This window comes from Caloenas nicobarica, chromosome 5, assembly GCF_036013445.1.
Source record: "Caloenas nicobarica isolate bCalNic1 chromosome 5, bCalNic1.hap1, whole genome shotgun sequence".
Classification (NCBI taxonomy): domain Eukaryota; kingdom Metazoa; phylum Chordata; class Aves; order Columbiformes; family Columbidae; genus Caloenas; species Caloenas nicobarica.
In genome coordinates this window covers 56,871,094-56,985,322 of record NC_088249.1, presented here as the reverse complement: position 1 = coordinate 56,985,322, position 114,229 = coordinate 56,871,094, and the positions used below count along the sequence as shown (strand labels likewise).

The window sequence follows — 114,229 nt, the reverse complement described above, 5'->3', positions numbered from 1 at the left end:
GGTGACCTGGGTGGCTGGTGGGGGCGGAGGGATGCGCGGAGCCACGGGTGTCCTTAGCGCACTTGCCTTATCATGGGCACAGGGTGCAAACAGTTCTTAAGCATCTGGTGAAATCCGGTGGTTTGTTCTGCTAGTTTTAGCAAAAAAAAAAAAAAAAAAAAGGCCCGAAGAGGTGTCAGAAATTTGTCAGAAAATCAATATGAACAGAGCTGTCATTTCCAGAGGGGTCGGCTCCATCACAAAATCACTTATATGAGTAGTCACAATAAAATAAGCAACACTATTTATAAGTTAGGTGCATAGTGATCTGTAAAATTTAATCTGTAGTATATAGAGTCATTCACCGTCATGTCTTAATTTGGGGGATGACATGCAGTGATATACTTGAAATTTTGAGAGTTATTTCTGTGAGAGCAGCTTATTGAACAGTCAGATAATACAATCAAGAAAAAAAAAGTCTCTCAAACAGCCCAGCCTGGAACAACTCTGAAATGAGCATTAACAGAAACTGCATATTAAATAGAAAAGCAGAAATGCAGATGCCTATAGAAAATAACACAAATTAGAAGTGATACATTTTAGGAAATTGATAAAGGACACTTTGTTTGTTTACTCAAACAGTTTCAGGAAAGGCCACATTAAAACTTGATTCCCTTTGCCACCCTGCTGCGCTAGTGGTCTTGCAAACGTTTCCCATGCGCAGAGTTAGCGTGGGCCACAGGCCATTCCTGGCACGTCGCCTGGATGGAGCCAGCTTGGCTTTGAAGGCCGTTCTCTCTCTGTTGGCCAGCGTCCCAGAGAATGGCCCAAGGCAGGCTAGCCAGTTCCGTCTCAGCTGGCAAAATCTGCACTGGTCAGGTTTATCTAGGCTGTCTTTTCACATATCAAACAGCTTAACAGACTTGCTTTTGTACAGAAATTTTCCAAATGAATAACTCTTCCATTATTGTTGCTGGACTGAAAACCGGATTTCTCAGTTTCTCTTACTACTGGTTTTTTGGTGTTTGGTGTTGGCTTTTTGTTTGTTTGTTTGTTTGTTGTATGTGTTTTTTTGGTTTTGTGTGTTTGTTTTGGTTTTTTTACATAATGCTAAAAACTGATTTACACTACATAGGTGTTGAGTTTTTTATTGCAAATATGAAAATGAGTGCCTTGTTTATGAAACTAAACAGTGAAGAAACTATGAATGCCCAGGTTTCTAAATAAGTCCAGGAGACATACAGACCCAGAAGATGCAAGTGGCAATGTAGCATAATTTCAGGGCATGATGTCAAGGGATGTTCTTCTATATATAAATTGCCCAGGTCTGCAGTCACGCTCCAATTCTAGATGTTGCCCACAATGTAGAAAAACAGTAAATACTGCAGGTTCAATACCATTAAAAAACACTACAACGAAGTATTTTCCATACTTTTGTGTCACAGCAGAGATAAGATCAAATCTCAATGCTCTTTGTACTGGAGGAGCAAAGCAGTAACGCCTCTAACCAGAGAGGATGTAGATGCTAAGCTGATCCAACAACTAATGAAACAGAATATATCTTCTCTAAAAAGAAAAAATAAGTACTTCAAAGACAAAGGGCTCATGATGTGCTGGTTGTACATAATACTCTTTGTCAGATATAAAAAGATATGCAAAGAAAAGCACAATGGCACACGAGCCATTGTCAGCAGAGGTGCTGTGGCTAGCGAAGCCTATTGCCAGATCTGTTACCGTTTGTATACAAAAGTGAGGAGGACAAAAAAAAAAGTCATACAGAAGAATGTGTAAGCAATTGTCCAGAGTCTTGAGTACTCTGAAAAAGAAAACATTGTATGTCAAGGAATGTTTGCGTTCTTAAGGATGTTTTGCATTCGAATCTTTGCTTGCCCAGTAATAATAACAACTAACCTCACAGCAGGATTAATTGCATAAATGATTCACATAAATTAATAAATGCAAGATTCAGTCAAGATGAACATTTCACACAGATGTGCCACCAGCTTTAAGAAGAAATATCCACAATGTTAAAAAAGGATTTTATTACAAACCTAAACAATTTGTTGATGGATTACATTTGCCACGGGTAGTTTCATGTTAAGGAGGAAGATGGAATAGGGAAGATCAAAGAAAACAGACATACTAGTAGTTTGAATGGAGCAATCGAACAGGTGACAACTGATAACAGTATAAGGGGATGGTGAGCTGTGGCATCCTGAACAATGAAATTTTATTTGTATTAAATAAATACACCCACTTCTGTCAGATACTTTCTTTGTATAGTATTAGCAGAACAAAAGAGACTTAAGCCTAGACATCACAGCACAGCAATTAGTGAGGACCTTGGCCAAAACTGTTTAGCAAATAAAGGAGGCAAAAAATATCCCACCAGAGCAAAAATAAATATCTTGCAAGATGCAACAGACGAGTTGATATAAGACTTAATTTTAAAATAGGATTTCGGTTCGCTAGAGTTAACGTTGGAGAGAAATGTGTCCCGTAGCCAGACAAGCCTTATCGAATTCTTGGTCTCAGAACAGCAAAAATTGTATCCATGCTGCAGAGATTAGCTCCCCGATAAACGTTCTCTGTTGTGTGTGAACACTTTTAGACAACCTCAGGCCACTGTGGGAGAACTGAGCTTCTCGAATTATCTCATAAAAGGCAGATGTGGTATTGCACAGGCCTCAAACATTGGATACAAATCAGTTGCAATTACTCCTGAAGATAAACTCTCAGAGACTGTCTTGTGTTTAGCAGTCATTCGTATTTTCCCTGGAAAGTTGGAACAATAACAAAGACAGTATTTGTCAGCTTTAATAAAGTGGTATATTCCTTTGGAGCTGACTGCAAAGCACTGCTTAGCACGTATGCCTTTCTGGGGTACCATTCTCTTTATGGTAAATGAAAAGCTAGAAGTCAAAAATTGTGTATAAAGGGAGTGCAGCTATCAAAGATCTTTCATGAGCGTTGTGAAGTTTGGGTGCTTTCGCTAGATCTTTCTAAAAATTTTGCACAAATTTTCATGCCATCTACATGTTCCAAAAAAGGCTGATAAATGCTGCTGTCAGCTGTTCTCTGCCGGAACAGATTTGACAGCAGCCAAATTGACTCCAGCTATGCAAAGACCGTGTTTTCCTGCATCAACAGCATTCAAAATATCAACCCAGAATTTGGAAAAAAATACTTGCATGTGAAAGTACCTACTAAGCCTATAAATTCAAGAGAGTTTGGACATGGATTGAGCAGATGAATTACCAACTCCCAAAGCTATCGCGGAGCCACTCCCGCTAAATCAAAGGTGGCAATAGGAAGGAAAAGGTATGCACAGAAATATTGTGCCAATATGCAAAGTTTGCAAATAACTATTTATAATAGTCTTAAAAGCTCAGGATACAGATATGAAGCTGTAAAACAAAACTGATGATACTCAGCATGATTTAGTGTAAAGTTGTCTAATAAAGGCAATTAATTGTTTGAGGGGTTCTCTAGTCTGGCTGGGAAAATGTTGCAGAATAAACAGACTTCTTTGCTTTAAAATATTGTAGTAGGCTGTAACACTGAGCATACATTGAAAGGATTGAGAACTGGCTGAATTACAGTTCTCAGTTAAAAGGTGATAAGACTGATTATTTAAGGGACCGGTTTCTGTTGGATTTCTACTGATACCACTGGCTGACTCTTTGCTATTTGGTAGTTAAAGCAGTTTTGAAATAAATATGAAGTCACTGCAGATCATTTGCGAGGATGATTTAAGATTAGCAAAACAACCCTATGTGGATGGGACAAGCTGGTAACCTGAAGAACAAACAGAAATGCACTTTAATGCAGCCAAATGTAAAGTTTTACATTTAAGAACAGAAAATGCAGGCAGGTTTCTGTAGGCTGAGAGGATTGTCAGGGACACTGTGGGCACACAGGCTGACATGAGCTCCCAGCAGGACATTGGGGCGAAAGACTTGGCACAATCTTCGAGCTGAAAGTGGGGATCTGAAAAGGGTGAGTGGGGAAGTGATTTGTCCCTTCCTCTGGTGCTGGAGAGACAGGTGCTGCATTGCCAGAGCACAGCTCTAGCATTTACGTTTTTTAAGTGTGTACAAACTGGCATGTATAAACTAGCCACAAAAATTATTTGAGCTGAAGAGATACATTTGTAATGTCCAAGTTAGGTTTAAGACAAAATTAGTGAGGAGTCTTGATTACTGTATGTCACTACTATGATGATGAGATAAAGCAGTGATGCAGTGGGCAGTGTAAGGGACGTTCCTTGCAGAGTCCGTGCTCGGAGGCTGCGCCGGCCAGGGGAGCAGATGCCATCGCCTGCCCATCCTGTGCTTGCACAGCTCCCTTGAATCCCCCCTAGTCAGCTGGGTCTTGGCTTCACCTCTGAGGTAAACTTTGCTGAAATTTTTTTGGGGATGGTTGTAAATAAGCCACTAAACTCCTTTCTGTAGCCATGAGCTTAATAGTTGCTCCATCCCACCAGAAAAACCTACAAGCTGCCCCCACCCCCTCCAGCCAGACAGCAAGGCTTGAGCAGATGCTAAACCCCGTATTGAAACAGCTTTCCCAGAGGACAGAGGCTGAAAACAAGATGCGGTCTTCAGCTGGTGGAAATGTATGCAAATGGGACAGCAAGAGTATAAATGCTGAGATGAAGCAGCAAAGAAACAGTCACTGTAGCAGAGCCAATGATATTAAGGTCCTGAGTAAGCGCCAAGGAGATAGAGCTTTTATAGAGCTTTTAGACCAATGGTGTATTAAAAAAAAAAAAAAAAGCAAAACAAAACAAACCAACCAACCAACCAAAAACAAAACGTAAAACTCTGATATATTATTCTTCTGAGTTCGGAAAAATGAGACTTCGAACTTTTTTTATAAACATCTCTTCAAAGGTGCAGGACTCCCCCATCAATTCTTACTTCTGACGGTTAACTCTGGGCAGCAAACTGGGAAAAAAGAATGACAGTATCTTGTCAAGAAGAAAATACTGGGAACTGAACAGCTCTTTGTGAAGAAAGATGTAACAGGATCAAATGTCTAACAGATGAAACTAGAGCATCACTGAAACAAATTCCCAGTGGAGTAATCAGTACTCTGTCCCTCAACATCATCTGACTGAGACTGGATGCTGTTCTGGAAGATATTTTAGTAAAAACACAAGCTGTGCTTCAGTCAAAACAGCAAGATTAGGGCTTTAATAACAAATACATGCATAAAAGTTGAATTACCAGTAATATACAGGATGTTGGACTAGATGTGATCATAAACTGCATGATGGTTTGATTTTTGCTGTTTTCTTTCAAGTTAGATGTATCTGCTCTGGAAGGCTCAGTTTCCACAATGTGGAAGTCCAGCTAACCCAGCTGCACAGTTTTCCAGCCTGTACATTTACATTTGTATAAGCATCTATGCTTTTAGCTTTCCCTGATCACAATTTGGAGTCCTCTCCAGCTCTGGAACTCTACTCCTTGCCAAACTGTGCAAAAAATGTACTTCCCTTCATGCAGGGAGAATGAAGCAGAAAGAGGCAGATTAAGATAAGCCACAGTGGCACATAGACACAGATAATGAATGTCGGATACTAGAAAATGGTGAATTCTGTGAACAAAAATGTTGAATTTCATGGCCCTTGGGGAAATTACTGAACTTACAAAGCTGCAGAATGGTGCATCTGTGACACTCTGGTGCGATAAGCAGGAGAGAGTAACTGGTACTTGTGGCGCTAAGATGGCACTAACAGTTTGTGCTGTTTTCGTGTTTTTAGTTCAGTTGCAGAAGCACAGAAGTTAACAAATGTATTGAATGGAATGTGTTGCATTACTGTGAAATGAAAATTCATGCTGAAGATCACAGAACTGCTGCGAGTACAACATGTCCTCAGAATAGTGACTCTGATCACTGTGTTCTCCAGGAATGCTCGCTCTTTATGTGCATTATGGGCACGGTTTTATATTTGCAAGAAAACATGTCCTTTCCTTACCTTTCCTTAAGTAGGACCCCAAGCTCATCTTATTTTTTATGATTGTTCCTAAAATGGACACTTATGGATCAAATGTAATGTAGACTTGAAATTTTGAGGAAGCAAATTACAGAAATCTAAGTACAAGGGATGTGAATCCATGATTTATTAGTGTTCAAGCGGATGCTGATTTTTAAAACACAAGCTTTCTAATGCAGTTTTTACAGCCAAGACACAGCAGTAAACTGAGATTGTTTAGAAATAGCTGTGAAAATGTTCAAGCTGGGGAACAGGCAAAAATTTCTGAAACTTCACAGAAGTACATTTTAGCTATAACTTCAGCTGTATTATTAAATATGTGTTCAAGTGAGGCTTATGCAAGCTATTTATCAAAGTATAATTTTTCTTTCTATTTAATAAGACAGAGAGTTCAGGTTAGTCCAGTTTAGAATAATTTTAGTCTTTATAATCATATCCTGTTTCCATTTAAATTGATTAAATAACGAGTACAGTAGAACAGGACTAGGATTTTATTATATTAAAAATTCACTCAGAATAAATTCTCAGCACTTGGAAAAGCTTTTCATTTGCAAGGAACTACATGCGCACATTAAGAATTTTAGTAATCTCATAACATAGCATCCAGTTTATTAACTCGTTGCAGTCTGTGCAGTTCTAGGCAATCCACTGGAGTCCTGGCAGCCCGGGAGGCCATGGGGCAGCCGCGGGTCAAGGCCGTGGTGAGAAGCCTCTGGTGTGCCCAGCGCTACCCACACCCTTGGCCATCAGTTCCCAATGCTGCTGTGAGGTGACACCACAAGCCAGTGTGTTGGGAAGCTCTGTTTCCTTCAAGCACCTTAACTGCCAGTAAGTATTTAGGGTGTGCAGTTTTCCACAGATGCTGAGCAGCGCAGATGTCATCAGTAGCAGTGAGGAAGTACATGAGAGAGGAGAGAAGAATGTGGAGGCAGCAAAGGAGAAAAGAGAGGAAAAGAAGGAGGTGATATAGGAAAAGAAGGTATAAGAAAAGCAGTAGAGGTGAAAGGGATGAAGTTGATCAAGAAGTCTGTTACGCAATATGAATGACATCAAATGGCTGTGGTAACATTCAACCAAGGGTAAGAAATCAGCAAATATGATTGACCTGTAGTGATGACCACAGACTTAATTGCACATTTGGGTTTTATTATATATTTATTATGGAAAAGAAGACATTTTATATTTGCTGGCATGGTACAATATTCCTTTTCCTACTTTTCAATCTTTTCAGATCTACCGTTCCCTCTGTCCTTTCTAAACTTGAGAAGACAGCTGTATATGTCAATATAATGAATAATTGCTTATCTTTAAATAAAAAGATTAAATTGAATGTTTTAAAACTTTCCTTTTTAATTTTCATAAATAGCAAGTTCAAGATGACAGTTGTCCAATGCCAAACAGATATCCTTAAAATCCATTCTATGCCAAAATTTTAAGATTTAGGCCAGGCAATTAGGTATATTCTCTACTCCCTTCGCCATTTAGTATGTAAACATTTTTTTCTTTTAGAAAAGTAATGTAAATGGAGAATACAGTTCCCAAGTTTCTGCATAATAGAGGAGAAGCAGGTAGATAGAAGCCTTTCATGCGCGAAAAATGTCAAACCAGTTCTGTTCTTTTATGGAATATATAGCTGAAATAATCAGAACTGTGTTAAAAGCACAGACCCCACACAGGGCTGGTGAAGAATCGGAGCTACATGGCCAAGTGCATTTCTTTGGGCCTGACTACAAATAAAGGAGACTGAGTGTTGCGTGGTGAATTCTCTGTCTGTTTGAGAGGAAGCATAATAAAGGCATCAAAGAAATACCCAGAGGCAGACAGGGAAGTGCTCACAGCTGACTGGGAAAAAAACTAAGATTAGATACAGAGTCCGTGAGCAGCAAATAATCTGGAAAGTTTACTTACAAGTACTAAAAGAAACGTATTACCCCTTTCTGTTTGATTCCTGCTACACTAAGCGAAGGACAACTTTTGATATGTATTTTTAAAATAAAGAGGATTTCATGAAAGTACCTTACTCCTTCACCAAATTACTTTTCTATTAGAAACAACTCTCTAGATCATAAGCCTTAGATAGCCGCTTGTAAGAGTCAAAAATAATAAAATTAGGGTTGAAAAGTGTGATATGTATTTCCTAGATAGAAGAAAGATAAATATCAGAATCTGAGTGTATTAAAAGTATATTTTTGTTATAAAACCAAATTCTTCTAATTTCCTTCATTTACTTGCATTTTAGATGTTATCTGATTAGTACTTTTATTAGGTGACTCATACTGCTTATTCTTTGCAAGTCTTTACAATTCACTATTTCTGTCCAAATAGGAAGAATATGTTTTCTATTGGGTTATATTGCTTTAAATATTAGCATTTTCTTATTTAACAAAGCAGTTATAATGCCCAGGAATTGTAAACATAGGACATCTTCCGACCTATATGTAAATTGCTAAAGAAATACGGATATTAAAACAAGCAATGAAATTGATATTATACAACTTCATACTGTACCTGTGGTCACAGGTATGTGTTTTTTGAGGGCTGCTGGTGCACCAGTAGCTGTTTATGTGGAATAATAGGTGGGTGAGATGCAGGGGGTGTGTGCTACTGCCGGATATCTGCCCCCATGTGACATACAAACATATAGGGGACACAGCTTTATCCTCGGTAGCTGCTGCACGAGCAGCAGCCCAAATGTATCAGCATTATCTTTGACTGAGGCTGAGTTAGTACAGAGCTGGCCCAGAAATTCACACTCCTGTGGCTTCCAGGCTCTAGGTAGCCAACAGCTAGATTAAAATTAGCTCAGTTAGGCTGGCCTGCAGGACGAGCGCACCTCATGACTGCTGCATGCCAACTCCCGTAGCTGCAACAGCAAGGCAGGGGCTGCGTGTGGAAACAGAAGAACTGTAGTGCCAGTGCCCATGTCTTTGGATGAACAAGACCCCGTGTCTTTTCCACATGTTTTGATGAAGTAATGAAGTGGAAAACACTTGCATCTCATTTCACCTTTGGAAGGCATGTGAATGATGCAGGCAGGGCAACACTGTGTTCTCAGGATAACAAAGAGCTGTGTCAGCTTCCTCCCTGGGCACTCCTCGTTTCTCCTTGGCTCCTGCTTGCCAGCATTCTGCTCTTCTACTCCTGGGCTTTCCTGAGCAGGGTTCGTCACTTCAGAATGTGAAATGAATTTTCATGCATGTTTTGCTGGGTTGGCAAGATAAAATAATGAAAGTACTTCCAGCTAAATCAAGCTGAAAGTTTATTAAAGTATTTGCATGAAATTGCATCACCAGTACAGCAAGTAATTCCACATAAAAAAGCAAATATGTTGCTTCAGCTACAACAAGGATTTCTGCAGAATAATGGCACAACAGCATTTTTAGTTCTCATAAAACCACTTATCAGCCTTCTTTTGCATTCTTTTTATTTTCTCTGTAGTAGCCTTGCTTATTCAGAAATTATTGCATCATATTAATTAATGTCTTACACAAGCACCTGACATTTCTTTCCTGCAGTCATTGGCTTTAACCTATTTTGTTGCAGAAAGTGGGCCAAAAATCTGATCCTGTAGTCTGTCCACACTCAAAAAAGTACTAGTATGGTGTGCAGTAGCAAAAGTGTGCAAATGTCCTTATCACAGATGTTTGTAGATCTTGATTTCTGCATTCAGCCAAGTTATTCAACAGGAAGCTTGTCTAGGACTGGGTGCATAATGTTCAAGATTGAATTGAAGGTTTCCTTCACAGAACTGCCATAAATGAAAACAGTCTATACTTATCAGACCGTCCCATTTAATCCCTAATCCTGATTAACAACTGACTCTGGGATGCTCATTTACTACAATAGTAAGTGCTATCAGTCATATTATAGCTTTTTCAATTAGTTGAATAATTTCCCATGGGAATACATGTACAGCAATTCATTTCTCAGAATATGGGCAGCTTTTCTAAAATGTTTCAATTAAACACATTCTGAACCCTTTCATGTTGCTCTGAATTTTAATTATTTTCCATTGCAGAATACTAGTTTAATGATGACCTGAATATATTTCTTAAAAACTGTGTAATTGCATGTAGCAAGGGTGAAAAGTTTGTTCCTTGTGGACTGGTTATCGGCCCACTCATTATGAACGGTTAGTTTCTGGAAGCACTTAGACCTTAGAGGCCTGATTAGGAGAAATTCTGGGCACTCTCGCTGCAGACAGTTCGAATCTCACAGAAGAAAGCAAACCAGAAGAAAATATGGCGTGACATTTGTACATATTCTGATTTGATGATTCATTCTTAAATTGTGAAACACATCGTAACAGCAAAAAAAGTCATCCTGTTAACTTTTCCTCCCCTAATCTCAAATGCAACTCATGCAATTTATCTGAAGGTTGCACGGAATCCTTACAATATAGGAAATATTTAGAAGTTCTAAACTTTTTCACCAAAGTTTTGCATTTTTTTTGGAAAAAGTAATACCAGGTTTTCCTACTTTTCCTTTTTCTTTTCTTATCCTTCTTTCTTCTACAATCTGTTTTACACTCTCACATTACCTAAACACACTTCTCCATCTTCCTTTCTCCATCGGAATTGTTGTTCCACATTTTCTTCCTGAATTATGTGTCTAACCATTATGTCATTTTTTTCAAATTTTTGTCTGTCTGGTCTCCACTTTCAAAGATCCCAGAATTTTCCTCTCTTCCTCCTCTAAAACAGAAGAGATTTTCAATCAAAGTAGAAACTCTGACCTCTCTCTTCGGGTATTGTGAGACCCTTGATCAACACCTGGAAATAAGGCAAAGGATCAACCAACCTGCATTCTTTTGCCTGCTGGCCACCAGCCAGCAGTTCATTGACAACTGGAAATAACTGCTGGTCAGGCTATTTAAATCTGAAAATTATTAATTCTGAAAAGTAAGGTGCATTTGATTTTGAAAATCTTCATTCAAGTTTCCAGTGCAAATTGGTAAAAACTGCAGAAATGAACCTTCAGCAATGTGACCATACCGTTCTCCTGCAGTATTTCCATACAGCAGGTGCTTTCTGACAGACTCTGAGGTCACCCGCTGTCTCTCCTGCCTCCAGTTTCAGCCAGTTTGATCACTCTGTATGTTGTTCATCAGTGCTGGGAGAAGTGGCCCATTGTGAGCAGGAGAAAGAGCTGCTGCATTGATATGACTGTGTAATGAACTACCTATTCTTCCCTTCTTATCGCACACATGTGCACACTTACTTTCCAAGTTAATGTCTCTGCAATGATCCTTTTCAGCAACGAAAACAACTTTTAGAGTATGAACAGTGAATGGCTTTGGTCGTCCAACCTGCTATGATTTGTAGGTACATTGGTGATGAGAATAGATTCAGAAGTAACACTAAAAGCAGCAGAACTTCAAGCTGATGATTTCATGAGGGTTGCAAGAAGGATGAGTAAACTAGTGCCCCTGTCACTTACAGCACCATGTCACTCATGACCCAGCATGGTGTGCAAGGCCTTGTGTCACGTAAAAGAGGCTGCTTCTGCCATTAGACCAGAACCGTGTTGCCTCTGTGTGATGTAACATTGTTTACCAAGTAAGAGAGAAACGTATTCCCAGAACATAAACCCCTAGGAACACAGTATCATATGACACAGTGCTACATTGAGACATTCTGAGCCTGAATTTCAGAGAAGCTGAGGTCAGAAGTCAGATACTCAGCATTTCTGAAAAGCTCTGTCTTTATAATTTCTCCTTTGCCAGGCATGCTTGCCATAATCTGGGTCACACTGCCTAAGGTCATTCTGTTATTTAGGTAATTAATGGGAAGACACGCAAATCCTTCCTAACACGGAAGCAAGTGTTAATTTTATGCTTTATTGGCCTATTTTTCAAAATCGTGTGCCAGTCCTGCTGATTTGCTCCTCCTTTTCCAAGCCAAGTGCATTTACCACTTAACATGAAAGGATGATTAAAACTGCACTCAGAGTGCGACATGGAAGGTGATCGCTGATAATTTAACCATTTGACGGTGCAATACCATGAGGCAATTGGCTGTTGACATACCCTTTCTGCTGGCAACCCAGCTCAGGTAGCCAAGTGGCATGTTGTGTAAAGACCACATTCCAAGAGAGCTGTAGAATAAATGAGGAAGCTGAACTGGTTTCTGTTCAGCTCTCAACAAGTTCACATTTTTTATCTTTCACAGTGTTTACTCTCTGTATCTTGTTAGTTTAAATTATTTTTTTAAAACACATTTTCTCCTCTAGCTTCTTTCTTAGCATTAGGGGACAGACCTAGGACCTCAATTAAGGGCAAATTTGAGTAAAAGGAAGCTTTCTTTATGACAGTATAACCTGTTTAGCCTACTTACCATGAGAAAGCAAAATGCAGAAAGGAAATGTCAATAGACAGTTAAAATGATCTGACCTCTTGTCAGATTTTTGAGAACCTGTCAGCAAATGGAGATCAGTCAGGTCTTGGTGAGCTCCAGTGGGTGGTTCCACTTGGGCATTTGTGAGCATAATGGGAAAAGCAGCTTAAAAACACCTGATTGCACTCTGCAGCATTAATTTCTGTCATTACTCCAGCAGATTATACACTGTCAAAGCTACATACCCCAGTATGTGTTCAATATTGGGAGGTGGCCTGAAGCAGGCCAACGATCTTTGCGATCTACTTTCACATGAAGCCCAGGCTTTCCAGGTAAGGCATGTTATGGGCCCATACGGCTGGACAGTAACACCGGTCTAATAGATAAGGTGCTGGGCTCTTAAAGCAGGTAATTGTGGGTTCTAGTCCCCGCTACGGTGATTCACCACCCTCCCTAGCAGGTCAGGAATGGAGTGACTTGAGGTAATAGGGGACAATGGCAGCATGTGCTGCCCCAGACTGTGCAACATTGAGGGAGGTGGTGACAGAGTCACCCCGAATTCTCAAAAACAAGTCCCGCAAAGCAAAAAAGGCAAGAAGTTCTCACAGAAAACTCTATCTAAAGGGAGCAAGAGTTTCAGTATGCAGGCCTGCAACTTCTGAGGGAAGGGTAAAAAAAACCAAAAAGGGTAAAACCTCAAAAAAAAAAAGTTTAAAACCTCAAACCATTTAGGAACCTTTGGAAAAAAAAGGTTAAAAAGGTTATGGTTGGACACAAGAATCAAAAGACAGAAGCTTCTGCTATCACCCCAATATATATCCTAAGCTCATTTTAACTGAGCTGAAACTCTAATTCCACATTTGTAGAGGCAGAATCTGTAAAATCGGTCTGAAAAATATGTAATGGCATCTACATAGAAATTAAAATGGGTCTTTAATCAGATTAAAGACAGTGTTTTTATCAGCATGGAATAACTTAGATTTTAGAACTTTTGCCATGCAGACAGGTATGTCCAGCTACTTTACTGCTACAAATTAGAAGGAATCCCTGAAGGAATGTATTCCTCCTTTGAAGGAATACTTGAATTTTCAGCTATGTTAGTATAAACTCAGCTGCAGACAAGGTCTAAATTTAATAGTTACATTTAATCCTAACCTAGTATTAAGTATGAATCATGACTACTGGCTGTATCCCAGAATAAGGACATACACATTCTCTACACAGAAATTTGCAACTGTGATAGTTATCACAAGTAATAAACGCCAGACTATAAATACCTCACCTGTGGACAAGCACTACATGGCTGAAATCTCATGCAGCTGTTTTTGAGCCAAGCAAGGCCCCCCTTGCAGCTCCATGTGCCTGCTCTCCTCTTGCGCTGCCTCCCTTTTATCTGTTGGCGATTTGGACAGCAGCTCGTGCGGCCTCCCCCTACAGCACTGAGCTCCGTAACGTGTGGGTTGTGCTGGTTGCAGGGTTGTGCAGGGTTGTGCCTGCAGAGAGCTTTGAAGGAGACACTGAGCAAGAATAAGGTGCCAGGAAGATTTTCTTGGTTTGGAAATATTTTTACTTCCCTCGCTACCTATCTTAAAGAGCTGACGTTGGCTGAACTCTGTAACGTATTTTCTGCCTGAGCCCATTGCCAGAACTCAGATGCTGTAGGCTAGACTAAGAGTTGGGATGAGGGAATTGACAGAGTGAGGTGGAGTCATTCACCCCTCTTCCTGGTACAAACAGTAACTTAGTTATTTCTGTCAGGAGGACACTTGAGATTCCATGTACTGTGATGAGAACTCCCTCTTTTCCTGGTATAATATTTTTAGTAAGAACGTTGACTTTTTAGAAAAAGTGCTTTCTGAGTCCGGGAGGGAAAAAAATAAAATCAAAAGTAAGGCCTCTGAAGGTTGGTACAACATTTAAGGAACCTGATGGAGTTTTCAGGGCCCTTAGTTGAGGATGGCATAAGCTTATTACAGAGTATGTTTCACTCTTAATTTGGTGCAAGACAAAATAACCTTTAATTCCCGTCTTCTTGCATTCAAATATAGGATATGAGCAGACTAACCAGAAAAGTTTCTTTCCCCATTTCATGCACACCATTGGACATGCAACATGTAGAATCATAGAATAAAATCATAGAATCCTTTTGGTTGGAAGACACCCTCAAGATCATCAAGTGCAGCCACTAACCTAACACTGGCATTAGCCCATGTCCCTAAGAACCTCATCTACGCATCTTTTAAACACCTCCAGGGATGGTGACTCAACCACTTCCCTGGGCAGCCTGTTCCAATGCCTGACAACCCTTTCCATGAAGAGATTTTTCCTAATGTCTAATCTAAACCTCCCCTGGCGCAACTTGAGGCCATTTCCTCTTGTTCTCTCACTTACTACTCGGGAGAAGAGACCAACACCCTCCATGCTACAACCTCCATTCAGGTAGTTGCAGACAGTGATAAGGTCTCCCCTCAGCCTCCTTTTCTCCAGGCTGAACAGGCCCAGTTCCCTCAGCTGCTCCTCATCACACTTGTGCTCCAGGCCCTTCATCAGCTTTGTTCCCTTCTCTGAACTCTCTCCAGCACCTCAAGGTCTTTCCTGTAGTGAGGGGCCCAAAACTGAACACAGGATTCACTGATGTGGCCTCACCAGTGCTGAGTACAGGGGGATGATCACTGCCCTGGACCTGCTAGCCATACTATTCTTGATACAAGCAATTTATATATATATATACACACACTGTATATGAATATATAAATATATATTTTAAAATGTGGCTGGCTATTTAAGGTGATCTATGAACTATTAATTAGGAACAAGAGCTGCATCAGAACTGAGAATCTGGCTTTTATTTTTACTTTTTGGGATAAAAACATCATAGCTATCTCTTTTACTATTTTTCTAATTAATTAAGCATTATGAGAGTATGTACACGCTATGAAAAACATGCATTTTGTACATTTGTACATAAATCTGGGTACAGTGTATTTTATGGACATACATACAGTATGGACATACAATGTACAATTGTAGATAAAATGAACAATAGGACATAAGAAACATACTTTCTGTAAAAAAAAAAAAAAACCACAAAAAACCCTAAACCCCCTCCCCACCCCTCCCCAAAAAAAGGAGAAAAATGAGTCTGAACATTTATGATTCCTGAGTTCAGATTAAACTCATTTTAATGCTTACAAGTTTCATTCCATTTTCAGCTTCTGTCCTTGAGCACTGACTACTATAAATAAAAGCTTTCCTTACCTCTCCTTCTGGCTTTGAGATATTTCTAATTCTTCATTCACACAAACACATCTATCCAGCTACAAGTATGTGCTTATTTCTATTTATCTCACTTGTTGGTGACATTTTTCTATTCATTTTAATCATCACATTCCATCCTAGCTTGACTTCTGTGCAGATGTTTATTCACCAGTTACATCCTCAAACTCTTTATCATAATGAAAGTATGAGCTCATCAAAACATACAAACTCAATTTCTTGCAAAGGGCATAGGTTTACTTGGTTTAAATTAGAATTTGGATAGAATGACAATAAAATAAATGTTAGAGGTTTAATTTCTGACAGATACAGTTTACACAGTACTCAAGCATTTTTAATTGTACTGTAGCAAAACCATAATAAGGAGAACTGAAGATAAGTAGACTCTCTCAAAAATCCCTAACTCAGTTAAAGCTAGTTTATATATGAACATTGCATCCATCTAGCTAAATGAATTTAGATGTGCTTTAATTACATTAACGCCAACTTCTTGGAACAATATCCATATACCATACTGATATATACCATATATACCATACCATCTTTAAACAAATTCGTTGAAGTTGGTAAAAAAAACCCCCAAAATAAAAAACCCACTAAGGCCATGTGTACGTTGGATTAGTTTACCAGTTACATCAGTGTAGTTGAATATTTGATTTTGTTGTCTTGATTATCTTCCCAAGTGATATAAATGAAGCTGGGGAAAATCTTTCTCCAATATAACAAGAGCATCTACATGACTTGGAGAATTACAATGGTGTGACTCCATTGGTTAACACCTACACCCCAGATACAGGTTTCATTGGACTGTAAATAATTCTTTAATGCAAAGTTGGAATAAAAAAATGCATCTGCCACAGAATACAAATTCCTTTGTTGATTAAAAATGGATCTGCTAGAATAATTTTGTTCAAAACTTTTGAAAACTCCATCAGACTCCTGGGTATTCCATCTATGTACTGCTATACTACAGACCTGTTGTAGTTACCTCAGAATGACTGGATTGGCCTCTTCTTCGCCACCTTCTTTCCACGTCTGTGCTCCAAGCGCAAGGCCTCTGGCTATCCTCCTTTCTGAACTGGTTCAGGCAATGTACTTCCTCTTTCCTTGGGATTACTGTTGTATTTGGGGAAGTCACAGTCACCTCCACATGCCACACCCAGCACCCATGCTGAGAGACAACTTGGCACCACCACTGAGCCGTGACAGCCTCAAAACCAACCAGAGACAATACGCTGAGTACTCATAGATTTCAGACATTGTCCATTCTGATCCTAACCAGGCCAGTGAAGAAGAATCAGGAAAAAAGCACCCACGCAAAGTCTTTTTCAAGACACGTAAGGAATGATGTGACCAATCATGCCATCTCTGCACACATTTCTGCTGGAACAGCGTTCAGCCTCTGCGAAGGCAACAGCAGGTGCTCTGAACATGGTAAGCTGTCCAGCTAAATGTTACAGCTGGGCTGCCCTCCCTCACTGTCCTGGGAATGGTCTCGGGCAGGGAGATGAGCTCTGGTGTAATCTGCCTTTGAGGTTGTTACAACTTCTTTTTGCAAGCTACTGCCTGAGATGCCAGCAAAGTAGCTCCCTGTTCTGTGTAAAGCAAAATCAACTGCTTTATTCTAAAGTTTAAACTCTTAGTTGAAGAGAGTAATTTCTTGCCATATTTATACATAACAAAAATGTTAAAACAACGCAGTTTTCTTTGTGGTGGTCAGAAAGACAACAATAATAGGGGAAAGCAGGAGAAAGGGGTTCTAAATCTGCACTTCTCAAATTATATATATGATTTACTTATTGAGTAATGCTCCCATTTTTGATAATTTTCAGTTGGAAGGATCACTCTCAGTTTCTCTTCCTCCTTCCTCTTGCTGACAATTAGCATGAGTCAGTCTACAAAACATCGGCAGTGTCAGTGACTCAGCCACGTGACATGTGACACATACTCCATCAGTCCATCTAGGCATGATTGTAAAAAAGAAGGAAACACAAGTTTTTGTGCTGTGGGAAGACAGCTCTTTCATTTTGATAAAAATAAAACATTCCATCCAACCACCCACAGAAGAAAGTTACTTCATAGAGCTGACCACTTAGTTGCCGCCCTAGTGATTGTCAATGTATTTTGTTTCTCTCCAGAAGGTCAAAAAAGCATTTTTCCGTTTGGTTTACGTACAATTCGAAATAAGTCATATTCTGAGTTCACGGTAAATTTTCCAAAACCTGGTTCATATAAAGCTTGTGGGTACTTGCCTCATTCAGTCTATAGCCTTCGAGTACAGAGTGCTGCTCCCACTGCTAAAGCCACTGAGCGAACCCCAACTGGAGACCAGAGCACTTCCATCATTCTTTCTCTGCTAAATAATTATCGTGCAGCATATGTTCTGTATCAGGAAGGGCTTAGAAAGAAGCTCCAAAGACAGAGGAGCTTTTATGTTGTTTATGAAGTTATACATTATGTATAGGGGATACTTTATACTTGAAGAGAGTAAATCTATTTTCAGTCCACAGCTATTGTTCTCAGTACGCTGTGAAATGAGTGTGTTTCTGGCAGTGTTGATCTCAACCACGTGTCAAAGTTTCCTTGATCGCTCACGGAGTTCCACTTGCCAAAATTCTTTCTCCTCTAAACGTATAAGGGATGTGGCTCATGGTGGTATTTTTCATTCTTTGCTTTCTTTCCAGTAAATGAACCTAATTCAATTCAACAGAGGTTCTGAGATATTTTATTTACAGAGTGAGTCCTAAGGAACGTTCCACAGACACAGCCCTCTTTTTTTCCCTGAGTGAACGCAGAGGTTCTGCTGATATTTGTTAGGTGTGGATGTCTTTGGAGAGGACTATTTAAATTGTCAGCAGATACTAAACACCACTGGCAGCTTCAAAGTTTAGTAAAATAGCCAACACATTCACAACAGCAGTATTCCCCCTAGGGGAACCAAGAACAGCATAAAACAGACAGTCTAAGAGTCTTCTGAAAATCTAGTCTAACAAATATCACTTATGCGGTATATTTCAACTTCAAAGTGATCTAGTTAATGAATCCTTAAATTTCACCCTGGCAGCAATTCAGAAAGCTGGAGCTCCATAACACTGAGTTGATTAGAGTTATCTTCTCTATTTTTAATGAGACACATACTAACACAGGGAGCTTACTGCACAGTCAGCATCCTGAGAACCATCTGCAGGCCATGTGCTTGTACTAAATAGAAGTGGAAACATGGAGAAAATTTCTATTTCTGTAACTGTTTGTTGTATGTCTTACAGTGATGTCTTGGACAATGGGAACCACATAAAATTCAGCAAGACTCAGATGTTAGCTTAACCTGTGTCAGGTTACCTGCAATTTTACTTCCAACATTCTTCAGTTTAGTAGCTATTTGATATTTGTCAGAAGTTATCCAGACAAGAAAGAAGTCCCAGTGTTTGAATCATTTTACCTGGAGTACCAGAAGCAATGGGGTAATCAAAGAGAGATGACAAACATAACGTGCATTTACAAGAGGGAAAAAATGCAATCTGCTCTGGTGTCAGCAATTCTTATCTTGCTAGTAAAGGCTTGAAAAGGGTTTGAATAAACAAAGGAATCTGTCATCTGGCACCGATGCCCAGAGCAACAAGTTCATAGACCTGACTGGCTCCTCAGGGCACTAGCATTTTTGAAATATCAATTAAAAATATTAAAAGAGTGAACTACATGATTTAATGAAATAATTTTAAATAATTTGATTCTAAATGTAAGAAACCGAGTAAATTAAAGCTTTATGTGAAATCTACTAATGAGTGGAAGCTTTATTTGGAGTCTGATCACAATTTATAGATTGGATTATTTCCTCCCACTGGATTTGGCAGGGGCTGTACTTGGTAATAGCATATTAGACTATTTAAATCTTAAATGAATCATCAACTTCCTGTATACACTTACACTGTAACACAAGTGGGTTTTGTACAGTGTAGCAATAAAGCAATGCTTTTAAGAGGTCTGCTGTGTGCTGAACTGCATTTTCCTCACTGCTTTACAAAAAAATCTATGATCTCAGGAAATACAATCTGTGAAATTCTACTGCTTAGTTGTTGTACCCTGTAAAAGCAATTTTTAAATATATGTTTAGTCATGGTATAAAGTTAGCAGCAGCCAGAGTAATCAGATAAATGAGGCTGAAGTTAATCTCAGAACCATGTCCAGCTCTCTCAGAGTCTCCTTTCTAGAAAAAGACCCTGAAGAAGGGCCAGGGATTTATAAGTAGATACAACTGGAAAAGGAGAGAGGGAGTGACACACTATCTCCCTCAGCCAACAATCTGCCCAGAAGCTTATGCAATGGGTGTTGGCTGCACAGTTTCAGAGTGTTCTCTCTGGAGAACATTCACTGTAATGCTTCTCGCTGGTGGGGAGAGTTGAAAGGTTAAGAGATGTCCTGTTGCCAAAAGACTGCATGAGGAAATAGGTGCTTCGAGGTGAGACACGGCTCAAATGCCAAGGAATCTGTGAACACTGGGAAACGATGCTCTGGCTTTTCCGGGGGATTTCAAACCTTCTGACTGACAGGAAGAGACATCAAGAAAATCCCGAGACAGCTTGAGTTGTTTTCTTTCTTCGCGGGAAAGAGCAATCCGGCTCATCCAAAACAGAGCACTGAAGCTTTCTTCTCGAAAGTGAGCAACGAACCGGCTCGAAAAACCTAAAAACCTAAATGTAAAAAGCAAATAAGGTCTCCTCAAAGCCCACCGCTGTTCCGGCGCCCCGGTGAGCGCTGCCCCGCCCCAGAGCCGCCACGGCGGGGCGCGAGCGCGGCCCAACCGCCCCAACGGCCGGCCGAGGGGCGCGAGCGCGGCCCAACCCCCGCAACGGCCGGCCGAGGGGCGCGAGCGCGGCCCAACCCCCGCAACGGCCGGCCGAGGGGCGCGAGCGGGGCGCGAGCGGGGCCCAACCGCCCCAAGGGCCGGCCGAGGGGCGCGAGCGGGGCGCGAGCGGGGCCCAACCGCCCCAACGGCCGGCCGAGGGGCGCGAGCGGGGCGCGAGCGGGGCCCAACCGCCCCAAGGGCCGGCCGAGGGGCGCGAGCGGGGCGCGAGCGGGGCCCAACCGCCCCAACGGCCGGCCGAGGGGCGCGAGCGGGGCCCAACCGCCCCAACGGCCGAGCGGCTCTCGCCGCCCTCTCTGTGAGGGAAGCTCCCAGCCCCATCCACAGCTGTAAAGCCGCTCCCAGGCCTCACGCCATTACCGAGGTAAACCAAGCCCGCAGAGAGGTTTTATCCTGCTGCCCCGCAGGCACGATCAGCCTTTCTTTCCAACCGGGCTGAGGCGCCCCCACCCCGCCGCCCTCAGGGGGCGCCCCGCGCCATATTCACCCCCATTGAGCGCACCGCTTATTACCGTATATATCCATATGGACCTTCCCCGAAAGGAGGCGTTACCGTATGTACCGTCACTAACCCACCGCCGCATTTCACGACGTGAAGCCCAACACGTGCTCCCGTATATGACAGCAGAGAAGCGCAAGCCCGTAATGCCCCTCATACAAGCGGCGCGCCGGAGCAGCGCATGCGCCGTGCGGCGACGAGGGCGGTAGCGCGACCCGTGTGGGGTGAGGAGGAGCGGCCGGTCCCGCCTCCTTCCCGCGGCTCTCGGTGCCGGCGAGGCCTGCCCTGGGCCGGATTCGCCGGCCGGCGAGCCCCGGGGGTAGCGCGGAACCATGGCGCAGCGGACGGCGGCGGAGAGCGCCAGGCAGCAGCGGCAGCTTCTAGAAGGTGCCGGGGGCTTGGGGCGGCGGGGACGCGCGACCTCATCCTGTCAACGGGCAACCAACCGCCCGCCCGGGCCGGGCGAGCGGCAGCGAGGCCGCCTCAGCGCGGTTGGTGTGGGGGGGGGTGAGGCGGGTTCCCGCCGCGGGGCCTGTCAGCCGCTGCCCTCCGAAATGGAGCAGCGGCCCGCCCCGCACATGATGAGGAAACACGCGTGGGTTCGTGTGTGTGTTATTCCCCGCCATGGTAGTACAAAAAGTGGCAGTGTCAGGAAGTGCAGTTTGCTGTATTTTGCATTTTCGTCCTCTAAGTTGTTGTTGTTATTATTATTATTGTTTGCTTTTTTTTCCTTCTCTGGAGAAGATGTTATTAAAATAACCACTGCTGAGTTAGTCACGCTTGTAGCTGCTACGTGGATGCTGCCTTCTCCTCCTTTGGCCTTAGCAGAGCCGGTGCACACCTGTGGGATCACGCTGACCTCAATGCAAAAAAAAGTGTTGAAGCCAATAAAATTGCCAGCTTGTCCAGCTGGCTCTGTTTTGTCCGTGGGTTTCATCATCCTTTCGCTGCGTTTCACAACAGTCAGGTGGCAGAGCGACCCGACCCACTCGAATGTTGGCATTGTAGTCATGCCACTGGCACCCACGAATGTAAATACAGCCTTGGTAATTTTTGTGTTCTTCAGGTGACCAAGACTGATGCTCCCTGCAAAGCTGTGCTAGCTTAGCAGTGTCTGAGGAGAATGTTTTAATACATGCACATCCTAGTGTGGATGCAGAGAATTCTTACTGTTTATTTCTCTCTTTAAAATTCTTCTGAGCATATAGCTCCATTTGTGCTAATCAGTGTCTTACATATATATGGTCATATTGCTAAAATCTAAAGTATAGAAGAGGCCTAAAATGTTATTTTGTCACTTATTGTACTCTTAATTATTTCCTTTACACAAGAATTTAAAGGCTAATAAAAACTTATATAGACATATTCAAGATTTTTTTAATATGAGTGTAAAATGAGTGTAGTTCCCAGGTCTGAGAACTGTAATCTTTATATGCCAGGCTGGTGTGTGTGTTTACATATGTTTTCTCCTGATGAGTGTGTCTCACCCAGCTGGCTAGTGGCTGTGCCAGGTGTTCTTTCTTAGGAGAAAAAAAAAACCCAAATCTGTTAATGAGCTTGTTTCAAAGTTGCATTGTACATACTGAAGATTTAACTTCAAGTTAAATCTTAGTTAACTAGACTGGCAGAAGATTTCTGGCAAAAAGGAAAAATATGTATGGCTTCTTTGGTTTTGCTCTGTTTTTTTCTCTTTACAAATGTATTTACTAATTGAGGCTTAAATTATTATTGATCATAGAAGTTGACTTCTATGGGATGTTTGCCAGAACTTCAAATTTGTTTGAAAGCTTTCAGGGAATGTGAGCAGTGTGTTGCATATGTTATTGAAAGCATTGGTGGGAAGATAATGTCCACAGAGAGCTTACCTTAACATTTCCTTAAAGTATAAGTTTGAAATCTGTTGTGAGATGTGAGGGTTTTCTTTTTGTAGTTGTTGATTTGTTTTTAACTTTGTTTTTGTTTAATTTCAGGGAAAGCTCAGGCAGAAGGTGGATCAGCTCGGACATCACTTCTTATTTTAGTGTCCATCTTCTTATCAGCTGCTTTCCTTATGTTCCTGGTATATAAAAATTTCCCACAACTTAGTGAGTAAGTATGTCAGGAGAGATTAATTTATTGGCTTTTTATTCAGTATCAAATTGTAGAGGAGCCTTCATGGGGTTACGTTATTTTTAAACTGACATGAGTTAATTATAGACATAGCCTTATTTTTTTAAAAAAGGGAATTTGAGTTTATAACTTAGAATGTCAGGATACAAAGCTCAAATTGAAATGCTAACCAGTAGGATCTGTGTAAACAGAGTTGTACTTGGCCTAGGGTTTCTGCTGCACAGCTGAAATACCAGGTTTTGAAAAGATACCCCCTGTCACATTAGCAATGGTAGTCAACGATGTTCTTAACCTTCTTCAGTTGAGAGCCAAAACATGCTTGGTTAGGGCTAGGTCTGTTTTAAAATTCCTTGTGCACTGGTATAACTAGAGGCTGTCATCAGGAGACATCCTTCTTCCTTCATATCTAAGCTTCACGTTCTCTTTTTCTCCTTTTTGTTGCATCTAGTACTTGTGTTGGGGAGGTAGATAGTTTGACGAGATGGAAGCCTGCTTGCTGACAACTTTCTTTTTTTCTTTTAGTAGTTAATTTTCTGTCTGATTAACTTGCTCAACAAGTTCAGTTTGCAACAGTCCAATCACTAAGTCTGATACAGAGGAAGAGAGGACACTCAACTGTGCTGCCCAGGGTTGCACCAGATTAAGGTGTGACATGAGATTTTGCTCTTAAAGCTTTGTTTGTTTGCGAGATAAAGCTCTGCTGCTCTTGCTGCACTTCAAATGTTATGCCCCTCGTGTTGAGGCAGTTACAGTTGGTTTTGGCTGAAACGTTGACTGCTGTTCAGTTGCCAGTGTTTGGTTTGAGTAATTATTTCTATTTGATCACTACTTGGTAAGAAAAAAAGAGTCCTAGAAATAAAACAGATTATTGTAATGAATTTAAAAAATGGTTTGCAAATACCTAAAATTGATTATTTTCTAATATAAAACACACTGTAAATATTAAGTATTCATCTGAGAACATTATCACAACAATAATCATGCGGTCTGTTTGCTGAGGTTGTAGTTTAGTGATGTAGTGTATCTAATTGTCTCTATATTCAGTAAGTAAGTTTACTATACTGTTTGATTTTATTTACCACCATTCCTGCTTGCCTTTTTTTTTTTTTTTCCCCTGCCAGAGAAGAAAGAGAATGTATAAAGGTTCCAAGAGATATGGATGATGCAAAGGCTTTGGGAAAAGTCCTGTCCAAATATAAGGACACATTTTATGTTCAAGTGTTAGTGGCTTATTTTGCCACATATATTTTGTATCCTTTTTCTGATATTAAAGACAGTTTTCATGTAGTCATATTTCTTTGAAAAATAAATGAAAAATACAAACTGATAAATTCTTGATCATGGGTGAAGAAGGCTAACGCACCTAGATGTGTTTATAAATAGACACAAATATTCTAACATCTTTGAACTTAAAACCATTTCTTATGTGTTTCAGCATGCTTTTTGTACTGTAAGGCTTGAGTAGAAGGAAATCGATGCATGCAGGTATAGTAGTAAATGCTGTTGGGGATTTGCGTGCAGCTTCACCTTGACTGTCTGTTATGGACAATATTTTTTAGCTTTGATATTAGGCCTGGTCTCATTTTAGTCTCATGCTAACTTTTTAAAATGCAAACTGAATTGCCAGTTAGAAATTACTGTTGATTCCCAAGGAAAACTGACGAGTGCAGTGCTTCTCCTTGAGATGTTCAAAAGTGCTATATAGGGGTAATTTACAGCGTATTTTATAGCATTTCTGAAGGAAAGTGTTTTGAGCTTTCTTTGATCCCTGCAGTGCCCACATTCGAAAACCAGATCTCTATTTCTTTTTAGAGAGAGCTAAATTTCTGAAGTGCTTTCTGCCTAGGGAGGCACAAAGGCTACCTGTGTTCTGTGTTAACTTCTTTTTCTTGAGTGCTGAATATATTAATTAATCATTAAACACACTCTTAACTGCAACACTTAACTAAAGGTTAATAACTTTGAAAAGAGGTCTGTTTCATAGTTTAATGCAGGAGGCTTTTGTAACTGAGCAAAATCAGTGCTGAATGTGCCTTTAGTAATTATCCTCTAGCTCATTCTTTTTAAGTGTAGTTCACAAATAATAGATTTATGAAGAAAAGTAAAATGTTAGTTTATACCTTAACAAGAAGTAGAACAGAACTGGCTGTTCGTTGAACTACTCTTAACAGCTGATGTGATGACATTTACTATCTCAGCACTAGACTGTGATCAGTTGAGAATCATGTTACAGTTATCTCAGAACTTTGTCACTTTCTTAGAAAAAGCTGTACTCGTTGTAAAGAATTTAAGGGAGATTATTTGGCTTTTTGATATTTCAGTCAATTCAACTCAGAGAAAATAGTGTGAAGCTTCATAAGATTTCTATCTGGGGGCAATACGTCATAGTTTCAAGTATGTCTAGCGAGCCTTAAGCTCAGCGGCCTGTTCACGTATGCTGCAGAAACTTCATTTTTGCCGTTTTGAAAAATTCTGGCTGAAATTAATGATCATGTATCCTAGTTATCTAGTGATCGCACCATGCCTGTTTGTAAGGAAGCAGTAGTTGCCTTCATAAATGTCAGTCTTCCATGAAACTCCCAGTAGTTATGGGCTCAGACAGTTCTGTGAACTTTTAAGAGAGAATAACTGACGTCTGCATCTTTCTAGTCAAAAATTTAAAATCAGAAATATGTGTTTTCTGTAATGTCACAATAAATCCCAGTGTCAATTGTGGCACAGATAAACAAAAAAAAGTAGTACAGCTTTTATTATTTAGTGACTGATTTTTGTATGTGTAATGATAAATCTACTTCTTGTTTCTCTGTGCTCGGGCTTCTTGTGCTACTATACAAATGGTATTTTGAGGTAAAGATCTTTAGAGGCTATGCCTATTATGTTTTTTCAAATTGTAATATGTATCTTGTCTGCTTATAAAATTAAGAATTGGGTAGCTTTTTCATTTTGTTTTTCCTTAACTAAGATGCATCCAGCTTACAAACATTTGCTATTCCTGGGTCTATATTTCTCAGCATCCTGTCAGGGTTTCTTTATCCTTTTCCGCTGGCCTTATTTCTTGTTTGTCTGGTAAGTATGGAAAACAGTTTGTGAGGGTGTGTATTTCTATCTATTTGGAATACAACCAAGCATCTGAATTGTGTTTGAAATGGTCAGAATCTGAGTGAAATGGGGTATGCTTTAGTTTGAGGAATTAATGAGTTCTCATTCATCTCTGTTGTGAGAATGTTGTTACCCACAAAATTCACTGTAGCATTGGGTGGTGATCAAAAAACTAAATGGTTTACCCACGTTTTCTTAATAATTTCCTTAATAATTTTCTGGGTGTAAATCAGCCAGAGTTTACTTTAAAATTGTCTGGTATCCACCAGAACCCAAATGTAATTTCAGAACAAGATTACTCCATTTTTATTATCACGCTACAGAACACATCTGTTTAAAAATGGCTTAAATATCCACGAAGCTTAATTTAAGATACGAAATGTGTTATCGACAAGCTTCACAAAATATCATGTACAAAAGATGCAGTCATAATGAGCCTTAGTTTTTAAGAATGAGAAAATTGAGTGTGTATGGAGGACCAAGGTGACGAATTTCCAAGTTTGAATCTATTTAATGCCATTGTGCCCCTTATTTGCAAAGCTTTCACTGTTCAAAAATCTTAAAACTGCAGAAGCACTCGATATTAACTGATACGAAATCAACATTGTCTACTTTGAATGTTAAGATTGATCTAAATGCCTTGGAAATAAGGGAACTGTCCTGTGTCATCTTGGGTCAATAACATTAATAGGGGGTGTGTGCCTGCTGCAGAAGGAGAGCCCTTCAGCCTCAAAGAAGGGCTACATAGAAGCAGGCTCTGTGGTTTAGTTAGTAGGGATATAAGGTAAATAGACTTTCTGCTCATTCGTTTGTGGTTGTGTTTTGTTTTTTTTTTTTTCCCCAGTGCTCAGGACTTGGAGCTTCATTCTGCTATATGCTTTCATACCTAGTGGGACGTCCTGTTGTGTACAGATATTTAACAGAAAAAGCAGTAAAATGGTCAGAACAGGTAACGTTTCTAGAGATGCTGAAATTTGATAGAAAATGTATAGTGGAATAGCATGGAAAACTAGGAGGTCTCGTGCTCATATGTCTAGTTACAAAGAGGATTCTTACTCCTTTCTGACACTGTGTAGTTACTTTCTCTGAGTGTTTTTAAACAGTGGAGAGTATTCCTGATTTTATGGTATTTCCTGCGAGGAAGTTGTTTTTACCTAGGAAGAGTTTGCAACTGATAACCCTCCCTTGGTTTAGCTAATGTCAATAGGAAACCTTTCCAGTTTCAATTTAAAGTAATAGCTCTCTAACCATCAGAACTAATGAAAGCTGAGTTTGTGTTTTTTATAGGGGAAGAAAACCTGTAGCTGTATGTCTAATTGCAAAACCTTTGTTTGAAGATGTTATTGTGGTTGGAGCATTTAGAAGCTTTCTCTTACAGTATCTGGTAATAGTTTCAGCAAGTGTTAATTGTCAGGTGAAGTTAAAGATTTTTGCAGTACAAAATCCTAGCGTGATTAGTATTTGTCCCCATCTCTCTTGCTTTGATACTCTCAAACATGTTCAAACAGATTTTTTTTTCTTTGCAAGTATGAAGCACAACTTATTACTGTAATCTGGTCAAGATTTTTGAATTGCATAAAAATATTTTACACTTGTTCCTCACTAGATAAGATATTGAGCTGTGCCTGGCACAATTGACCTTATTAAATAATATAGTAGTATTTTGACCCTTGACCCAGGTAAAGCTTAATATTGCAGTATAATCTTGAGGCTGTTCGCTGAGTAGCAAATGGTTACTAATTCCATTAGTAGAACTACGTATGTAATTATATGTGCAGCTCATATCTCACTGTTGCCAGGTTAATTGGACTATGTCATGCTTGCATTTCAAGTGCTAAGATATTTTATATGTGGGATTAATTAATGTTTAAATATTTGTCCTTTACTAAGATTAAAAAAAACCATAGTGGTATTACTGAACAATAGCAGGGCTACTGACTTTAGTGTTGTGGCTAAAGCTAAAGTTGGAGGAAAAATAGGGTTGTGACTGGGGTGAATTGCTACACAAGATTTCAGATGGAATTGCAGTCAGACCAGATTTGATTTCAACTGTTTGGGGCCTTATGATCATGCCATGTTTAGGCTTAGGTTTAATGAAGGTCTGCCAGGAGAGGCCAGAAGTGGTGGGTGCTTTGCTATCCGTATAACTTGGTTTGAGGTGACAGTTATTGTTTGAAAGGGCTGATGTGCCCAAGCCAGGCTGGAAGGAGAAAAGGCTTTCTGTAGTACTAGTGTAAGGAGCTGGGCTAGACTTGAGAATATAATGAAGACTGTAAATAAAGTTGGGGCTATTGTGGTTGCTCCTGGGTAAATGTTAATGCTGGGCATTCTCATGTATGAGTAGATAGGTTTTGCAACTCTGCAGGCAGCAGCCACCTGATAAACTTCAGAGCCATGACCTGGGTAAGTGTTTCAAGTTTGATTATGAGTTAGGACGGAATGGGTTGAGGACAAACTTCATTGATAGTTCCTGCAGAAGCTTTAGAAATATGATGGCAAGCTGGCTGTGTTGACTGGGCTACAGTTAAGACGGGCAGAGGTTGCTCCACTAAAGTTAGGGTTAGGCCTGCTGCTGTGCCAAATTATTTGCTGTTTAAGGTGGCTGATTCAGACACATCATCACCACGCTCTACCACAGACTTGTATTTCCAAACTAACTTCAGTTCTATTTAACAAGTGATTCACTGATGACTCTTCCTTGAGTCACTCGTTTAACTGATTTTTATGTTTGCAACTTGTAAATGTCTACAAAAGATACACAAAAAATCCCCTAACAAACCTCTTCTAGTAAAATCATTGTGTATTTTCAAGGCAGGGATAATTTTACTGATTTTGTTTCATTGGTTTTGTTTTGGCAGGTTGAACGACACAGAGAACACCTCATTAACTACATAATATTTTTGAGAATAACACCTTTTCTCCCCAACTGGTTTATCAATATAACATCTCCTGTAATTAATGTGCCATTGAAAGTATTTTTCATTGGCACTTTTCTAGGTAAGAATTCTGGCTAGTGAACTGCAGTGTTGGGGTAGCTAGAAAAAGGGATATTCTTTGCATCACACAGTATGTGCTGTTCAGCAGAGATCACCACCTACTGGGTGGTGGGAAGTTTACACAAAAATATTGCTTTTGTACTTTCTGATGTGTGTAGCTTATAGCATCAAAAGATTTTAATAGTCAGGACTATTCTGATGTACTGGATGAGAGGTAATGAGCCCAGGCTTAATTACTTGCTTAAGGAAACATACATTATATGAACACTTTATTAGTAACTTTTTGGTCCAGTGCATGACTATAATACTTCTATAAACTCCTATTTTGAGCTCAGCATAATTGTGTGAGGATGTATGTGATTTCGATCTGAAGGATTGTTTCTCTGCTTCCCACTCCATTTTGTTCATCATAACATACCTTCCTAGGAGTGAATTAATAATTTAACTAATGTAGTGCTAAAACTTTAGTTTTGTAATTGGCATATTTTTGGAAATACTTTGTAATCTGTTAGGACACAATCTGTATTTTTCCTTTATGAACTTAAATCAGTTTGTAGAGAGAAGACTTGAAATCCGCAGAGTCTAAAGAGCAGAGATTATCATCTTTTCCTAGTCCTCTGTTTTTGAGTTGGTGTTAAAAGTATAAAAAATGGCATAAAGAAAGGTCTTTTGAGAAATGTTTTTTGTCTTTGAATTTTGTTTTACACCCCTCTTTTTTACTTTTTTACAAGTTTATTGTAAGATCATTTAGCTTCAGCAGTTGTTTTATTATTTAGAATTTACTCTAGAAGTAAGAAAAAAAAAAACCACAAGTACACGGCAACAAAGTCTGCAGTGTTTGGTGTTAAAAGTTAGATGACTAATTTATGTTGTTGGGTTTTTTTTCCATTTTTTCACCCTAACAAGCTGTTGTTTAATTCTCACTTCAGGTGTGGCACCGCCGTCTTTTGTAGCCATTAAGGCAGGAACAACGCTGTACCAACTTACGACAGCAGGGGAAGCTGTTTCCTGGAACTCTGTGTTTGTTCTGATGATTCTAGCCATCCTCTCCATCCTACCAGCTGTCTTTCAGAAGAAACTGAAACAGAAGTTTGAATAAGGATCAAACTGGACCAGAATTTCCCATACTTCATCTCAGGATCAGCACTTCTGATATTTGTACATTTGCTTTTCTATTGGATCTTAAGCAATTAAAGGGGAGGCTTGTAATTGATAAGAATGTCTTTAAATGAACACCTAAAATGGAAGGAACTGTGTTCAGAAGTGTACTGCATATAGTTTTGTAACCAAACCGTAAGTGGTTTACTTTGGGAGGGTGTGTGTGGGGCCCTCAGGATGAGGGAAGTGAAAACACAGATATAACATTTTGCTCTGATTATCTGCAGAGCAAAAATTGTAATGTAGACATAAACCACAGATAATGCTTTCTAAAACTTGCAAGAAAAAAACCTTAATTATTCAGTGCAGTTTTGTAACATTCTCTGTAGGCTTGCATGTGATCTGGTCTGATTACATTTCTCATCAACAATTTTTTTTTAGTTCCAAAATAATAGCATAATAACGGTGCTCACTCAGAAACAAAGGTTTTTTGCAGTACTTTAAGTACAATGATATTCATTCTCATCCTGATTGTTTACTTCTATTTATTAGTGCTCTGTGGATTTAAATACTTGAACCTACTAACTGCTTTATTAACTGGATTAACAAAGGCAAAGTGTCACATCATTCCCTCTTGTCCTCTGTAAAATTTAATTCTGGAAGAGGATATAAGAAGGGAGAGAGCAGGCTAGATTTTTTTATTGTGGCTGGCTTATGACTTCAAGTTCTAATTTTAATTTTTTTAGTGTTGATTATTTCGTCAATATTTCACTTGCATAGATTTATCCTGCCAATTTAAGAAAATGATTGTATGATTATATAAAACTCTCAGTTCTCAAGTGATACAAAAGTATGACTTTAAGCAGTGTAATATTACCATTTCTCAAGCAATATGTAAAGAGTATAAAATTTTCCATTGCAGCTCAATTAGCTAGAAATGTCACATACACAAATTGGTGCAGTTCTTATTAAAGAGCTGATTCCAAATAACGTTCAGAGCATCACATTACAGAAGGCTCATGTGTCAATGTATATAAAATTGAAAGGATGATTCCATTGTCTGGTTAGTCAGTAACTGGCAATAGGCAACCAGCTATTATTCACCTTTAAGTAAAAGTATATATATTCACTGAATAAGTTATATGATACCTCTCCTTGTATGCTTATACCTGTTGTGGTTCGTTGTGTTGTCCTTGGAATCCCATCAAATGAGGCCCTGATCAGCAAGGACCTGGGGTGTGCATTTAAGTTTTATCCTACTGAAACCAGTGCTGCTTATAAGCTTTAAGTTGTGCCCCTGGAGTATCTTGCTGAAATGGGAGTTGACACATTACTATATGCTCCAATTCAGGGGTTTATTTGTCTGTATCCTCATGTCAACTCATCATATGATAGATCATTGAGATGTAAGAGAACAGTTCCATAAATGTGATAATGTGAAAGGTACTGGTACCTTTGAAGAGTTTTGTTCTTTTTGTAACATAATGTTAATTGACTCCTTCGTTTCATCACAGTATTACATGTAAATATATAGTAAATATTATTGATACACTATTTGTCTTTATTTAAATCTGAGCTGCATAGTAAATGGTATTTTTTACATAGGTAAAGGAATTAATATCACTTCTGTTTGCAAGTTTATTGTAAGATCATTTAGCTTCAGCAGTTGTTTTATTATTTAGAATTTACTCTAGAAGTGTACTTTATTGGCATTTAAAACCAAACAGTGATTATTTTTATTACTGCAGTTATAGTCTGAGGACATCTACCCAAGGGATTTATTCCATAGTAAACTTGAGTGTGAATTTAGCTGTTGTGAGCAAGTATCCCCTGGACTACTGAGTGTGAAATCGCTGTCGATTTACAGCCTACTTTTCTGCATAGTTAATTTTTTCATGCAGATAAGCTCTCAGAATAAATTACCTACTACTTATTGTCCAGTGGCTTTTCTCAAAATTTCTCTCAGTTTCTGGTCAATAACAGATGCTGTTGTAAAATCCCTTCTATTCTGTATAAAGCCAATGTTTTGGTGGAACTTTGACACTAAAGAAGGAACGGAACTAGGTTTTAGTTTAATGTGAATCATGCCATCACCTGACATTTTCACTGAGCTACATTTCACTCTAAGTGGGATCAGCCTATGTTACTGAAAAACCTGCTGTGTTTCAGGCATAGCCTGGGTTCGCATCATAGTGGCTAAAAGCCTTAAGACCTTAAAAAGGTTGAAAATAACAGTTCTTTCCCTTTGCAAAATCTTAGCCTTTTTTTAACCTGTCCCTTCTGTGTTTATCTTCAGCTGCCAAGAGCCTCAGGCAGTTTCCTGCCCTATGAGGACTACTGAGGGGTGTGAAGATAAGGAAGGCCTTGTGGAAAACCACTGTGCTGTGGAATACTGTACTAGCCTGCTCTTTTCTTTAGGGAATCCAGCAAGTGATCCAAGACATAGCCATAACATTTTGACAGGAAAGTGTTTACCATGAAATAAAATGGAAAATCAGGAAGGTGTAGCTTTGGGGGTTTTTTTTAATTGCAAGGAATTTTGAGCTGTTAGGTGACCTGTTTATCTTTTGGAATTTTTTGTGGTATGCGCATGACATCATTACTAAATGTCTCTTGCCATTTGATAATAAAGGTATGATATAAAACAAGAAACATTGTATTTTTGAGTACAATGAAGCATGCTGAACTTCCCACTAAGCTTATTTTTTTATTAACCTGTTTAAAAGGGATGAGTTCTTAGTAAATGGTATTTTTAATGACTGATTAAAAATTAAACTGAGCTGATTATATCTGTAAATGAGATTTGTTCTGTTTCTGCCTTAATTTCAGAATACCTAGGTAAACTTCCCTTTCCATCTGAAATCAATTTCTTGCATACAACAGTAATTTCAAAAAGTTTTTATATTTTGCACTGGAAGGCAATTGGGTCTAAATTCTTTTATCTCCTTAAATAGAACCATTTGCATACTTTGCCTTTTTTTTCCCCCATGAATTCCAGATATAAGGTTAAGACAAGAGAAGCAAAAGTTAAAAAATGACAAGACTTTCTTTAAAGTATTAGTGAGCTATACTGTTTTGCAAAGTCAAAATGTTTTTGTCAAGTAACTTTGAAGATTTTTTTGTGTTGTTCCTGAGAATATTCCTCATGTATAGTTTCTGTGATAAGCTAGCTTTATTATAGTAACTAAAATGCAGTGTGGATTGCTCTGCTTTGCATTAGAACTGAAGTATGCTGCCTGCCTCATACCATGCAGTTTACTCTGGATTAAGCTGAACAACCAGCAGAATTGACTCAGCCAGGTAGCTGATCAAGGACTCAAACACCCAGCAGCTACTGCAGGTACATTTTTACAAATGTAAGGACTAACAGACTTCGTGAGAGCTGTTGCTACAGGAATGAAATTCATACCTCTAGTGTTTTGCACTAGAAAGATTAAAAAGTAACAAAAGGGGAAATGCATTTCTTTCTGTTCCTTAGTCACATTTTTTTCTTTCATTCTTGTAAGCTATGACAGTGCAGTGATAACTCTGGGAATTGTGGGAGCTAAAGCACCAAGAATCCTGCCTTCTAGTAGAATTCCTCCATTCAAAATTAAGTTCAGCACAGTAAACAAATCCTGTCCCAGGAGTGCCGTGAGTGCCTATCCATTCCTTTGCACCCACTATGGAGCCAGTGCCAGAAAGGGGAAGTCTAAGCATCTCTCAAATATATAATTAACATTTTTTCATAATGTGGGACAATCTCTGTTGCAAGATTACAAAATAGGATTTTTTTTTTCCCCAGGAGGCTGAAAAGAATACAGGTCAAATCATAGAAAGCTTTTCTTCTGTCACGAAGAGTGTGAGGTTTGTGAACCATGTATTTTAGTGTGACAGTGTTAAGAGGGAAATGAAAGAAGTTTTGACAGGAGAGCAGGATCCAGGGTAAGTTTTTCAAATTTCCCTCAAATATAATTTTGTTATTCTGATGATTTTTATGACCAATTGATGTCTTGCAATGAGAAACATTTCCATCTAACTCTCAGCTGGTGGCCTTACAGCTCCAGGTCATCCAAACTGAAAGAAGTTATGGCCTTTAAAAAATTGCGATTAATATAAATAAAAGCATAATATGCTTACTAGCATACCATTGCTCCCTTTCCTCTTCTTAAACATATTCCACCTACTGTAATATTTCATGTTCCATTGTTTTATAGTACACAAGGAAGAATCTGGGTCTGGATTATGAGAGCTAAGATCAATGACGGGTGTTGAACTATGTGAGAGGCCTCATAAAAGCTCCTTTCTGTAGATGATCTTCAAGACAGAAAGTTCTGCGCATCTCTAGGACTTTACTAACCTTTAAGGCTATGAAGGTATCATTATACGCAAGCTTCTTAGGCTCTGGAGAGGAGAATGTGCCATAGTGGCAAACAGCTTTTAAAATTCTACATCAGAATTAAGATCTAAATTTATGGTCATAACTTTTGACTTGTTTCACAACCTAGCTCTTGAGCAGTTGTATCCAATAATCTGGAGTTTGCAGTGTTTACTGTACCTGGAAGAGTTTCATGCCGTGAAAAAGTGTTTTGAGCAGATCACTAAATCATTCTTTTATTTTACTATTTGTTCTGTGTTAAAATTATTTCTCACAGGAACATCCCCAGGGCAGGAGTTGGAAGGGCAGAGCCCGGCTGGTCTGTCCACTGCCTCCAGCGAGGGAGCAGGTCAGGTCTAGCTCATTGAGCGAGTCCGTGGTGATGAGACAGCTCTGAGGTGATGCCAGAAATGCAAATGAGCAACACAAAGTCAGGACTGGGCCTGGTAAGGGTAACGAGGGTTTGGAGCCCAACTTAAACAGACCCATGGTTGATGGGGTTGAGACCCAAGCTGAGGCTGGTCAGGGACACTGAGGTGTATTAGTGCCCTCAGGGCCCTCTTATAGGCAGTTTCTATCTTGATATGCTGACTTTGATGGGACATATCATGAGCTATATCCTCTTAATATCCTGATTCACCTCCAGTTAAGGGAGATCCTAAATGCTCAGTCTGCATACTAAAAAAATTATTAAGTAGATACAGTAAATCAGACATTTCTATACTCAAGCCCCCTTTGTGGATCTAGCTCAGTGTCTCAGCTAGAACAATAGGCCAAACAGCCACAAGCCTTCAAACCAGACTTCAGACTTCAATGTGTGACCTTGACTGTGTCAATACTGTGCAGTTTCCTCAAAGCCTCTTGATCCTTTTTGCCTTGGTCTTGACACCAATGATGAAATTCAGGGTGTTATCATTTTTTTCATGGTTGATTTTGCAGTCAAAGGGAACTCCATGATACAAACTCAAGCTCGTTCTGCTGTGGGGTGCTCCTTCAGGGGTTCCTGACCTGCCTTTGAAGCCACTGGATTGAGTCTCGGGCTTCCCACAAGTGGGAAATGTGCAGACTTTCTTCAAACTGTGAATATCTTCAAGAGCCTTCTTGGCTGTCAATGCTTAGGCCTTTGCCTCTGTCTTGGAGAACTTGGTCTCCTGAGGCTGGGATGGCATGATGAAGTAGACATGATAGGAGTGGAAACAAACCAGACTCTCACATAATTGCCCTCTGCCCTCATCTCAGCTATTGGCAAACTCTTGGACCTTATGGACAAGTGGCCTGGTGCCACGGCCCATCTGAGGCTCTGGGAGCCTTTGTGGTAGATACACCTGCAGAGCAGATCTTTGACCTGTTCACAGGATGCACTACCAGGTGTGGGCTCCTGGAGCTGGGAAGAAGAGAGACAACGTTGCACAGGAGCTTCAGAAATGTTCAGCACCTTGATATCAGAGTCCTGCTCCGATTTGTGCCCTGGTGTGGGAGGACGTGTGTCAGGCGATCTGGTGTGCAGGCCATACTCCAGACACCTGCTGCATGGATATCGCTTACACCAAGCGCGTTGTCGTCAAGCAATCGCAGCCAGTTTCAAGTGTCCAGTTTTGCACACTGGAGAGGATTGTTTTAATGTTAAGTGTCACTTTTTTTTTTTTTTAAAGAATCCAGGTAAATCTCATAATCAAAGTAGTTAAAAGACATCATATCCAATCAGCAGCCTGACAACTGTAGTGATCTGTTGCTGCTTTGAGCTCTGTTACCTTTCTGAACTTACTTCATTTTGGGAAACAGCTGCACAGAAAACGAGCAGATACCCTATCTCAGACTTTCTCACTTCTCTGAGCAGTGTTGAATGAAACTGTAGCTTGTTGTTTGGGTTTCTTACTGCTTATTAAATAAACTCTTCCAATAATAATGACTCTGATTGTCAGCAAAATAAGTTTGAATAACAAGTATTAGGAATAATCAAGATATGTTCACATTAAGTTCTGTCTTCACTACTTTAAAAATACTTTATTCTCTTTGATTGAAGGCTTGAGCTTGAAAATCCCAGTCTTTGCCATGGAAAATAGCAGCTGAATCAACAGTGGTAATCTTGCCAAGACAATGAATCTTTTAAGTCACTTCCTATTTACTAATATAGCTTTATGATTCTCTGGCTAAACAGTCATCATTTCCACAGTTTTCACGATTTCACAGATTTTCCTCAACATCATAAAGAATACTTTCAAGAATTTGTGATGCAGTGTGTCATTGTCTCACTCAGGGACACATAAGCAATTTGCAAAATTTTCTGAAAAAACGGCCATATTTTTGGTGTTTCCTGTGATGGAAACATTGCTCAAGAAGACTGACAGATTAAAGCTACTGGCCTTTGAATTAGATGTCACAGGTCTTGCTTGTGGTCACTGGGCAAGAGTATTCAGAAATGAAATAATCAAGGCAGGGAGAAGATAAAATGGAAAAGAGACAAAATGGAGAATGTTCCAGCTGCCTGGGTACACCTACTGGATCCTTGGATTTAAGAGAGACCAGGCTGTAAGCTGGCTAGAAAAGCTGAATATTTATCTGACAAAGTATGAATGAGCTTTCCACAGCAAAAATTGTTCTCTTCTCTTTCTTGATTAATTAATCTTCTGTTGTTTCTGGTTCATGCAGTTCCTCCCCTCTTGTTCCTTTCTTGAGGCAATTCAAAACAAGTCTGAATTTTCTAGTCTGAGACTCTCCTTTTAATAAAATATTTCTTGTCCCTTAACCCATTGCATAGCAAGGCATGTGTGCATTTAGATGTGCTGCTCAGCAGTATTTTTGGTAATTCCCTGCTTACTTACTTGCCCATGTAACTTTATTTGTTAAATCTTCTAAGTACATGGTTGTTGCTGGAACAGTCGAAGTGCAAGTAAGAACAATTTTTTATTTCCCCATTTTACTCTTTGTTTGAAGAAAAAACAAAGAACCCCAACCAAACCAAACAACAAAACCAAACCGCTAATATCTGTGCAATATCTTTCTTGCAAGTCCTTCCGCGATGCTCAGGCTATGATTTCTGTTTATAAGCGTTAAACTACACTTCAGGCTTATTCAAAAGAAGTTCACCACATGCTGAATATGTTGTCCTTTGCCACACTGAAAGCTGACTGAGAAGCAAAATGTGCAAAAAAGGGCTAGAGAACACAGCAGAAAAAGAGCAACCAGATTTAGGTAGTTCTGTTCTCAGTTGCTGACTTCCACAAACCACCAGGCAGACGCAACCTAAATGTATATGCTTACTGTTGAGACTTTATCTCCTAATTATCCTGCTATCTTTATTGAAATATCTCCCTCGGGTTCACTAGTGGTTTAAAATTGAACTGTCAATCAAATCTAAGCAATACTTTCACTCATTGATATCCATTCTGTGACCAATACCATCTTAATCAAGTGAATACTAATAGCACCTGTGCTTCTTACAGTTTTTCGTATTTCCCAGAAGGGTGGAAAAGCTCTCCACAATTCACTGGGCAAAATGGCGTGAGAACTCAATTATTGTACTGAAAAAGGCTGTAGACCATTGACGATGAAGTGCTGTTCTAGTGCCTGCGAAGAACTCTGTATGTCTTGGCAATGTAAACTCAAATATGCGGAATTTCATACGTGTCATGGTTTAACCTGAGCTAGCAAGATAACCATGAGAGCTGCTCACTCACTCCCTGCCTCCCACCCCCAAATAGGGGAGAGAATCAAAACGGAAGGGAGAAACTTCTGGATTGAGATAAACACAGTTTAATAAAATAACAAAGTAACGCTAATATACTACTACCAATATATATAAAATGAAAATAGCATAAAAAGATATTAAATATAATTCCCCACAAACTCCGTCCGCACCGTGCAGTCAGTCCCGAACAGCTGATCCCAGAGAGAGAAGAGAGGAAAAAGGCAGAAAGGCCCAGAGGCCTCTACAAATGGCAGGATGACAAAATGCCGAACTAAAGAAGGTCCCAAACAGAACTGCACCGAACAGGTCCCTGTCCCAGCTCCGAAAAAGAGCTAACCAAAAGATCCGGACTCTCCTTAAAGATGAAGCATGACGCTAATGGGATGGAATCCTCTTACTGATCAGTCTGGATGTCAGTCAAGCTCTGCCCCATCCCTGCCCCCCTTCCCAGCTGCCTCACACCTGTGGGCAGAGCGCTCAGAAAAAGCCCTTGGCAGACAACAACAATTAAAAACGTTAACTCTGTCTGGGGTGTTATCTTCTTGTTCTCAAACTAAGTCTAAGTAATGACCGTGCTAGCTATGAAAAAGGAAGATTTCTAACTGCATGAAGAAAATTAACTCACTTTCAGTCAAACCAGCACAATATGCTCGATAGCGTGTTAAGTTAGATTGGTGCCCAATTAATTCAGCATTATGGATGCAACCTTAATTACTTGGGCAGTCCTGGATAATAATCTTAAAGACTAAAAAGTTTTAATTTCTCCTTTTATAAGCCCTGCAAGATTGGGAAGAATTCTGATGTGAAAGCTACAAGTGGAGAACTAAGTGAAGAGAGAAAGGGGAACTACTTACAGGCCTAACTTCAGTCTCGCAAGGTCCCTGGTCCCTCTATGGTCAGTGGAAAGACACGCTCTCGGCCCAGAGCATAGGTACATGTTACTGGTCACTCAGGAGCTTGGTTGGAGGCATTCTTCTTTACCTGTTCACCAGGGGTTGTTTTCCTTTCCATGCTGGGGTGGAGGGGGGGATTTCACTCAGCTGTGCAAGCCCAACTGTTCAGAGTTATGTCTGTGATGTTAATTCAAATAGAAGATAAACAAAAAGACCCACAAAAACCCAACAATCCCAAAAGAACTTCCCCTGCATGCACCCTCCCTCGCCCAAGGCCCCGGGCCTGTTTCAGGGAATGGCTGCTCCATGAAGCTGTGGGGTCACAGCAACCATCGGAGCTGCAGCCTTCAGGGAGTGGGGATCAGAAGCTGCCAAGTGACAGGGCAAGACCTAAATCCAGATGTGCTTGCAAAGCATCACCACCACCAACGTGCTTTGGTGAGGAGCCCCCGGGAGAGCCTCCTCATCCCCCCTGACAGCAGCGGGGGGCAGAGCCTCTCCCTGGCTGCGGAGCGTCTCCAAGGGGAGCCCCTCAGCCACCGCGGACCCCGGCCCGGCAGCTCAGAGCGGAGCTGCTGCCTCTCCCGCGCGGCCGCCACCGCGCCCCCTCACGGCCGCCACCGCGCCCCCTCACGGCCGCCGCCGCGCCCCCTCACGGCCCCCGCCGGCCCAGCGGCATCACGTCATCCCCAGCGCAGCGCGCAGGCGCAGCATTGCGGTTCCCGGCCCGGGCCGCCCCCCCGCGGGAGCAGCTGGGGGCTGTACCCACAATGCCGCGCGGCGCTGCCCGCTCCGCTCCATCATGGAGGCGGCCGCCGCAGCTGGCGCAGCTGGCGCAGCCCCGCCGCCCGCCGCCGCCCGGCCCCGCACCCCCTGAGCCCCGCGCACCCCTCGGGCTCCAGCATGAGCGGCGGCAGCGGGGGCGGCTCCTCGGCACCCGGCCGCTTCGCCGATTACTTCGTGATCTGCGGGCTGGACACCGAGACCGGGCTGGAGCCGGACGAGCTCTCCGGTGAGTGGCCGGGGGGCGGCGGCCGTTAACGGTCGGCTGGGTGGCGGCGGCGGGATGGCAGCTCCGGAGGTGGGGGATGGCCTGGCCGCCTCCCCGCTCCGCGGACCCCGGGCGCCGGCTCGGGCGGCCCCGGGCACTGCGGGGGGAGCTGTCGGGAGCTGCCGGCGCCTCCGCCGCCCCCCGCCCCGGGCAGCGCCGCTTGTGCTCCCGCCGGCGGCCCCGGCGGCCCGGGGTCTGAGCAGCTGCCCGAGCGCTTGGCACGCAGGAACGCCCGGCTGTGCACAAGCGGGTGTCTGCAGGAGTGCACCAACTTCTTAAAAACCCAGCGAAGTGTCGCTTTTAAATGGCCTGTTCGAAGCGAGGGTTGTGGTGGCCGTGGTGGTGTTTTAGATCATCTCGGTCTTGACGGCGATCTGCTGCGCTCCTTTTGGAGCTTGGTTGCGTTCGTCAACTTTGGGTCAGGCTCCTGAACATTTGAAACACGCAGGTAATCTTACTGAATCCCATTTTGGAGAGAAAGCAAAGACTTTTGGCTTATTCTGTATTCAGTTTTATAGTAGCAGAGGATAAGAATTCTCTTCCAGCAGTATCCAAAAAGAAATCGGATTAGGAAGCAATGACTCTGTTAGGTGAGAATGTTGACACCAAATACACAGCTAAGTCATATCAGTCTATCCCACAACACTGCTTCAAATCTGTGTTTCTAAGGTTAAAAATCTGGTTTTTGTTTTAGCAGCACCTTGTTTCAGCTTTAGTTTCACTGTACTGGTTTCAGTTAAATTGGATTGTAGCTTAGTATCTTTAACTGTTCTGAAAGATGTAGGAATGCAGTGGTAAAAACCTGACTTAACATCAATAGTTATTTAATGTATTTGAACTCAGAGCTTGACCAATGATATGTTTTTTCTTATTTCCCGCTCCCCCTCCCCGCCATCATTGTATTTACTCCTCCCCCAACACTTGTTTCTTGCAGAGTGAAATTTCTGTTATTAGAAATGGCTTCTTACATTGAAGTCTCCTAAACTTTGACTGCCATGGAAACTTTTAAAATTTTCTTTTAATTACTTCAAACAAAATTTCTCTTTTGTCCCTAATGCTGAGCAGTACCTTTCTCTAAAGTAGTCTATTTTTGTCTATTGTTAAAATAACTGTAAACTACAACTGGAGGCATGAAGCGTGAATACAGCATAATGGTCTGCTCTGTAATAGCACTTGAGATTACAGCATCAGTTTAATTTAAGAAATCCAAGAGAATAAAATGCGATACAGTTTAATTGAAGGATATGTGAGGTCCCACAGATTTTTCTTGATTAAATCACAAGTGAACAAAGTTTCTAGATTGAAAACAGTTTCTGGTGTTAATTTGGTTATTCATTTACTCTGTATTTGTGTAACATAGTACAGGGCTACAGGGCACACTCAATAATACTCCATGATCTTGATAGGAACATGAATAACTCTTCTCACATAATTTAATTTAAAACCAGCAGTGTATTACTTTGAGCTGGCTATCTAATAGGAAACTGGAAGACATCAATGCCTTTTTAAAAAATATTCTGCCTGAGTGTGCAGGTCTGGAAGCTGGAGCGTGATGTTCTTTCTGCATTTGCTTTCCCAGTCAAGGACTACATCTACAGTATGCAAAACTATAACGTGCAATATATCTCGGACTCTGCTATTCTACCATGATGCCATAATGTGGTGCTTCTCACAAGGTGTAGGTTTTGGGGGGAGGGAATATGTTTTAGTATTTACGGGGGAGACTGATTTTTGTGTGATTTGAGGAAAGGGTTTAAAAAAAGAGGAGGGGAGACAAGGGGGAGGAGGATAAAATTATGGTAACATCACAGCGTATGAGCTTGCTGGAATTCCAGTGCTTTTTCTTGGGTTCGTTGTGTTATTAAAAATGCATTATTATGTGACTGATGATGCCTTCAAATTGTGTCTTAGGTTATAGCCTTCTCCAGTGTGCACTGATATAAATGGAAAAGGCCTCTGATTTCGGTGGCTTTTGGATAAAGCTTTGAACCACGTTGTACTTCCTGGATGGCTTTCTTGTTTGAATGAAAGGGTTATTGTGCGCTGTTTTTCTTCCCCCTCCTTCTTATTTCTGTGCTGAAAAATAGATGCTGAATCCTTGTACTGTTGAAACAATTTGCTTCAGAAGTGTCCATTGTTGGAAGAGAGGGGCTGGCACTTCAGCCGGTGGGTGCAGGGCTGGGGAGCGGGATGCCTCCCCGCACGGTGCGGCCGGGCACGGCGGGTCTCTCCAGGGCTTTCCTGCGTCAGGGCTGCCGGAGCCCGGCCTGGCATGATGTCATCGCTACCCCACCGCCGCAGGGAGCCGGCGGGCGCTGCCAGGGCCCCCGGGGATGCTGCCGGCAGACTTTGTTCTCGCCAAGCTGATGAAATCATGTGTTTTAGGTATTCAGCCGTCATATCGATGATACGGTGTTTTCTGCAGACTTGTAAATGAAGCATAAGATCATGAATTGATGCTCAGTCTAGTTACTTTGCTTGAAGAGACACCTCTGATAGTGTTTTTCCTTTGTATGTTGGAAGCTTACTAAATAGCATAGCTGTAACGCTTTTTCCTGAAAACATTGACTGACTGATGGAAAATGCACACTATAACATATATGTTTGTTTTCTTTTAATATAGTAAGCAACACTGTATTTTTGTAGTTAGCATGGGTTAAAGATAGCATGTTCTCTATTGATAGGGCTTTTTAATGCCCAAATTCAAGTGACCAGGTTATCTGGGCATCCTTTCTTATTTTGATAATTGTGTTCCCACTGGGTGACCTGTTAAAGCAGATAGGAAAAAAAATTACTAGATGGTAGTAGAACAAAACAAACAACAAAAAACCCAACACTGGATGGAGCTTAGGCTTCATCCACTGTAAGTTGCTGAACTGGACAAGAGAGGAGCTGAGGCTCATTTCCACATTTCCTGGTGGTGTTGATGTACCAGAAATGACGACAGAAATCTCTTAAGTACTCTGCAATGGTCTGTTACAGATACCTGTCCTTCATAGAGGAAATCACAGGACGGCTGAGGTTGGAAGGAACCTCTGGAGGCTGTCAGGTCCAACCTTCGCGCTGAAGCAGGACCACCTAAGGGCAGTTACCCAGGACAGTGTTCAGATGATTTTTCAATATCTCCAAGGGTGGAGAGACCATAACCTCTCTGGGCAACCTGTGCCAGTGCTCAGCCACCCTCACAGTGCGAAAGCGTTTCCTGATGTTCAGATGGAACTCCTGTGTTTCAGGTTGTGCCCATGACCTCTGGTCCTGCCACTGGGTATGACTGAAAAGAGTCTGACTCTGTCCTCTTTGCACCTTCCCTTCAGGTATTCATATACATTGATAAGACTCCTCTGAGCCTTCTCTTCTGCAGGCTAAACAGTCCCAGCTCTCTCAGCCTTTCCTCATATGAGAGATGCTCAAGTCCCTTAATTGTTTTCGTGGCCATTTGCTGGACTCTCTCTACTATGTCCATGTCTGTCTTGTACTAAGGGGCGCAGAAGTGAGCACAGCGCTCCAGGAGTGGCCTCACCAATGCTGAGCAGAGGGGAAGGATCGTCTCCCTCGACCTGCTGGCAATGTTCTGACTAGTGCAGCCCAAGGTACCATTTGCCTTCTTTGGGGCAAGGACACACTGCTGGCTCACGGTCAACTTGGTGTCCACCAGGGAATTATGAAATACATCAACTACCAAAAATCAGTTCTGTGTGTAATATAACTTATCATAATGCTGCAATGTTATGATAGGATTTCTTAATTTAAGTTGTATGACTGTGCCCCGGAAAGGTAATGCGAATGAAGTCATGCCTCATCTCATCTTCGAATGGGAGTCCCTTGTCTGTTGAGTTAGTTAGATGTGGTCTGAATGACAGTGGAAATACTTGCATTATATGGAACTATTGGAGTTTTCGTTCTACATTCTTTTTCACTTAAGATTTGGGTTTCTTTTCCTCCTCCGTGGTGTGTTAGTTTTTAACAATCACTTGTCAATAGAGTTTATTATGGAGTCGTAAAACAAAGGATCTACTTGCCATTGTATCACACTTATGTGTAGTTGTAGTCTGGGAGTTGCTGTTACAAAATATAGAACTCAGACCCAAATATCTGGGCACCATTTTCTAAACTAAGGTTTTCTGTTGCACACACCTTAGTAGTCTTGAATGTCTTATCATAAACATGATAATAGTTATTTCAGAAATAACAGTGTTACAAAGGAGAAATAGTGTAAAAAATAAAAAATAAAAAGGAAATGCTTATAATCTTTGAAGAAAAGATTGATGATTTAATAATAGAATTATTTTAAAAAAAATTTTACTCTGGAAGGCTCAGGCCAGTGACTAGTCCGTCACCTGTATTTCTTTCTGCCTTTCTTCCCAGTTTGAGCCTGGACTTTTAAGGTTTGGTCCAAAAATTAATTTATTCAGTAGATGGACTTGTGTTTCTTTTGCCAAGGTCCTTGTCATGGTGCTTTGAGCTGTCTGTCTGATCATGACCTTCGTCCTTACAGGAAGATGAAAATGGGTGTTAGGTGAAGCCCATGTGCCCAGGAAATGTCCTTCTTGTAGACACCTTTCTTGGGCCTTTTCCGAGTCCAGATTAGATCTCCTTTCACTCTAGTATATGACGATACAATTTAAATCACTCTTGGTGTCTCAGACCTTTTTTTTGTATTTTGTTTTTGATGGTGTTGAGGCAAGATCTGTGTGTGTATAGATTACATAGCATAACAGGACTGGTTATGAGTCAGGCATCTATATACTGGCACAGTAGCCACTCTATTAGCACTGGTGTGTGAAATTCTAAAGGAAGATGATACCTGGTGTATAGTATTCACCTGGCTCCTCTCAAAATTAATCTGACAAACTGGTATTAGAGAAAGTGTTTCTTCTCACCAGTTGATTTGCCTCATCCCTCTGTCTGTAATTGAAGTGTCATTATTTCTCTGTTTTCTTGGCTTCAGATTTAGCTGTTTATCTTCATATGTTTCCTGTTGGTAGGGTTTCCTTTAACAGCCTTATGTATCAATATAAACTTTTAAAAAATATGAGTGTGATGAAATGGTTGAAGGCATTTGTCACATATATAAAACAATAAATTGCTTTGTATTTTAGAATTAGGGTTGTAGTTTCCTGTGTTGTATAGTCCATGTAGTAATGCTGTTATCAGCACCTCTGTTAGTTCTCAGGTTCAACAGACTGAAATAGTTGTAGGCTTTTATTTTGCCTCAAAGGTATTTGTAAGGGGTAGCTAAAGGGAAGGAGGAGGAAGAATAGCAAACTTAATTTAAATTAGCAGATACAATTTTCAGACTGGCATTTGGCCTGTTTTGTATTTTCCTCTTTTGAGCATTTCTATCTTGAAATTAAGACATCACATTTGGGGTTAGAGGCAGCTGTGATTCTTGCAGTTAGACTCTTCTGCAATACTGTTTATTCCTCGTGTAAATAGTGCCTAAACTTCTATATCTTTGCTATGGTGGTAGAACCAACACTGCCTGCAGAAGTGAATTTCCTTGGTGGGAGCCTTTGCTTGATTTTTTCCAAAGGCTGAAATGTTCTGTGGTTTTGGGGCTTTTTTATTTTATTTTTTTTTCCTTCCCCTCTGCTTCCTTTCTTTGTCCATAACATGGATGTTATTGGTACAAGCTTCCTACAGTTCCCTCATGGTGTGCCTCTTCCCTTGGGGATTCGTTCTGGGACTGAAAGGGAGGTTTTTCAGTTCCTTTGCTTCTCTGAGATTGTGAACCAAGGTGTTTACCCTGTGGGGGCCTCTCCAGTAGCACCAGAGCTGCGACCACACACTGTTTTCACACAGGTCACAGAGGATGAGCAGCAGATAGCAACAACTTTTGGCTGAACTTACGCTGGCGCATGTGAAACATTTTAGTCCGGATAATAGTTTATTCCACTCCTCCCTTCCCCCTCTATCTTCTCCCAAGACGCTGGAACTGTTTGCCATGTTTGAGTGCCAAAAAGATCTTTTGTCTCTTTGGGAACTGAGGCAGACGTGCTAGGGTAGCTGATCTGTAGAATAAAGAGTGGGAGAGCTGATGTAAGGGGGAAGCAGCTGTACTTTACTGAACTACATTTGAAGTCACAGTTTATTAGGTTATGTTTCCATAATGCCATTTTTGTGATTATCATATTTGTATTTTAGGTAAAACTGAGCTGTATGCTTTACAGAATCATGCCCTTGAAAACCCCTCAAACTCTTAATTCTTTTACCTTTCAGTATTCAGTTACAAATTTGACTTATTTGGAAGGCTCTTAGGTAAGGTGTGGAGGAGCATAGAAGTTACATGTTCTTGATTTGAGAATAGACTCAAGTTGCAAAAGCAGTGTCTAAAGAATTAAAGTTTACAAGTCTGACTTTTGAAGCCTTTTTAAAAAGCTATAGGAATTTTACCTTATTAAAGCAAGGCATATGAAGATGGGTTGATTTGGCTTTTTGTTCCTTTGGGGTTTTTTGCACTGTGTTCTTTGCAGTTTCTTTTGCAAGAAAGAAACACTACTTAAATGGATTGTATGGGAAATACTGCCATATGCAAATAACAAAACAATTTTGTTTTTCCTAAATCTTCCAATGATTGATCCTGTAGTTATTATACAAATAATACAAACCACTACAACTGTTTTTATCTGCCTTTTGACTTCGTGGTGTCCTACTTGAGTGTTCTTGGTAATGACTTTTCATACTGATCTTTTGAATTCCCTCTAACCTGCAGGGCTCATGTAGCAGAAATGGTACGCATGAAGTGACAATGTCAGAAGCAATTACTTACTGATGTATGTTGTGCAGTGATTATTCTCTCTGAGTTTCTTGACAACCCTTTCTGATTTGTGGTTTTCAGTCAAGTTTGCAGCCCTGAGAGGCTTAAAATATTATTGCACAGAGATATTATCAAGCATTCCAGCACAAACTGATGAATGATGAAGAATTTACTTGGAGTGCTGCTTTATGCTCAAGGCTTGTTTCTTAGTCTTTCCAGGAAAATGCTGCTTTGCTTATGGTTTGATGGGCAAGAGACCTTTAGTTTCAGACTTTCCTGTATAAGTGTAGAGTATTGCCTTTTTATTTTTATTTTTTTATTTTTTATTTTTTTTTACTGGTTGTATGATCAACCGCTGTTGGGTACAATGTATGCCTCTGTACTGAGTCATTTACATAATGATACTGAAGCATCTTGAGAAAGAAACTTCATTGCATTTCACAGATACCTGATCTGCAGACAAATAACATGGCAGTCTTAAGGAGCCTTTTCATTTTCAAATATAGCAACATTTCAGTATTTGAGTGATGAAAAAAGGTTGATTTTACAGAAAGAGATATTCTTTCAGTGTGACTTCAGGTGAGTTTGGAAAAGTTTTTTTGCAATTGCAGTTACTGCTGCTTGTATCTACAGTTGAACTCAGTGTTGCAGAACTGGGTGCTCAGAGATCTTGAGATTGCTGCAGTGTGCTGCTCTGTACATTGCTTCCGTCTTCTACAGGCATGAACTTTTATGAGCTACGCTGCTATTTGCGTGTATTACTTACTCCTCCTTAACTTGCTACTTTCAGAAAGCTCCCTTACTAGCTGTTGTTTCCCAATTTTGTGTCCCAAGCCCAGCACTGTCCTACTGAGCTGTCATGAGAATTGTATTGGGGAGGGCTAAGTCCCTTAAGTTAACAAGGTCAGTGCCAGCTCTAACCAGCATAAGACTGTCATGTCCCTTTCTGGCTCTTTAATGTGTGTGGTCTGGGAGACCGGAATATGAAATAAGTATTTCACAAGTTTTGCTGGTAAAATTTCTATTTGTCAGTAGCTTGGTCATTTCTGAGAGTGAAACTGGCAGAGATTTATATGGCAGTCCAGGCCAATCTAATTGTCGTGATCTCCCTTTCCCTGTCGTTAACTGTTGCCTCCTTCCTTGAGTGAGGACTAGCTGGTCCCATTGAATGTGGTTCAGTGCAGCAGGTTCCAGGGAGCACCAGGCCTTGGTGTGAGGAAAGAGGTTGGTAATGCGCTGCTGTTGATCAAGTTGGCATAGATGCCTTTAAGCATAGCTCCATTGGAGACCATATTAAAAATAATTTTTAGACTAAAATCCATGTGAATGGTGTGCAGAACACTGACCTGATCTCTGTGGGGTTTGTAATCCAGAGGGCACAAGTTACTTATGCTCTGGGAGGTCACTTCAATGCTGCAAGGTCATTGCAGGCAATGAGCATTGAGTAGATGTCCTAGGGTTCACGTCTCCCCTTTAACTGTGCTCAGGATCCATGAATTGACCTTCCCTACACAAAGGTCTACCCTGCCATGTGTTAGCAGCCTTGAGAATGGCTGCCGTGTCAGAGGTGAGGCCTTAGAAACAGGGCCTAATCTTAGCTTGGAAAATGAAGGAATCTGGATGTACCCAGTGGATGAGGTGAACTGAGTGTTCTTTTGATAGTTCATTCCACAAAATAGTCCTGAATCTATTATGTGTGGGTGACAAAGTGTGCCCTGGGGGTGTATGTGTGTATGTATTTGCTTTTTTTTTTTTTATTATTTGGATGTCTTTTTTCCCCCTGCTTTTTCATATAAGGTCTTTTACAGTTAAAACGATATATAACAATATTTTGTTTTCCTCAAGTTTGACCAGGAAAGGGATTTAACTCATAATCTTGGTTCTGTGGAACTGTGAGCCATCATCTTTGTTTATGACTTTGTTCAAAGGGGTGATACACAGTTATAAGTGGTTAACTTGGACTTGTGACTTGTGTTTTCAGGCCTGAATAAAAGTACTAGAGTTAGCTGCTCTTGTTCTAATCAGATTTTCATATTGAAAACTTTTTTTTTTTTTTTTTTTTACCAAATATGAACCATGCCTTGTGAAGAAAGGTAAGCTTGATATGGTACATGTAAAAGAAACAAAGCTCGAGAATAGTGGTTGGTGAGATGATAAGGAGGGATATAGTCAGAGCTAAGATAAACTTCAGAGTTTGTCATATCTGTTGACCAAACTGTCAGCACATCTGATGAGTTTTCTAGTTTTGAAAAAGAGAATAAAAACCTGTCAAGCGACTTGATGACTTTCATACAGGACATTTTTTGGGGGGTGAGCAGTACTTCTTAATGCAGATTACTGCAAACCACTGTTTTCAAAGGTTGGGTGACAAAGTGAAACATACTGCCCAGTACTCATATACTGAGATGGTTGTATTGCTGAACTTTTTGTATTTTACTGATCTCTGGATGTCAATGGAACCTGCTTGAAAAGCTTCATGTGTATTTTAAAATATGGCTTTCCTTTTCAATGCAAAACCTCAGTAGTATCCCAGAAGAATAGAAGTACTTGGTTAAAGGACTGGACAGGTGCTTCAGTAACATTTGGTCCTTATGCTGATGTTTCCATCAGTCCTCAGAGCTGGAGCTGGAAGGCGATGGGAGTGCAAAAAAAAGGAACATTTAGCTGGATGGGACATGTCACTGTAAAAGGAGATCCACGGTGGCTCAGGAGGGTGGCCCGAGGTTGTCTGTGCTTCTGTATGCCCAGGCTTTCCTGAAGCTGTCTCACTGGGTCTGCCAATATTAGATGGGCACCAGGAAGACAGCTGATTTCTATATTAAATAGACTTAAAATACACTTGTCTTCACTTCTGTTTTGTTTCTAGTACATATAAAAGAATTGTGATCTATTCTGATGTTAAGCCACCCTTTTCCTTTCTTAGTGTCTTCTGTTGCATGTATTTCAGATCTATTGTGTAATGGAAATGTTGCCCCCCCACCCCAAAATTACTGCCATTGTAATTTTGAGTGCTGCTTCTGGTGTTTACTTGGAAACAGACCTAAATATTTGTGGGGTTTTTGTTTGCTGTTGTTGTTGGGGTTTTTGGTGGTGTGTTTCTGTTTGTTTGTTTGTTTGTTTGGGGCTTTTTTTTTTTCCTGTGATGAAACAGAAAATAGTTTAGTAAAACAATTCTGTTTTTAGGAACATTTCCTTGAAAATTTCTGGTAGGCAGTCTTGGTTGAAATACATTGTGTCCATCTGCCTTCCTGTGTTACATGAAAAGTGGTAAAAAAAAAAAGAGTTTAGGATGATTTTAAAGATGCAAGCTGAGGACTTTTTGGGAGGTTTTCTTGTTTGTTTTTTAAAAAGCTGTCTTAGATTCTTGATGGTTTCTTCTGCCAATTCCCTGCCCCGCCTCTTCCCGCCTCCCTTGAAATGGTACCAGAAAAATGAAAACAAAAGCTTTTGGTTTCCTAACCTTACAATCGCAGAATGCAGATGTCCTCAGCTGTTTTTCTATGGTGCTCTAAATTCATTGTTGCGGCAATTTGAAACTATTCCAGAGTGTGTGTGGCAGTATATTCTGTAATCAGCTAGACGAATGCTGAAACTTAAATGATGAGTGGAAATCTAGTAATGCCTAAATTTTAATTTGCCGTAAAGGGCTTGGAAGAATTTATGTTATTGAAGCAATGGATGATCAAGAGATTATTAGTTTACACTAAATATCCAGGTAGTGAAATAAACTCTTGTTTTTTTTATTTTGGTTCACAATGAGGTTCTTCATATTACAATTCTTGAATTCTGGAAAACAAAAGAAAACAGGAAGACAACAGGATCTTTTACAGTTGACAGATTAGGGTTAACTTGCCTCTTTGTCGTTTTCACCTTTTTAGTGGCTGCAGTAGGAAGAATTGTATTGTCTGTGGAACATTCAAATGTATGTTGTATGCTGAAAGGAAGGTGTTCTCATGGGACTGGGATAAGGGATTGTTATAAGCAAGTTTGGATTCCCTAGATGACAAATAAGCCAAATAAAAATCAGTGCCTTTCATCACTCCGGTTATTTTCTTCCTCTAAAGAAAGTCCTTCAACTGTTAAAGATGAAGGATGGCACCTCACCCAACGCACTGTTCACCTGCACTAAGATAGACACCTGAGTGGAGGGCAGTGTGTCCATAACACATATTTGCACCTTTGTTTTAGAAAGGCAGACGTTTGACTTCCTTTGCCTTTGAGCTCTTTTGTCGGGGAAAGTGGAACAGAAACTTGCATAGAGAAGTTTTTAGAGAAAGTCCCAGATGTGAAAATCGTAAGTTGTAGATGTGCTGCAAATCCAATGGAATGGCAGCTGCTGGAGACAGTGAATGAAATCCCTGATTCCAGTTGGTTGAATGGCAATGCTGCAGTAAAATAAAAGTTATCCTGAAGATTTTCTCATATGGATAACCTTATCCACTTAAAAAAAACCCTGTTAAATTCATCATTCCAGTAACAAATTATCTGATCTAATCACCACTTCAGCTTGCACTGTGCTAGGTGGTCTTGCCAACAGGGGGAAGAAGGGTTAGTAGTGCAAGACGGAGGGTTTACGTGTTTCAGGATAAAAGGGAAGAATTCTTTTTTGTGTATATCCGAGGCAGAGGTTTGCTGGGGAAGAGAGTCCCCTCTAATGAGAAATACGTGCAGTTCTTCTTAAGGAGGAGGAACCGGAAGGAAGGAAACAAGTCATAATCTGAAGGCATTTGTCCATTGATGGCGTGGCTGCTTGCTTACAGATTTGGCAGCTGCAGCTTTTCTTGAATCATGGTTTTTATTCCAAGAATTCTTGTTTAGTGAATTTCTTTCCTTAATCTGCCCAACTTCACATATTTCTTTTCTAATTGTAATTTTTTTTTTCCAGTGATATATGGTGTAATATTTGTTAAAGCAGGAATTGGAGAAATTTACTGTTTTGTTTTTAAAATAAAGTTTGGCTAATTGTTAGTATATTAATAGCTTTCGAGGTATATATTCAAAGGACTTTTCCGTAATATTCAAAAATTGGGTTCTGAAAAATCAGAATGATATTGCTCTCCAGAAGGCTAGGTCTGGGGATATTGCTTTTTGTTTCTTGTCTATTTTTTAAGGGCTAGAATGAATCAAAAGGTTGCCATCTCACTTCACATCGAGTATGGTACAGGCCATATAATTTAATTACTTGTTCGATTATCCCAGTTTGGCTCTTAAGACTTGGAAACAGGATATTTGACTGTTTCCATTGGCAAGTGGAAATATGGCAAGTCTTATTTTTAACAGAACTCTTTTGCCTTTGATTTTAAGATATTGAATTCTTGTCTTGACTGTCTTTCCGTGCATCTTAAGCACCTATATTTGCTTTTACTATATAACCAAGTAAACTGTTGGTCGTCTGCCAGTTTGACTCATCAAGTCCTCAAATCTCAGTGTGCATACCACCTCTTCCCCACAGTACCCCCTCTACCCAAATTGCTCTCATTTGCTTCATACTTTCATTCTTTCTACATGTGGATTCCAGAAGTATGCACACTATCTGCTTTGCCAGCCAACTATTTTCATTTTGACTTGGGCCATGAATTTTAGAACTGGAGTAATTTTATGTTTGGTAAACATAAATATTTACCTTAGTACCTATAGCTTTATTGTGTGTACTGAGGAGGATTGCTAGCTGAACTGGGAATCCTGCTGCTATTTATAACATTAGCTGATGGTTTTAGATTAACTTAATTCTAAATGAGTTGTGGACTGCTGTAATTCTTTTATCTTTGGAAACAATTCAGACTTGTTTTCCTACGTGTTAGGCCCTTTGACAGGCACGTTATTGCAGTTACTCTGTTTTTACCCAGAATCCAAGAACGAGAGAGATTGTTTTCACAAGGCCCTACAGTGTCCATTTTCACCTAAGTATGGCTTTGTGCTTTATTATATATTTAATTGAAAGCAGGATAGAATTAGGCTGTTCTCTGGACAGTGTTTATAATTCATGCACTGTTCATATCCCCTTGTTGACTGGCTTCTGACTTGGAACCCACACTTGGGAAAACCTCTGCTCTTTGGCTCTCATGGTCAGCTCGGGCTCAAGCTCCCAGGACTCCCATCCATTGCAAGATTCTTTGAACTGTGATGTAGAAAGTGTGGAGGTAAAGGGTATGGCTATAGGGTTCTATAGTGTCTTCTGAATCCTAAGTTCAGTTTCTCCAGCGTGCTGCATAGTACAGGAAAGCTGCCATGAGTGTATGGCTCATAGTTTCTGTTGCTGGTACAGACTCTCATTGTTCTCATTCATTTGTTTAATTATAGCAATATGTCTTATGTTGAAGCTGTTTTATATTTACTTCATTAAGACATTCATTTTAGTGGCAGCAGGAATTGCATATACAGCCTCTGTATGTTAAAAGGTTCCCGTAATAGTGTCCTTATGTGTAAAAATATAATGTTTTGCTTGCATGTTATCTAATATTTTTTTATTTGAAGATGTAGTGTATACAATAAATGTACACAAAGACCAAATGAATAACAGGCTGTATTACAAGAATTTAAAGAAAGAAGCCACTTGGCGCAGTGAAAGCAAGAAACAACTTAATCAGAATCAGTAGAGCTTTCTGGATGTCTTTGTTCTGTAATTATTTTGAGCAGATCAGTGCACTCAATGAACAAACAAAAATGGCAGTATTAATGATTCTTCAAAATCAGTGTTGTGCAACCATTTAGTTTTTTCACCGGGCACTTTTTCTGGTAACTAGGATAGCCTCTTCTGGCTTGCTGAAACAGCTACTTAAAAACTTTTTTTCTGTCTGGTATGCAGGGAGAAGTTCCTGTGCAGTTCTTAGTCTTGCATGATTTTTAGAATTGCAGCACTCTAGTCACTTTGTACAAACTAAAACCAAAGAGTGAATTGACAGTATATCCTAAAGGCTGTGATTCGGTTTTAAAAAGTTTTGTCTGCGAAGTATCCCTAGCATTTTTTTAAATCGAATTATCCCTTTCTAATTAAGGACAACTTAAGCCACACACTACTGTTGTGTACTAGATATAACTTTATTACATGAATAGAAACTTTTCATGGCAGAGTGTGGGTTACAAAGAAGAATGATTGATGTATCGAAGAGAAAAAAAATCTAGGGTTAGAAGCGTACTTACAAAGAAACTAACTACTCAGCAGGGAAAATTGAATTGTTACCATCATGTAAAAGTTTTATTGGGAATTTGCATTAGAAATTAGCAATCAGTCCATCTGGATATGTGTTGCTTCTGTTGCTATGAGCTACCTGAGAGGACATGTATGCTTGGCAGGCATAGCTTGAATTTACAGTGTATGTGTCAAGAGGTTTCAGTTCAGGTCTAGCTTATTTCATGAATACATATGAAGGTTTGACAGGAAATATGTTACTACTTAGCATGGTTACATGCAGCTAATAATAGTGATAGCAATGATAAATTGCACTACCTTGTGGTTCAGGTTGTAAACAGAACTTTGCAAATGCTATAGTCAAAAAAGGGAAGAGAATGGAGTGAAGGTGTGTGTCTGTGGAGGTAGGATATTAAGTCTGATTTTCCAGCCCTTTAAAAAGGTCTCGTCTTCCTCTTTTGTTGAGATTTCAAATTTTCACCTTTTTCACAGTAAATCCACTTTTCAGTTGAAACTTGTAATTGTTTATATATTAGGGAGGAGATCATAAGTAATCAAAACTGCACATTGTCCAACCTAGCCATTTTTCTTATTATTGTGTCGAAAATACTTTTTTTTTTTTTTTTTCCTGAAGAGGAATACAGAAGTCAGTGAATCAGATTTTTCTCTGGGTAAATCAGGAAAGAGCTAAAATTAGACCTTCAGAATTAATTTTTTAAATTCCCCTTCAAAGCCAAGGAAAGCCTGGTAGATAGTGTTTTGCAGGTTACTGAATTGAGGAATGCTTTAGTTCATTCTAGTTTCTGTTTTTTTTTTTTTTCTCTCTGTATAATCTTATAGAAAAGTGGTACCCCTTGGTATGGATAGTTCCATGCAGATAGTTCCAAAGGAATGCTGCCCTGCACAGATTGGAAATTCCATGTAGTATCTCTGAGTTTGTAAATCCTAATTCTCATCAGACCAAGACACAGACACAGCTGTCTTCAGCTCACAGGTTGGGCAGCAAGAAAAGTAATACAGGTGAGAGCAGGGAGGAGCATAAAAATGAGAGCCAGAGAGGTTGCCAGCGTGCACTACAAATCTACATTGTGATATGGCTTATGTTCAGTACTAGGTGACTCGGTAAGGTATCACTCAATAAAACGAGGTGTAGTTGTTAGTTCAAATGTAGGATACTTGGAGTATATGCATTAGCTGTTCTAACGTGCTTGTAATTAGGAAGTCCAAATTACAGACATGTAGGCCAGCATAATTTAAGGTGGTATAAATAGTGTTAGAACTGGAAGTCTGTCAGGCCTTATGATTCCATATACTGCAAATTGTATTAGATGGCTGGCAGAGGAATGGTGTGAGCTTCAACACAGCTGTGAAAAGGGGCTGGTTTTAATTACATGTTCCAACTAAACGTAATGCGTTTTAACTCTGGTCATGTTGAGCAGGTTTGTTGTTTACTTTATATGTGCAATACAGTCCATCTGGCTCAGTTTACTGAGGAGCTGTGGGAGGGAGGGATTGGAGAATCACCTGCATCTCCTGTGAGATTTAATGTGGTCAGTACCGAGCGTACCCCACTCCAGTCTGAGACTGGTGTGAGCTTGGCTCTGCCTCACATGGGAGGAGCTGGGTTGGGCCGCGGGTCTTGATGGCTTCAGGAGGTACTCAGTTACCCCTGTAGGTTATTGAAACTCTGCCATAGTCCCATGTTTCCTTCTGTGCACCAGTTTAGAACCTCTATGTCTGTGGTTTACTCTTCGCTTTCGTTCTGTTTTGGAGGATTCCTAATTAAACTGTGGACATGGGTTAAACCGGATTAGTGAAACATGAATCTTTGTTAACCCCTTCTTCATTATCTATTTTTAATCCAAATCATTTCATTGATTGTCTTTTGGGTGGGGTATCACAGATACTGTTTTTTCCAATGACAAAGAAATTCTGAGATTCTCTGCTTCACTGCCATTCCTCTGCTGGTTGAAGCACCAGTTCTCATTGTAAACTGGTGTTTGGATTTGTACAGTGCCTAGTGAAATGGTGTTTCGTTATGCTTTTATAATATTATTTACATTACAAACTACAATGGGATTCTTATTATTTTGAAGGTTTGATATTGAGAATCATGTTGGCCTGAAACATGATGAAGTATTCCTGGTTGTTTGTGGGTGGTTTGTTTGTTTGTTGTGTGTTATGTGTTGGTTTTTTTTTTTCCCCCCCCCTGGAATTTTGTATGTTTATGGATTTCATATGTTGTATGACAGTTCTTGACAAATAATCTTACAGTTGTAGCTATTTAGTTACTGTTTCTGCTTTAAATCCAAATCAATTGAAAGCTGGTAGTCTGTGGGGTGGTTTGTATCTTCATTTTTATAGAGCTTTTCCTATGCTGTGACAAAGAGTGATAATGTTAGAATCATCAAACATGTTTGAAAGGCCTGCTTAGTTTTCAGCAGGCAATACTGTGTTCTATTAAAAAAAATCCCTTTTACATGGAACTTGCACAAAAGAAAGAAATTATTTACAGAGAAATCTTGTTTAAAGACTTCTTTATTGTGGCTCAGATCAATAAGGAAAATACTTTTTAGCCATCACTTCTGCTAGAGGAGAGGAGCCTTATGAAGAGCACAATCTGATGATAGCAGTTCTTTGATAGTCATTAACTGTGAGAACTTGTACTCACTCTGAAACTGATGGGATACATCATATTTTTATCAGTTTATCTTCTCTTACGTCTTCATTTTCTTAGTTCTGCAATAAAACTTCATCCATTTTTGCTGATGGATTTGTCTCCTGCATTTGTTCAACCTGCTGTTCTCTTCAGTGTTTTTATTAAAACCACTTCAATTAGTACCAAATTAGTCAGGTGTCTAATTTGCACAGAGACAGGTCTTGAAACCATGAGTTATTTTTGCCTACTTGCTGGTTCTCAGGTTCTCTTTAGTCGTAATGGCAAGAAAAGAGGGTGGCCAGTGTCCGGGAGTTGCACAAATCACCTTTCTGTTCCTGGGTTGAGCTTTCCAGATGTTGTTGGTGAGCTCTCACTTGAGATTCCCTGCCCTGTTTGTATCTTTGGAAGTAGCACTGCCCAATCTGAAGGTCCAGTGGTTTGCTGTATTACAAGCCTGAAGGTTCTTAAAAAAAGAGATAGCAAAAGATGGAAGACTGTGCTGCTGTGAAAGAGAAAATGAGCATCACACTCGTGCGAGTCAACAAGAGAAATATGGAATTGGAGCTGGGTGGCTCTAGAAAAGAAGTGTAATATGGAGGCACTTTGGCAAGAGCAATGTCTGTGCAACAGCTGAGTTGTTTGATTTACAGGAAGGCATGTAAGTGTTGCCTTCTGTTTCTGTCTGGATCAGGACTCACTGGGTTTCCAGAAATCAATTTAAGTATTTTTATTAAATTATAGACTGACTTTAGGTCTAAAAGTTAAGTGTGTGTTGGACAATTGTCTCTTTGGAGGAGATGAGGCAAGGCTTCTTAAGATATATAAGCATCCATTTGGTGTGTTATGTGATGTGTGTGGTTTGTTTTTTGGTGGTGTGTTGTTTTTTGTTGTTGGGGTTTTGTTTTTTGTTTTTTTTTTTTAAATCAGAAGGGAAGAGCAGCATAATGTATTCTGCAGTGTTAATCATCTTAATGAAAATGTCTTTGAATCACTAATTTCTTCATATTTCCAAACTATGCATGACCTTGGACATAGGTGAACCCAGTGATGGTGGTGTGCAGTTTCCAAGTTCGCGAGAAAATTTAGCTTTCAGGTATTTTCTCCCTTATATGTGTGTGGAAGAAAAAATAACAGGAACAAACCAGCTTAGTAAATGTCTGAGGTTTTTCCTCAATTACCTAAAAGTTGACATTACATCATCTGCACAGATGTAAATATAGAAAATAGTAGGTGTGTTAAATCTCCTGACTTATTTTTAAAACCTCTTTTACAGAGGACTCTCTTGAGTGTACGTTTGTGTCAGTAGCTGGAGATGTGGCATTATGTCCATTTTTCTTTCTGGGAGATTGGAAGTTTCTTCAAATGCTTATTTTAATCTTTTAAGGTTGTTTTTAGCTCTTGCAGAAGTACTTTTTTTATGTTTTATGTCATTGACACTGCTTTTTCCCAATAAGGTTATAGTTCTTTCTTTTTTTCCTATTCCTCTCTCTCTATGTATTTCAGATTTTCCCAAATATGATTTTTTTCTCTCTGAACAATTGTATTATTGAACAAAGTAATAAATAATGTAGCTGAGTGCTTTTGTATGAAAATCAGTGCTAAAAACCAGAGGATTAGCAAACTAGATGTGAATATTTTAGGGATTGTGAGACCTGTCCTAGGTCCTGATTCAGGATTAGTTCCCTGTTCGAGGTAATATTTAAGACTTAGTTTAAACAATATCCAGAGTTACACAACTTCTCAACTGTCAAGGGATTTCTTAAGCATTTCATGGAAATGAAGTTTTGTTTGGTATAATGTGTTTCTTAGGTTCTTTATAGACATTGTTATAACTCTCTGTGTATGGCTACTTTGTGGAAATTAAGTGTACAAAATAAAGATCTTAAGCTGGCTTAGTAATTGAACTTGAAATATTACTGTAAAAGTACAGAACAAACCCAACCAATTCTGAAACTGATTTGGATTGCTGTGTAATTGCTGCATGTAAGAAAACAAATGAGGAGTTGAAGTGTGTTTTCTCTTTTGCAGGTGTTGCTGAAATAGTTTGATTTATTTAAAGCATATGATTTCATGCAATTGTGTCTGATTGTTAGTGCAGCTGTCAACAGCTGCATGCTCATTTAGCTAATTGCATTCTAGTAATATAGCTAAGCTTATTTTAGGATACGCAGTTGTGCCCGTTTGTGGTGGTTTTGTTTTTTTAAGCAACTACACATATTCAGAAGATTTACTGCAGGAAGTTCTGTGCTATTACCATGAACAATCATTGCTCTAGAGGAAATTTGAGAGCCTATAAACAAGACTATATCAGCCAGTGTACTGTGTGGATAGCATCTGTGAAAAGCTGGATCACACCTCTTAAACTCATGTGGTTCTAAAGCCCTTGAAATGGTCTTGGCGTTGGAGTTAGCTTCATCATGTGCTCTTTGGGGGTATTTTATAGTTTAATGTGTAAAACTTTCATTTAACAAGCAGCTAATTCCTGTTACTGCATCAGCATTCTATTTGTGTACACAGGAGCTATGAGCTATATTATGTTAGGTACCGGTCATCTCCTTCAAGAAATATGTACCTGAAATGAGGAATTTGTATAAAGTTGTATATGTGTAAAAAGCATATTAGGAGAGTAGACTATCTCTTTTGCATGCTAATTCTGTATAGAATACTTGCATATGTTTTACTGGTGTGTGTTAGCGACATAATTACAGTCGACAGTATGAAATTTATAATGCAGTGTTGTTTTTATTTGTTATATAGCTTTATGCCAGTATATACAGGCCTCTAAAACCCGAGATGGTGCCAGCCGTTTCATTTCCAGTGCAACAGAAGGTAAAGGAAAAAGTGGGGATAAAAAAGCACATGGTTTTTTGTTCATCTGATAGCCTGTCTTCATGAGCATTCATGTGGTTCTTGATCTTTTAACCTTCTAGACTCTCTCTTCACAGCTAACTTCTTGTAGATGGTGGATACCCTTTTTTTCTAAGTCTTGAAGAAGAAATTAGTGATGCCATTTGTATGGCTGTCTTAAAATTACATCATCTTTGCATCTTGTCTATTTGTGCTTTTCTTCAGTAACAAAATTCCACTGAAACAGAAGCTTTAGCTACGCTTTAACAAGAATCTGAAATACCTGAAGAGCAGCTTAGAGAATTGCTCTCATGACCACAATCTCAAGATAGTCACACTTAAGGAAAAGCACAGATACTTAATGACGTAGAAACATTACAATGCTAATTCTTACTAATATCTACAGTCTGATTATATGCTGACTAACTGTCTTGCGTTTTCTGTTTCTCTTAAAAGGAGTGTGTGCTTAATTCACTTATCCTCGCATCTGCCTGCTGATGTCCTGCTTTTTGTCCTTGTTTGAGCTTAAAAAGAGAACGAAACATTTACTTCTGTATTTTTCTTTCACCTGCAGGGGAAAATTTTGAACAGACTCCCTTAAGACGCACATTTAAATCCAAAGTTCTTGCTCGCTATCCTGAGAATGTTGAATGGAACCCTTTTGACCAGGATGCAGTGGGAATGGTCAGTATCACTTGATGGCTTTTGTTTTTAAGGCAAAAACTACCTTAACAATTGAAGGCATTCATCTGTGCTTTCTTTGGCAAGAAAGTGTGACGTCTGTTGTAGACTGGAAATAATAATGAATTTCTCTAAATTGTGCAGGCTCAAAAGGCCTTTTTATTTAATTGGGATTTTTTTTAAAGGAAATTAAGCTAAAACACATAAGTGATAGGTCCCTATGAGAGTTTTTTGTTCTTTTACAACTTTTTTATGTTCTAAATAATGGATAGAGAAATAAATTAGTTTGCAATTAATGAATGTTTTGTGCATGATTTTTCTGTTTAACAGAATGTGAGGTATGGTTTCTCAATTTAGATAAAATATTGTACTTTTCTCTGTCAGATTTCTGGTCTTAGTCACCAAAATACTTTCCTTTTTCTGAGTTTGAATTCTATTGTTTTATACCCATTGAGGCTGGCAACAAAATGGTTTTCAATTAAAACCTGCATGCAGCCTTTTTAATATGTTCCTTTAGTTTTTTCTGATTTAGATGCATATTACTGTATTGTACAGAGGTGTAACACTTAATAGAATTTAAACTGAATGGCAGTCTCTGGATTCTAATCCTATTTTCACCAATGCTTCTGGGGGCAGGGGGAGAGAAAAGTGTGTTTTAATTGATATTATTTCCCCTCCCCACTTTTTTATAGCTGTGTATGCCTAAAGGGCTTGCTTTCAAGACACAAGCAGATTCCAGAGAACCTCAGTTCCACTCTTTTATTATTACTCGTGAAGATGGCTCACGGACATTTGGATTTTCTCTCACATTTTTTGAGGAGGTTACTAGCAAACAGATCTGCAGTGCAATGCAGACGTTGTATCACATGCACAATGCTGAGTATGACATTCTTCATACTCCTCCCACAAATGACAAAGGTAGCTGCAGCAGCACTGGAGACTGCAATGGCACTTCTGTTTCAAAGCTACAGCGTTTTAACTCCTATGACATCAGCAGAGACACACTCTACGTCTCGAAGTGCATTTGTCTGATTACTCCAATGTCTTTCATGAAAGCTTGTAAGAAAGTGCTGGAACAACTTCACCAAGCAGTGACTTCACCTCAGCCGCCACCTCTACCTTTAGAAAGCTACATCTACAATATTCTCTACGAGGTTCCTCTTCCTCCAGCAGGAAGGTCGTTAAAATTTTCAGGTGTTTATGGACCAATTATCTGCCAGAGGCCAAGCACCAGTGAACTACCATTATTTGATTTTCCGGTTAAAGAAGTTTTTGAATTGCTTGGAGTAGAAAATGTGGTTCAACTCTTCACCTGTGCCCTCTTGGAATTTCAGATACTGCTTTATTCACAGCGTGAGTATTGGTTTTTGTTTTCTTGTCTTGTAGTTGTACCGGCACAAGGTCTTTTTGTTTCTTGAATTTTTAAAAAACACAAACAACAGAATAGCCGCATTAAAGTGGCGACAGCATGCTAATGCAGTCAGGCTGATCTGTGTGCAGGTTTTAATGTAAAGAAAAGAACAGGAGTTGCAAAGAGAGCATTGCATTGGCTCCTGGTTTTGGACACCTAAACATATAACTTTGCAATTTCACATGATCTCCTGTATTCATGGGCTGACTGTCCTCTTTATTGTTGTCTGGGAATGTTGTTGTGCTGTTAGCTAGAGTAGTATGCCTTCTCCCATGTTCCTCTCCAGCTGTCCAGCTGAATTCCCTCCTATCTCTGCTGACCTATCCATGAGTTTTGAGAAGACACATAGTTAATTATATATGGTTCTGAAGAAGAATTAACAATGAAAATATAACTTTCTCTTTGAGTACCCAAAGTGACATTTCAGTTGATATTTTGAAATAAAATTGCCTGGAAAAGTTTTGACTGAATTTAAATCCTAAATCTCTGTTAAGGCCTTGAAACAGTTATTGCTGAAGTCACATACATAAAACTTGCTTTGAAGAGGATAGACAGCAACTAAACTAAAGTAGCATCTGTTTATCAATTGATAAGTAATGTGTCAGTGGTATCCATTTTCTGTGTTGAAATTTGGGGATTCTGGGCTTCTTACTCTGCATACTATTACTCTAACACAGAGTATGTGGAGTTATGCCAAAAGCTATTTTTTCTACTTTTCTTTTTTTTTTTTTTGTCCCAAGCTGGCTAATGTTAGTCCAGACCCACCCATCCATAATGGTGTGGTTTCAGGTGGACAGACTGCATTTTGAACACTGTTTTATAGCAATGGTAAAGAAGCCTGGAACATCCCAAGACAAATCCAGGGATGGTCCGTGGTGTTACTGAAATCTGGTTTTGGTATTTTCTTCCATTGAGCTGTCACTGAAATACATAGTATAAAAATGGTAGCTATTTATAAAACATAATCTGCAGTTATTAGGAATATTCTTTTATTAGCATGAAATACAGATGTTTGTGTGTTGACATCTGTGCATAGACTAAAGCCAAAGGTGGATTTTGTGTGTATAGTCAAGATGATTAAAAGTGTAAAATGGCAGCAGGGTGATATGTCACAGTTCTTGCATTATATTATATAAACACTATTAACTACCAGAGAGAAACCGTACAATAATTCAAATACAGAAAAAAACCACCTTATTGTGCTTCATAATCTCTTGGATTTAAAAAATAAATTACTTCGCTTGTTGTTCATAGAAAAATCTTGTCTAGAAGACAAACTTTCATGGTTTCTTCAGAAATGGATTAGACCTTCATATGTTTGAGATTTAGGGTGAGTTTTTCTGTGTGGATCTCCGTGTCCCATCAGTGGAAGCTTCAAGCATCAGCTCTTCCACCCGAAGGAGAACGCAGTGCAGTTGTGCTTGCTGTGGCTGTGCCTGAGACCCTGCTGTGGTGGGAGCACGTGCGCCTGGCTGGTTGGAAGCACCACAAGAAGAGCAACGTGTGCATCGCCGTGTTGGAACAGTGTTCCCTGATCTCTTTTCAGGCCATCACATTATAAGTGCTCTTTTCTCCTGGGCTGGAACTCAGCTCTCTTCTGGACAAGCCTTCTGTATTCTGCATTCTCTTTCCCAGTCATTTTCATAGGTTCAAGTTTTTTTTCTTGGATACTTTTCAAGTGATCAGTAGCTAATTAAAGAAGCTTAAAATAGCTTTGGAACACTTGAGTTCCGTGTTTGCAGGCCCAGACATATGGAATTCAAAGGGATCCGCGCAGCTGAAGGCCTGTGGGCCTGGCTCTTCGTGACGGTTTCTGTCCACTGTTCCCCCGCCTCACCCCAAGCCTTGGCTGAGTTGACCTGTGTTGCACCTGATGGATGTGTCTTGTCTCTCTGTCAAGTTCTCGCCTATAGTTTCTTCCTGAAAAGTCTTCTTTCACTAGAAAAATAATTTTAGTTATTTGTTTACAGACTTTTGGCCCTCAGTTTTGTCCAACCAGCTGTGACAGTGCCTTCTCAGTCGCCATAGGTTTCTTGAAATGTAGATTCTCTTAAGTACTTTCTGAGGGATCTAACCTCTGACACTTACTCAGAATACTTTCAAAGCTCCCAGTGAGTTGATAACAGAATTTACTACCTCCTGCTGGTATTGCCAATAGCCAAGTTGAAGACTCTTTTTCTGAAATGCTTTTGATACACATGTACTTTATTTTTGTATTACTTCAAGTGGGAGTGTGAAGTATTTTGAAGTTCTAGACAGTCAATTTCTTCCTGTAATTTCTGTTTTTTGTCTTCTCTAACCATGATATTCTATTTTTTTCTGTATGGCAATGATTCAAAAATTGTTTTAGTAAAGCAATTGCTTGCTTCACTTAAAAGGATGATATCAGTAAGAAAATAAAGCTGCTGAGTGAGATTCTGGTTGTCTATACCTTTACCTACCAGTTTCTTTTACTTTATTTTGGTTTGTTTAGATTTTTGTGGGTTTTTTGAGTGCTTTTTCTCTCTTTTTTTTTTTCCCTGTAACTGGAATATGCTCCTGATACGTTCTACTCGCTCTTCTGTATAGTTGACTAACATTTGTTTTTTGCTGTTTGTAAAACAGGGAATGTTCAGTGCAGATACAGGTGATGGTGCACTCAGTTCTACGTGGAATCAGAAATTGCTTGAACTTTTGTAAGGGCTTGCTCATGTTCTTGCACATGCAATAATGTGAGGCCTAGGTTGTCCTTGAGAATATAAATATATATTTTTTAATGTCCTTTGTTTATTAAATCTCCTAGTGCTCGAACCTGTGACAGTTGAGGTGGTTAAGATAATTTCTTGTTCTCCTAGGTCAAATGAGATTGCGATACTTATTGGGTGGATTTAGATTTAGAATAGTACATGTCGGAATCGGAGGGTTTGCTTGTGAGATTGACTTTTTTTTTAAAAAACCAAGCAAATAAACAAAAACCCTACTATCCCCCCTAACCAAAACAAAACAACCACAAAACTCTGCTGCCAGATGCAATCCATTTTGAAACAAATTGCTTAGCATATTAAGTTGCAGTCAGTCCTTGGAATAGGAGTAACTTTACTTGGCAGTGAATGTGTTTTGCTTTAAGATTCCTTTGACATATTTCTGACTTCATGCATCTGGAAATTCTTCTTTTGTCCCACTATATTGGCACAGCCTGTATGTTTTGGATCAGTGTAAGCCAAATGTATGAATATCTCGATTTGATTGACCTCGAGGGAGTTGTCTCTCATTTGGAAAAGGGTTAGAGGAATGCAGGTGCCTGCAAGACAGTGAAGAATCTGAAGCTGCTCCTAGTGCTGAGCCAGTGCCCAGGAACTGGCAGAGACGGTGGTGCTGGAGCCCTTCAGCACTGCCTTCACCACACTGTTCTGAGGGAGCTGGTTTGCATTCCTGCAATTTATATTGCTCGTGTATCTGTGAAACAGACCTATTCCTTATCTCTGTAGAGCACCTAGAGCTCTTCTAAAAAGTGTGCACTGGTTTGGGACAACTGTGACATCTACTTGGAGCTAAAAACAATAAAAGGAGAAATGCGGTGCACCACTGCCACAGACTACGATCTTGAACAGTTTTTATTTTCTGGGTATTTGCTATCTGCTGCCATTTCGAAGTACAAATAAAGGATTTTTTTCTGCTTTGCTTTTGAATCACTCCTCCCCATTTTTGTTTTGCTTGCTTAAAATTATGTTCACTCTGGAGATTTAAAGTATTAGTTTTATTTCTTTGCAGCATTAGTCCTGTGTTGCTCAACTCTAATCTCTCATGTAGGACATTTTCTTGTGCTTCCAATGATTTAGGAAACTTGCTGCTTGGTGCAGGCATCTTTAATCAGCCTGTTGGACACAAAAGTGAACGTGAGTAGGAAGTACTTGGACCCACTGCTTTTACTAACTGCAGTTCTTTCTTACTGTAGTTACAGGTTTTTTGAAGTAAAAGGCCAAATTAAAGTGACCTGTGTTTTCTCTAAGGAGTCTGACATACTGAAAGCCCATGCTGAGAAAAAATTGTTGAAAAATGTTTCTTTTACACCATGCTTTCAGCTATGAATAGGCACGCCTCGGGCAAACTCTCCAGGCAAGCCTTTATTCTGGTGCTCAACTGCATTGCATGCTACCTGTCTATAGGGACTGTGTACATAATTTTTTCCCCTTCAGGTTAAAGAGAAGCCTAATCCTGGCAAGCAGCCCATCTTTCTGGTTTATCCATATAGTTTCTGAAGATACGGAAGTCATCTGTGGTCTAGCACTGTAGGGGCACCTCTCTGCCTTAAAGCAGCAGTGTGGGAGTTGCATGTGGAATGGAAACTACTTGACAAATATAAAACTATTTAATTGTAATCCATAAAGTAGGAAGATTAGAAGGAAAAATATTCTGGAATGTGATCATGTAATGGTTTTAAATTTGGCCAAGTCAGAGAATTTCTGTAGGCACTTGATAGACTTCTAGTAGGATGTGAGAATGGAGAGGTAGAATCGTGGTTCTTGGAGTTGACACCTTCTTCCCATCCTGCTCCTCTCTCTGCAGACCCAAGATCCCTCAATTCTTCTTTTACCTGGACTTACTTGCTTTTTACAGATCAACAAAAATGTCTAAATACACTAGATATAAATGAATCCTAGCGCAAGTAACTTCTCATACACACTATAAAGCAGGGGTGTCAAACTCATTTTCACCAGGGGCCACATCAGCCTCATGGTTGCCTTCAAAGGACTGAATGTAATTTTAGGACTGTATAAACGAGCTTTTAGGATTTTAGGACTGTGAAAATGAGTTTGACACCCCCTGCTTTAAAGGATATTTTACCTACAGTAATTGGTTAGAAGAACAAGTAAGCCTTTTTCTGTGTTCTTAAGTGGTCGTGTTAAAAAGTAGTGGATTTTCTTTTCCTTGCACAGTGATTAATTAAGTACTTTCCAAACTAATAGCACATTAGTGGTATGTAATTTTTTTCCCCAGTAGTGACTCTGTGTCATTTGCACCAGAATAAGCATATTCTGGTTTCAAAAACAAGAGCAAGACCACTACTGAAGCACTTCTTCTCCTTTTAATGTTTTTATTATTGTTACTCTAAAATCTTACGTAATGCTTTGGTACTAGCAGTGTGCTGCTTTCTTCTTTCTTAAAACCAAAAAAATTCCATACCCTCTCAGGGTAGGTGTAACTTAAGAAAACACTTAAATATTTTGGTTTATGTTTGCAGGCTTCTTGCCTTTGTTGTTGCCTTTTGCCGACAGCTCCTGACATGCACAAAGCCTGCAGAATGTAGTCAGTGCTACTTGGAGAGTACGACCATGCAGGCCAAATAGTTGGGAATGGCTTAAGCCATGTGGATATCCAGGGTCAGAGAGCTGCATTTGCAGATAACTCGGCTGCAGGAGGTAGCTGCAAAGTGGATAGAAATTCTGAATTATTGATGTTACTTTGTAATTAATTTGAAAGGCGAATAATAAAGTTAGCTTAATGACAGAGTGAGAAGTTGTATTTAAATTAGCCAGCAGGCTTAGACAGGGGATGTTGTGTAGTAGGAAAACACTGTTTCTATTCTGAGACTTGTTCTTTCAAATAAACAGCTGAATAGGAACCAGCTGGAATGTTTGTATATCTGTGGCTACATTTAAAGTTCCTTCTAAAGCTGAAGAAAATAGGGTATGGAATAGATTCTTCTTCTTCCTGAAGCGTACCATTAATTCATCACTTCTTTGCAGTCAGGCTGTGATTAAAGCTGCAAACCAGTAAGTGATTGTGTAGGCAGAAACTGGTGTCCTGGCAGAATGGGGGAGCGCTGCTGGTGATGTTCATTGATTGTTCCCTAAATGCTTCAATCCAAGCAAGCTTTTGTCAAAAACTTTAAATCGTTTAAGCTATTCTTGCTTGTTTTGTTTGAAGGGTCCCTCAGTCACAGTAGATCTACTGTGAGGCAATGACAAGTAGCTCTGTGCAGTAACCTTTTCCATTAGCAGAGCTTGATCTGAAAAGAAAAATCAAAAGCCTAGATTTTGGAATTATGACTGATGTTTGCAAAACCTGTGCTGAGTTTCTCCTGGGTTATGGGACTCCTTGCAGACCTCAAACTCTGTAACTTTGTCTTCAAACAAAATTAATCATGAACGCTAGGAACTGAATTTCTTGGCCCTTTGTCTTCTGCTATCTGAAGTCTGAGTGGAAGATGGCTAAAGGACAGAATTAAAGCAATAGCCTTAAAAAGTGCATGGCTAAGCTTGATTTTTCTCCAGAGTGTTTGTTTAGAACAGATGTTATTTTTTCAGGTTTCATCTGCACTCTGCTACGGCGCGCAACAGCTTCAGAAACCTCAACACCTGAACCTGTGCATTCAAGAGTGTCTGCCAATTTGATAGTGTCTGTAGTTTTACGAACATATTAGGACATGTGTACCCCACACCTCAACACACATATGAAGGGTACTTTTTTCCCATTCCTCCTATTGTCCCGGCTTTCCTGGCTGGAACTGGATATTGCTGCAGTATCATGAAAAAAAGCATCCTATGTTTCCAGTTTGTACTATTAATATATTTATAACTTGACTGAAGGCAGGAATTGTCTTAGTTGTGAGCTTGTTTTACACTCTTTCCACCCTGGCAGCTCAGAAGCAGTCTGAATGTTTCAGTAGTTGTATTAGCCCACACACTCTGAGTTCATCTGGTGTTGCCTCTTCCTTTACAGTGCATAGGTATCAAAAACCATTAAAGATGATTCTGTAGTAAAAGAGAGGAGGGCGAGGTGTTGGCCCTGTGTACTACAGTGTTAACAGCTCTAGTCACCAGCTGCTGAATAAAAAGATCCTTTGGTATGCGTGATGCACAGGGGCATTTAGCACTGCTGGTAAATTCTAGGAGATGAATTGTTTTTACATTGAACTGAGACTTGGGTCATACATGGCAAAAGATAAATGAAGCTGATCCTTTTATTTTCTACACAGTTATTTCAGTCGCACTGTTGGGTTGGCTGCCATACAGCATACTTTGTAGACATTTAATCACTCTTTAAAAAATGTTTATTTGGAGATACCAGATGCCCTGGGTTTTGTCCAAGACTTCCATAGAAAACAGAGAAATTATTTCCGATGTGTTTCTTAGCTGATTACAATACTGCTTCCATACTCAAACTGGTGTTCCTGGTAATCCTGGTATAGGTAGCAGAGGGTGACTTAATGGATGCTAAGACTCAATTTGCTCATTTCCCTATGACTTGTAGAATGACCTACTTTGCATTGAGCTCTCTTTGTTGTTGCAGCAAAATGTGCTTAGGTGTACATGTCTGGGTTTTCATTAAGATGCCACTCAGCTAGTACTGGGTTTTGTGGTTTCTGTTTTAAAGCAAGCTCTCATTTCTTGAACTTAAATTCATTTACTGAAAAATGTTTGTGAAAGAAATATTTTTTTTCTTGATGTTTTTCAGATTATCAGAGACTGATGACTGTGGCAGAGACCATCACAGCACTAATGTTTCCATTTCAGTGGCAGCATGTGTATGTTCCTATTCTTCCAGCATCCCTCCTCCATTTTCTAGATGCCCCTGTCCCTTACCTCATGGGCTTGCACTCTAATGGGCTGGATGACAGGTCTAAGCTGGAACTTCCTCAAGAGGTGAGAGGAGCTTGTCTCGATTGATTAAATGTTGTACATGACTATGAGGGAAGAGAGAAATGAGCCAAAACACTAGTGCTAACTGTAACAGCTGTTGTGAAGTTCTTGCTGGCCCTGGTTTGGGATAGCTCTTTCTTTATTTTGGAGATGCTGAAGAAAATCTGGTGAAATAGATAAATAAACCCCTGTTTTGGAAATTTTAAACTGTGATTTTACAGGTACTGATGCAGTGAGGTTACAGAAAGAACATTTTTGTGCTGCAAAACTTAGACCTGTAATGCTAGGGAAAGCAAGAAAGTGCAGTGTGAATTCCGTGACTGTGGCTGCTGCGGTGGCGTGCTGAGCGAGCAAAGCTTGAGTGGCTTCAGCGCTGCGCTGGCTCCTGCCTGCACAGGGCTAGGTTGGGTTTCCCTGCACTGCAGTTCTGAGTTGGGGTTGGCTTACGTGGACTCAGCCTGTCAGGTGTATGCACTAAAACTATTTCCAATTTTCTTCTAGAATGCATACTTCAGTCTGCAGCAAAATGTCAGCATATACTTGACCAAACTGGTGCTATTGGAATAGTGCTCAGGACGTTCTCCCATGTAGTGAGACTCTGTTAACACCAGCCACTGTATGAAGAAGCAAACAGTCTGTAAAGGTTCTGCAACTCGTACACAGGGCTTGGACTATGCTCAAACTGCTTAGAAGTTGTTTTTATTTACTTTATACCACTGTTCACTGCACAAATATTCATTTTAGGGACATGCCAAGAGCAAGTTTAAGAGCTGGTGGTGAGGATCGGGGACCGAGAGTGGTTCTGTTCCCTGAGGTAGCAAAGGAGATGTCTGCAGGAGCCAGGGACCACCTGGCAGACACGTGTCAGGAGCTCGGCATCTGCCTGGCTCGGGAGGCAGCTCCGTCCGTCAGCCGTGTGACTTCTCTCATTGAGCGCCGTTGAACGGTTTATTTGCTCTTGTATGTAGAAAGTGCTGAGTGTTGACAGGATGGTCTGGCTGGCCGATGTCAAGAAGCAGGACACCTCTATCAGGTGGCCCTGTGGGAAGCAAGTACTTGCAGAGCCATGGAACAACAGTGTTGGCCCCTGCTAGAGGCTGTTTACTCGTAGGTGTAACTTTGTGCGGGAAGGACTGGGTAAACCATGGCAAACACCTACTTACTGGCACTGGTAGGATTCTCTGATCTCTGCCATTTTCTCTGGTTGTCTGTTTTCTTCTGTTATCATCTGCTTTCCCAGTAATGTAAAAGTGTGGCAGGCAGTTTTGTGGTGGTGTTTTTTAATTTTGTTATCAGGCAGTGCTGCAACACAGCTTGACACAAAAAAAAAACTTATTTAAAAAGCTGCATGAAATTAAAGACAAGATATTTTTGTGAACCTCCAGTCTGGTCACCATGCCAACATTGCTCTTTTTCTCAAATCCATATGCTGGTAGTTTTCATTTGTTTTTCCTGGCAAGTTCAAAGGAAAATTTCTCTTCAAACTGTGTTATCTTTTCTGTGGAAACTAAGTTATTCAATCTTTCAGTTTCTTTCTTTTCTCCCTTTTTTTTTTTTTTTGCACTGCCATAATTAATAACAGAGTAGTGTATGTTCTTGCCATGAAAACAGACTATTGCTTTGGTTTACCACATTTTTACAGAATTTTGGATGTACTGACAGGCCTAATTAATATGATTAGTATACTTTTTAGACAGAATAGCTGGTAAAGTAAAATGCTTGTGTGGATATGCATGTTAATACGCACCATGGGTGTTATCACTATTGTAACAAGCTTCTAAAAGACTGTCCTGCTTTTGTAAAGAATTTTCTCATTTTAAAATCACTGTAATACTTCCAACTAAATAAACATAATTTCAAATAGATATTTCAATTATTTAAAAGGTAAATTATTTTGAAGAATCTTATCAGCTTACTTTGGAGGTTTAAAGTAAGGTGGGTGGTCTTTTTTCGGATGTTAAAAATGAAATCAAAGTAGTATTAAACAGTAATCTGGCATGTCAATTTACCTTTTGTTTTACAAATAGCCTTTCATGAATGTGGAAGATTAGATTTTTTGATTGTATCTTACAGAGGTCAGAACTGTCTGGGAGGGCAGGAAGGGGAGGACACACAGGACTGAGATATGGGCAGCAACGTGCCCATGTGATGGAATTTGCTGAAGGACTTAAACTTGGCCTTCTGAAGCTTCAGCTTTTCTCTTTCATATTCTAAGAGTGAGCTCTTAAAGCTTTGTACATGCTGAGTATGACTTAGTCTGAGAAATCCCCTTGGTAGTTACTGCTGAGTAAGGTTTCTTGTGAACTGTTGAAGTCCCTGGCACTGCTGGCTGGGAATGTAGCTGTGCCATAGGAATGGTCTTGAACATGTGCTGGAGTCTTAAAAGATGAGTAAGAAGTTATCCTATACCAATAGATTTGCTTATATGAGAGGCAAAGTAGACTAGGAAGAGCAGCAGCTCTCTATTGTTGAGATTTTCATTGTAGAGGGTTTATTTTAAAAAAGTAACCAAACAGAAATACTCCAAACCCCGCTGCTGTTGCAACAAGAAGTGAATGTACTATTTTAAAATGTAAAGCAGAATTCAAAGTGTGTACTGGTCTTGCTAAGTGAAACTAATGGTCAGGATCTGTATTTCTGGTATGAATAATTTGAATAATCAGTCACCTTTAGTATATTTAGAACTGGAGATTACAGGTTCATCTCAAAATTAGTTTGCTTTATGCTGAGGCTTTCAGATACCCTTCACTTAAAGAGCCAAAGAAGCTGTACACTGAATTCCTGACATAGCAACTGACAAGGAACATGCAGAACATGTTGTGCTGTACAACAGTAGAGGACATATGGATTCTATTATTTGTACTTCAATAAAGACAAATTTTTCCTAAGTAACAAAAGGGATATTAATATTTAACATTGCTTATCTCTGAAGTTTGGAATGTATATGATCTTTTGTAAAATCATCTGGGCTATATGAGGAACTTAATTTCCAAGTCCTGCTTCTAGGCTCCTGATTCATCGATATAGTAAGTATCAGAATTTTCCTCACTTACCACATAGAGTATATAAAGAGCTGTTCTATGTTCTAATTTATTTTGAGTTCTGCCAAAAAAAAAAAAATTTCTTTGTCTTGAAACCGCATAAACTGCATTTCTGTTGCTGATCTATTTGCATGGATGCATGGGACAGCTGCTGTTAAAGAAAGCAATATCTAATTTAGACAAGGGCCAAAGAAGTGAGCTTTGATAGAAAATCTCATTAGTGCTTCTCAATTGAAGGGCATTGTGGAAGAATATAATATTTTTATCTAGTGTAGTATGGATGCCTCAGCGTCACTATAGACTTCGTGATTGTGGTTTTATAATGAAGTTTTTAAAAGACTGATTTATCTTGCTTGAAGTGTTCTAGGCTAGTGTATGTGAGAATACTATCTGTCCCAACTTGGTCAGATTTTCTTTAAGTCTTGCACACGTGCCATATGGCTTGTTTTGGTTTGCTTGCAGTGGCAGTCTCCCAGGTTTTGGTCACAGCTGGTGCTTTAAAGGAATGCTTTACCCTGGAAGCATGGAAACCCAGCTGTATCCTAGTTGTTGCTTTGTCAGATGATCATTAATCTTCAGCAAATTAACTGCATTTGTACAAAATTCAAGTTTAGACTATCCCTTGGGTACATCAGAAAACAGCACCTGATGGAGAATTCATTGGAGTTCACCAGTGACATATGAAGACCTGACTCTCTGTGGCCCAGTGAAATTGTAGAAAAGGCTGGCGGCTTACTATGGAGTTGAGTTGCTTGTATGTGTCAGTGGTACGGTGCATGTAAAGTTAGGCTTGTTCTTATATGTATTGCTGCTTTGTTGAGGGCTCTTTCTGTATGTGTGAACATCCTTGTGGTTTCACTGTGTGCTGCATCAGAGGCTTGTGAGGAACTCAGAAGAAAAAGGGGGGTGCATGGGAGATGTGGTGCTAGAATAAGGTGCTGCAGAAACCAAAGGGGAAGGGAAGAGCATGTAGCCGTTTCAAATGTTGCTGGGGAAAGTGTGGTTTGTTTATCAGTAAAACTGATCAAAAAAAGTGGTTAAACTAGCTTTCTTGCAGATCATAAACTGAGCAAGTACTAAAGTAAGTTGGTTTTTTTTGATGTGTCTTTGAATTTCCTTTTAAAGAAACTTTTGCAGTGCTATAGCAATACATTTTTAACAAGCAAATTAATCTGGGCCATTTCATGCTACAGGATTTGCATGTACATGTATGTCCGTACCCTCTAATGCAGGAGAAAGGTAGAAATTGAAATTCTTTTGAGTGAAAATAATGCTAGTTTTGTGGCACTGTTTGTTATAATAAATCAAACAAAAGTAGTATCTCGTTAAAAAAACCTTGTTTTTAATGAAGTGATCCCAGGGGTCTTGGGCAATAGCTTTCTCTTTTAGAAAAGTTGAAAGATTTGGAAAGCCAAAATCCTGTTCTCTGCTAATATAAGACAGAGATATATTCTCAGTATTTTTATTTTGACCATTAAAAAGATGCTAAATCTTAACAAATTCTGTGGGGTTTTATTTTTGTATGTTGTTTCAGAAGATAAGAAAGATCACTTGAAAAGCCTTGCTTCCTTTTGATGCTGATACATTTAGACCAGACTGACCAAGATAATTATTTTGAAAGATAATCACTGCTTTGTATGTGTTCTCAGGCTATCTGCTGGTGTGATAGATCCTTGATAATACTGCAAATTTATTGACAGACTTCAGTTCTATGTTTTCCTGTATTTCAGTGTTAAACAGCCACTTGAGGAGTTAAATTTGTGTTTCTGAAAGCTGCAGCTGTAAGTTGTTTTCAGTCACAAAAGGCCACAGTTTGCTTACAGGAATGGCCCAGGAGCATCCTTCAGAGTTTAGGAGCACCGTGAACGCACATATGTGTATAAATTTGCATATCCGTGTTTTTCTGTGTGTTACGTGGGTGGTTATTTGCAAGGTTGGGACCTAATGCATGAAGGTGATACATGCTGTAAATGAATGGTTTTTAGTTTTTCAATGCTGTATTCAAATAGGAGCCTTAACTCAGAACCATGTTTCACGCTGACTGTCTAGGAGGGGATGTGAAAACCTGTATGTGACCTACACTTCGAGCACCTAGGCTGCGCAGAGAATCCAAGTAGTGGTGATTGTGCTGTCAGAACTGACTGTTCTGAATTGATGTAGGCATCTATTTGCATACCATGTAATTATGTATTAATGTTTAAAATAATATTTTTTTCTTTAGGATGTCAGTGGGCTAGGGAGCTTACTCATTATTAGTGAATGTTAATTCCTCCTTTAGACACCCTTTTGACAGAACCTAAATAATTTCCTTCTATATTTTTGAACAGAGCTGAAAGGAAGGATATGGGCTTGATGCAGGCCTTGCTAGTTCTGTGGTGGGGTTTGTCCCTGATTGTGCTTGAGGTCAAACTAAAGAATTGCAATTGTGCTCTGGCTTTGGAATTGGTGGGTGTAGTCCAGACCCCACTGAGCCAGGGGGAATTTGTGCTGTTGACCTCAGGGGACCAGGCTTTGGCATCAGATACATGAACGCTGACTTACTTGCATCCACGTTTCTAAGGTTTGTAGGACTTTCATCTGGACACCCTGTTATTTGTGATGATAAAAGTTTATGGGACAGACAAGGTTTTAAACTAGGATGTGACACCCTTGTTGCTTAGTGTACTGTCTCAGGAGAACATTTTATTGTATCCTGATGTTATGTGTGCTCTCTTGTAACAACCTGCTATTTAAGTGGTGTGTAACTATTTGAGGTTTTATTTTGGCCAGAAAACAGATACCTCCGCAACAAATAAAAGAATATTTAATTGTTCTAGAGACCCGACATACCAAGTGACTAATTTAAGGATGCTCTTTAAATTGTATCTCTACTTACACATGTTGCTAAGTATCTTGTCTTTGTATTATTTTCCTTTTGTATGTGCAAAATGATGGTCACTGTATCCATAGAGGCTGACATACAGAGCTGTCAGCTGGTCACAGCTCACTCAGCTGTGCTGCCTCCAGAAACAAAACAAGTAAAACTTTGTGATCAAAGGCCCCTTTTGTTTTTCTACTTTGTGTACTCGCCCACCATGCAAAATGCTTTGAATGGCCATGATTTCATTAAAAATAAGTTCCATTTAATTTCTCTTGCTTTTTAAGGGAGGGAACCCCTCTATCCTTACTGGTATTCCTTTTTGTTGGATCTGTAGTGTAGCAGCATTGTGAGATTTGCTGTTACGGTGTCTGTTACTGGTGGTTTATTTACTTGGGATTTCAGTTTTACAGAAAAACGTTGGTTTGGTACCTCTTGACAGGCGTGTGAAGTGAGGTGTCTTTGCTATTTCTGTTCCCTGGGTAATGTGGCCTTTTCAGATAAGTACTTAGGCGGTTCTTGAGGATGAACTCAGTCTCCCTAAGTTAAGGGAGGCTAAAGCCATCTACTGAATCTCCTTTGTTTATGCTGCTCTAGGTAGTCCTTGATGTTACGGCTTATTAGCCAGGCACTGAGTAAGTGTAGACTGTCACCAGAAATATTCTTTACACTCTTGAGAGTGTTGCTGCACACTGACTTTTTTTTAAATGCTTCTATATAGGGCAAATTCTGGGAAATGTTGTAGTAAATTGCATGATAAGCAATCATCATTAGTGGCTTAGAGTGTTTAAATTACGTGTATTACTTGCAATTTTAGCAAGTATTAAATTTGGCGTTTTCTTCATTGGCAAGGAGTTTATTTTCAGTGTGAAGCCTAGAATCTCTACATTATAAGGTTAACATTTGGTTGCTTTTTGGCCAAGCACTTTTTAGGTACAACCAAACTTAACCAAGAGTGATGTTTTCTGCAGAATCTGTAATAAGGTAAAATAATCCAAAAAAGGAGGAAAGTTGAATGACATCGATTAAAGAGAGATTTAAAAGGAAGTAATACAATTGAACTGCCTGAAGAGTTTCTTAATGAGTCTGTCCTGCTATTTAGCAGACAGCTTGTGGGCAAATTCAATGTGTTTTGTTTTTCCCTAAGCACTGATTGGGAGGCATTGTGCCTAGTTTCAAGGCTTTATTTCTCTCATGTCTTGAGGTGCTTACAGTGTTCCTGATAAATAAGAGCTTAGCTTGACTTCTAATCATCACACAACCCTGTGTATAGTGGAAGTCTTGAAGTTCCTAAATTCAGGTGCTAACTTGAAACATGAGAGTTCTTGCGTCCATGCTGTGTCTTTGTGCCGCATACTGCTCTGAAGGAGAAGCAGGTGCATCTGTGTGCATCCCCAGCTGGAGCTGCTTTGCTGGGCAGGCACACACGCCACCACCTGCGCTTGAGCAGTGTTGATACAGGGGGAGTCTAAACAATGACAACCACCCTATTTAAAATATAAAAACTTTTTCTAGGGTGCACCAGAGGCTGTTTCAGAATCAAGGTGTCTTACTACTTCTTATTGACCTTGGATTCTTTTGCAATACCTAATTCAGTTTGTGATTTTAATTTACAGTGAAGGATCTATACAAGAGCTACTAAACTGTTTTATATGCATTCCTTTGAGCATAAGAAATCAATCCAAGTATTTAAATGCTAAACCGTCACGAAATGGAGAACTGGAATTCTTCTACTTTACTTTTGTAACTATGGGTAATATTGTGGCAGAGCAAAACTGGACTTTTTTTGTGCAAAGTTCTGTGCAAATCTAGTCTAATATGTCCAGTGGAGTTCTGCTCTAAGAACTACAATTTTCTTTTTTTTAATTTTAATGTTGAAGTTCAAGAAATAAAACACAACAGATGCTTGTGTTTTAAGGAGTTGACATCCTAACTCTGTACTGTAGAAATGCCAAGAGAGCTAAATCTGTCACAAGTATTAAATTTCTGTTTTCACAACACTTCAAATGAAGAGAGCTCATCAGGCACAGATTTTCCTGGTCTACCTATGATCAGTCCCACAGCAAAATCCTACTGCAAATACTTTGTCCTTACTGATGCGTCCCTGCTTGTGTACATTGCTCTGGTTTCTGGAGTCATCTGTCATTCATTCATTCAGTGTGAGGTTAATCTCCTTGTTCCCCCCACTTTGCTTTCCCCTTTGCTCCCCCCTTGTGCCCCCCTTTTTTTTTCTCTTTCTTTCTTCCATCCTTCTGCACTTAATCATAAGAAATAACTGGAAGATCTGTTAGCTCTTGTGACCTGATATGGTTTTTTTGCTGCAAAGCTGTAGTGAGAGCTGAGTTCAAGTGTGCCTCCTAGAATAATGCAATGAAGCCAGGTTGGAAGAACCCCATAATCTGGGTGAAGGGATTTTGTGTCGGGAAGACTAAACAGAAAAGTCACGGTCTGTGTTAATTCTGCAGTGAAGAAAAACTGAAATGCTTCTGCAGAAAAGCGATGTTTCTTCTGTATACTTAACTTTTCAAGCAGATTTCACACATGAATGGGGTTCTGGCTTTGATGTATGTAATTATATAATGTTGTGAAACCATTTGATACAGAGTTTGCAATGCAGAAGCCGAAAGGGGAAACCCGCCTCACCACATATAGGGTGAGGTAAATCCTTGAAAGATGTGTAGCTTCTTTTGATGTTGCTATGGAAGCCGCGTGGGTGGTCCTTTTTCCTTTCCTTTTCCTTTTTCCTTTCTTTTCCTTTCCAGTTGGTCTTTTTTGATGTTGAGATATAAATTGGAACAGGAAAACAGAATTGAAAGTAGTTCAATTCATTTTTCCCCTTGGAAACAAGCTTCTAAACTCATTCAAGGCATTACATTAGTTCTCAAGTTGCTTACAAAATGAGATGATAACTTTATTGTAGCTTCTGCAATATCAGTACACCTTTTAGAATGGACTTTGCCCAATCTCCTAGAGGAGTAGGCTGATAATCAGAGCGACAAGCAATCACCTGCTTACACATGCATATGTATAAAATAGCATTGCAAATATCTTGTAATTAAAATCTAGCTGTATGTGTATGAAAAATTTCATGCATCTGTACCTAATACATGCTACAATCACTTTCCTACCTAGTAAACGACTTTAAAATGCATCTTCTTTCTTATTTACCTCCTTGAAAGACCTGGAAATGTGGCCTGGTGCTGCTTTCTTCAAAGCCAACCAACCAGTTCCATTATGGTTGGGGCAAATATGTTTTACGAAATAACCAAACAAACGCAAATGTATTTGAATCTTATAACAAGCACAAAACCCAAAGATTAATAAGATGCGAACCTTGCGTTTAGTGATATTGTAATGGTATCCTGTTGTAAATTAAATCCCAGGCTAACCTGTGCTTTGTGGATGTAGACAACCATTTCATCGAGCTGCCAGAAGACTTACCCCAGTTCCCAAATAAACTTGAGTTCATTCAGGAAGTTTCAGAGATACTAACGGCTTTTGGAATTCCACCTGAGGGAAACCTTCACTGCAGTGAAAGTGCCTCCAAGATGAAGAGCCTCAGAGCATGTGACCTGGTTTCTGATAAAAGAAATGGGAACATAGCAGGATCGCCTTTGAATTCCTATGAACTGCTAAAGGAAAATGAGACTATTGCAAGACTCCAAGCACTTGTTAAAAGAACAGGCGTGAGTCTAGAAAAGGTGAGCTATGAAATTATCTACACTCTCGCTGGACCTGCTGTAGCAGGTAGTCTAAAGTCATAGTCCAAAGACTCAGTTTGTCTGTCTTCACTAGAAATAGCTCTATGTTAACATGTTTGCAAACCTCGTGAACATCTGTAGAGAGAAGGGCAAGCTTAGGGGAGAGAGGGAGTGGGGTTAAACCCCACAGTATGTAGGGAAACCTTTGGCTGTCCTCCAGGTGTTTCTTTGCCAAGATAATGTATTCAAAAATATACCCTGCTTTGTTTATTCTTGGTTTTAAGATTTATTCTAAATGTACACCACTTTCTGATGATTTATATGGCTAAAACTGACATCCAGATAATCCTGAAGATGGAATCCGATTTTGGTTTCTGTAGGTATCTTTATTTCTCATTGTGTGCAGAATATATGTAATTTTGCTTGTATATCATATTCTTGCCATAGGGATACTGTGACACTTTTTTCTGGTTGATGTTGTAAAGTGCATTAGTGATTCCCAGCAAGTCAATGTGCACAGCTCATGGTCTGGTTGGATTTTTGGGGCAACCTGAATTGAGGAAAAAAAGTGGTGGCACTTTGGCATAAAATGTTTTACCTGAAAGACCACTGTGGCTTTTTTGAGCTTTTGTGGATGAAGATTTTCTCAGGAAAGGTTTTATTTCTTGCCATGTTTAAATTATCTTGACCAGTTCTTCATTGTTGAGTCTGGTTCCAACCCGTGTGACTGTAACTCGGGCTACAGGTGGGGGCAAAGAGAGAGAAGTTGTGTGACCTGCAGTAGGGTGGGGAGGAGAGCTGCTTCGTGGGGAGGGGGCTGCAGGGGGATTACAAGAAGCAGCATTTGGTTACTAGACAGGATTAGATGCTCAAATCAGCTGTGTTCCTCTTAGGTTTTTCTTTTGCATTATTTTCTTGTTCAGGGGAAAATTGGTAAGAAGCTTTTGTTCTTTTGCTGAATGGATTGGGAATTGATGGGAAAAGTACAGGTCTTTTTATTTATTGTGAGTTTCTGCACACACCTTATCTACTGTGTACTCTCTTCCATAGTAAAGTCCCATTTTACTAACCTTTTTTTGTGATGATAGGAGTGTATAGATTATGACTGTCAATTTTCTTAAATATGTAAATAAAAAGCTGCTTAATGCCAAATACCCAGTTAATGAGGAACGTATAGATGCCAAGGACTAGTGAAGAGATGCAGTGAGAAGAACTGGCCGAATAGCAGAGCGTGTGGCTGCAGAGTGGCATTTAAAGCCACCCTCGGGCTGCTGCAACCGAGGTGCTTTAAGAAGCATGGGACAGCTGCAGGGACTGAATCGTTGTGCAGGTGTTGTAAGCTCTAGGTATTATGCCTAGTTACGTATCGTGCTACCTCTTAAAATAACTAATAAAGGCAAGGGGGTAGCAAATGTGTGATCAAACTAGTGCATAAATGCTTGTGGCTTTGATTTTTTTTCTAGATATTCAATTCCTATCAAAACTAATTATGAATTGAGTATCTGAATCTCTTATTGCTGTTTTCATAAACCCTAGCCCATGTGTTAACTGAAAATGCATTTTATTTCATTAAAGATCACTCTGGGCTGTGTAGTGATGAATTGTACGTTATGCAGTTAGGTTACCTAAGGACTTAGGTTGCAGGAAATTGGCTACTAGACATGCACAGCTGCTTTTTATTGCACATTTCTGGCTTCCTTAGAAAGCTGGTATGTGTTGAACTGTAAAAATATTAAACCTGGACTTGTGTTAGACCAGACAGAAAAATTTATTTGTCTAATATGCAGGAGTGGTGAAACCTGCTAAAAAGCCTATGCAAGTGATTAAAGGATAAAAGAAAGTAAATTAAGTATGTGGCATGTGTAGGCACGTGTATGGTTATTACCTATCCTTTTTTAATCTAAAGCATATCCAGTGCAACCAGTACTAGTTTTTGGCTTATTATTGAAATTAGAACTTTTATAGATGAAGGTTTCTTTCTAGATATTTTTATGTTGCTGTTTCATTACAGTGTTTGAAACTTAAAATTTTTTATTGGAATGTTGACTTGAGTAGCAGCTGATTGGCAAATTAAGGTCTTGTATACCTAGAATAACTGAAAAAGCAACAATACAAATTTTTTGTGTGTTCCCTTACTTTCTCAGTTGGAGGTGCGAGAGGAGACCGGTAGCAAAAAGGATCTTAAAATTCAGTGTGATGAAGAAGAATTCAAGATTTACCAATTGAACATTCAAATCCGTGAAGTTTTTGCCAACCGCTTTACACAAATGTTTGCAGATTATGAAGTATTTGTCATTCAACCCAGTCAGGACAAGGAATCTTGGTTTACGAACAGGGAACAGATGCAAAACTTTGATAAAGTAAGTTTTAATAAGAAGATATGTCAATGTAAAAAGTAAACCAGTATTCAAACCTAAGACTTTGTTTATTGGGCCATAAAATGGAAAACAGTATTGTCAAAATAATAATTTCTTTATCAATTTTCAGTGTTCCCAAAAAAAGTCACGTCTTGTATAATATATGGAAAAATATATACAGATACACACTCAGATAAAGATACTTCTTTAAGGATACTGTAGAAAAAAAATTGACTTGCTGTAGAAAAATAGCTTAGAAAACCTCATTTCATGCATAACCTCTACATTAAGGTTAAGTATTACTAGTGAAAGTGATTTTTTTTTTTCTGTTTTTAACCAGAGGAATTGCTGAGTATGTTAATGAATAAAGCCACGACCCCATGTAACACTTACATACATGTGTGCCAAATGTATTCATAGCTTTTTTCTAGGGAAACACAAGACCCAGTTATTTACATTGTACTACTGTCCTCTTTACTGGAGATCAGATATTTGTCAGCAGGATAGCTCACGTGGATGAAGATTATGTTGCAGCACTGCGTGCTAAAATGCTAATCTGATTCCCATCAAATCATATGAAAAGATTCTCATCAACTTCATAAGCTTTGAGCCCAGCCAGAAGTACATAATATCCACACCTGCAGTACTGTTGTAGTTTGCTGGTATTCTGTTGAAATTTTTAGAAAATTAAGGAAATGCTAAAATCACAGTTTAATTATTGTACTATATATTATAGATTGTCATGAAACTGAAGATTTCGTATACACTGCTTGTTTCAGAGATACAGTTGGTGCATATAATAAAACTAGGCGTTAAGTGGCACCAAAATGCTCTTTAATACATCTGTGATTAGAAAAATTGATACTTTTGGTGGATGCATCTCTTTCTGCAGACTCCCCAAAATGCTCTTATTTCTTCTTGTCTGTTAGGCGTCTTTCTTGTCAGACCAGCCTGAACCTTACTTGCCTTTCCTCTCAAGATTCCTGGAGACCCAAATGTTTGCATCTTTTATTGACAATAAGATAATGTGCCATGATGAAGATGATAAAGACCCTGTTTTGAGAGTATTTGATTCCAGAGTGGATAAAATTAGGCTGCTAAACGTTAGGACACCGACTCTACGCACATCTATGTATCAAAAGTGCACAACCATTGATGAGGCTGGTAAGAGTAATAAACCATTTTCTTGACACTGAAGAAAATACAGCTAGACAGTGCTGTTTGTTGTAGACATTAGGTTAAAGTTAAGTAGCAATTCATACTTTGAAGCCCCCCAAAAACAGACCAAAAAAGCTGAAGTTTAAAGCTTAAGTGGGGAACTAAATGTTATATAGGAAGCTGAGAAGTGAGATTAAATTCATGTAAAGTATAATTGAACTCAGTTGGATTCCTGCTTGGTTTGTGTGAGAAATGTTTGAGCTTAAGAAGATAAACACTTTTCACATTTGACAGCAGTTCTTTGATGTTTAATACACTCTTGTGGTAGTGTACCCGTTGGGGTCAGTTAGAAACTTCCGCCTCCTCTCTTAAATTTGAGATCCGCTTTTAGTGGAGGATGTGTGATTATAGATACATGCCCGATTAAGACATCTTTTAAAAACATTAATTTTCTTACTATTTCAGAGAAATCTATTGAATTAAGGCTGGCAAAAATAGATCACACTGCAGTCCACCCACACTTGCTGGACATGAAAATTGGACAAGGGAAATATGAGCTTGGATTTTTTCCCAAGCTTCAGTCTGATGTTTTATCTACTGGACCAGCAAGCAACAAGTGAGTAAGCTGGGACAACAGGTGCTGGATGTTGGCAAGATCTGTAGAATAGTACTAGAGCAGAGATACTAGAAGGCAATTAATTATCTTTTTTTTAAAGTGAGAACGAATCAGATTATGTGGGTGAGTTGTGCGTGGTGGGTTTTTTTGTTATGTATCTTGCTTTTTGCTTTTTTTCTTTTTTTCCCCCCCTCTTTTAAATCTGGACTTCCAAAAGCAAGTTATGTTTGAGGTTATAGCTGATGTACTCTGAGTTACTTATAATTACTGTCGATATAAAAGCAGATCTTCTTACTGGATCTCAGTTAAGAGGTAGCAAATATTATAGAATATCTTCTTATAAAAACTTTGAAGGAAGAAGAAAAAGGTGTAAATTGTAACTGGATATCATAAAAGAACGGAAAAATACAAATCAAGTGTATGTGATCTAATTTTCTGAAATCCCTTGGTTACCCAATGTTGGATTCTTCTACAGAGATTCTTTGTGTGTATTTGCAGCTGCACTTTGTCTGATGTAATTGATGTCAACATGTTCAGTATACAATAAGTATTTCCCTCATTGTCACCGCTCTTAACCTAACTCTTGACATTTGCTTAATAATACTCCTCCATCTGTAGGTGGACAAAGAGAAATGCTCCTGCACAGTGGAGGCGGAAGGACAGACAGAAGCAGCACACAGAGCACCTGCGTCTTGACAATGATCAGAGAGAGGTGAAAATTGTTCAACTATAGAGATTTGATTTTTTTTTTTTCCCTGATTGCCCAAATGCTGCTTTGTAACATTTATGAAATGTCTAGAGAGTTACTTGCAGTTCATCTCTGCTCTCCCTTATGCGTATTTAATAGAAATTAAGTTCCTGGTCCTTAGCAGACCGAAAATACTTAGTTTGCTTGTTCTAAAAGTTATACCATTTTTACCCCCTCTCAGGACAGAATTATTTCACCCCATGTATAGGAAAGTTCCCTGAAAATGTCATGAAATGCTTTAAAGTGTGTTTTGTTTTTTAAAAAGGGGGTGAGGGGAAGGTGGGAATTAATCTTAACAGTTTTTAGCCATCTCTTTCCTGTCTCTAAGTAACTTTATCATCCTGAGCTTCTTTTGTGTATTGATGGAGGAAAGATAACCACCTCCAGAGAGTGATTAATTTAATCCTAAAATCAGAAGCATTGCCTTTTGGAGATGCCCGTTTCTCCTCTGTAGACCATAAAAGAAGTCTTAAGGTGGCAAATTGACACACACCCGCATGCTAAGGTGGGAATGTGACCCCCACCCGTACTTGTCAGGTTTGGGTCTGTCTGTTTTTACACAGCACAGACTGATGCTGATTTATCCCCCTTCTGAACTGATAACTTTTCTCACCAGTGCTTCTACAGCTGACACAGTTATTCTTTGTGGTGGAGGGATTTTGAAAGATCTGGGTGATGTGTACTAATTACAGTACAACTTCTGATTCATATGATACAGGCTGGAAACTGTTATGCCAAGTGTGATTTACGGGTAATTCCAAAAATAATCTGCTTTAAAATATCAGAACTCATTTATTTTGTTTATTAACTGCAAAGCTTTACTTTTGTTTAAATGTATGTTGTTCATTGAGGACAATATTCTCTTACCTTGTGAAATGTCTTCAGAAAAGCTTCATTTGGAATTTTGAAGTAGTCTTGTGTCTGTTATGATAGTGTTGTCAAAATCGAGTGTCTTTTGTCTGTCTAGTTCATTCTTTTATGGTAGCAGTGAGTTTAGTTGTATTTCTATTGTACTCATTTCCAGAATTTTCTCATTGGTTTGTTAAAATTTCTTGAAGTATAGTGTGATCTGTGTCATCCATAACCATGTAGTAGAAGATTGTCTGCATAATAAAAAAAGCTATGAGTAGTTTCTGGCTTTGTCATGTTCCATATACTCAGATCACTCTAAAGTACTTTTTACTTAGAAGTAACAGAAGTGAAGAATAGTCGATTTGTATCCTCATTATCGCTTTTAACAATTATGATGTTTAGTACATGTAAACTTCTGATATTTCCATTAGGTAACTACAAAGGCAAAAATCTACCTCTAGTCTCTGGGGTTTTTTGTTTGTTTGGTAGCTGACTTTTCATAAGTTGATTGTCATATAGATTATCCTATAGAGATTATCCTATTTGCCACGAGGCAAATAATTTCTGAGGAATAAAAATCACCAATACATGCTCAGGTGAGGGTGCCAACTGCCAGGATAATCTGTGCTGGAGTTTTATGCTGTACCTTGTTGAGTACCTAACACTGATTGGACGTTGACCCCTCTCCCAGGTGAACCAGAGACTTTCCTGTTAAGTCTGAAAGAACGGGAGGGGAGCCCTTCTGAGATGAACACTGAGCATCAGGCTGAGCAGGAGGCAGTGATTTCAAAGTACAGTGTTGTGAGTTTTAGACAAATTGAAGGTTTGGGGCAGCTAACAAAAATCTCTGGCATTGAGACTTAGTGGCTTTTAAATTTGCAAATATTTGTGCCCAGTGGAGGGCAGAGTTTACACCAGTCCAATGACTGAACACTTCATTACTTACTTATTTTTATGTTGAATGCTTGGAAGTTCTGCATTGTATTATGTCTTCACTTTCTTCCTTTTCTGTTTTGCATGCTTGCTTTTATTACTTCATATGTGCTTACCGCTTTCACTTTACATGATCTGCTTGGCTTTTTGCTGCCAACTTGTCCTGCCAGCACCTGGACTTTTCCATGTCAGAGCTTCAGTTGCAGTTATGTTTAGACTGGGACCAGCATGATTGGCCCTTCATGCCCTCTATAAAATCTGTGTCAGAGCGTTATCTGGTATGTCCAATGCGCAATATGACTCTAATCATAGTTCTGGATAAAGATGCATAATTAAATGTATATGTCATTGCTCTTTACTGCAAGGCTGATGGAGGTGTGGTTTTCCCTCTCTGCAAAGATCATATGTTTCATAAATCTGTCTCTTCACTAACTTTTCAGTTGGTCATTATTCAGTGTAAGCCAGAGAAGCTACCTATTAAGTAATCTAAAATATGTACTAATCCTGAGTATTCTGTCAGTGCCTGTACAGGACTTTATCACTTATTTATAGCTAGCTGTGCCCCGATCAGTTTTTGATCACCTGACTTTCAAAACATTTGTCATATTATTCTTGTCTCTGAAGTGAAAACACTGGCAACTCCTTGATGGCAGTAACAGGAACAGAAAAGCTCTTTCAAGTATAGTGAGTTCAAGACATGATTTTGCTCAAAAATGCAGATAGTTCACAGTTGAGAGCTGTTAGCAGCATTTTGCAGCAGCTTCCTGAAAGACTGAGAGGGTGGGTAAGAAACAGGAGATCTGTGGGAATGCAGGGCATATCGTAGAGCTCAGCTGTTGTGAAGCTTCAGGCAGTTTTCTTGCAGTCCCCATGTAGACCAGTCTGCCCTTTCAATAGTCTCAGTCTGGGTAACTATTAGAAACTTAGATTTTATATGAAAAAATAACAGGACTGTTCAGGGTAGTGGAGGGAGTAATCAAATCTCTATGTATCTAAATATCCTTGGCCGTTTGTATTGTGTTTCTGTTATTGAGCAATGTGTGGTGTAACACTAGATAGACAACATGAATGGGGATTTGACCTCCAGTGAAATAGTACCTTAAGTGTCTCAGCCCAAGGTAACGCTGGATAAAAAAGGGGCCTTTCCTGAAAGAGGATGCAATCCTTTCCTCTTTGTCGCACAGGGGTGGGTTACAAAGATAAATTTACCATTTTTCTCTTGGCAAAGTAGTCTCACTTGCACTTTTGTCTGTATTTGTCGATTTTTCTACCCGAATACAGAAGTATATCCAAGAAGCCAGGAATCTGGGCAGCACTATTCGGCAGCCCAAACTGTCTAACCTCTCCCCATCGGTAATTGCACAAACTAACTGGAAGTTTGTAGAAGGCTTGTTGAAGGAATGCCGAAATAAGGTAATACAGAGAATAACTCTGTTCTCTTGCACCTCATATCCATCCTTTATGGACCATTTTGTGGCCAATACGTTTGAACCACCCTCTTCTGCCATCTGTTTCTGCTTTATCCACATAGCAATGTTTGCATGGTATCCGTATAAAGACTTTTGCGTGGCAGTGAGAAATTAATGAAGAGATAATGTATTTAGAAATTCTGTAAGGAGTGGGAACTTTATCAAGCAGATTTATGATAGAGAATGTGAAATGATAAAAAAGCTTTAATATTCTGATGGATCTTTATAATCCCGCTGCCCATGTCTATTATAGCGTATTTCAGTTATCACTAATGAGACTATACTATTTCAACAAGAGTGACTATTCCAAAAGAGGAGGTTGTGGTGAAAATGCAGGAACTTTTTTCATAACTCAAGGAAGTGAGTTAAACTTCTGAAACCTAAGTTTTCAAGCACTTAACAAAGAAATTTGGCATTAGTTTGTACACGTGCTTCACCAGTATATATTTGACAATATGTTCATCTGAATTAAATGTTAATGTTCATACTAACACAGTAAAGAGAATAATTATCAAGTAGACACGCATTCTTGCCTTAAGTCAGTGGAGATAATATAGCAATTGTATACAACTTTTTGTAGAACCACGTTTAGTACATGCATCTACTGCTGATTTCAGTTTAGTTTTCTGTATGTATGAAACTGTTAAAGTAATCCCCTTCTCTTAATAGAGGCAAATGACAGTGAAAGTCCTTGAAACTTGGCTCTTTCGCTGTGGGAAGGCAACTCTAGGGAATGTGGTGAGCCTGCTGTTAGCAGAGAGAGAAATTACCAGGGGAGGTGAGGAGGAGAAGCAGCTAGAAACTAACTGGGAGTTCTTAATCTCAAGACTGTACATAGGTGCCTAAGGGTGTATTACTCATTCGAGAGCTACTCTAGAATAGCAGCAAAGATGCAAAAATGTGTAAGAGATGAGCAGAACTGATTCCCTGGTCATTTTTCCCTCAGGGTAGCTATATGATGAATATATTGTGACTGGGAGACTGTGTTGTAAGAGTTGGTGAGAGCTTTGTTGACCAGTACAAGATTGTGCACGATTTAGGAGAATGTGGCTCATCAGGAAACTCCAGAGATGCACTCCAGAATGGGTTTGATTTAAATGCAAATACCCTTCTGACAGAACGGGGCCTCACAGGAATGACATGTCTCCCTGCTACCTGGAAGCACTTGTGCCTGTTCACTTCCCCTGGGAGGAGGTGGACATAGTGTCCCAGTCCAGCACTCCCCAGGCTTCAAAAACACCCAAGACCTGTGTTGCAGGGCCTCACTGCCAGGCCTCCAGCTTGTCGATGTGTGGCCTCCTGTTCCCTTTATTGGGGTAACTCTGTGGAGGCTTATGTGCCCATTTGCAAGCCCCTTGTTAGAGAGACGGGAGAGGCTATAAAGTGATCAACACCGGTGCTGCCATGGCCTGAAAAACAGGGATAAAAGAAATGCAGTCCTGCACTGACTTCAGAAATATTGCGTACATCCAGTTATTCTGCCACATCTTTGCTATTGTGTCCTCCTTTCTTGGTCATTTAAAAAGTGTAAGTGATCTTGGAAGTTCTGTGGAAAGAATTAACTCTTGTTTGCCTTGTCCTTTTTGAGACCAAGAGGATGTTGGTTGAAAAAATGGGTCGAGAAGCTGTGGAGCTAGGTCACGGTGAAGTGAATATCACAGGTGTAGAAGAGAATACCCTGATAGCCAGTCTGTGTGACCTCTTAGAAAGGATATGGAGCCACGGTCTGCAAGTCAAACAGGTGAGGAACAAACATTCCTGTATGTTGCAGAGTGCACTTTCCTACAGTCACGTTAAGTTCTTCTCTCTTCGCTCTCAGAGGATACCTGTTTTGTGTATATAGATGTGTTAAATACTTGTGTGTCTGTCCTCGCCGCCTTCGTTATGTCAGATACTGGCCCCTTGTTGTCTGCTGTTTTGCTCTGGTGTATGTGCAAGTGCACATGTAGATGTGTTCCACAGATGGCTTCTTGGAAGACGAGTGTTTTTTTTCTTTGTTTGTTTGGTTTTTTACAGGATGGTAAATAAAACTATTTACTCTTGTTGTTGAAGTTGCATAGACTATAAGGCAGCACATGCTAAAGATGCTGTAAATGGGATACGGGGCATTTGTTTTCGCAAAGGCTAATTTAGTTTTTAAGAGTAAAACCCTTGCTATTTCAGTTCTTCCTGAATAATGTACGGATAGTTAAGTGATGTTACAAGATCACTAGTTAGAGGTGTTGTTTTTCATATGAAATTAATAATTGTTTGTTGTGCTCTTCTGTTTGGAGTCACTTGTGGGATTAGGTGGAGTTTGGAAGGCATTTGCCTTCTCCTTTGTACAGAGGAATAGCAAGAACAGTGATGGTTATAACTTTTTTTTAAAAAGAATGTGCAGAATAAATGTATGTAATCCAGAAAACTGTAATTCAGTATCTCTGTTCCCAGCAGCCAAGCGCCAGTGTTTAAATCTGCTGTCCTTCAAACTATATAGCAGTTCTCTATGTGAAGATTTATCATGTGATTCTCTCCCTTCCCTCTTGTATATCACTTAGGATAGAAGCTGTACTGCTTTCGTCTTAGAAGACAGAGCATCACTATACTCTGCTTCAACTCAGATTTGGGCCTTTCAGACCACCAGACGGCCAACCCTCCATAAGGTTAATGCTTTGATTGATTGCAGATGTTGGCAAACAGTGCTGAATGGTGGAATAAATACAGTGGTGGAATATAATAGAGGCCTGATGGAGGAAGTACGGTGTATCTCATATTATGATCCACAGTTAAAAAAAAAAAAAAAAAAAGCACGACCAATTATCTGTGTGCTTTGGCCTTTATTAAATATGCAAAAGTCTGCTGTTTTATACATTGATTTTATTTTTCAATAATGAGCCAAGGAAGACTCTTTTTTCTCAATTAACCATAGTAATGAGGATGACTTTCCTTCCACCAATCCCTGCTTTTACCTTTTCCCTGCTGATGAGCCCTGATAGTCCTACATTAGCTGCCTACTGATTCTTTGGTGTGGACAGTAAATCCACACCTTCCTTTGCCCAGAACGATGCAAGGAATGTTGTTGGATGTAGAGTCTAATGACTGAAGTAGCCTGAACTTTCAGAAGGCCTTAGTTATTCCCTTGCCCATTCGCTGTCCCGCTGCTTTCCTTAAGCTGTGTTCCTTTCCCTTATAGATACAGCTTGCATCATCATTGCTATTTGGTGAAGTTAAAGGAGAGTAACATGATGGTAAAGGAAGCGGGCAGATAGATACTGCATGACTTCTTACATTCATCATGATTGTTGACATCTGTGTGCTGCAGGATCCTTTGTTTGCTGCTTAATGTGATCTGTTGCGGTTCTCCTTGCCATGGCAGCTAGTCGCTGAACACTAGACTGTGTGTGCATGTGTGTATTTATTGAGAGAAATCCCACTTTGGATGTGACTGTTCCCTGGTTGACATTTTTCATGCTCTCTTTTTATGTTTTTATAAGACTTACTGTTTTGGCTTTTGGTGTTATATCTGTCACGTACACACATGAGGCGTTGAGCTTCTCTGGATTTTTTTATATCTTCACCGCTGAATATTTTTAATAAATTTCTTTCAACACAGTTGTTACAGACACCTCCTCTTCTGGAGGCATACAACTTCGGGAATAATCCCTCATGGTCTTTGGTTCTTTATGTCAACTGTAGTGAGCTTCAGGATTGAAGTGTTTAGAAATTTTTAAATATAGTTTAAAAAAATTCAGAGTTGAATCATAATTACTGCACCTCCAGGCAGGCACTGACATGGTTTTAGATGGCACTGATGGTGCTGAATTGACAGCTGTTACTTTATAGTCATGATTTCTTTCTGCACAAAGTTGTAAATAAAAATATGGCTTTTATGACATGACTGCTTTTCTGAAATGCAGAATTGCTAAATCTTTACTGCGATTTCAAGTTAATATATTAATTTAGGAAGATGATAAGTAATACTATACTAATTAATTTCCTCTGTAAGTATTTCCAGTTAATGTGCTGGAGAGCCCCTGTTCAATTACTGCTGCCTTTCTGTGGCTTTACAAGCTTTTCCTTTATCATGCAGAATATTTTAGGATGAATACAAAAATCTTTTTAGTTTCCCAGTGAAAGATTTCCTCACTCTCTGCTTTAAGCCACCAGAGGTTTAAGCAAGCAACATAATGAGCAAGGTGCACCTTATAACATCATTTGATGGATTTATCTACATCCCAAATTTTAACTTTTGAGTTGGTTTTATAATGTGTAGTGTTGGAGCATTCTTGCTGAAAAGCTTTTGTTTTCCTGCTTGTGTTTTGAGTTGTCTTTTCTTCCTGTGTGTGTGATTAGCCAAGTCCTTTGCCTGATGAAACTGAGGGGGATTTTTTTTGGTTGTGAAAACCGACAGTGTGCATCTACAGCCCTGAATTACCCTGAAGGGGACAGATGCACAAGACTTGCTCTGGGTGTAAGATGGTTTCCTCAGGCTGGCTGAGTATCCCTGTCTTTTCACTGCTGGAGAGGCAGGGAGGGAAAGACACGCTGTACAGGTTACGGCCTCAGACTTAGAACTCTACTTGTACATAGTGTTTTACAAGCCTTTAATTGTTTTCTTGTCATGTTAATGAACTATGAGAAGTGAAGTTCAATTGACTTTATCCTGTTACCAGAATCATTAAATCCCAGTAGTCTGACTCATGCTTTTCTTTCTTAACCTTTTTACAGCTCCTGAGCACCACCAACTTATCTAATTTTTGGTTTTTTACCAATGACTTTGTAGGATGAAACACATTTAAAGCAAGTTTTTGTAATGGCTGATACTTTCAATGATGATTTAAATTTTTTTTTTTAAATTCAGCTGATAGCAATTTCTTTAACTATTTTTTTTTCTTAATTTTAGGGAAAGTCTGCTTTGTGGTCTCATCTGCTACACTACCTAGAAAACAGACAGAGAAAAGCTACATCAGGCAGCTTCAGTACCTCAGGTAAGACTGGCTTCTGCTGGCAGAAGATGATAAAAACCTGCCTGCAAATTTGCATGATGCACAGATTGTTTCCTTGGAAATACCCTTCACTCAGTGTAACTGAATCAAGTATTCTATCCGCTACAGAATTAATATGGACCTGGTGTATTGTCTCAATATACTTCGTGAAAAATAAGCTTGTTTGGATTCAACCCACTTGCTTTGGTCTGGTATCTGACAACTGCAGTAAACAGATACCAGAATTGTCTGATGTTTTGAAGATAGGCTTTAAAATAGATTGCTCCAGTATACCATTCTCCACATGGCACATAGTCACTTAAGGACTGGCAAAGCATATTATGTTATGGATGGGGGTAGTAAAGAAGTACAAGCCTATAAAATTGTGCTGTACATCCTGAAGTTTTGCATCCTCTCTTGAAAAACAACTGAACAGTAGGCTTATTGTTTAAAAGACATTTAAAAAAATATAAAAAACTCTGAAGAAACATATTTTAATTTTTGTTATATCAAGTGTTGCAGAAAAAATAATTGCACATAAGATCCACTGATAACCTGTTTCTAAGGTTATTAATGTAATTTTTAAACACTACATCTTGTGTCTGATGGGGGCATATGGGATAACTTTGGAGACAACAATGGCTTTGGGGAGGTGGTGGGTGCCTTTTTCTTTTTTTTTTTTTTTTTAAAGTTGCTGTAGGCAAGGAGCTGAGCATTACTAACATGCACACAGTCCTGTAAGCATAAAAAAAAAATGTTTGGAAAGTGTTAAGGTCTCCTGAATGTTACTTGGTCCGTAGCGTTTTTGCACATCAGACTGAAGTTGCCATCATTTTTATGCTTTCTAACTTAGGATTGATGACAGGGACTGTATTTAATATACAACTTGATTCTAGAGTGGATTTGAAATATGAGAGTAATACTATTGCTTAAACAACTCCAAAATATGCTATTTTAAAAAGTAGTGGTGTTACAAGAATGTGCAAAGTGATAGATTAGTTAAACATATGACGTATGGTGTACTGAGTAAAACATGTCGAACACTGTTCTGGTGCCAACAGTGCCAGTTTTACTACGTCTTTAGAAAATAATACTTGATTAGTATATGTCTTAAGCCATTTGATGTCATACCAATTTCAGCTGAATCTAAGCTCATTGATCTGTTAATGCTCAGTGAATGCTGAGCTGCATAACCGTCTGTGTAGCATATTGGATTTTCATGTCATTTGAAGTGGAAGTATGCCACAATATCTTCACAAAGCAGTGAGTGGTCAATAATGCAAGAGTGCAAGTTGGTGTTAATTCATCTTCTTTTTTTAATATTGATTTAAAACCCTCTAGATGGATTTCTACTGACAAGAAATTCTGTTCTTCTGAATCTAGGAATACTTCTTGATTCAGAAAGGAGAAAATCTGATACCAGTCCAGCCATGTCACCTCTTAGAATCTCTCTTGTCCAGGATATGAGGTGAGTTTAAACAATTATAACCAACACAGAAAACCTGTGAGATTTGCATACTTGTTGCTGTGTGTAGTGTGTACCATGCGGAAAAGTCTGTTTCATATGTCAGGAGGGGTATGTGGGAAAGAACCTGCTGCACTCTCTTAAAGCACATACTGCAACCTTTTCATTGACCTTTACAAAAACATGTTTCATACTGAGGAGATTTTATGTTGTCACAGCTACTAGCTTATAGAAATACCCTGACACAGTTTTCATTTTTTTGTAAGTGTTCTGTATTGTTTTGTTTCCACAGAGATGTAGCTGTAGCATATGTATTTTTTCAGTCATTGCCAAGTTGGTTGCATAGCTCTGAGCTCATTCTTGCTTCTCAGCGAAGAAAGCAGCTTAAATAACTTGTTTGATCTAAAGAATGGGTTTATCTAGCATGGAGTACTGTAGTGTGAATAAAACTATAACTTCTCAATGCCCTCTTTTCAGTACATCCAAGAACAATATGCAGAATTTGTACATTAACTTTGAAAGGATTTTTCTTTCCTCCATTTTCCTTACCAACATCTAATTTCTTCAGTGGGGAGGAATGAGCTGAGGATTTTCAAGGGACATGCTTGTCCTTTCAAAATATATCATTTGTGTCTTGTATGCGAGAAAAGCTACTACTGAGCATGCAAAGACAGTATTTAATTTTCCAGAGCACTCAGCCATAAATATTGTAGTGATAAGGTTCAGAACGATTCTTACATCATGTGATGCAATGGGCCTGGTTTGGAATTTTGTAAATAGGGCACTGCATTGCAGATTTTTCCTTTTCAGGCTCTTATTCTTTTTCAGCTAGATACGCAAGGAATTTAGATACTGCTGAATATTAAGGTGATAATGCCCCTTTTTCCAGTAGTTTGCCTGATATTTTGCATTCTTGGGAAAATTCCTTCTTTAGCCTATGTTGGTTCAACAGAACTGTCACACTTTGAAAATACTGAGCGTTGTCTTTATTTTTGTTTCTTTTCAGGCATATCCAGAACATTAGTGAGATCAAAACAGATGTTGGCAAGGCCAGAGCCTGGGTTCGTCTCTCCATGGAAAAGAAGTTGCTTTCTAGGCATTTAAAACAGCTGCTTTCAGATCATGAACTCACAAAGTAAGATGGTTTATCTTGGGCAAAGCTTTTAAAAATTAAGCCTGTTTAGTTGTTTGACTTCAAAAACCAAGAAGTGCCTATTCTTCCATCCGCTCAGCAGTGTGCAAAAGGCATAGAACAAACCAGCCTTCCGTGCATGTCTCACCTGTGTATGAGCTATTTGGGAGTTGTGGTTCAGTGCTGGGGTTTTTCAGATACAGAATCAGTTTTGTCAGTGTAGACAATGTGCGACTTTGAGGTGAAATCTTCAAAATTTACTAGGGATTAAATAGGGTGTAAGTCCAAACACCACTACTTTGCTGAGTCAAGTTTTTATCTTGGCCCCCTTTCTATAACTGTGGGATACTTTATTTTCCTTTGATTGTTTGTCATGCATTACGAAAACACACGAAGTCAAGCTTAAGTCCTTGTATGCAGTTCTGTCACAATATGAAGAGTGTGAAGGCACAACCAGATGTGCTTCTGTGGTTCTTGTTAGTGTGCCTCAAAGTGACTGTTCCTTAGCTTCTCACTTCTCTCTCCAGATCTGAAACTTTCTTGTAACTCCTTCCAATGCCAAGTAAAATAATGCAGTTAAAAGAAACTTCTGGTGTGGTTTAAGAGAGTGGATGAATGGTGTACATGCAGTACTCTGAGGGTGACTAGGAAGGCTGTAATGATCAGTTCTTGCATTTCATTTTGGGGCAGAAAGCTCAAAATGAGATCTGGTGATCTTTTGAAGTCTTCCATCTAAATCTCTCTGAGCATGATCGTATACATGTCTAGATCAAAATGACAGTGTCTCAGCTTTGTTTCTCCTTTCTACACAGTAAAGTTTTTGCATTTATAGCCTGCTTAAGAACAAAAGGTGAATTGCGTTCGTAATAGTAAAATGTTTGCTATAATGATAAATTTTTTGTTTTTATTACTTCTCCTAAACATTTCAAAATATGTGACTTTCAATTCCTTGTATAGGAAGTCATAAATAAATTATGAAAAAACCCAACCATTGAGACCCAAAACACTATTTGAAGAGTAAATGTACTATAGGAAGAAAATGGGAGAAGTATATGAAGTGGGTGGGGAGGGGCATGTGAGTGAAAACTGTGGACTTAAACCTGGAGGGAGTTCCAAATATTGCTGGCTTAAACTCTGTCAAAAGTGTTAGTGCTTCTTGTAAGTACACATCTTGAAATACAGAAGGAGAAATGGTCAGCGCAAAGACTTAGTGATGCCCACAGCACATATGCATTTTATTATCTTTGTAAACATAAATAATTATTTTGTAAATAGTTACACAAATCAGAGTACAGGCCATATTTAATACTGATTGTATTAGGAGTAACAATTTGAGGTTTATTTAGCATAACCTGTGCAGAAAAAAAAAATGTATTGCTGATAAGGTTGGATATACAGTTAGCTCTGTGGAAATTAAAGGTTCTTTTGTATGGACCCTAGTAATTGTCATCAGCTTTAATTGAAGACTTCTTTCTGGAGAAAGCTTAACCTCTGCTGTCTATTCTTCTTTTCCTCTCCTCCCACTCACACCACCTTATAAAAAAATTACATCCCTCCCCCAGTTCCCCAAACCCCAACTGTGAATTATTTGAGATTTGCCTCGTATTGAATTGTGTTGGACTTTCTGGTGAAGCTGCGGCCTTCCAAGAACGAGCAAGAAAAAGCTGAAGGACAGAGTGAGAACAGCTAATAAATCTACCTGTGTCTCTAAATTAAGGTTAGGCCTCTCCAGTGAAGTCAACAGTCCAGATCAGGTTAAATTTAGCAGTGCTTGTGCCTTGCAGAACAAGTGCTGTGAGAGGACTCACCACACACCACCACACTCTACACCCCCACCCACCAAAAAAAAAAAAAAAAAAAGATAAAACCCCTAACTTTCTTACCATTGGCCAATGCACTGTTCATCTGTCACACATTCTGATTCTCTAGGACAGAGTGAGACAGCAGCAAAAATATGTTTAAAATAAAGGTGACAAGCAAAGGAGCGACTTGCACAGGAATGACGTCAATTCTTTGTAATCCTATGTGCTTTGTGTTGCATATTTACATATCCTACTTGAAGAAAGGTGTTCTAGGCAGCAGGGATTTAAAGTATTCTTCATTTGTTTTTAGAGGAAGCAGTGCCACATTCAGTGAGGTACTGAAAGTAATTGTGCAACTTCTGCCATTGTACAATTAACATGATTGTGCATTGTTCTTTTCTGAAGAAACTGATAGATATTTTGGTTAAACTCTTCATTTGGTATTTGCTAAAAAAAATAAGAAAACTGAAACGTTTGGTTTCTTTCTAGTCTGCGAAGGGACTAGAGTTAGGAAACAGAAGGAAATCACATAGCTTCACTCCCCTGAGACCTGTACGTGCACAAGTAAACTGAGAAATCTTACATTTTGAAAAGGCAGGACGGCACATACCCTTGTGGACAGGCTGTCTAAATATGTGGTTCAGGCTGTTCGAATGAAGCATGGACAGGGTCACTCATGAGACCTTTGTGGGTTTGCTGCTCTCGTGGCTACAGGCAGGTTATGTTGATTTGAGGCTCATCAGTATCTTTATTTCCATTGAACATTTCCTGTCAATCCCTAGTGTTATGTTTGTTATGTAAGTGAGAATGTGTGTGTGTGAATCATCATTGATTTGTTTTGCAAATTTCTGGCTTGTGAGTCACTTGCTGACTTTTTTGGTAACTGATATCTGAAACTGAGGGGAGTTGTCAGGACGCCCTCCTGGCAGGAACAACCTATCCATGGCCGTGTCAGCATTTCTAACACCTAATTCATGCATTCGTGATGTTTGGAATATTCCTCTAGTGTCAGTTGGATTTTGATGTGTCTTGGCATGCTCTTCTTTTATGTTTATTCACCAACACTAGCATTATTTATTTTTTGCATAATTAACAAAAATAGTGCAGATTGCTATGTACAAGTGAGTAAGTTTAGGAGTATTTTTCCCGTCAAAAGTTGCACTTGAAAAGGTTGAGATTGTAAATTCTTTTCAAGGTTTCTCAATTCCAAGTCTTGCAGTGTTAAATTCTCTAATGTGTTTGAGTCATTGCAATAAGTGTATAAGATTGTTTCCATTTACAGTGTGTTCTTGTGCAGAGGTGTTAGTGTCTCCACTAGTGAGAGACAGCTACTGAGAGACATCTTTTGATATTCCCACTTAAAAGAAGTCACAGTTCTGTGTGGCGTTGCAGTCCTAGCAAAGAGTTTGCAACCTGGTAGAAGGGAACAGTAGGACTTTAGGCCACCTTTGCATATTTCTGATTTTGCTTATGTCAGGAGCTGTGTACAGTGAAGCTGTTCCCTAGGAACAGGAGGTAGGAGAAGACCCTAAGACCACCCTAAACTTTGCTTTTGGGGAGTAGAAAGTAGTGTGAAGTACTGGACTGATGCACTTGGGAGACTTCAGACTTGCAGTCTCTCGACATATCTTGGCACATTAAATACTGTTGGCTCTACCAGTATCGCTTGTCATTTGTAATCACTTGCACAGTCTTCATAGTTTACCTGATAAATATGCACAATAGAAAACATTTCACTGAATGGATCTTGTTACTATGACAGATTATTTGTTTTGCTTTGTCAGAAAACTCTACAAGCGTTATGCATTCCTGCGCTGTGATGATGAGAAAGAACAATTCTTATATCATCTCCTGTCATTCAACGCTGTTGATTACTTTTGCTTTACCAATGTTTTCACAACAATCTGTGAGTATTTGCTTTCCCTGGAACTCTGATTTCCAGATTTGGTTGGGTCCTTATCCAAAATTCTAAGCAGCTCTGACCAACATGCCTTAATGTAAGATGTAATTACAGAATCACAGAATTGCAGAATGTTAGGGATTGGAAGGGACCTCGAAAGATCATCTAGTCCAATCCGCCTGCCAGGGCAGGAACACCTAGGTGGGGTTACACAGGAAGGCGTCCAGGCGGGTTTTCAATGTCTCCAGAGAAGAAGACTTCCACAACCTCCCTGGGCAGCCTGTTCCAGTGTTCCGTCACCCTCACTGAGAAGAAGTTTCTTCTCAAATTTAAGGGGAACCTCTTGTGTTCCAGCTTGAACCCATTACCCCTTGTCTTACTGTTGGTTGTCACCGAGAAGAGCCTGGCTCCATCCTCGTGACACCCACCCTTTATATATTTATAAACATTGATGAGGTCACCTCTCAGTCTCCTCTTCTCCAAGAAGATTGTTCTGCTTTCTTCCTAGTGTCCATCTGTGTATGTTGTATCACTATTTCTGCAGTCCTCCCTGCTGGGCAGTGGTGTGTCTGTGCATCACTAAAGGCTTTTGTTTCTAATTTGGTAAAACATGCAGCTTGAATCCTTTTAATTGGGCAAGAGTTCTCAACTGAAAATTTTGTGGTGGGCTTGTTTGCATCGTACTAAACAAAACAGTATGTATTATTCATTATCAAGGTAAAAATATTAACTTAGCACATGCTAGGAATTCAAAATAAAACAAAAAAACTTGCCCTTTTCCATGCTTAGCCTACTTTCCCATATGCTTGTGTCTGAGTTTGGGATAACAATGAAATTCCCATTGAGGGCTGCGTCAGAACTCTGCACCCATTGAAGAACTTTTTTTTTTTAATTAAAAAAAAAAAGATGCCCTAGAGAAACTTTTAACCTGTTGTTGCTGATGCTTAAGTGTGTTACAGAGTTCTCATGTAAAACTGGGGGTGGGGTTATGTGAAAGGACCTCTCTGGCCCCAGGGTAAGAATCACCCTTGATGGTACGTTATGATCCATATTTGTGTATACGAAAGACAAAGCGGGCAGATGTCTGAGCAAAATTGTTTTTGATCTTGTGGGCAAGTTCTGGACAATGCTAAAATCCAGTCTGCTGGATGCAGTTAAATTGTCACTTTAAGACTATCATCACAGAAAATAAAAAGGGAAACACTTTAATTCATTCTTAAATGCTACGAGCATCCAGCTTTTAAGAAAATCCAACCACCGAATGCTTTCTTGAGGGCACTGACAGCTGAGGAGACATTGAGGGAAAAATGTATTAAACACCTCAGCGGAAAAGCCCTAACTGTAATCTGTTTATGCACTATAAAAGAAGGGCAGATTGCCAAGAAACCCAATGACCATCCAGATAGTTGGATTTTGTTATCAAGGTTTGGTTAATAGAGGGTTGTGCCTGAGACACTAGGTGATGGAAGAGCACACGCACTTCCTCAGGAGCACGTGCCTCCCGAGTCAGGGGAGGGACTGTAACTCCGGTGATACCGTGTTGGACTAGTCCCTGGAAAACCAGGGGACCAGAAGGTGTTTGAGCATGTGTGGTGCCAGTTGAGGGGGGAAAGTTTTTTATTCTTTTTAAAATCAAGAAATCTTGGCGTATAACTAAGAGCAACGTGTTACAGAGAAGCTCGCAGCATTATAATGTATTTTCACTGGATTTGTTCGGCCACAGTAGCGAATGCTGCTGCAAGCAAACCCTGCTAACAAAGGCTTTGGTTAGTAATTGAGCAGGAATCGGTGTTAGTTGTGTAGTGTGCACGCCTGCACACGCAAACGCAGGCAGTTTGGAGTTGAGCATTGAGTTGCATGCCGAGTTACAGTGTAGTCCTGGACACCTGAATATTCTGTCGTTTTTGTCTTGCAGCTGGGGACAAGTAACCATCTTCATTACATGTTTTGAAGCTGGTGAATGAAAAATTTTTATACCCGTATGAAGACATTATTCCATCCATATTTCTTTTTTCACTTGACAGTGTTTCTCTATCAGCTCTGATTATTAATAACTGGTTATGTGTACACTTCCTGATTGTCAATCAGTGCTTAGTGTGCAAGTGTTAGCATGATTAAAATAGCAGTGCTGATGTTGTTTTAACATTTCATGGTACTGCGGAATTATTTTATGACATATCTTTCCCCGCCTCTCTTCATTAAAGAGGTTACATAATTACCCTTCTTCATTTTTGAAGTGTTATTTCTTGTGTTTGCAGTGATACCATACCATATATTGATTGTTCCTAGCAAGAAACTTGGTGGCTCAATGTTTACAGCCAATCCTTGGATCTGTATCTCGGGAGAACTGGGTGAAACAGGAGTCCTGCAGATTCCCAGGAATATATTAGAAATGACTTTTGAGGTTTGTATTGCTTGATACAAAAAAGTGCTTTGGATGTTCTGTTTGTTCAGTTTTAAATTCTCCTCTAGCTGTACCATCTTGCCATACATTTCATATCTTTAGTCTATGTGGTGAATTGCAAATTCTTCCTCTGCCTGTACATGGCAAATTTGATCTATATTTAATAACATACAGAGCAAAATGACTGACAAATCCTTAGTGCAAGGATGGACAAGGCTTTCTTTATAGTATAACTTTGTGTTGTGATGGCTGGAGGTGTCATATCCTCTTCTGTTGGAAGCAAATAAGTCACTCTCCTCTGATTTTTGTGTGTGTGCACATTGGGTAAAATTTAATGGGAAAAATCTAGTTCAACTGATATTATCTCTGCTCATCAGAATAGTATTTAGCAAAACAAAGCAACCTACCACTAAAAAGCCCAGAATCAATCATGCAGTCAGAAAAGGACAACTACATTTCTGATTCCCTGTCTCTTTCAGTTTACTCTGACAAACTCTTTGTTTAATTTGCAGTGCCAGAACCTGGGAAAACTGACCACAGTGCAAATAGGACATGATAATTCAGGGCTGTATGCCAAGTGGCTAGTGGAATATGTTATGGTCAGAAATGAAATAACAGGGCATACTTACAAGTAAGTATCATCCTGACATTTCCTGTTGGGTAAGTAGAATTTCTGCAGGGAGCTGGCACAGTAGGACTTGTTTGATTAGAAAGGTCTTACCTCCCGGGATGCTGTGTCTACGGCTGCCGTTACCTGAAGGCATAGAAAGGTCATTTGGCTTCTGGCATTAAACAAGTCATGATTCTTACAAAATTAAACAGACTTTTTGGTTTGCAGATGCTCACATCTAGCCTCAAAACATTGGTGAAGAAGATGAGTTCACTATTGTGCATCTTAAAAATAATCTGCCTTGAGCCCAAGGAAGAAATAGCAAGTTAGAGCTTGATGCTTACCAAATATGGGTGGTATTTTGTGTTGAGTGCTCTAGATGTTATAGGAGAGGCCTTTGGACAGAAACTGGAGCACAAGGGCTTATGAGGGTTAGAAACCTGTGTTTGCATAGTGAAAGTAAAGAAATGAATTAAATTTATTTGTTAGGTACAGCATAGTTTGATGCCTTGTCCTTTGTTTAGAGAAACTGTCAGGCTCATGTTGATGACAAACTGGCAGGTGAGTCCACTCAGTTCTCCATGACAGTTTGTTTGTAATTAAATGAAGAGACAAGATTCTATTTTTGAATGCTGTTCAGTTTTCTGATTAAGCTGTTTAAACTGACATCAACATTGGTTCATAGAAAGTGACAATGAGCAAGTGAGCCCACGTCCGATTTAATATCCCAATTTCAATATATGTGTTGGTGTTTTGCCATTTAAGGATATGTTTGAAGGTTTTTTGTGGCTGGCCTGCAATGAAAGCAAAAGTGTATTTCACAACCCATCTATAGTGTGTAGTAGGTCTTCCCCTTCTACCTCTTTTTTGTCTTCAGCCCTGAAATCATATGCTACATATAGGACACGAGACAAAATCTGCCACTATTTGCTTTGCGGATCATCCAGTGCGACATTTAGCACAAAACTTAGAACTGCAAAGCTGTTTTACTTTTGCTCCCTCTGCTGGCAAATGCCAAAACCAAGACTCTGTTGCTAGATGAGTGAAGTATTTCTAATAACTATACTAGCAGAATTTGGGTTTTATGCAACTGCAGTTTAAAGTCTACGGCATGGAATTGAATCTGAGTTGAAGGTCTTGATTCAAATATCTCCTTTATGTTCTTAGGTTTCCCTGTGGAAGGTGGCTTGGCAAGGGAATGGATGATGGCAGCTTAGAGAGGATCCTGGTGGGAGAGTTGCTGACTTCCCACACGGAGGCTGATGAGCGGCAGTGCCGAACCCCTCCTTTGCAGCAGTCACCAAGCATGATCAGAAGATTTGTCACTATATCGCCAAACAATAAGCCAAGTGAGTGGTGGGGCATGTCTTGGCTCATACTATTCTGCATTATCACCTGAGGAGAGCTGCTTGCAAACAGCACTGTAGGCTTTCTTGTGTTTTAGAACTGTAGGTTGGAGAGGACCTGTGAAAACCCCTGCTCAAAGTCCAGCTAACTTCTGAGTTACAATCCTGAGCTACCTGTTCGGTCTACTCAAGTTTTGAAAGTTTCCAAGGACAGAAGGAAGATGTCTTTGGACTCCTGGTCCAGTGCTTAGCTGCCCTAGTTTTTTGTATTCTTGTCCTTCATCTGTGGAATGAATGCTGTGGAGGAAGGTAGAAATTTGCTGTCCTGTCTCTATCCTTCAGGAATGAAAAAGCTTGCTAGTGGTTTCTGTTCATGGGCTTCATTTTTCTGTTGAGATCACTGGTCTGCGGTTGTCTTATTCCAGATAAATCAGGTGGTTACTTTGCTCTCAAGCGTGCCTGGGTTTACAGTGAAACCATCACAGGAGTTATTTCCAGGATGCCCAGGTTTGGTGGTCCTAAACAAAGCACATCTTTTCTTAGCTTTGGGCCCTGGTCTGAAAAGTCACGTGATATGTAAAAAAAACCCAACCTTTCCAGCTGTTGTTGTGTTGAAACGTCACAGTGTTAACTTCAATATAAAAACAAACCATCTAAATTTCTACCTCCTCCACAGTAGAATTGGATTTCTATTACCCATAGTCCAGCACCTTTTCACCAACAGCATAGGTTATACTATTTCGCGCTCCTCTTCCTTTTTTGTGGTATACCTTATTGCTCATGCACAGATACATTTTTTGAAAGCCATTACAAAGTGACTGGATATATTTTTGTATTTTGCAGAGTTAAATACTGGTCAGATACAAGAAGCTATTGGTGAAGCTGTCAACGGTATTGTCAAGCATTTCCACAAGCCAGAGAAGGAGGTGAGGAATTGTGTTGTCTGTATAGTGACACTCCTGTCTTAAAACTCCTATTAGTAAGCGTTGGAAAACATATAACAGAAATAACTAAACGGAATGAACAGCTATCTGTTTGAAAATTCCTTACGTGGAGCACAAATGAGATACTGAGATTACACCGTTGGAATGGTACATCCTCAGGTACCTCTGTTTTGCTGCTAAGTGGAGCATTCTGTTAATTTAAATGTTAACATTCTTAGAAATTGTGTTATTAGTCAAATTCTACTGAGGATTCTACCCGTACCACTGTCAAGGGTGTTGCATCCTGTTTAGTTGTTCTGGATTAACTGGCATTTTGTATCTACATGGAGTACTGGGTAGGTTTTTTATGCCTGTTCATGTTCTGAATAGGAACTTGGCTTTTTTCCTGAGGTTTAGAAATTGCATTAAATGTTTTTATTTATAAGCAAACAATCTGAGGCACCTGCTACAGTGGACCTGTGATCTTTATTACTCAGTAAAAGAGGAGAATATTTTCTTAATTGTCAGCACTGTGGTCATTATTATGGGTAAAACCTGCTCGTGATCTTTATCCTGGCCTTTCTGTGGCTTCATCTGGTGACAACAAGACCCTGAAACTGCTTTCTTCAGCCTTGTTCTTAGCCAGTCCAAGAAATTTTTGACTTGTGAGAACTGGGTCATTCTGTCTGGGGCCACTTTGACAGTAGACTGTAACTTTGGGCACCTCTTTATTCGAAAGCTGGTTTCAGTAATAGAGGCGTGAGACACTTGTGTCGCAGGCTTCCAAACAGAGATAATAATTGTGTGCGTTTTCTGTGTGCTTGACAGAGAGGCAGTCTGACGCTGTTGCTGTGTGGAGAAAGTGGGCTTGTTTCAGCTCTTGAGCAAGTGTTTCAGCATGGATTTAAATCACCGAGACTCTTCAAAAACGTCTTTATTTGGGACTTTTTAGGTAAGTGTGAGGAAGACATACCAGAGCCTGTTTGTGTTGTCGAAGCATATCCATCCAAGTTCCTTATCGTTGCTGCTGTATCTCAGCTGATGTGAAGAGCATTCTTCTTGGAGGCATCTCGGCAGCTGAATTGCCATGAGAGCTCTTACCTCCTTGTACTGGTGAAAGAAAGAGCATCTGTCTTCTACCAAAGTTGTCACTGTACTTAATACAGTAACTGGACCTTGTCCTTCTGGCAGTAATAGTGTAAAACAAACTTTATTAGTGAAGAAGAATTAGTTAAATAAGGTGGTAAACTGGCATATAGTAACCTTGTTCTGAACTGAGCTTAGACAAAGCACTAAATCACATTTTTAAGAGGCTGCATTGCCTTATAAAGCACAACAGATGGATCTACTGCTATTGGTACTTAATGGACATTGTAATAAAGGGGTTATAAGCATAATTTTTTAACACAATAGTCTAGGTCCTTGGACATAGAGCTGAATAAATCAACTGGGTACACAAACACCTTTTAGAAAATGAATTGGTTTTAATAGTGTTTGTGTTTTAAGTACGTACTTTGACATCACTCTGTTCCTTATATCATCATTTTACTGTAATATCTCAAAATTCAGTAGATACTAAAACCTCTTTAGCACTGTTCAGAGGGAAGGAAGCGGAATCCCAGTTTTACATATGGGGAACACAGGACTGAATCAAAGAGAAAAAGCAATGCCTAGATGTAATCATTCAGGAAATTCATGGATGAGCTTTGAATCTAGGCCTTTCAACTTCAACTGCACTTATGTTGATTTGCCAACTGTCCACTACGGGCATCAGACAGCCATATGGATTTGTAAGCATGCTTATGGGGAAAGCATTATGCTGAGGTGGTGTTAAATTTAGTCATCTAAATTTGAAGGTCATAGTGCCTAACTATTCCAAGCACAGAAGAATGATATTTCAGATATTTTAGGACTGCTATGTGCACTGATGAAGCTTTGTTATCTCCCACTGTTCTTTTAAGAAAAAGCACAAACATACTATGAGACCCTGGAGCAGAATGAACTGGTCCCAGAAGAGAACTGGCAGACAAGAGCCAGGAATTTCTGTCGCTTTATCACTGCTATCAACAACACCCCAAGAAACATTGGGAAGGATGGCAAGTTTCAGATGCTGGTGTGTCTTGGAGCCAGGTATAAAGAACTATTATTATTATCATTATGTCAAAAAGATGTTGCGTATTAGTAAGATAAAGCCACACAACTGCAGGGTTGTGCAGTTTGACTGTTACTTACGCAGTTCTTTGATGTAACTAAAGAAGGACAAAGTGAACCATGCCCTGGCTGAGTTCTTAGGAATGTGAAATGTGGGAAATCTGAGATACAAACCTGAGTATCCCAAAGAGCTGAGCAGCTGAATTGACAGAGGAGGGTAGTAGGCTGGTGTGAGTAGCTTCCCTCTCATGTACAGCTAAGAAGGTGGGAAGATAGAAACCCATCCATCAGTGAGGCCTCTCCAGTTTATGGCTGGATGAATTCCCCACCCTGCACCTACTCATGGTATGAGGGAAGCTGGGACTACCTAGGAAGCCTCTTGACAGCAAGGGAACGGAGCAGACTTGTGACTTTGGGCCTGCTTGGGACTTCCAGGCTTCCTGGGAACCCTATCTTTTGATGTGAGGGGTGGAAAGCCTAGAAACACATCTCTCATGGATGCTCTCTATTTAAACTTACTCCCCTTTCCCACCTTGTAAAAGCATGTGGAAGAGGTCTGTTTAGAAGGCAAAGAATAAAAATAATTTAAGTGAAAATGCGAAATTAACTTAGCTTTATTTTTATTTCCAAATTGCAAATTGCCACTTTGTCAGAGACCACCTTCTGCATCACTGGATCGCCCTGCTTGCAGACTGCCCGATCACAGCACAGATGTATGAAGACATAGCACTGATCAAGGATCATACTCTAGTGAATTCTTTGATTCGAGTGCTGCAGACCTTGCAGGAGTTCAACATTACGCTGGAGGCATCTCTTGTCAAAGGAATAGATATTTGACTTCTTGTCCCACAGAAAAAAAAAAAAACAACTATCTTCCAAAAAAAAAAAAAAAAAGCAACAAGGAGTGAATCTCGTTAGTATGCAAAAGTTCTGTCTGCCAGTACATTGTATCGTGAACTTGTTCATGGCCCTAAAACACAAGTTTGACTTTTCTTCAAGGAAACTCCAAAAAATAGTACAGGCAAATGGATAGAAGCTGTAAACTCAATGTAAAAAAGAGGATTTTGGTATAAATCTATTTTAGAGTTTATTTGCTGATTTGCTTTTTACACACTTTCATGTGAAAGAGATAGAGATGAGTATTGTGCAGCTTATTTTAAAGCTGCAGTATTTCCTTGCCATAGAAAATGTGCAGTGAGCCTTTCAGCATTCTGTGAACTTGCCTTCAGATATGCTGTATGTCATAGACCCCAATATATACACTCCATTTCTGCTGAGAAGGCCATTCTATAGTTTTTAAACTAATATTTTATATATTAACATTATTACCAATGTTTGATTTTTAACGTATTGGGTCATGTTCTGCTGCAGGGGAACTACAAATCTGATGTGTGCTTTTTAATGGCTCCAAAGCGCTGATTTGTCAACAAATCATCTTTTCCTTTATTTTTGTTGTCAGTATTATTTTTAGTGAAATCCGGGAGACTGAACCGTGAAATGTGCAGAGATCAAAGTAATATTTTTCATATTGGTACGTAATTGCACAGAAGACATTAAGGGTGTTTTTAACAGATGTTTTTTTATTTATTTAACCTTCATTGTGTTTTGTAAGTTTGTCTTTAAAAAAAAATCTGTGATACAACTGGCTATACTATGTTGCAATTCAGAATTTACAGTGCAGTCCACTTAAATTAAAAACCTGGAATAATTGTGCATAACTCAAAAATGTTTCCACTTGAACCAGCCTTTTGAAGTTTGGGATATGGTTGCTGCTGGTAATTCTCTTAACTGCTAATAAAGAGGGACATGAGTTCCCCAAATGCCAGATGACTAAATAAAGATGTTTATGCCCCTATAAAAAAATAATGGTATACCTTACTAACAAATATAAGAATTTCTTAATTTTTCTGCTAAGACAGTGAGTAGTCAGGTTTTTTTCTCTTCCTTTTAATGAATATGTCTTGGATCCTGTTGTCACAGTCTGATTCATTTGAGATGCTTTTGTTTGTAGCAGAGAAAGCTTTATTCCATTTCTACAATAAAACACAAACATTTTGAAAGTTTAGTTTATTGGAGATCTGGAACTTGGCAAATGCCTAAAGTCATCTCTGTTCATTTGAGTCCTCTGACAAAAATCTCTTTGAAATGAATATGTGACTTAAGAACAGCATCACAGAAATTCAGGGCTATGTGTTTGAGGTCTCCACTGTATAAACTTATCTCAGTATTGTCTCTCTTTTGAGAAGCAGAGTCCAAGTTCTTCAGTTCATCCAATGTTATAGCACCTTTTCTTTACCTACAGCTTAGCCACATCTTGTAATAGTCTTATTTCCATAATTTAAGTATAGCACATGCATTAAATTTTTGACTATTTTAACTTTTGTCCTATTTATTTCATTATTAAACTGAGATGTTCCTTTGTCACTACTTGTCAGAGCAAGATTCTTTTTTGATTTCACAGTAGTGTTAGGAAGATGCAAGGACAGTGTCCAAGCCACTTCTCGTGCTGGGTGGGTGTGAATTGTTTCACAGTCTGGAGCTTACATGAGCATTTCACACTATTTTGTGTGTGCAGGTTGGTGGTGGTTTGTTGTTGTTTTTTGGGGGCTTTTTGTTTGTGGTTTTTTGTTTGGTTTGTTTTGTTTTCCTCCCAGCTTTCCAAGAGCAAAAAGAAAACAGATGTACTTTATTCTGAGAATTTCACGTATTCAACTCAATGTGTTGGGATAATCTTTATATGCTTGCCCCAAATTGCTTATTTATGTATTAATAGTAGCAACCCCCCGCCCCATCTTACAGTGCTTTCAGCTACATTTAAGATGACTTTACTAGGCCTGTGTATTTCACAGGGGATATGTCTATGTAAGAATGGAGGGTTGGATTCATTATTTTGACCTTAACAGATTACTTGATCATGTTAAAATTATGTCTTTCATAGTGTTAAGTATAGATTAATTTTATCTTGCATGGGGTAATTAACCCTGAATTATGGTTTTGGTTTTTTTGTTTGGTTGGTTGGTTTGGTTTTGTTTTGTTTTTCCTTTTTTTTCCCCTTTATTCTCTTTACACAAATTCACCTGGTGTGGAACAATACCATTGGTTTAATGGCGTGCTTTGGTCTGGATCTCTTTGGCCTCAATTATGACAGTTGGTGATACCTGGGCTGGACACAGGCTGGGGTTTGCTGGTTCCCCAGTGGTGGGTTCTTTGACCAGCACGTGAGGATGGAGCTGCCCACCAGTGACAGCAGCCTGTGTGCTGGCTGTCCAGATGCAAAAGGAGGATGCAGAGATCATCTTCCCAGCTCCTCGGTTACTTTGTTTTCACAGGAAAGACCTCTCCATGACAGACCCTTCCTGCTTCTCTCACAGGGGTCTGTGCTTAACCCCGTTAGGATTCAAAGCACTTCTTGCTATGGAGTTCCGAGTCTGGAAGGATTTGCTCCACTGAGAGAGCAGTAGAAGGTTCTGAAATGCAGCAGGAAAAAAAGATGGTTTTGTTTTATCCAGAGGCCACCAAGGAAGACTGAATTATCAAATATAGCTATGTGGTAGCCTGTGCTAGGGTTTTGGGGAGAGATTTGCCTGGCGCATCTGAGATCAGTTTGGTCTGCAGGAGCAGCCATAATCCCTACCACAAACCAGCATGCTTCTGTCACTGATGCAGCGAGTACTGGTCCCGCAGAATCACGTTAGGATCCAGCATTTGCTCCTTCCGTGCCATTCTGCTGAATTGGATGACTCTGTGCAAGAACAAATGTATAGTCAGCGTCTTTTACTCTTTAGAGCTGTGTAAAATCCATCTCCCTTTTTAAAACTTGCATTGTGTTTTATGTTCAGAAATGAGCGGTGGTAACCTTTTTCTGTTACTTTTCTAAAATAAGGGAGCAGGTTTGGTAGGTACAGGTTAATGTGGCTATGCTCTTGTTTGGATTTTTTGGTAACAGTTAATGGGAAAAGATATATATTTTTTTTTTTAAACTGCACACACGCATTCTGTAGAGAGAAACATAATGATAAAAAGTAAGTAGTGCATAATGTTGTAAATATATAGTGCTAAACTGGCCAAATATGTTTACAGGCTGATACTCGATTTGAGAAAAAAAACAAACAGGCTATCACCTGTCAATTATTTGTGCTTCATTGATTAACACTGTCAGAGTTGATACAGTGATACTTTATACAAAAAGAAAATGCAAATTAATAGACTTTGTTTAAATGTAATGAAATACTATGATGATAAGTTTATACAAAAAAAAAGCCTTTACCTGCCATAAACTTTAACTATCTGACATTCTGTAGGTGAAAACATATTCATGAATTGAAGACTATTCCACAACTTTTTCCATTACAAAGAGTATTTTTCAAATGGGACCTACTAGCTGGATGATCCATATTTTTTTTGTGTTTTGAATTGATGAATATTCTAAGATTTCTGCAGTGAAACTATTCAGAGTTAACTTTTTCTGTATATTGTCAAATGATTTTTGTCTGTAGTGCAAAATACTATAGGATACTTGAAAATACTTGAAGATATTGTACATGTACTTCACATCTTTGTAGTTCTTTATTTTATACCTAGAGATTGGCTGTTAAACTAAGATATAACATCAATACCTTATAAACTATATATTTTACTATGTGGGAAAATCACTGGCGCTTTTTTTTTTTTTTTAAGGACAGGCCTTGAAGTTTACATTATAATGACAAAACCAGGTACTGTTTTCCTTTTTTATTTTTCCTGTGACATTTCAATCCATTGGAGATTAAATGTGAATTGGATATACAAAACAGTTTTACAGGTGTAGCTCATTTGCTGAATTGCAATAAAATTGTCTTCTAACATGAAAAATAGCATTTATGTGCTATTTTCTAAAGCCTTTTGTTATAATTTGGCTAATCATCTTCTTTGCGTGACTGCAGGTACGTATGACACTTTAGTATCCAATTTCAGGAGAATTTTTTTGTACAGTTTTGTATCTGGCCCGTGCCTCCCTCCCTGCACCTTCTCGTGAGCGGTTGCCGGTCAGTCTGCCATCAGCAGAAGAGACTCAGGAATCGGGATGGGGACAACAGGAAGGCAAAGGGATTAACTCAGATCTTGGGAAGAGTCTGTGATTACACACACACATGCTGACATTTCTGTTCGTTTTTTGTCCTACCTTAGAACAACTTTTGGTCCTCATAACCAAATTTAGTGGAGGTCTCTAAGTTTTATGGTCTGAAAAATACAGTTAGTCACCTGTATGTACCATGTACTTGACCTTTCTCTTTATGTGAGAGGATCCCTTCAGAGAAGCAGGAACTTTTGGAAATGTAACTATCTGATACTTCAAATATAAGATTAAGTGAAAATACAGCAGTCCTCCACCTCTGAGATTCTGACAACATCTGTAGCACACATGTGTGCCCAAGCATTATTGCCTATATTGCCTGCTTTCTGCTTTTTTTACCCTATTTTTACCCAGGGTAAGATCTAACTTGACAGGTAGTCCCAGAGGAGGTATTACTGGATGGAGGGATTGTACTGGCACAGAGGCAAAAGTACGGTTCCTTCCCCCTCCATTTGCTTTTGGGATGATTTGAAGTACATACTGATGTAGTGGAGCTCTGTGTAATCGTGGTTCATTAGATACCATTCTGCTTATCTCACCTTGAAATTGGTTCTGCCTGCCTTGCTGTATATTAAATCTAGCTTTTAGGTTTGAGTGGAGTAGTAAATAAATGTGAGTGTAACTCCTTTGCAGGTATGCTTTTGTAACCTTTCTATTGCCTGTGTCCTGAAGTCTTGTATGTCAGTTGTGTGAGAAGCAGGGAGACCAAGTAAGTTTTACTCACTTTCATCAGCAGGTGGGTTGGACAAGAGGGGCCTTCAAAGGTCCCTTCCAACCTCAGTCACTGATTCTGTGGTTCCTCCCCACGTACAATGACAGGAACAGGTAAGAAAGCTGAATACCACTTTCCTGGTGTTGTATGGTTGCCGCCATTCCTTAGTAGACCAGTGTCTGCAAAAAAGAGCTCATCCTTCATGTGCACTGTTTTTCCTGTTGTTTAGGGAGCTGCCATCTCCTTTGTCAGCTATAGCCAGAGAGACTGGCTTATTCTTCTGACCTGCATGTTAGTAATGGCTAAATTCTGCTTTGACAAATTGCTGTTTTGAAGCTGACAAATGGAGAAGGTAATTTTCTCAGCCTGAGAACACTGGTTCAGGTTAGAGCTGTTCCGAAGTTGGTGGGGTTCACTCTGTCAAACTGTACGAGATCATCACTGGATGTTTTAAACCATCAGCAAAAATGCCGAAGGGAAGGAGTTTCATTATGCGAGGTATCGCTGCTTCTTTCACCTCTCTCTGTTTCTCCCCCCACCCCACCCCTGCTCCCACCTTAGTCTGTGGTGGAAGCTTTTTTAAGCAAAACAAACTAAAAAGTGTTAAGATCTGTCTTGAGGGAACCACATCACTTCTTCCTGAGCTGGTGGTGGTTCTGCACTACTAACAGCTGATGGTGTCGTCCTGTGGGCTCACTGATGCTGAGGGAGAGCTCAGCCTGCCTCATGCTCTGATGTGGTGCTGGTGGCCTGAGCCTAGGACAGGTCTAGGGGGCTGCAGTCATGAACTTGGTACCTGCTGCCAGGTGTGCCGCACTTGTCTGAGATGCCAAACATGCCTCGCTTGGAAACTGAGACCATCTTGGTTCCCTGGACTTATTAGACCTGCTGCTTCTAATTCCTCTGCAGGGCACGACGAGGATGGACATGTGACAGGCCTGGATGGAGCTGTGAGGTGAGCACGGCTTCAGAAACACATTCACTTCGTCACCATCATTCAGGTGGCCTCGAATCTTTCCGATTTCCTGCAAGGAGAAGGAACAAAAAAAGAACAGGGGCCTTGGTGAGAAAAATGTGTTGTGCAACTGCTGGGTTCACAGTGCTTTTCCAAATGTCCCGTCCAAGGTGATTTTATAGAAGGTGATGCTTATTAACGTCTGTTGGTGAGGAGAGTTTGGGGGCAAGACAATGATCGTCTTGTTGACTAACTGCTCCAAACACATGGATCTGCAAATATGCTCGTGTTGTGATTTGTTGTAGTGATGACTTGGAAAGTTCTTACAAAGTACAAATGTTGAAGAGCTGCACCCAACGATCTTTGTTTAAAAGTTACTGCACAGAGCAAAAAGTCTTATTTTTTCCTTATTAACTCAAAGACATATATTCATTAATAGAACATACTGTATTCAGTCCTGCAATAAACAGGAACTTTTCTTCATTTCAGTGACAGTGGCATTTTAAGCTACAGATCCTACAACACTTAAAATATCACTGATATATCTGATGTTTGTTTTAGGCAAGTTTTTCTACCTGTGGCGTAAAAAGACTTAGATAAGGAGTATAAATGACATGGGAGGGTCTTCTAGACACCTTATGAGCAGAGGAGCCCTGGATTTCCTCTCTGAGATAAGCCATGTGCAGGTCCTGCTCCCAATGAAAGCCACCGTTAAATTGCAAACTGCTGATTCCTGGAGGTGTGTTATGTTGAACTCATTTGGTAGCTTGGAAAACCCTTGGATACTTAAGATGGAAAGTGTAAGTGCAAAAGTTTGATTCATTTCAAAGGAAAACAATTGTTCAAAACCCAGTATACATACAGTGATGAGTAAGATGTGTATGAAAAGCACTGGAATAATTAAATATTTTAAAGTATTTCCTCACTTGTCTGTCTGCCCCTTTCCCTTTTTTGTTCTGGCATCTCCACCCACTCCCCGGTTGTTTTTGGCTTCTGTCACAAACACTCATTACGCTCGCTCAGTCATGTTAAATTTTGGGTCAATACGATGCCTGTTGCTCAGCCCAGCAGACCCACTACTTCTCACTACATTAAACTACAAATGAAATAGTAATCTTCAAAAGCAGTCTTCAAATAACGTTTGCTTATAATTAAATAAGAAAATTTAACAAGGATTATTAAGCATGGAGCAGTTTTAATCTCAAATTTTCAGACAGAAGTATTCAACTCAGGAGATCAAGCGCAGAATTTCTGGAGCAGTTTTTACATCCAACTACTCCCTGGCAGCTTATTCTTTATCTCTCAATGTGAAGGAACTTCAGGTGATGCTGACTGTGGAGGGCAGGGGGGAACTGGGGATCTTGGCTGTGCAGAAGGTCCTTTGGAGCAGCACACACTGTTTGTAGCAGTGTTGTGTTCCTGGCAGTCCAAAGGGATCCAACAGTGTTAGTGGAAGGAAGTTTGAGGTTTTGCAAGATTATAAGGTAGCACGCACCTTGGTACAATTGGAAAAAGCAGATGAGGTTTCTGATGCGCAGCCTTTCTCCAAACATAAACCAGCCGAACCTCTCTCCCCAAAGCATCTCTGAAGCATAACTAATGGGGCTCTGGTCCATGCAACACTGAGAAAATTTAGTATGAGGTTGAGATACTGTATATTATCTAGGTCAGC

General features: G+C 39.6%; 2 protein-coding genes across 6 annotated transcripts; both read left to right on the top strand.

The window, feature by feature from the left end:
• Positions 1–21,149: 21,149 nt before the first annotated feature.
• On the top strand, positions 21,150–34,270 carry TMEM41B (transmembrane protein 41B). Of its 3 annotated transcripts, XR_010606284.1 has the most exons (9): positions 21,150–21,338; positions 22,922–23,039; positions 24,182–24,310; positions 26,033–26,126; positions 27,004–27,108; positions 29,018–29,156; positions 30,085–30,313; positions 33,474–33,593; positions 34,038–34,270. XR_010606284.1 is itself a non-coding variant. In XM_065635894.1 (7 exons), the coding sequence occupies exons 1-7, from the start codon at positions 21,284–21,286 to the stop codon at positions 30,252–30,254; spliced, it is 810 nt and encodes a 269-aa protein (XP_065491966.1). In that variant the 5' UTR covers positions 21,150–21,283; the 3' UTR covers positions 30,255–33,028. The 3 variants fall into 3 exon arrangements, 1 of the variants encoding a protein (XP_065491966.1); XR_010606283.1 differs by lacking the exon at positions 34,038–34,270 and having other exon boundaries at positions 33,474–33,770; XM_065635894.1 differs by lacking the exons at positions 33,474–33,593; positions 34,038–34,270 and having other exon boundaries at positions 30,085–33,028.
• A 5,776-nt stretch (positions 34,271–40,046) lies between these two features.
• On the top strand, positions 40,047–106,645 carry DENND5A (DENN domain containing 5A). Of its 3 annotated transcripts, XM_065635340.1 has the most exons (24): positions 40,047–40,203; positions 59,545–59,616; positions 60,209–60,318; positions 61,008–61,668; positions 69,164–69,351; positions 78,630–78,947; positions 81,092–81,307; positions 82,234–82,468; positions 82,928–83,078; positions 83,697–83,790; positions 86,893–87,024; positions 88,669–88,821; positions 89,618–89,722; positions 91,963–92,047; positions 93,428–93,512; positions 94,516–94,644; positions 98,228–98,349; positions 100,602–100,747; positions 101,260–101,378; positions 102,525–102,706; positions 103,547–103,629; positions 104,455–104,578; positions 105,588–105,756; positions 106,431–106,645. In XM_065635340.1, exons 1-24 carry the CDS (start codon positions 40,095–40,097, stop codon positions 106,612–106,614), a joined length of 3,972 nt encoding a protein of 1,323 aa, XP_065491412.1. In that variant the 5' UTR covers positions 40,047–40,094; the 3' UTR covers positions 106,615–106,645. The 3 variants fall into 3 exon arrangements, with proteins under 3 accessions (XP_065491412.1, XP_065491414.1, XP_065491413.1); XM_065635342.1 differs by lacking the exon at positions 78,630–78,947; XM_065635341.1 differs by lacking the exon at positions 89,618–89,722.
• Positions 106,646–114,229: the final 7,584 nt, after the last annotated feature.

What these genes read in the sequence shown, in the direction of transcription:
- TMEM41B (XM_065635894.1), top strand. Translation starts at nt 21,284, where the DNA reads ATGGCGCAGCGGACGGCGGCGGAGAGCGCCAGGCAGCAGCGGCAGCTT. An exon ending in CCTTATTTCTTGTTTGTCTG is followed by an intron (nt 26,127 to 27,003) that starts GTAAGTATGGAA and finishes TTTTTTCCCCAG; the next exon opens with TGCTCAGGACTTGGAGCTTC. An exon ending in TTTCATTGGCACTTTTCTAG is followed by an intron (nt 29,157 to 30,084) that starts GTAAGAATTCTG and finishes TTCTCACTTCAG; the next exon opens with GTGTGGCACCGCCGTCTTTT.
- DENND5A (XM_065635340.1), top strand. Translation starts at nt 40,095, where the DNA reads ATGAGCGGCGGCAGCGGGGGCGGCTCCTCGGCACCCGGCCGCTTCGCC. An exon ending in ACGGTCTGCAAGTCAAACAG is followed by an intron (nt 88,822 to 89,617) that starts GTGAGGAACAAA and finishes TATATCACTTAG; the next exon opens with GATAGAAGCTGTACTGCTTT. An exon ending in ATCGCCAAACAATAAGCCAA is followed by an intron (nt 102,707 to 103,546) that starts GTGAGTGGTGGG and finishes TGTATTTTGCAG; the next exon opens with AGTTAAATACTGGTCAGATA.